This window comes from Necator americanus, chromosome IV (genome assembly GCF_031761385.1).
Source record: "Necator americanus strain Aroian chromosome IV, whole genome shotgun sequence".
Classification (NCBI taxonomy): Eukaryota; Metazoa; Nematoda; class Chromadorea; order Rhabditida; family Ancylostomatidae; genus Necator; species Necator americanus.
In genome coordinates, this window is record NC_087374.1 from 36549149 (window position 1) to 36691205 (window position 142057).

Genomic DNA, 142057 nt, shown 5'->3' on the forward strand with positions numbered 1-142057 from the left:
TCCAATGCTTTTAGGACTTCTGTACCTTCACTCGTGATGATTACGGCGTATTTTGACAGGAGTCGAGGACCACAAAATCTGGTCTTGACGTTATTCTGTCTGTTAGGTGCATTGTCGTTCTGTCTAGTCAAACAAAAATATTTCTGAGTAGTGTAAATACATGCGTAGTGCTCCATGAACTCTATTTTTTAGTATTTATTCTTTTCATTCTGTCGATTGAGGCTAAGCTCCTCAATAGGCAATCAAAGAAAATAATAGACTGTTTGTTTTTCCTCCTCGTTTCTGTGACATTCGAATGACAATCTAATACAACGTATATATAGACTGTCATTAACTTAACTCTTAACTCTTTCCTCACTAAAAATCCACTGACATCGATTGAGGAACACTCTCGTTAGTAGTAGATCTGCTTCCTCGTTCGTTTTGCTTCAAAATGATAAAAATCAAATCACAGACGCACCCTCATCCTAGGTGATATTCCATGTTTTTTGGACGAGTTCTCTTGATTCCGCTGGAGTGTCTGCTCGACTCTTTGCAACGGTTCAAGTGGCTGTGATCGTGTGGGACCCATCTCATGTCGCTTAATATTTCTGCAAGGCAACTTTTGCGAAAATATACATCCTCAAATGCTGTTTTTTTTTTCTGGAGGTCACGTGTCACTTATCGTACCTCATTTTGTTTACAGCGTGCTCTTTGTTAATTAGTGAATACAGTTCTTGTTCAGTTGTTCTGTTGTGAAGAAATTATTCTCTGAGCTCTGAGGACACAAAAACCTCATACATATATGGTAATGTTGCCCTCTATTCATTTATGCAAGGGATCTACACCCTTCCTTGACTTCCCTCACCCTCAACGACTAGCTATGTCGGTTTTTAAGACCTCTTCGGACTCCTTTCGCCGGTCATATATAAAAAATTTGAAAATAAACTTGCGGGTCAGTTGCTTCTTTCTACTTTTCCGGGCACATCACTACTCCATATGGCACTTCTACCCTTGACTCTTATATGAAATCTTTTGAAATTTTGCAAATTTTTCACATTTTCCCACTTCTCGAATGAAATTCTGGGAATTTCGAATTTATCCACCTATAATGTACCCAAAAAAAAAACTAGAAAGAAGTACTAATCGCATTATGAGTGAAATAGAGACACCAAGTAACCTAATTTTTTGTTAGCGGATGCATTTTTGAGGAATTTATTAACAATTATTTATTATTATTTATTATTAATATTAATTATTTATTAACATAACTCCAATAATGAATACATAAATTGTTACTTATAATAAAAAGGATCATAGCCATTATAGAAAAGTGCTCGTGATCATTTTAATCCTTTCATTTTTTTTCCAGAAAAATACGATGAATTTGATCAGCAGCTTGCTCACTAAAAATGCAGTGAACCTTAAGTGCGTCTGTGAAGGTGGAATGAGAGTGAGGATGTGTTGTATTCCCACACATACATAATTATCATAATTATCATAATTATCTCATCAATAGTGCTGCTCGCTTCGAATCGAAATCGTTAGACGAAATCTAACGACTTGAAGTGAATTGTATCACTAAAATGTTTTCCTTCATCGCCTATGGACAATTTCAAAATTTCCAGAATTTTCTCTGAGGAGGCTTTGATGTTGATTCAGATTTTGTGAATTTCAGCACATCCTTAACGTTTTGTTGTTGAAATTGGTCTCTTCTCCCTACTTATTCATGACTTAAAACGGGAATGGAATTTTATTTTCTATATATTAAATATATTTCTATATATTATTTATTTATTGTTTTATTTTATTTATATTTTCTTTTATTTTATGTTCCTACATATTATATTAAAGACACCATTTCTGCTATGTTGATTCAGGATTTTGTCAGTTATATAGCTTCAATAATACATAATTTTATGTCGAGGTGTTTAGCATTCTAACGGAGCACCAAGTGAAAAATTGAGAATTATGAATGGCAAAAGTTGGTCTAAAATGTTTTTTTTGGAGAGATATAACGTCTAGAACTTTAATCTCTAGGAAAAACCTATTATGGTGCCCTATTCCAGGTCAAGAAATTACATCCTTGAGTACAGAAATCCGCTCCTTTTTTATGAACTGATTATGATCTCATTACACTAAAGGATAAAGGATAAAGTTTCTGGCGTTAATCAATCCGCTTGGGATGCGCCCCCACGTTCACTTCAATTCAGAATCGTTTGAGGTTTACGAATGTGTATCTGGCCCATACAATGACTTGCGGTGGCTAGCCGATGTGTAAAGTCAGTGTTTTTATCCTCCCGACAAGTCTGGTACGAACTTATCAACACCAGAGGGATGAGGAGCTAGGTTTGCACCGGGGCGGATTCGAACCTCCGATCGATCCTGTTGGCAGCGAAACCTCTAACCGCTACACTACACCCACCACACCTCATTAGAGTAGACAAACATTATCTCGATTCTTTTCCATACCCCACTAGGCATAAACCATATATTGTTGGAGTTTAGGGATTCATTCTTTTATTTTTGAAGTATTCCAATACTGTAGAGTAACAATACTAACCTTGCATTTTCCATTGCTCGTATGTTAAATAATATTCAATAATAATAATAATAATAATAATAATAATAATAATAATAATAATAATAATAATAATAATAATAATAATAATAATAATAATAATAATAATATAATAATAATAATAATAACAATAATAATCATAATAATAATGACAATACATAATAACAGAACCAAGTAAGATACAGCTTCCGCTGAGGAGGCTGTCTCAGATTTTGTCCTCACAACTCGAAAACTGGGTCCTCGGACGTCAGCCTTCGTATATTTCTCAAAGTGTAGTAATATTATTATTACTATTATTATTATTATAAATAATATTCCTCGCTGCCATGAAGTGCAGTAAAGCATAGAATGTAAAGTTTACAGTGAACCATAAACTCTTTCGGAAGCTTCACAGAATCTTTCAGACAGTATTTATGAGATCTATTCAAAGAACACTTCTGTTGCGACAGAAATATGAGAAAATAACATTCCTGGTTGAGCAGCCGGTAAGATCCGTCCGGCTCTGACTGCACAATTGATGGTTCGAGAAGAAAAATGAAGAAAAAGCTCTACTTTCTAGGAACCTTTCATCTCTCCGCGGTCAATAAATTCGTGCCAGACCTGTCTAAGAGGACAGGAACACTGACTTGACACGCGACGACGACGCGGAAACAGAGATTTCTGGATGTTTTTTTTTGAAACCGTCTGGAAAATTTTTGCAACACTGGCGCCTCAATTGGTGTTTTCACTTGTAGTTGAAGTTATTCGTATGTACACTCAACGAGAGAATTTTCTGTTGACCCATCGTTTCCTTGGAGAAGCTCAGCATCGCTCTCTATTCTCTTAGCACGCTAGGGTTCCCAACATACATGCATTGGCATCCTGGAAATACGATGCCTGAGATGCTTGGCGATTATATTGTCAAGGAAACTGTTGGATAATCGCATGTTTCCTAGACGAACTAAGCAGGCGTCTTACAGCCGATGTTTCTGGTGTTTTTCTACTTAAACGCCCTCGTCTTACTAGCTATATTTTGACTCAATTTCTCCAAAGATCACCGACCTCTGAATAGGAGGACGAGGGCGAAGGAGACAAGTCGTGCGACTCGTGTAATTGGTTCATTTTTGTTGCTTTCCGAAAGAGAGCCGCTGTAGTTGTGTTCACTGCTCGAACCAGAGGTCATTTTCAAGTTATTTAAGGTCCGTTTCTTGTAGTTTTGGCACATTCTATTTAAAATTGCCTTTTATAACTCTTCTATGAGGTTTACCGCTCAAGAAAAACACTGAAATTTTGGAAATTAGACCTTATTCGTCATCCAGAAATTTCTACTCTCCTAGTTCATGAGGTATGCTAAGCAAAGCCCCTCTAGAACATCAGAGACTACAGTTTTCGCTTTGTTCTCGTTACTGGATATTCTGCAGGTGATTAGAGGATTTTGTTTTTGAGAATGTCCTGAAAAAGTACTGTAAAACGTGAATTTCGTCGAGCTGAACGGTGAATATTAGATTTATTCAGTTGATGAGCTACTGGGAACAATTTCGTCGAAAACAGATGATTGTTTTCTGTTCGTCGGGCGACGTACTTTAATCTGAATAATTTGAGACAATCACCAAAGAACTTTTCAATAAGTATAAAACTCGGTAGTTTTGGTCCTGTGAAGAATTCTACAATAGTTTTTACCAGCACCAGTAACTTAATTTTCCTCTTTTCTTTCTCCACGTCCTTGTAATTTGACTAATAAATGAAATTTATTTTTGAAAAATGAAATTTGACAAATGAAAAAAAAAACAAAATTTCTTTCTTGATAATTGAGGCAAAAGTTCGTTTGTTTGTTATGTTCTTATTCTCTTCATTAGGAAATTATCAAGTTGTTGAGTAAGTTGTGGTTTTTTTTATGAAATTTAAAAATGAACGTCGAAACAAATGATTTTGGCGAAATGTTATATACCTTTCCGTAGATTTTTTCACCTTCTGTAAGAGAATGATGTTTTTATTTTTTAACTCTATGGGTCCTTTTTTTAGATAACTAAGTTAGAATGTCAAGTGAATAAAACGAAGCATTTTTGATGCCATTTTCCCGATTTTCCCGAGGATTTATTCTGGCTGATAAGCTCGTTGAAGCAGGAAATAGCGATGTGCAGCGAGAAGGAGTGAAATACTTGAAATTACTGCTCACCGTTTGTCTTCATGCATCAAAGACGGAAATTACCGATTCCACATCAATTTCCGTGAATTTATGGAAAATTTGCTCTTTTTTCTTTCTCTTTTTTTTGAAACGAACAAATTACTGCAAATTACTCAACAGTGCCTTCTCCATTGTTGTTCTTCTTACCGTTTCTGGCTTACACATCATATTGTTTTTTTTCGTAATCCTTTTTTTTGTGGTCTGCAATTTGTTTAACTTTCTGGATGTTTTCCATTTTTCATGCTTCATTCGATGCCTTTCATACACAACAAATTTCCGCTTAGTTTTGGTCGCTTTGACACTTCGATTAAAAGTAAAAAGGGCAAAGAGAGGGTGGGCATCGGAGGTATTGTTTTTTTCATTTCATTTTCTATTTTATAATTTTATGATATGATTTTTCTAAAAAAAAAAACCAAGAAATGATAGAATTTAAAATGAAAATGCAGCTATCTTGTAGAGTGAAAAAAAATTAATTTGAAATGAAATACAAAATTTTTGCATTTTAATTGGAATTAATTTTTGAAATTAATTGAAATCAGCACCTTTTGTTTCTTTATGCACTTTCAAATTTGGGTGAGAGAAAAGTTCACGACATAATTCTCACTTTAATATTTAACGGTTGAATATTATCACATCTGTGGATAACTTTGACATATCTGTGGATTTCAGTAAAGTGTCCTAAAGAACGAAAGGAAGTGGTTGCATACTTGGCAATAATTCATAGTTTTTCTTTGATACTTTAAATAAATAATAGAATACGTAGTTAGACAGTCAATGAGTAACAATGGAAAAAGAGCCACAAATAATAAACGTCCAGGAAAACACGCCTCCAAATTCCTTCCTTCTCCTTAAGTTTTTTTTCTTGAATATTAAATGGAAAACTATGTTTGTTAATACAAATATTGAAGGAAAATCATCTGTTTAATTTTTGAAATTCGCTAACATTTCCAGAACTTGCAGACAGTTTTATTTGCTTCGTAAAGTGCTTTGTTTTCTTCTACGATTTAATGGAATATTTATAAATCGGTTATTGGAGATTCCTTCGGATATACAGAGAAAAAAAAAGCACCCTTCCTCCTGACTTTCCTCTGCACTTCAAGTTATTTGCTTTTTCTTTCATTTTACTAGACTTTTCTAGTTATAACCAACAATTTCCCTGTTTTATCTGGTTCTACAATTTTCTCTGGTTCGTAAAACGCTTTGTATTTTTTTTTTACGATTTAATGGAACATTTCTAGAGGTGTTTTGGGAATTTCTTTCGGATATATATAGAAAAAAAAGCACCTTTTCTGCTGATTTTTCTCTGCATTTCAAGCTCTCTGCTTTTTCTTTCATTTCATTAGACTTTTCTAGCTATAAGCAATAATTCCCCTGCATCGACGCGTGCAGATGTGACGCCCCCGCCCACGCATCTTTGCGATAAACAGATTTTGGCTAACTTACGAGCTGCGGCAATTTGATGTAATGGGCGACGAAAGTCAGAAGGTGTGAAAGTATTTAGAAAAATGCTAGAGCTGTTGGGATTCTATGGATTCTAGGACTGTGAGGAGATCTGGGGAATTAAAAAAAGAGAAGATGAGTGAGAAGTGAGGTGGAAGGTGTTGATTTGTTGGGATGATAAATTTATCAAAGAACGATTTGGAAAAAACTTATATATATATATATATATATCCTCTCTGCGTTTTGAAACTAGCTGTTATAAAAGTATCCACGAATAAGTTCCATGTGTCTCTTGTGCTATCTCCAATAATCCTAAGGTCTCAATCTCAAATTGGATCTCTTGCTCTTGGGAAATTCTCCTGGAAAATTTTGAGTCCGGAAGCGGGGTACACGTGATCCACAACATTGCGTTCTTCCCTTATTGTATTGACTCGGCTTCGGTGTAACAAAGCAAAAATCAGCTGGGAAGAAGGAGAAGGAGCTCTAGCGGATGAATCACTGCTCCAGAATCTTAGTCTTCGGCGGAGTTGTTTTGATAACAACAATATAATGATGTATATAATAGTGTCTAGAAGGGAAGACTTAGTAGTAATAGTTAATAGTAATATCAAGAATAACTTCATGAATTATTATACCGCAAGCGTTCTCTTAAGGAGAGATATGGCGAGATTTGACTCTTGCCATCAATTCTTTTTCCCCAAACATTATTGAGCTGTTTTTCTGATTTCTATTTCTTGAAAAACTCTGCAGACCAAACTTTACCAATTTTCTAATAAAATAATCGCACAACAAAATTCTAGCTTTAGTTCTAGTGCAATAAGTTCAGGAATAAGTTAATAAGTAGAGTTTTATATTATATTTTATTTTACAACGTTTCATTCGCTCTGGAAAATTCTTTCTACTTGTTGAAAGAGCTCTTTTTGCTCTACACAAAGGTGATAATTGTTTTGTGATTAGCTTTATTCTATTATTATTATTATTATTAGCTTAGGAATGGAACATCCTGGAGGAAAAAATCAGCATTTTTGAAACATACTTTTTTTGTTTTTCATCTAGATCAAAAAGCTGAGCAGTCTCTCGGACATTTGGGGCGAGTACGAAGAAGGCACCTCAGGCGTATCTGCTGCGCAGGATTAGTTTGCGGATTTCAAAAAAAAATTTTCGCCGATTTTGACCTCAAAGTCACTTCTCGCATAAGAAGCCCTTCTAAAGGGGTCCCACCAAGCGATATGAGTCGCTTTGTGGGACTGGAAAGATCTATTGCACTGGAAGATGCTCGAGAAAAAACAGCACGGTCAACGTAGAACTCTACATTTCCCAGCAGTACCGTGTAAATGAGGCTATTCGACTTAAAAGACTCAATTAAGGAGGATAGATTATACTTCTTCACCCTAAGGCCAGACCCCACATTTCACAAGTCGTCAGACTCCCCCCTTCAGAGAGTTCGACTGAGAAGTTCATTAGCTTATCCCGTACTTGCAAAACCTTCCGCCGACTGATTTTCACCTCTTCCGACTTCGGGAGCTTTTTGACCTCGAAGAGAAAGAACGAATCGAAGAAAAGTGGGGTCGAAAGCGCTGATTTTCGCATCATGGACATCCAGTTTCTAAGGCTGCGAACAAGAGAAAAACTAGATTTTCCAGAAAAAAAAACAACTACGAAAGCTATGTAGAACAAAAAGTGCTTTTTCAAATAATTTGACATTTTTATTAAAGATTAAGCAAATCGCTGTAAAATAAAATACAATATAAAATTCCACGATGTCATTCTTCAAGCTGATCTTTCCGCTAACTAATTTGTATAAGTCCGAGAAGACTACGGAACTTTTTGAAGTTATCCACTGTTGCAGAAGATACCTAATGAGAATTAATTCTCGGGGGACTTTTCTCGTGAGTTTCGTGCGTGAAAAAGAACATTCCTTTACTGAGTTTGTGCGAAACTCGATTACTTACGGCGACCATGTGCCTTAAGGGCAACATGTTTCACCACACCTACTTGATCCTGATTATCAGAAGGAAATTCAAAACATGAGTACCAGAAAACCGGTGACGTTAATCATCATTCATCACAAAAATTAAAAACAGTTATTAGATTAAGGTTTTTTATTAGGTTTAAATTAAAATTAGTTTTTTGTGGATCATATATACGTTGGGATAATTTTTTCAATGAGTAGACACCAATAAAAAGGGAAAAACTTGCCTCAAACTTCTAAATGATGTGCATAGCTGGAAAATGGAAAAGTAAACTTTGGAAATTCAAAGAAATAGTAGTCCAGAAATTGCACGGAGTGACCCGTGAGACCTAATATATCAAATTTCGTGCTACAATTGTGCTCCTGAAGCGACAGCATCCAATTCGCTTCTCACTTTCTCTTCGTCATACATTTCATAAATCCTCCATCCTGAAGCGGATGAGATTGTTCTATTCAGTGAGACAAAATGATTTAAATTCACTGGTATCGAGTTAATTTAATCAAGCGTTGGTTTAAGACATTGGATACGGATTACGGATGCCTATACACTACCTCTTTCACTGGGAATTCACGTATACTTTTTTGAAATAAAACATTTTTAAATTTTTTTCCTCTTTATCGGCAAAGCACACGAATTCTCGTTGAAAACACTTTTGCGTAAGCCCGAAGACTATTTTGTTTGCACATTTGCGATCAAAATGGAAAGTACTGAGCTCTATTTTCAATACTAAATCCGGGAAAAAAAAACTCGATACACATAATTTTTTTTTCCATTTCCGTTCAACAACAGCTTAACAGTAGACACATAAATATTTCTCTTATCCCTCTATTCATTGTTAACTGTACAGTGGCAATAAAATCACATTTTATCTCTATGATATAATCTTTGTGGAAAAAGAAAAACCAAGTAAAATGTCATGAGGAAATAAAGCTGTTGTGTAGCGGAAGTGAAGTTTTTTTCACTCTCACATTTCCTCTTTTTCACAAAAGCAAAAGCGTAAATGTTACAGTATTGTAACCAAATGTTATAGTACTGTAACACAAATATGCATAGTTTTTTTTCCCAAAGTAGAAGTTTTTCTTTTGAATATTACAGCAACACTATGTATAACCAAATGCTAAAAGGTCATGGATTCACAGTACTCTTCGTCGCTGTTTACAAATTCACCCCGTCCCTCTGTCGGGTTGTTGCTACCCTTTCTTTAAAAAAAATAGTCCAAAATTGCCGTTTTTGAACTTTTCACGTCTTTTCTGAGCAGTAGATTCGCAATTTCCGTGCACATGGGGAGGAAGATGTCTCGAATTTCTTCTCGAAGAAAAGTGTAGGAGGGTGTAGAGTGTTCCAAGAAAGTTGAAATAAAAATTTTTTTAAAAAAAATTAAATTAAAATTAAAACTAAATTGAAAATTTCAAAAAATGGAAAATTTATGAAAACAATCACAAAAAGCATGCAAAGACGCTCTTTAAAATGGTAAATGGTAATAAAAAATAAACCACACCTTGCCAAAAACCAAAATAAAAGAGATAACTTTTTTTTTAACAAAGCCAGAAAAATAAAACTTCTGCGAACTTTTTTTTTAAAACTAATATTATTGGTGTGTACCATTAGTTCATTAGTGAGGTACGTCAATTTGAAGCTACCTTCTGGATTCCATTCTCAGGATTATACAAAAACATTTTCAATCCTATTTTGCGTGTTTCGTATTCTTTTCCATGAACGACTTCCTAACTACAAAGCGTTTTCTGACAATAAATCAAAACATTTTCTACGAAAAATAAAATCAGTAAAAATAAATGCTTCTTCGTTTCCAATGCACACGTAGTGTTCATGATTAGTTGAAGTTAGACATACGAATTAAAAATCTGGATAAGCCATCGTGTCCCAGTAATGAATTATTTAAATTTTTATGTGTTTCACATTCCTCATTCTAAATTTCATCCTTAATATGTGCATAATAAACCATGTACGAGATTTGTACCAATTAAAAATAGTGTTTTTTCCCTGGATTTTCTTCATAGTTTTGCCCTTTTTGTTCCATTTCTTCCCCAAGGAGGGATGTGACCATTTAAACTTTCAGGACATTTTTAGGTCCTCAAATATAAGTTTAGTTGGACCACTTAGAGCAATTCTGTTATGCGGAGAGGATTTAACGTACGAAAGTGTACGTGTACGACGAAAGTGTGTACGATAATTTCCAATTGAAACGTGAACGTAGCGGAAGCATTTTGAAGTGATCTGAATTCTAATGAATATCCTTGTTCCTGGAAAACTTTAAATCTTCCAGGAAGAAAAGTGGTGAAAAAAGAGCACCTCACTATTTGTTTATGTTTTTATCACTATCTTCTGTTAACAGATTCTCGTTTTTTTTCCAAATTATTCCAGTTCTAATTTCTGAATTCTAAATTTAAACAAATAATTCTAATTTTTTTTCGAAATAAATCTTCCCTTAAAAGCCGCATTTAAAAAATAATATATTTTTTTGCGAAGAAGAAAATCAACTGCTATAGTGTTTTGATTTTATGGTACCCATACATGTACATGGATTTGAAGGATGGATAGGCTAACTTTGTATCCCGTAGGATTTTTCAGCTAAACGGAAGATTTGTATACGTTTGGAAATAAATTTTTTAGTTTCCTTAAAAACTACAATGCCGGGCAGCCCCATATAATGTCCAATTGCATTAAGAGAACTAATTTACCCGACTTTCTCCTTCCGTCACTCTCATCGGGCGAACTCTGGATTTCCGTCTTTGTCCTATACGCTCGAGTTTGATCTCCGAAGGCTTCACATCTGCTTGTAAGTAATGTCGTTTTTTTCTCAGGAAAAGCACAGGAAAGTTGCAGAAATATCGTCTGCATGTCAAAATGACATTTAAACGTCCAGGAGCAGTTGTTTTTGATCACCTGCTTTCTTATGGATGTTTATTCAAATTTTTCATGTCACTTTCGTGTTCAATTTGCTATGCATAACGTGGTTTTTTTCTTCCTTGGATTAATACTTACAATATCTGGAATACAAGAATCCTTTCTCGGCGTGAAAAACCCAACCATAATCGTTTTGCTTGGGTCGTTTGTGGCGGATGAGATGAAAGAAGTTTAGTTAAAAAGAACCATTTTCCTTCAATCTTCTCCTTGGAACGAAATTGCTCCACTTCTTTTATCAAACATTTGGTTTCCCCGTACAGGTCTTGCTATTGAAATTTTCCCTTTTTTTCCCGAATTTTTTTCGAGGATGTATGATCAATTTGGTTTCATTTTTCTAGTGTGGATGTTCCTACCCCTGTTTTAATCTTTTATCCTTACTATGGATACTTTTTGTCTGGTTTTCTCATCATGTAATTAAATGAGGTCACATAGAATGTCGCCATAACATTTCGGTTCCTCCTTTTTTTTTTCTACATTTTATTGTTGGGTTGTGATTTAGTGGAGAGAGATTCAGTGGAGAGTCGTGGAATTAACAATCTCCAAGTCCTCTCTTCTTGAAACCTCGGCATTTTGAAGTGGATTTATGTTTCCTGCATAGTATCATAGACCTCGAACCATTTTCAGGCCTTTGAAAAAGGCGAGTTTGTCGAAACGTCAGGCCAATAAAAAAGTTTCACCTAAACCTCGTTAGCATAACAAGAAAACATAAATACAGTCATGGAAATGGTTTCAGTTAGCCTCTCAACGAAACTCAGATCCTCTATCCAATTCTTCTACTGAATTTCTCTCAACTCAAGGGAAGATTCGAGATTTTGAAGTCGTTGTCGGCTCGTTATAGTTATTTCTGCCTTTTCAATCCTCGTCATCTTCGTTCCCCAGAAATAACCGCTGTATTCAGCTGAAAAGCGTCACACCTTGTTTTCCACACATGAATGTGTAGGTCTGTATGGCTCCTTATCGTGTTCCTGACGTTGACTAAGCTAATTCCCGTAATGTCGGCTGTTAAGCGGCATGAATATCTGGCTGGATTTGATAGGTCTGATCCATTTATTCCCCGCTAAGTAAAAACGCTTAAACATTAGGGTTAACTGGAAGATAGAGCTGATTTCCACACCGAAATCATAGGAGAGAAAAGGGTGACCAAACTAGCATCAAAATAAGTTGGACAGATCCGAGAGGAACAATAATAAGATTGTTGAAAACTCAGGAAACTTGTTTTCATATTTTATTTCTTTGTATTTCTGCTAATGATCGTTAATTCTTGTTTTTCTATCCACGGTATCTCATAAAAACGGGATTTTGAGTATGTGGCTGTAAAATTTTTTGTGGATTTTGACCGGACATGCTCATTTCGCCCGCCATCATCTTGGTCAGTTTTCAGTTGTTCCCTTCTTCGTCTATGCACCGCTCCATGAAGATTTTCCAAATAAAATTATCCGCGGTTATACCTACATTTGCGAGCGATTTCCTGAAAGAGACGCATCCCTTCAACTTCTTTTTAGCTTCATGTTTCTGACACGAACTTTCAGCAAAAGACTTGGCAGAATGCAAAATACAAAATACAAATGGGTTTTTTTTAAATGTATAAACCACTTATTTCTGCTTATTCTCATTCTACTCTTTTCTCGTTTCTGAATTTTCTATTGTTTATTTGTATTCATTCCTTGCCTCTTGCTCTGGGCGCGCCTTTAAGCGTAATAAATAAATAAATAAATATTCTTCTTATTTTCATTTTTGTCCAGCTATTTTGTTCTCCTGTCGTTTTTTTCCCTCATCTTTGTTAGTACAACTAACTTACCGGCTCCAATCGTGCTATAATATCTGTTTCTTGAAGAAATTTAACAGCGAACAGATCGATTTCATGTAAGGTAAGAGTTGTTAGCGAGGAAAACGAGGTAGTGCTGAGTGTATAGAATAGCTCTATTCGTTCTGTCCTCAAAAGACCCGGCAACTGAATTTATGTTTGTGGTTGTCAAAAATTATGGCGTACATATGAGTGGTTCCAGACCCTCAACGAACCTCAACCATAGAGATAAACCTCGTTATCCCACCTCCCCCGCTCGCCTCCTAACAATAATAAGCGATGAGCCCTACTTAACAAGCACCTCCTTACACAGCACATTCCCTGTTCTCCTTCCTTGAAGGCCGTGTTTTCCAGCATCCATGGAAAACATTCCCATTCAAGGAAGAAGGAGAACAAGCAGCTGTTAAACTTATGTTTTTCTTGTGTTGTGTTGACAGCTGATTTTCCTATGAACAATGTCGTAATTGTCAATTTAGCAGTAAGATTTTTCCTGATATTCAGGGTTCGTATCAGCGAATCACTAGCAAACGAGGAGATTGAGTCATAAGAAGTCTTCTTGCTTCTAGAGTGTTTTCTGATCATGTGGGAAGAGCTTCAGCGATTCACTCTGATCAGAATCCTTTCTCGAATCCGTTTGATTTGCATTGCCGCTTTTCTCCGGATAAAGTCAGAGTTAGCGCCAACTCCGCAGATTTTTTCCTTTCAAAATGATCCACCCACTATCCCGTAGGTTTCCTGTTTATTATCTTATGTTGTTAACAGCGATTTGATTTTTTTTTTGAATTCTTTTGATATTCTATCATTTTCTTATTGTTCATTGTTTGTGTTTTATCTGTTTCCAGTCTGGCTATAGATTATTTTAATTAGATAAACATCTTTTCCTTAAAATTCTTTTTCCTACTGTCTTCTTTTATGGAAAAAAAGCACTAATCCGCTATATATTTAAAGAAAATCCATCTTCCTGGCAGAGAAGTTCGTGCATTTTTTTCAGAGCTGTGCTGAAGTCATTAATGTTCTTATAACTTAGAGTAATTATTGCTGCACTCATTTTTTGAAACTGATTGAATTTATTGATTAAAAGAACCGAAAAATTTGATCGTTGCGTTTCAGTTTATTTCTTTTAGGGGATGAAGTGAAAAATTGGCTTTGATCATATTTATTTATTTATTTATTATATCCACGTATCCTCAAGCCTCTATGATAACTACATACGTACGTTCAGCATTTTTCGCCCATTTCTTTTTTTTACATCAATCGAAAGTGGAAATGAACTGCAGTTTCACTAAAGTTTTTGCTTTTCTTTGTCATATCCGTTTAAATAATACGATGGCCTGCAAAATTCCACAGTTTCTGGAATAATTTAATCAGGCATTCGAATTTTTTTTCAACATTTCAACATCCATGTGCAGCTGTATGTGTTCTTTTTGTTCTCTTTTGGAACTTGTCCTTAATTTCTTCAGGTTTTCGTGAAATCCTAGTTGTTAGACTAGAATGTTTCGTCGTCCGTACTTCTCCCTTGGACATCTGCAGGTTCTCAATGGACTTACCTCATTAATAAGTACATATCTATTCGTTTTTTTGGACTTCGCACAATTTTTATTTATTACTTATTATCTTCTGCCATTGCTTGTTTATAAGTAGAGTGATATTATGAAGCAATTAAGTAAATGGATTCTTGTCGCAAATTCAAACGACGCTTACATAAGTTTTCACGGAAGTTGTAAATTCAAGGAAAACTAGGAAAAAAAACTCCCATCTATCATTTGATGGTTTTCTGTAGAACATAACTTGCCCCTAGGGCTGTTTTCAATATTTTTATTTGAAAACACCTAGATCCTTAGGATCAGCTGGATCAGCTATAAAAAAAGGAATCTTGACACGCTTCCGCGTCGTCTGTTTCATGGCAACCGTCAATTTAATAGAGTAGCTTTGACGGCTGCTACTGAAACTGATCGTTTTAGGATCGGAGGCAAACTCCACCCACAGGAGTTCCAAGTTCGAGTGTCGCTGAAATGCATGCGGGATTGCCCTCGTGACGAGCCTTTCATGATATCTGGCAATCGTTTCGCGCTGACACCAAAAAAAAAACCCTTGAAATTTTAGATCAGCGGTTTTTGGCAGATCGCATCGCAAGGAAAAATCTTCTTGGAAATTAATAGTCTTTATTTTATTCCACGCAACTTTCTTTTAAAAATTTGGAAATTGTTCTAAAAGTACTGATTTCTTAAGTGATTAGGAATTCGGGTTATGCTCATAAAGCTATTCACCCTAGAAAACGGAATTTTTGCTACTTCTTTAATCTTAAAGCTTCCTCTGATTTTCCTGGATTTTTATGGACCACACTAGAATAGTCCATCGTTTTTTTTTGCCCCATATTCACTATACTATCCGTTGATGTTTGAAAACAAATTCTTTTTTTTTTTAATTTTTGTGTATTATTTCTTAGTTTCTAACAAATTCGACTAAAATAGCGTTCCTTTTAGAACTCTGAACGTTTGAATTTTTTTCTTTACTTGATCTACAGCGTTCTATCATCAGTTTTTTCCCGAGATGTGAATGAATTCAATGCATAGATTACAAAAGGCGACTTTAAAAACTTAAAAAAACCTTTAATGCATAGAATTTCATTCATTTTTAATAGTTCCTTCATCATTCTCGGATCTCTACTCTTGTTTTTTTTCACTTTCACTGAACTTTGTGTTTCCTCTTGGTTTTAACCTTTTCACGTTCGTTGCGAACGTAATGTGCTTTGTCTGTCGATGCCCCGGCCTCAATTACCAGTAATGGACAGCCGTTTGCCACAACTGCACAAAATAAATAAAATGCGTATTGTTTATCCGTTGATGTGTTGTTGCACACACTATCCGTAGTTAAATAGCACCCAGCAAATATTCGTAACTTCTTCAAAATTCCACACATTTTTCAGATTAAAAAAAGAGGAAGATTTTAGTTTAATGCTGGTTTGTCACTAATTTCACAAACAATCATGGAATTATACGAGGATATCGAATTTTGCGATCCCAATCAGGTACGAAAAAGTTTAGACTCGGTACTGAGAATAAGAGGGATTTGTTTGTGTCGAGAAAATTCCTAAATCCAGAGCGATTTGACTTGTAGCATAGAAATTTTATTGAAATATGTATCTCGTTTCTCTCCACATTGTTTTCTTCCACGATTTTCTTCTTACTCTATTGATTCTACGGAAATTTTCCGCAAACTGTTACTTTTCTTTAATCTGCAAGTTTCGAATCAATTCGTACTTGAGTTACAATTTATTTCACTTAGTTTTGAACGGGTGGGGACCTTCTTCAGGAAAGAAAAGAAAGAAAAATAGGTCAGGTTGGATAAAATCCTCAAGGTAAATGATGGTTTTTTCCTACTTCAGATCTACGGCGAAGAATTACCAATATGCGAAGATCCGTTCACAGTTTTCGATCACTACATGAATTATTGCGTTCCGGCAACCTTAATTCAATTCGCGGATCAGGTACGCTAACCATAAGTCGTACATATTTTGCTTAAAATAACTCTGAACAACTATAGACGAAAAATTGACAAAAATTCAGGAAAATGAGCCAAATATGAAGATCATCTATGGTTTTCTACTTCCTATTCTCTCTATTGTAGTGCTTCTGTCGAATGGTGTCGTCATATTTGTTTTGAACGAACAAAAAACGGTAAGTACACCTTCACTTCTCTTTCATATTCGCTTTTGTTGTGGTGTCCTAAGTTTTCTGGGTCTGTTTTTCTCCCACACCTATTTCCTAATCTCATCCGTGCATATTAGAATGGACACAACATAGTAGAAAAGAAAAATATGTAGGTTGTGGAAATTTGGGAACCAATCTTCAACCTTAAGGGGGTTTTTTGAGATTTTGAAGTGTTAATCATTTTCTACAGTAACATACAAGGAAAGAAAAATAGGCTGTAGTATCTTGGGAACCAATCTTCTACTTAAAGTAGCGTTTTTTTTTTGAGATTTTGAAGTGTTTTGTACCTGCTGTGTACGGTTTTCGGTGGATCGAATGTTAGTTCAATCTTTCATGTTTTTTCTCAAATTACTTAGAAACCTTAAAGGTTTAAGGTTTCGATGAGTGTTACGTTGAATGTTAACGGGTGATTCAGGATTTACTACGTTGAATGTTGACATGTGGGCACTAAAGCGATAATCTGATTATAGGTGTCAGCGGATGATGATTCATTTGTCGAAAAGTGTAGATCTAAAAGAAAATAGGACTTTTTAGAAGGTCAAAGAAAGTAGAAATAGGATTTTTTCGAATTATTTTTGTTGCAACCTTTTTTTCTCGTGCCCTTATACTTTTCAGAAATTATTGAAGTGCATGAATCTATTTTCACCGACGAATATTTTCGTAAAAAGAACCTCTTGGAATCCGAGCGAATTTTTTTTTGCATAGAAAGATAGCCAGAAACACATCAAGAATCATTCTTTGAATTCTACATACGTTCTTTTCTGTCGCTAAATGAGATTGCTTCCTGAAAGATGCTTCTTCACGCTTCCATTTTTTTCTCGGACTACATATCTGCAATGAACATAGTGCAGCAATGTAATTTGTCTTCGATTTTCCACAACAGACAGGGGCCTGGAATTGTAACTTCTTTCAAAGTATTCATTACAAAATCGAGAATATTTCACAGAACGGATAATTTCTCACTGAATCAAAGTGCTTATTACGTAAACGACCTATTGGAGAACTTTTTGTGAGAAGATCGTGGTTTTTAAACCTATCTTCAATGAAAAGTTTCGCACACACACACATATGACTACAAGTTTGTGCTAAAGATTAGAGGCTAATACAAAAGTCGAAAGAGTTGTAGTTTTGTCAAGTTGAACTCTTTACCTTCAAAATCCGCGTTGTGGTCCACTTTTTTAGTTTATGAACATAAAGCTCACAAAAGACTTTAAAAATTATGGACTGGTACCCCATAAATCGATCCCCGACTAATCTACAAATGAACCTGGGTTGTAAATTGTATGTACCTTGGCCCTCTTAATGTCCATAACTCTAAGTGCCTAAATCCATTTTTTAAAAATGTTTGTGTTCATCTATTCAGGAATTTTGGGCAGCAAAAATCACATTACTAAATAGCAAATGAGGCCGTTGTTTGCTCGTGTTTTAGTAAAACTGGAGGTCAAGATAGTATATCGAGGTTAACTGAACGGGAATACTTTTAAAGATAAATGATCAAAACGGCAGTTTCTCTTTGGGAAAACAAAAAAAACAAAAAGTTTATGTGATCGTCTGCTTTTTGTCAGACAGAATGTATTTTTAATGCATCGATAGCTCTCTGGTTATTTTATGACTTGGAATACCAGTGAAAATCCGGGATAAAAGAACCAGCTGTTTTTTTTGACGCAGTATGAAGACAAAATTGGTCCGTGAGTGTTTCAGTGACCCCTGAAAATAGCTGGTTTCACTAGTCATCTTCTGTTTTTTTTCCAGTGACGTTATATTTAGTTGACTATATTATCCATAAATAAATAAGTTCATAAATAGTTATTCAGAAGCGTGCCACGGTCGAACCTCTGCTGTGGATGGCAGTAAGCGCTCTGTTGATGGCAGCATCACCACTACCGTTCACTGTTTTCTATTATAATCTCGGTCATATGCGAGATCTCAATCAAACGGAATTCCTATGCTACTTACAGAAGGTCAGCTGCTTGCTCGTTGTTCCAGAAATAACACGTTACAGGGTCAGATTTTCAGTCATTGTCAAGGATGATTCGGTTTTTCAGGTCTGTATGGAGATTCTACCTTTCTTTTTCAATACACTGATCACTTTTTTCACAATGCTGTTAGGTATCCAGAGGTGAGATTTATTAATTTCGACGTTAAAAAACATCCAAGATTTTCAAACATCGGTTCATTTTTCATATTTTTAAACTGGATGGAACTTTTACTCATTTATGAGGTAATTTCGTGTTGGTTAGTGCTGCAAATGATCCAATAAAACATCCAAAAAACCGCATCGGCTCCGGAATTGATAGATTATGAAACTGCGAAATTCCATACGTGTTGAAATAATAAGTGACTGTTTCAGAAATTATACCATCTGAGTTTTTTTTTATTGAGGGGTTCTATGTCTGTTGATTAAATGTTTCTTTTGTAGCGCATTAAATATTTAAGAGATTGAGATCTCTTTGGCACGGATATTTAGTGCTTATATAGAAGGATACTGTAACAATTTGGAAAATACAGCAACAAAACAAATGACTGAGATAATTTTCTTGCCAAGTAGAAACCTCCGACAGAGCAAGATTGAAATATTTGCTGGAAAAACTCCCAAAAAATTCCGGTTCTTTCTTGCTCTGTTTTCCATCCTTATAAAAAGTCCGGATAGGATAAAGAAAGCATGACTGCTTTTTTGCAATCGTTATCCTCAAGCGTTTTTAAGCTAGAGCTTAGGATAACAAGTAGGACCAGGGCCAGAAAGCCTCTCCTTCTGCTCCTTTGACGTTTGAGATCAACCATTCAACGAACCAAAGAATCAAAGAATTACGATCCGATTTTTTTTTCAAATCCGATTTTGTAGAATGCAGGAAGAAATTTTTCACGAAGTGAATCGTCTGCGAATAGATCCGCGGCTGTTAAGCACAAAAGCCGATTTGTAGTATGTAGTGAACGCGAGCGTGATAAAATGTTAATCTTGGGATAGACGGTGACGAAGGATCAGCTACGGCGTACCAAGGGGTACTGTGCAAATATTTTCGGTGGATAAATATACCTTTCCATTCGTACCTAGAAAAAAAAATGCACAAAAATAGTCAATTACCTGTATTTTGCTCATATTTTTTTGATAATAATTATTTATTATTAGAGCGTGCAAAAACTGTAATTAATAAAATTACAAAAATTATAATTACAGTTTATTGTAGTAGTTTGCGTCTTGGGAAAGGACTGTTGTTTATGTTCTGCTGCTTTTGTTCTTTCGTGGTTGAAATCTCAAAATAATCTTCTTAAAATGATTCTTAGGAATGTATACTGTAATATGTATATATGCTAGTATTTTGAAATAAATCTCAGTCTTCTCAAATCCTAGAAAATTCTTTTTTTTCAGCTGGATTTTTCTAGAATCCCGCAACAATGTTAGATTTGTTATCCAAAAAATAACTCGAACAATTTTTCAGATTCATTGCCGTTCAATTCCCACTCGACTCATTTCGATGGTGTTCACGCCGACTAATTCGACGATATTCGAAAGCGATTCTCACCTTGGCCACCGTACTTACCCTAATTCATTCCACTTTCGATATTCGGGTTATCTATCATTTTTGTATTAGAGTAAGTTTTTGTTTTTGGCTCAGTCAGTTTTTTTCACTTGAGCATTTTTTTCCACATATTTTTTTTTGATAGTTAATAATTGGAAAAGAAAAAAAAGTTGATGAATCTTAGAATTAGAAGAACGATCTTCTCACAAGTGGTTATAAAGATGAATTTAAATGTACTGCTAGTCTTATTTATTTATTTATTTATTTATTTATTGAAGACCTTAATCTTCATTAGACACTAGTAAGATTAAATCTATTAATTGAATTTGCTAGAATTTCAACCATTATAGCACCACATCTATGATATTTTTGTGTTAAATAATCCTGAAATCTATAGCTTATCGAAAACCAATTTGTCGAACAACATGTTGTTATTCTAGTAAGTTCATGTAAGCAAATATAAAAGAAAATGTATTTTGTTTCGCCTTTACAAAAAAGTCCAGATTGCTTAAAAAAGAAATTATTTGGGAATAATAATGGGATTATTTGCAATCTAAAAAATAGTAAATGATTACACTCATTCAATATACTTCGGTGTAGCAGAGTTGGGCTTAGCAACATCTTCATCTTTCCGAGGTCCGATGAATTGGTACTTGATTTTTTCGGGAGGATAAAGAAAATCCTGGTTTGATAAAAACATCAGTTAGCCTCAGCGCAGTTATCGTAGGAGTCAGATACGGATCCATAAATCCCAAAAAGTTCTAAATTAAAGTCAAACGGCTGCGTTGATGCATCCTAAGCGGATTGATTATCCTCAGACACATGCTGTGCTAAGATTCAGCTAATTATTCATCCAGACTAGACTACTAGACTTTGTCAACACCTTCACCTTATCGCGGACAACCAGTTTGCCACCATTGGGGATCATCCGAAAATTTTCACAAATATTTGCTTTTTCGTGCTTTTATTTGTATTTTTATTTCTTTGTAACAAACAGTAGAGAAAACAGAAAATGATACACCGGCAGTTTTTCCAGCTGCATCCAAAAGAGGACTGCTAAGATCACTTTAACAAAATTGTGATTTTTGATTAGGTGATTTTAGGGGAAATCGATCAAAGCATATATATTATTCTGCATTCCTGATGGGGAATTTGATTTATGGTGGGAGTGTTATTTAAATTAGCTATCTATTCAGGAAGAAGATAGTTTCTAGATGTTTTGTGGTCTTTGAATCGGTTTGTGATTGTTGAAATTACGTGATTTGAAGTAACGGAGATATAATTTGACTCGGGCCGAGAAGCACCTCATTTCAAACTCAAAGAAAACCCTCATGTTGAACTTTATCCCTGACGTCAATTCGTTTCAATCTCTGACTAATACTAAGTGTGTAGTGAGGCTAGAAATAATTGTATGAAGATGAACTTCTTGATTCAGGGACCATCAACTTCATTCTGGGTGGCGCGTTGTTTTGTTGGACATTCACCGTTGACACGAGCAATGGGTCCGGACACATTTGCATGGGTAATCGCTAGGAACTGAACCTGCTACTATCCCTTTTTCTTATCCACATCCTCACATCCAGAATTTTAGGTTTTCGACTGTTTTCGACTTGGCCTTATAGTCGTACCATCAATTCTACTATTTGTGATTACAATACTTTTAATAAGGACCATAAAAACCTCGGATGCTCAGAAATTGAGGTTTGTTTGTACAATTCGATGCATTTTCTATCAAAGAATTAGGATTCTATTTTTAGAATGAATTCCAGTGTGAATCGCCATAAACGTGTTAGTTCTGCATCGAGGAACACAACAGTCATGCTCACCGTAATCATCGCATTGTTTTTGTTGGCAAGGTACGGTATTATGGGCATTTTAATAATTCGCATTCGCCAGGATTATCCTCTATCCTCCAAAAAAAGAAAGTGCTCAACGCTTCTAGTGTTGAGAAAAAAAAACTGTTGATGTTTGTCGTATTGAGAAACATACTAAAGATTAAGAGCTATTCTATTTATTCGCATACCTTGCACTACGTCAGGATTCTGGTTATTTCTGGAATAACGTAAATTGAGTACAAGCTGTTTGCGAGACTTCGCAGTCTTCCTAGATTCTATTCCAGTAAATTGCTAATGGATTTCACATGACCACTTTTTTCTGCAAGTTTGTGACAGTTCGTTTTCTCCGTTGCAAGCTCCGTTTCCAAGGAGGTTTTTCTCTTCTAAGCCTTTTTTTTTAAATCAAATCTGTCTTCTCTCACACTCTTGAACTGCCACTTCCCTTAAGGGCATCACCTCACGGATCTGAGGTGGTACGGATTCCAGGTGGAGTATTCGTATACGGGATAGCAGATTATGGAGGCTTTGAGCACTATTTTCTGCAACGAGTTCGATTGGAGCGCGCCAGCGTTGTGCACACGCTGCATCTTCGGGGCCGTTTTTTTACGGCAATTAGGAAGAAATGGACGGAATCACCCCCTCTCCCCAATCTATGATCCCGTATACGAATACTTCACCGGAAATCCGTACCACTCCAGATTCGTGGGGTGATGACTTTAAGACTTTGCAGCTAAATTATCGTACAAATGCACATAGATGAGCTATTGGATGTAGATCAATTAATCGATCGCAGAGAAAATAGGATATTTTCTGAAAAAAAAATCGAACCAAGTTGTTCGGGAATCAAAATACATTCTTTCGTGAATCTTTGAGTGATTTAATCGGACCAGAACCACCTGAGTCGAAACGGCGCGGTCGAGGGAACGGTTGCAATTGAGATGGGACCCTCGGTAGCCCTTCTCATTTCTGCAAACAGAGTGCAACTAACGTTGTTCCACATCGCGATCGCAACCGTCGATTCGAGCGTTTCCGCTGACGAAACGCTCCAAACTTTAGGTTCCTTTGACCTAACACTGACCAAAGTCGTTTCAGAGCTCCGTCAACAGTGTTGATTATCCTGGTGAAGCTATCCGACGTTCTTCCGCTCGGCTCGTTGGAGTTCGCCCATTCAGCCTACCTGCGGGCTTTTGCAAATATCATTCTGGTCACGCTGCATCCTATTTCTTTCGCGGTCTACATGTTCATGTCGAGGTGAGATATATTTATTTATTTATTTATTGAAAACACCTGCAGGTGTTCCATAAAACAAAAAACAAAATGGAACAGAGCTTACTAGAATTTCGCCTGAATTTTACACAACAAGACTGCCCCTTCAAAGCTTCAAAGATCCTTTTCCCAGACTCAAAAGGCTACGGTAGATAAACGGGTACCAAGGTTTGGGTGACCAACTTAACCTCGAACGGAGGAATCCGTCAGGGACCCTGGGCAAACAGGTGGGGGGATCTCAAGCGCAAGGGCCCACCAACTTATATCAGAATCATGAGGAAACATTGAAAAAGGGGTTTCATCGGAAATATTTTGCTAACAAATCGAAAAAGCTCAAAATGACGATTAACTAGTTTGTCTCTTCCAGTAACTGTTTAACGTAGAACACGAAATTCTCTATCGGCCTTTAACTAGCAGTTTAGAAAGATATTGGTGCACCTTTGTTGAAAATCCAGTCAAAAAAAGTTAAAAAATTTCTACCTCATTAAAAGTAAGCAATATTCTTTGCTTTTGCTTTTCTCAAAAATATATTCACGGTGGTAGAAAGACACAGTTATTTCTGGACTTCGCTTACTAGAAACGACTGATTCCAGACGTTTTCGTGTGTCACTCCGACGTCTTCTTGGATGGCGATTCCTTGCCTCCGATGAAGAATTCCATGCGTTTACATCCTCGATGAGAAATTCGCAGTTTAAAGGACAAGTGACAAAGAATAGTTGCTTCGCACTGAATATTTACAAAAAAGGTTCGTTTTCTCTTTGTTTATAAGTTAAGTGTAGTGCTCTAACAAGGAATTAAAGGCAGAATGAAATAATTAGTCATATAAATACAGTGATCTGTTTCTCATTCCAGAAAGCCACACATCAATGCAGCATAACTCACATTATTCGTCATTTTCGAAGAAAAGTGTTGTGTTTGCACCGAAAACATCAAATGATGGGACGTTATTCAATGGAACTCATGCTACGAGGTCATTGTCGAATTGGTCGACAAAAAGTGGCATCAGTAAGCTGAGTTTCCTCAGGCGATTAGCGTTCACACGACGATGCGATACAGTTTAACAACTTTGCACGAGGTCCACATACTTTTTTCCTTTACCGGGTTTTTTTTTTCGTTGCTTTACAAATCCAATGAAAAAAATCTCTCTAAATCTGAGAAGGTTGTTATGTTTTACGTGTATTACGTTTTTTTTATTCACATAGGAATAAGCCGATTAGGAGCTAAATGTTCCACATTACGGTTCTCATGACATTTTCGTCGTTTTTCCCCCCAGAAATGTCTCAACGTGGTTAATAGAAGCATTTGCGTCGTCGTTTTGCATTCATTTTGCATTTGAAGCTTTAGAGTTGACGAAGTAATCGCCAATTTTTTTTTGCCATTTCCAAGGCATCCATCCGCTTGATCACTCCAAAGCTTCAATTGCACATATCAAATCATCTTTTTCATGCATTGTGTTCGTTTTTTGTTCCGTTTCAATAAAATTTATGTATCTCTGTGCGCAAAAAACCAGGAAAAAAAGTGAACAAGGATCTTATCTGTTGTTTTCAAGTGGTGCGGATGTGACATCTATTCATATAAGCCTAGGGCTTATTCATAAGTCTCATCATGGATTCGGCTAGAATTATTTTCCTTAAAGACATCACCCTACGAATCTGATGTGATATGGATTTCCGATGGTCAAAGACTGTACGAGGATTGTAGAATGTAGAAGCGAGTGAGGTCCCGCTCATTTCTTCCTAATCACCGTAAAAACTGGCTTCGGGGGTTCCGGCGCGCTATTTTCGACAACAAGTTCGATTGGAGCGCGCCAGCCTTGTGCACGCCCCGCATCTCCCGGGGGCGTTTTTATGCGGTAATTGGGAAGAAATGGACGGAATCACCCTCCTTCCCATAATCTACGATCCCGTATAGACGTAACCCACCTGAAACCCACTCCTACCCTCCAGGTTCGTGGGTTGGTACGGGTTTCAGGTGGGTTACGCCTCTAAGATAGCCATAGTAATCTTTCATATGAGTCGACTGATAATTTCTGAGGGTTACCAGCGTCAATTTTTTCCTTACTTTATTTTTCAGCTTTTTTATCCTCCAGCTTGATCATGCTTCGATCACTTTGTTTTCTTTTCCTCTTTCTTTTCCAACTAAGTGTATTGTTCACTGATATTATACCGTCAAAATAGCTGAAAGCACACAATCTGGGGAAAATTAGACATATGCAAGCTGCTTATTTCCTTTTTTTTTAGAGGAGCTGTACGGTAATTATACGAAAAAGGAAAAGGATGATGTCAATGAATGAAAAAAGAGATAAAAGTTTGTTTATTTTACAACACCGCCCATTAAACTTCACAATGAGTTTGCAAAACACCCAAAATAGGATGGCGGCGTGATTCCGAAGAGGACGTTGTCATTGAAGTAGAAGATTTTCCGGAGATTCATACTTATTTCTCAAAAATTGCTAAAATATTTGACTCATTTGTAATCAGTAGCTCAATTTGAACATTTCAGTTCCTAACTACTCTGTAGGATTTGGATTTTAATGCACTCCATAGATAAACGGAAGGGTTACATCGGAAGATGTCATTATATTTACCTGAAAAAAACTGAAATATTTTTCCTTCGGATAATTATTTCCCAAAGTGTTCAATTTATACAAATTTTTATTTCAAAAAAAAAACAAAAAACTACTATGCGGTGTCTTTTAGAATCTTGGTCAAATCGTTTTGCGAGTTAAATATTGGTGGTTTCTGAATCATTTTTCTAAAAGTTTTACTTAATGTGTTTTAATTTGTGTAGGATAAGTTTTTCAAGAGGATATATTGTCATGACCTCGTTTTTCTGCACAAGAATTTTAATTATGATGGAATATGATTAATTATCTTCGTTTTCTGCTTTTTTTAATACACGGACATACTAATTGCTTAAATAAACATTATGAAAAAATAAACATTATGAAAAATAGATTTCGTTCAGATATTAAACATTTTATTTTATAATGGTTAAGTTAAGATGGAACGCAATTAATGAATTTGCTTTCGTGCCTTATCTTATACATGAATGAATTAATTGATTTCATAATTTTTTTTAATAATTTTTTTTTTAATAAAATGAAAAATAGCTTTCGCTCTCGTGCCATTTTTCATTTTATTTCGTAACAATTTCTCAAGAATCATCAACAACATTTTCGGATACACGAAAGTTTTTATTTGCGGGAATCCAGATATAGAAATGTAAGATGAGGGAAATCACGGATATTTTCCGAGTTCTTAAACAGTTTTCTCATTCTTTTGTTTTCAGTTCGGAGCTGCAGGTTGATCTTTTGCCTCTGCCGCTGCTTTTGTATCCTTTCCCTCATCAGCTTTCCCCATCGCAGAACTATCCTGAAACTCCTATGATTACTACAATAGCGTAATTTAGGGGAAATCAGCTACGAGGTGAACCCTCAGGGCCCTCATATTTAGATTCTGTACTCTCGATTGTTTTTTTTTTTTGAAAGAAAAGACGATTTTGCCTCCGTAATGAACATACTTTTTCTTTCGAATCAACTCCCCCCTTCATTTTATCTGCTGCTTCCCCTCCTTCTGGCTCAGCAGATGGATTTTGGACGTCTGCGCTTTGTTTTTCTTCCTTTGCTTCTGGAGATGCTTGTTGCTGCTTGTTTGCATCCTGTGATCCTTCTTGAGCTGGTTGAGGCGGCGGTGCCGCAACATTTTCCTTCAGAATGTTTAACTATTCAGACAGGCATTTGGAACTGTGTAGGATTTAAAAAATATTTGACGAGATTTTTTTTTCTGGTCAATTGGAAGTGGTGTAGGACTTACTTTTGCTTGACTGGGAAGGTTTTCCTTGGATCCTGACAGCGCAGGTTTGGATTGTGAAGCTCTGCAAAGTGCTAGGCGCTAAATCCATGCATCCTCTCTTAGTTCATTGATTTTAGACTTTAGCTTGCTCGTGAAGATAAGAAGAAAATAAATGTTTTGATAAGAGAGCGGCAGAATGAAAAGATGTTTCCAAGCACGGCAAGGAAAAGAGAAAAAAGTTGCTTAGACGACTGCTTGGCTATCTTTGACCTCAACGTAAACGATGCCACAATGAAGATCCTCATTCGAAAATCAGTTCGTTGTTGAAGTCAAAAAGGCTCGGCAGGGAGTTCAGGCGATGCGACAGGCTCGGCAGGATATACATATAGGATACCGGCAAGCGATTAATGGATCGATCCCGTACATACTTGCTCGAGGTAGTACAGATCCACCGATTAAAGGTATCACCCCACGAATCTGGGATGGTACGGGTTTGGGTAATGCCTAAACGGGGTCGTAGATTATTTCCGTCCATTTCATCCTGACTGCCGTAAAAAGCAGCCCAGAAAATACGGCTTCAAGCGTTCCGGGGCGCTACTTTCTACAACGAGTTCGGTTGGAGCGCGCCAGCCTTGTGCACGCGCAGCATTTTGGGGCCGTTTGTTACAGCAATCAGGAAGAAATGGACGGAATCACCCTCCTTCCCATAATCTCCGATCCCGTATAGGGATTATCCACCTGAAACCCGCACCACCCCAAAATTCGTGGGGTGATGCCTTTAAGTCGAGGATGTCAATCTAAGGCATGGCTACCAACATGGATTTGAGAAGTTATCCAGGTCATTGCCAAGGAGACGAGCATCCCCCCACATGACATGAATATCTAGAAAGTTAGTAACTGCATACTTACTTTGTTCCACCTTCTTTGCTTGCTTTCTTTTTATTTGCAGCATCCCTATTGGGCGCCTTCTTGTCTTTTTTGTCCTTTATTTTATCCTTTTCTTCCTTATGAGGCATTGCTTCTGCCGATTTCGACTGTACCGTCTCCTTTGGTGTTCCAGGAAGTACGCAGAAGAACACCACAACACCCAACGTATACACAATACCAACCGTAGACATTAGCTAAAATTCATAACATGAATATTTAAAATTTCAGATGAGTGAAGAGAGAAACGAAAAGAAAGAAATGAAAAGTGAGAAAGAAAGTAGATTTTTTTTTGTTTTTTTTTTCTGTATCACATGGCATAAAGTATAATAGTACTTACAGCAGCAGCTCTAATGGCCCGCGAATAACCACCTGGAAAATTTGGCGCATTGTGAAGCCATAGGCATGCACATCCTGCCATGTTGAAAATTAGTGTGAATACCAGGATCGTGGTAACCTGAATTGGTTAATCGTAGAAGTGAAATTTTCAGGAATTTTGTACGTTAGTTGAGAGTTCGATTCGGGAAGAGTGTCGAGAGCTGAGAATGCAGTTAATGAATTCATTTTTCGGTTTATTCTGACAAATCCATCTAGAAAATTTTAAGGATTCGCTTTGTGAATGATCATTGTTTTTTTCCTAAGAATATACCGAGAGGAAGAGAAAGTCTTTGTCTTTCAAGTGCTACCTATGATAGGGAACTGAACATTAATTTAGGGTTAAGCAGAATTGATGCATATATTTATCGTGCAGCTCCAAAGCCAGGATTTATTCATCATTATTATTTATTCTAAGTTCTTTAAAGCGAGATTCCCGTGATTTCATGGTAGAACTTCCGGGAAAGGCTTTTACGTTAGCTTAAAAAACTTTTACGTTAGCTTAAAAAAATTTCCTTACCACTACAGGAGGCAAAAACCTGGTGCACGATACAACATTGCTGGCTATCAGACAAACGGCTAAACATACTACGCAAATAGCGTGGACAATTATGGACATGAGCACCTGTAATGGATTTTATCTGAATGTGGATCCTGATTGTGGAAAACCATTAGAAATTCCTACTGGTAGGAATTGTTCAATTAAGTATTACTACTTCTACTTTTAAAATACATCTCATTCAAAACATAGACGTTGAGATATCCTTAATCGTTATGGAATTTTGAGTTCTTCACATTATGAGTCTAGTCCTCACGTTCACGTAAATTTGAAACTTTTATTCACTAAAAAAGAAACCAAACCTTGAAACTTTCTATATCTACAGCTGCTTTTTCAGTACCATTACTAATTGGCGCCTTCTTCGGTCTCACATCATACAATTGCGATGAAAGAAGACATAGGACTATCATCATGTAAATAATCTAAAATTAAGGGTTTTTTCTTAAATGAAATGAGACTAACGAACGCTCTATTTTCAGAAGAAGGACTATATTTTAACTACTATGAAGAAGTAGTGGAAAATGGAGCATTTCGTTTACAACACAGGGGTTATTCGAGAATTTTGCGCTGGATTACAGTGCTGCAAAACCGTTATCCACTGTTAGATACGATATGGTTAGAGGGGAAAAAAAAAAACAAGTAATGGCGGTGATGTCTGGAGATATCGACTAATTACTAGTGTACTGCTGATCTTTCTCATTAACTATATATTCTATTTACTGTGATATTGCTTGACCTTTGATGAATATATTCCGCTAGATCGTCAAAATGGGATGTCATCCTTAAAGGCATCACCCCTCGAGTATAGTGGGGTGGTATGGATTTTTGTTTTAGTATACCTATATCGTGTCGTAGATTATGAATAGAGGGGTGGTTCCGCTCATCTCTTCCTGCATCACTGTATACAGACGGTTTGCGGTAAAATACGGTTCCTTACGACGTCTATTGCAATGCGCCACAATTGCGCTCCGCCCGCAATTGCGATTCGTGAAATGGAGTGAATTGCCCCAATGGGGCGTCCGAATGGGTTTTCGACGAATCGCAGGCAGGAACGGGGCGCATGGCAACACAATCCATCGTTAGAAACAGTTCCGGGGTCGCCCGTTTACACTGATACAGGGAGAGATGAGCAGAACCACTCCTGTATTCATAATCTTCTATTCGATATAAGTATACTCCAACGGAAATCCATACCACGCCAGATTTGTGGGGTGATGCCTTGAAACTGACCGGCTGAGTCCAGCTTGACTCTGTCTAGAATTTCAAAGACACTCTCCAGCATTGTTTAGGTAGCAAGTGGCTCAAAGGTGACAGAAGTATCCGCTTCTGTCTTTTTGAGCAGACAGTAAGAAGAACTGTGTAATCGAGGGGTAAGCAGGAAGGTTTTGGCCGTCAACTGGTGTGTAGATTCCGTACGATTCCGTAACGCAATCCACTCTGCCACTCATTTTCCATCGTTATTTACTTCAAGTCGTTCTTCTCCCTCATTTGTGCCATGTGTGGTTTTTGTGCCGCTGATGTTCGAAAATATGAGTTCGATGTCGGATGTATTGAGGTCAAAGATCAACGTTTCCGTTCCTTGGGTTTCTTGGTGGTTTCCGGAAAATGTTCAAATGTTGTCGTTCGAGCTTTTAAAATTGAACAAAATTAAGTGGCAGTGGTACGGGCACCCACTGTATTTCACAGATCCTTCATTGGCTTAAATTTTAACTTGTGGATAAAAAAGAATGGGTCCCTTTTCTGTAAGGAAATAGCTGAAGTGAGAACACTTAACATTCATCCAACTGGTAATAATGAGAGTTTCACCGCATCCATCTGTCTCAGTCTGATGCTTAGAGACGTAAACATTCAAACAATGCCCTCATTACTTCCGTTAGTGCGGTCCTACCAAGTTTCTTCGGCTGACTTCGTATGAACTACGTACGAAACTTACAAGTAATCCATAGAGTAAATGCGAATGAACAGCTACACAAGCCATCGACTAAAAAATGGGAAACACCGGCGGACGGAAGGGTCGTCGGAATCGGAGTCAGATCAAAATGAACTGGCAAAGATACGAGGGGAATCGATACTGGTGATGTTGATTTGGCTTGTTTTCCCTTCTAGGAATGCTAACGGAATTTATAACTGAAGATGGCATTGTTCTATTATTATTGTGTTTGTATTCGTTGTATTATCCAAGCCAGTCCATTTTCCCGTCGTCAAAAATCTGTTTCCAGTAGTTATAATTGTTATTTTCCTTACATTTGTCACTGTCAACAGGAACCAACAGCATTGCGCACCACTCCACCACCATACCCTTCGATTTTGATTTCTTTTCTTCGCTCGTGAGGAGCCGTGGATGTATTTCCTATCGTTTCCATTTATCCATTTATCAATCTCTACCACTTTGCTACTTCAGAAAACATCACAGAGATTTTTGCTTCGATGGGACCTTTCAGACCTTTCACTACGAATTCACTTGTATTACTCATAAGTTTCTATGTTCTACTATATCTGTACAGCACACCAATCACCTGTCAGTTTTCTTGGTAGGAAATTTTGACGCTTTTCCTGGTAAGGGTAGCTTATTTTTTGCTGACATTGTAACATCCAACCACATTAACCGAACATAAAGTGGGAATTATGTGTTTGAAAGTTCCCCATAAAAATAATTTGTCATGGAATTTGCTCAAAAAATTCACCCGTTTTAGGCGATGTTCAGTGATTTTGATGATCATGCCCTAATTTTGAGTTCTGTTTTCGTGCACTCAAAACAATATGACTATTTATTCCCACGGAACAAGCAAAATCAAATAACTTTTCGATTGACCATTATTTGAATAGAACTGAGTAGTCTAATTTTAGTGAGGATCATTGTTTCCTCTTTCTCTGAATCCCAACAGAATGAGATGAGGACCGATGTCTGATGTTGTGAGTTCGTACGTAGGAAAAGTTGGATCAATGAAATCATTTTGTTACAGACTGTACTTCTGTAAACATTTTGTTTTATTTGTTCAAAAGGGCTGCGAAGATTATGGAAGGTTTGAAGTTTTCTCGTAACCACATCTGGAACATCCCAACCATACTTATTTCAAGATTTAGATCAATCCTTGTTCATTGCCCTGTTTATCTGCTCTGTGTCCTGCAATTTGCCGTTGGCTCGGGGTATGGGACCCGAGAAGTCAATTAACCAGTGAAAGTCACACTCTTTTGCAATTATAGCTTGGTTCAACTGCTTTAGATCAACTGTTGCTGCTGCCATCTCATTGAAATCACTATCCTTTTATTTTATTACCAGCCTGAACGTCCGGGAAAAGTCGGACTTCGGAATTCCTTTAGTTTCCCCTTCGCTCCCCTTCGCTGATCACTGAAAATTAATGGTAGGGGCGTTTCCTCCAAAATTAGTATTGTGTATTTCTGACAACGCATTCCTCTTTCTTTTTTTAAGAATAAATTTAGGCGAAAAATTTCCTTAGTTTCTTTTTTTTATTCTGGAAAATGACTGAGAATAATGTTTCATTCGTGCGAACAGTAACACATTCCTACAGCTGCAGGAAATAAGCAGATCGGATGACCGCCGTACAGTTGGACTAGACTACAGAGGAAGACTGCGGTATCACACGCTTACGCTTAGAGTTTTAATGGAATTATGAAAACTACTATGGATCAAAAAAAGGAAAAGGAAGGTAAAGGACTGCGCCTTGATATATAGCAATTTTTTTCTTGTATGAAGGGTCCCGTGTTACAGCGAATGTCCCTTGTATTTATATTCACGAAGAACAGAAGGATTTCATAAGAATGGTGTAGGACAAAAAAAAATACAATTTGTTTATACAGTATTTACAATGAGAAAGAGTATGATTTTCTTCTAATTGAAAGTAGTGACCTGAAAAGAAAACTTTTAACAGTACGAAAATTTGTGACGAAAACATGTTGGAAAATATTAATTTATATCAATATTTATTTCATTGGGGCGGCGAACGGAGTTTACCAGCACCAAAAAAACTTCATTTTTAAAGATATTTCTTTGCCAATAGGTGCTTTGGCAGCACGTACCTGTATATGAACAGAGTAGTTTTTTTTTAGTGTAACGTCTTTTGTATCCTTAGAAAAAATCTATGCAGTTAGCAAAAATCCAGTATTTCAGGATAAAACCACTAATATTTTTAGCTGTTATTGCGTACTGATCACAGATCAACTATTTTTCTTAGGGAGTGGGTAGGCATTGGAATCAATAAATGACCGGCCGGCTCTGACATTAGGAACTCATAGCAATTTGTTGTTGTTTGTTGTTTGGGACCTCTAGAAAACAATGGTGGATTTATCTCTCATGAGGTGTGCACCATTTGACGTAAATGTAGAATTATTGCTCAAAAATCAGTACAGTAACCACCATGTATTCTCCAATTCCCTTTTCTCGGACCGAAAACATAGAATGATCTCTTCGTATTGATCTCAAGAAATCCTCGAACGTAGACATACCGTTTTAAAGTGCATAATAGTCTATATCTGTCATGTCCATAGTTTTTTGTAAACTTTTTATCTCCAAACTTTCGAGGCTTTCTTTTGTTTGGGTTGCTTCCATTGTTTTCTTCGGAAATCCTTCACTTACTGTTTTATCAATGCTCTGTTGCGTCTGAAAAACAGTTTAATATTATATGAGTGCTATTTTCCTGAAATATTTCAATCAAATTTAATTCTTTAGGCCTGTTTTGTGTTTTGGCTAAGAATACAATAGTATTTACAAATATTTGTTTTGGTTCAAAGAAAAGGCTTCTTTTTTTATCGCTTAGGCTTTCGCTTTAGTTCCCGCCTATACCGCCCTTCCGCCCTCCAAGGTTACAATGACAGATGAAAAGAAAACAAAATATTTGGAAAAATGTAGAGCATTAAGTAAAGTATCGTCTAATTTTTTTACCAGTGATTAAAAATTCTGAAGACTAAAGGAATGGAATGCCATCTTAGTTATGTAAGCTTTTAAAGGAGTCTTAATAACTTTTATGAAAAAATGTAAATAAATTTGGGAAGTTGGTCGAATTGCGAAAAGAGGAACGATTTCTGCATTTTTGAAAAAAATGCAAACGTTGAAATGTCCGGATGCAAAAAAAAGAGATTTCCATCCAAACAACTTCTATGGGGAAATATTTCTGCTTGCTTTCCTCTTAGTTATGGCTTTGTGAGTGTGTTTTTCTTATTTCGCCACCCCTTTTCGCCACTTCTCGGTATTCTGGATCCTACACAAACGTTAGGAACGTTATTGAAAACTTTACATTTGATTCTGATCTTTTTATTTCTATTCCTTTATAGGGCGCGATGTTTCCACCTTCGTTCGCAGTGATTTTAAAGGCTGGAATGTTTTCCTGCAAAGAAAATGGGTGCAAATCCAATCTTTTAACATCAATCTTTAGTAGAAATCTGCGTACTTTACTTCCTTTTCCTTCGTTTCCAGTAAATTCTTCTAACGGTCTAAATTTCACTGCTTGATTGTCTTGGACTTTTGTTGAAAAATGTATATGAGAAACACTATTCATATGAGAAAAAAAAACTTACGGAGGTGGTGGAAATGATGGTTTACGTTCTTCTTTGCTACCATCTCGAGTTTCTGGACTAGAAGACGGCAGCTGTGGAGCTTTTTTATCCAACGCTTCAACTTTCGTCACCAGCTCGTCTTCTGGGGAATGGTGAAGAGATCTACAGCTGTACATAACAACAGCCACCAAGGTGTATACGACCGCGGCCGATGACAGCGCCTGAATTCCTGATCCATGATTTGATTGCTAGAACTCTAATTTTGTTCCAAGAAAAGGGAAGACACTATGAAGTTGATTTTCAGTTCTTAACCACGCATTTTTTTCTCAAAAATCTCAGTTGGATAAATGAAACTAACAGCAGTTGCTCGTATCGAATCCGCGTATCCTTCCGGAATATTTGGAGCCTGATGTACCCAAAGACACAAACAGCCCATTACATTGAATATCATATTGAAGAAGAGAATGATAACGATCTGAAAGGGTTAGAGGGGACCTTAGCATTTATGGTGACATTTTGTTGTAAAATTCTTCCAGAAAATTCTCCATTTCACGTACCACAAAAGGAGGTAAAGCTTTAGCGCATCTTGTAATATTATTAGCCATCATGCAGATCGTCAAACACAGGATGCAATGTGTATGAACGATAATAGACGTCAAAACCTGGACTAATTGATGGAAAACGAACATCTTGTGAGAATTTTTCTCTATTGAGTTTCGGTTTGAGTCAAAAAATATAGGAAGAACAGTGAACCTTAAATCCCTCCAAGTCAACTGTGTTTTCCACCGTCCCATAATCGAATGCTGTTGGATGTTTTGGATTTATATCATATAACTCGGTAGTAAGCAGGAAAAGTACAATCACAGCGTAAATAGTCTGAAATGTCCTCTATTAAGTCACTATTCACCAGATTATCCACAAATAACAACCAGGTAAGTGGAATGTGAATGTGCGCTCACAAGTAACCCGAAAAGAAAATGCGAGTAGACTGCTACGCACCCCATCGTATACGAAATGAGGAACATCTCAACTTTCACGGACGGATTGATATCCTAAATGTTTGTTTTGGATTTGAACGAAAAGAGGAGTGAAGAGGATATATCCAGCCTGCATTTCCGCTCATTTTGGTATGGATGTAGCGCTGCGTGGTAGTAAACTCCCTATGTGGGATGAACTCATCTCACCTCAGATTGTTACGTTATGGAATTTTTTCATAGCTTTGGCAAAAGATGCGCTCATTTAAAGGCATCACCCCACAAATCTGAGGTGGTACGGATTTGAGGTGGAGAGTTCCTGTACGGGGTCGTAGATTATGGAGAGGGGGATGATTCCGTCCATTTCTTCCTAGTGGCCGTAAGAAACGGTCCTGAAGATGCGGCGTGTGTGCAAGGCTGACGCGCTCCAATCGAACTCGTTGTAGAAAATAGCGCACCGGAACGTTCGAAGCCGTATCGTCCGGGCCGTTTTTACGGGAATTAGGAAGAAATGGGCGGAATCACTCCCCTCTCCATAATCTACGATCCCGCATACGCATAATCATCATATACTCCACCTCAAATCCGTACCACCTCAGATTCCTGGGGTGATGCCTTTAACTCAATCTTATGCGCAAAGAAATTTGGCATTTGGTAAATGTATTCCTTTTCTTTGGTATGCGTAGAAATTTATTCAAGTATCGCTGCCGAATTTTTTAAAAACCTCGCTAAAACTTGTTCAAGACGATGTGTGCAGAACAATTTTTAAGGATAACGTGAATTTAGAAGTTTTGAATGTGAATAAAATCACAACAGCCTTGGCTGCAATGTCATTAGATTTCATGGACGACCGGACGGACCTCCTCTTTCAACGTTATTCATCAGTACAACGGCACTCGAAAGCCGCTGAGTTTTTGCTAACGACAAAAGTACGCGCAGCTTGAGATTCCCTTTCTTCAAAGCGCTATGGAAATGTTCACGAAGTTGCTGGGATTTGTAAATGTTTCTTGTGTGATAATCTTAGTCTTGCACAACTCATTATCCGGAAAAGGCAAGTAAAGTCGGAGAAAGTTTCTAAAAGTTTTATTTCCATTGTAATTATAGATTGTCTTGATGCAGTTGTTTTATTCATTGACGGGAATTATGTTCACTTCATTTCTCTTCCAGATCTGCAAGAACGAAACAGATTATAAACAGTGAAAAACAATTTACAGTACCCTTACGTCGGTATTACTAAGTAGGTGGTGGTGGAGGAAGCATTTCAGGAGGAGGAACTTCCAAATTTTCGTACAGCCCTTCTCCATCGGTTGGTTTCTTATCCGCTGCTTCAGCTGGAGCTGGAGCTGGAGCTGGAGCTGGAGCTGGAGGTGGAGGTGGAGGTGGAGGCGGAGGTGGAGGTGGTGGTGGAGGTGGAGGTGGAGGTGGAGGTGGAAATGGAGGAAGAAGTGGAGCTGGTGGCGAAGGGAATAGTGCTGGGGCTGGTAGTGGCGGTGGAGGTGGAGGTGGTGCTGGAGCTGGTTCTGGTTTCGGTTCCAGGGAACCTGCCGCTGTCTGTAAAACATCAATATGTTCACACATCAATGCTTTGTTACTCGATCCTAAAAGAAAAAACGATTACTTTCATTTCTGGAGAGCCGTCCTTAGGCTTCACCAAGAGTTCTCCCGGCGTCCCACTTCTCCCTTTCGCTTTTCCTTCGCTTCTTTTGTTTCCCAAACTTACGCTACAAAACAGGGAAATGAGCTATTCATTTTTTCAAATTTTATTCTCAGCCTGCTTACTTTTTGGGAGGGACTTTGAGTGATTCATGTGCTGGAGGGCGTATACAGTATAGCACTGATATGGTGAATGTTAGACCTAGTGTTGTTGAAGATAAAATCTGTAACTGAATAAAATTAAAAAAGGAATCATACAATAAATTTCTACTCACAACGATGTGTAATGCTTGGTCACCCACAACTGTGGATTAAGATACGATAAAAATGATTTCTAAATGATACGTTATTCCTGCCTGTATTTAAAGCCGATCCTATAGCACTTTGAATTTTCAGGAAGAAAATTGGTCGTTATTTCCTGTGGAAATTCATTTCGAGAGATACAAAACTACTTTCATTGCAAAATCATTGAATCATGAGCCGGATGAAGATAACGATTTTGTTGCCGGCAGGGATTTCTCTTTTAAAACTCCACTCTAACATTTGTCTGGAAATTTAAAGTTCAGAACCTACCGAGCTACCCCTCACAGTTTTAGAGAAGCCGCCTGGTTTATGTGGACTTTTATGAAGCCAAAGACAAAAACAACCGACGGCGTTGAAAAGGAACAAGAATACTAGGGCTACACTAATCTGAATGCTAAATTCTTAACTACAAAGGATCACTATTTCATAATTGTTTTCCTGGAAAAAAAAACATACAACAACCGGAGGCAGTTTTCGTGCTAAAGTTCTCACATTGTTTGCCAATATTGACATAAAAAGGACTATAATGCAGAGGAAATGGACCACAATTGCAGTTGCCACCTGAAAAAATGTCTTTAAGAATTGAATCATTTCTGGATGATGATTGTTAGTGAGAATATGTAGCGAAAAGCTTAGTAGTCGATGATTTCCGTGCAATTCTTGGCAAAGTCGTGCTCCTTCGACCGTAAACGATGAAACCAACACCTATTCCCTAACATGTACGTGGAATTACCTTTAAAGCATTTAAATCCAATTCTTCCTCTATCGATTCCGTAACGTTAACACTATCATTAAGTTTTTTCATTGGAAATATGAAGTACATATCGGAGAAGAATAGGTACATAACTATAGTAGCATGAATAATCTGAAATTTTTAGCTTAACGGTGGGATTGGTTTCCACGAAATAGTTGGGCGAAGGTCAGAATTGAACCATTAAACCGAGAAGAAGATGCGAATGAAACGCCACACAGCTCATTGCCCTAAAAAATGAGTCATACTAGCCGAGACTCTGCAACGATGATACGCTTCAACCGCGTCCTTGGAGTAAACAAAGATAATCGTTTTCATTCCATAGAAATACAACATAATATCCAGAGCCTATATCCAACAAAATTTAACCAGTTGGATAAATGCGCTATGGCGGAAAAATGTACGTTGGTTGGACACATAGCTATCGAATGAAAATTTGTTATCGGACCTACGCATTAGAGAGAACAAATACGTCTTCAGTTGTGAATGTGTTTCACTGGATATGGTTCTGGAGCGAACGATAAGGTCCTGCAGCGAGAGCCGCTGCATCAGTGGTTAAGAAAAAGAAAAAAGGGGAGAAATTTTGGATTTTGGAGATTTTTCGCCCAGAGAAACGTTTTCGTTGAAAACCTTCATTTCCCTCTTACTTTTTATATGCGTCTATTTCCACTCTAAACTTTTCTAAGCTTCAGTACTTGAAATCTGTACGAATATGATTTACTTATGAGGGACGCCTACTGATGAAATGTTTTTGAAATTTTCGTAAGAGAAGAGGAGAGAGAGGGAGAAAAAATCGGGAAGAAGAGAAAAAGAATAGAATGAAAAGACGAAGAAAAAGGTGGAAAAGCAGTTAATGAAATGAAAAAATGAGGTTAAAGGTAATGGTGAGCAATTAAGAATAGAATGGTGTGTTGGAAGTCAGGTCATACACAAACTTTCGTAAAAGATTGAATTTGAGGAAGGGATTATTAGTTGTGTTCTCATTTTCATTTTCGTTTATTTCACTCCACAACAGTCGCCGTGCTATCTCCGAGCATCGTTTCAGAGCTTGAGGTTCGGGAACACCACAAACACAATTACCGATGTAAATAATGGAAAGCGCCCGAGTTTGTAACCAAGGGAGCCGCATGGGTCAAAAGAGTTTCTATGACGGCACTCTTCACATATTTCGGATACACCTCTTCTTCCCAGATATTATGCCTTTTTTGATTTATTAAAGTTTTATCCCATCTAAAGGATTTTTTTCTAGAAGGATGAGCGAACGACTTTGTGGTTGTCATGCAGTGACCGGTGCAGGAGTGGTTACCAGTTTACAGGTGTGAATAGTGTTTTTTGATTTTCTTAAAGGATCCTCATCCTTAAAGGATTCCCTTCATTTTTCAGCTCATTCTTCTTGTGCTTACTTTATCCTCAACTGGTATGGTACTAGCACGTTATCGAGTTTGGGAAAGTTATGAACCGCGTGGAGCTTTAAATGCTACCGAGATAGCTGCCGCTGAAAAAGAGGTAACCGCCGGTTTACTGTTTTTCTCATTCAGATACATTGAGAACTTTTTTAGGGAAAAACCCTGAAGACGGCACCCGGTCGATGGTCGAAAGCGATTCTCGAATTGGTCATGGCATGGTAAGTACTTGAAGCCGAAAAAATGTACCGTAATGAAATGTGGTCACAGTTTCGTGCAGCATTTATCGTATAAATATCAGAGTTATATATGTTAATATTAAACGTATATGGTTACGGTACATCATATGTCCTCTATTACTTCGTTCTTTTCTTTTTTTTCTAAATTTAACATTCAAAATTGCTTCTGTAGTAAGGCTTTAATTACCTGTTCACATAAAATTTCAATTAACATTAATATCGCTCATAATTGTGATATAGTTAAATAATTATTTTTGATATGTTATTTCCGTGTTTGAATTAAAACTTAAAAACTGAGATGTAATTAGTAGATTTGTATGCTAACTGTAGTTTTACGATTCGATTTATATTTTATATTTTATACAAAATTTATTTACTTTACTTGATATTCGCCTGAAGTGCTTCAACGGTGATAATTTGGACGGAACTTTGATTATGAGAATGTCAGTCGATTTGCCTTTGAGTCCCATTTCTAAGGTCCTAAAAAGATCTGGATCAGGTTTTGGTCTCGTCAAACATCAACATCAAACTGGGGCGAGCCCTAGAAATTTTTTACATCTCGGCGTGTAGAGAATTTCCATCCCCTTCAAGAAACTATATATACAGATACATTTCCGAGTACATACATAGGTTCAGCTAATTAATTAGTTTAAGGGGAATGTTCGTCTGATCACTTGCGGGACTACATATTTAGGAGATTTTTCATTATATTAACATAATATACTAGTCTTAGTAGTCAAAAAAATAACAAAAATAAAATTAGTATCTTAATAGTAAAAAACAATCGTAAACCTCTTAATATGTGCGCAGCCCTTTTCTTGCCGCTACACATGAATTCACCGCTTACTGATTGATCCAGAAACTGGAATTGCCGACATTTAAGAGCTTGATCTCTGGAAAAGTCAACTTTAGTTATGATTGTTGTTATTTGATTGATATGATTTTTATTTATAGTTTTATTTTTACAATTGTTATCAATTTTATTTTTTCATTTATATTTTTTACAATTGTTTTTGATTGAACTAGGCCGCGTTTTAAGGAAAAAGCATGTTTCGTTGCAGGTATGTTGGTTTCGGAACGTACTGGATGTTTTCGATCCTTATACTTGCGCTGTCGTTCAAGTACTATCGACCTGTTTTTGTGATTCCCAACTTTACTGCATTAGTTTTTGGATGTTTCATGAATTTGTTAGCCTTTGGTAAGTTCCGTAGTCAATTTGGATTTTTTTTTCGTCTACAAAAATTGCCTAGCCTCCCTGATTCAATTCCATAGTAACGCAGTCGCTATTAGCATCAAATTCCTAGTGATTTCATTCGTTTTTAGCAGATGATTTCATTTTTCAAGGGACGATGTTAGGCCGAATCCTGGACTCTTCCAAGAACTACCAAACCAACGACTACGAAGAAGCGATAATGTGCGTGATAATGGGTCTGCTGTTGTTGGCGTTTGTGGCCTGTCTTTTCTTCATCATATTCATCTTCAACTACCACAAATTTCTTCGTTTACGATATGGACATCAAGTTCCTCGAGTGAGTACGATTTCCAGTTGATTCCAAGAATCACCCGGTTTTTTAAACCCGGTTTATGTCGTGCGTATGGAGCTTAAACACGATTTATGGTAATCACTCCTTATGCGATACTTGGCCAAAGTTGTGCACACCACATAATTTTCCATCTTTGGTACTGACTTTTGTCATTTTGAATCCTCATTTTCAGTTTTAAAATTTGATCGGGAAAATTTTGCGTTGTTTTGATGGAGGTTCTGAAATTCCAAGCGCCTAATTGGTAAAAAATGTTGCAACTAAGAAAAAGATGTTCAGTTTCCTTCACATCACGGATTTTTTTCACTGATGTTCACTTCAGCTAATATTTTCTGTTTTACATAGTGTATTGTGCTAAAAATCACAAAAGTCTTTAGTTTTCAACTAGAAAGATTCTTCTACCAGTGTCCCTGAAGAAATTCGAAGTAAGACTTTCTAACTAGTCAAATAACTTGAAATCGTGCATATGTTCTGTCCAAAAATATTTATTAAAATTTCCTAAATAGGGACAGGTGTAAATCTAAAGTTGGATAAATTAATTCACAGTCTATAGAACAGTTTTCTGCGTCGTTTTCTGCGTCGTTTTCTGCGATCTGAGGAATCAGTGCAGTGATCCTTCCAAACGAATTTTTTTAGCAACTTAGCCTCACTTAACTTAACTTATCTGAGGGCGGAAGACTGTTTGACTTAAAGTCTCAAATATCTCAAGATTAAAGATCTCAAGCCTATCAGGCGCTGCGAATCCTCTCAGCATTGCGCTACAATCCCCCATATACTATATTTTATGCACTGTAGAAGACTACAAATAAGCTGATTTTAAGTTTAGTAATTAAAAATGCTTTACTGTATAGAACCCTTATGAAACCACTCGTAATATCGCTTCGATACTTCTCTGTAAATTTATTCTGCTTTCCTATGTGATCACAAGTAGACTTCGTATTCGAAAACGTTGATCAAACAAACCCACTGTTGAGAATTAACTGAAATTCCAAATATTTCCCTCCTATTGAACAAATTCTCCAGAACAACACGTAAATATTCATTTTCAGTTCGTCCAATCCAGACCAAGAACTACGTACAACGACGGAGCATACTGATACCATACCGAGAAGATCGTTAATAAAGTTTTTTCCCTTTGAAGTGTTTCCTAGGCAACCTATCCAACTATTCATCGCATTAAAGTCAATACATACAAAACTTCTACTACTGTTATTTTCATTAGCCGGAAAATGTCCTCCTGCAGCGGCAAATTTAGTAAGTTTTTTTAGCTCAGCTTACTATTGATAATGATAGAATTGTAATTTGTAGTAAATTGTCTCAGATTAAACCTAAAATGTTGCAGATTATTTAAAAAATGTATCAATCACATCAATCTGTGTAATCATATTCATATTGCTCTTATTTATTCTGATTTATGCAGAAGAGATGTACTCGCTCTTCGTGTTCCTCTTTTTCATTCCTTCCGTCGAAATGGAAACGCCAACAGCGTCAATTTCGTCTCATGTGCTCGATATTGCGCTTGGACGCCCGGCTGAAGGTGTGAACATCCACGCGTACGTCGAAGAGAATGGTGCTTGGAAACTTGTGGGCAGCACGTCAGTTGGTTTTCTTAAATTTTGAAACTGAAAATCTAGGATTAATCTGTCTAGGATCCACAGAGGATTTGAAGATTTTCGACGAAACTTGAATATTTCCTGGTTCCTTGTATTTTTCGCAATAAAATGCTACCAATTCACTACAGTAAGCGGCTGAGATTAAGTGAATGAACCTCTTTCGGAACGAAAACGATTCAACTAATCATTTCAATTATTTTTTAGTTTTTATGACATGTTCGCTACGTAAGATAAGCACATGTTAAGCGAATTTCACAAAATTTACAAAATTAATGGAACGAATTTAATTCGTCGTATTCCAGCAAAAGTCCGGATATTTCCAGATCTTCGGGTTCTATTTCAGTACAACAACATCAAATGGTCGTGTGCCATGGGTGACGCCGAATGTGCCGCTAATCGTAACAAACTACAAACTCACCTTTATGACTGGTGATTACTATAAGAAAATGAATATGACAACATTTTATCCTTCGGTTGAGGTGAGCCATTGGCTGCAGATGCGCAGGCCGTTCAGAATATTTCGTTAAAAGAAGAAAAATCATAAATATTCAGGTTATATTCCACATTGCCAATGCAACCCAGCACTATCACGTCCCACTAACACTCAGTCCATATGGTTACTCGACTTATAGAGGATCCTAGAGATTACCACTAAGCTGTGCTTCAGCTGTTAACGGCAATAGAATTAGCGCTAAATTAGCGTTGTGTTTTAAAATCTTTTAAAACAACTTTTTTTTGTTTAATTCTTGTGAAACCTTGTACTTGTCCTTGTTTAAGACCCTTTGCATGTCTGTTTATGCCTTTTATGGACCTCGACCAGGTTCAGGGTTCAAATTGAAACCATGTGATATCATGGGGGAAATGAATATTTTTTTTAGACTATTCCTCCTTTTCGCGTTCACTCTCAATGTGAAAGATTACCGAAATCGCAGAAAGCGCGTAGATTTCTAGAAAAGTTTAGGGGATTTGATCTGACTGGAGAACATTTCCCAAGGATCAATCTTCGTTCTTGAAAATCCATAGATTTCAAAGATCAAATCAAAGTCAATAAGGGTCTTCCTAAACAGTAACCAATTTCAGATTATTGTTGATTTCTCTTTCGAAGAATTCAGGGAGTTGAATAAATTGAAGAAGAACAGAAACCTAATTAGGATTTCAGATGCTAGAGTATCACTTCTGTGGTTAATAATGTAGTACATATTAGAAATGTAGTTTTGACCAACTTGCTAGCATTGATCCACAAATTCAAAATATTGTTCAGTATCAACAGAACAAACATTTTGCAGTGTTTTAACATTGAATTCCATAGTTTCATTAGGTGGTGCAAATATTTGACAAACATGAAGAAAAAAACAAAGAACAATTCCCGCTTAAACAGATTTTCCATGAGATCGTGTATTCTCTGGCACATCCACAGGCGCTGAATCCAGCTGCTTCTAAAAATTGTATACGATGAGTTCATCGGAATTATATCCTTGCGAAAATAGTAACGAATGGAGGAACTTTTTGAATGCTTCTGACCTTTAGAACGGTCTCGACTACGCTCGCTGCGAACCCATCCCCAAATACGTTCAGAGAGGTCCTTATTCTGTCTCTGTAAGTACACAGGTAATTAATTCTTAGTGTTCTTAGGAGTATTAAACATCAAATAAGTCCTTGCTACAATTTATGGAACAATTGAGAAGAAGAGGAGATAAAGGATAAAGTGAATAGCGTTAATCAATCCGCTTGGGACGCGCCACCACGTTCACTTCAATTCAGAATCGTACGAACGTGTCACTGATCCATAAAATGACACGCGGAGACTAGCCGATATGTCAGGTCAGTTGTTTTCTCCTCCCAGACAAGGCTGGTACCAATTTCTCGAGCCCGGAGGAATGAAAGGCTTGGTGAGCACTAGGGCGGATTCGAACCTCCGGTCGATCGTGCACCAACGAAACCTCTAACCGACTGCGCTACACCCACCCCAGAATAAAGGATAGATAAATGAATTTCTTCGATTCAAGAGATATTAACAAAATTTGCTTACAGCATCCAATCAACTGCGAATAGTAGTGGGACTTCGGTAGCAGGCAATCCTACTGTGTTAAGTATGAGAAGGATGGATACCAGTCCTGCTGGCACAGCATTCAGGCCCAGAGATGCGATAGTGGCGGTCACACTGTAACACCCCAGTCAATTTCTTTTCTTTTTTCATTTCTGATAAAACGAAAGGACGAAAAAACGTTACCTGACAGTGACAATTTGCTCAAATCCCAGATGGACGCTATTTATTTGAGCGATGAATATTACTGCTACTGCTTCGTAGAGGGCACATCCATCCTGAATTTGAACGGATAAATTCTAGAAGTAAGCGAGGATGGTTTTATGAACCATGACCAATACCCTAATTAAAATTCATTAATTGCCCTACCATATTAATAGTGGCTCCGAGTGGTAGGACAAAACGTACAACTCGTTCGTCTACACCACCTAACTGTTCCAGACCATTTATGGAAAGTGGTAGAGCTGCGCCCCTAAAAAGTGAATTTAAACTCGATAATTTCCTGAACGCTTCAAGAAAAACAGCTCCTAAATACGATGATTATTTGAAAAAAGAGGACTTACGACGATGAAGTACCCAACGCTGCGATTCCTCCTTCCATCATGTACTTAAAAATATTCAACGGGTTTTTGCGAGTAATTATCACATACAGAGATGGGATAGTGATAAAAGAATGAATGAAGAGACCGATGAGAATTGTTAGAATGTATCTAAAAAAAGCATAAAGTATTTGTATGAGATGGATGATATTGAAATGTACAACTTTTTAGCAAATAACGAAAATAAAAAATAGAGTGGTTGCAGTCATTTTCTTTAATTTTTGCTGAGTTATTGGGTTAGTATTAATGAGCATTTTATTATGTAGTTTCGATTAATACTTCTTCTTAATACGGGATTAACACGAGATCCGCAATAAATTTGGTGTTTAAAAAAGCACTTAAGATATCAAACGTGAATTCTTAAGACCGAAATCATCGAAAATTCTTTAAGTTTTTACTGTTTCCTTCTTCCTTTTTACTTTCTCCCGTGGCCAAACAAAATCAATACAATACAATCAAAATCATAATATCGTGAAGGATTTTCTCACGATAAACTAAAGGGTCAATCTAGACTAGAGAATCAAAAGGATGGGTACGTTCCTTTAAGTGCAGGTTAACATATATTCGCACCTGGAGGATTATTATTCTCCTTTTTTTTGCAGTGGAGAAAAAAATAGGCGCTTTGCTCACGTCATTGTTCCTCTGCTTTCTTTTTTTTTTGCTATCTAGAACTTCTTTTTGATAGTTCTTTTTATTTCTTTTTGGTGTACAACCCATTATCTCCAAAGAATTTTGAGTGATTGTTGTGACTTAAGGAACTGATGGACAGTTGAAATTAAGGAACTGACAGACTGACGGACTTTTTTCAAAGGCATCACCCCATGAATCTGAGGTGGTGCAGATTTTAGGTGGAGTATTCGTATACGGGATGGGAGACTATGGAGAGGTGGGTGATTCCGTCCATTTCTTCCTAATTGCTGTTAAAAACGGCCCGGAAAATACGGCTTTAGGCGTTCTGGCGCACTATTTTCCACAGGGAGTTCGACTGGAGCGCGCCAGCCTTGTGCTGCGCTGCATCTTCCGGGCCGTTCTTTACGGCAATTAGGAAGAAATGGACGGAATCACCCCTCTCTCCATAGTCTCCCATCCCGTATGCGAATACTCCACTTGAAATCTGCACCACCTCAGATTCGGGGGGTGATGCCTTTAAATGATCTGCTATTCCACTAATCTGATGTGATTTCGTGAGCAAACAAACAAATATGTATCCTACAAGGAAGTAAATGAAATTAGTTCATCTCACTTTGTCATGGCATTAGCTGCATTCCATATATCGTCCAATTCCAATAGGCTTCCACATATCAAACTGGTTATACCAATAGGTGCAAACCTTCAATATTTCATGCATTTTTCCACTATTTCATCCAGCAAGACTTTATACTTTTTCATAATGACTAATGCCTGTGTTATGAAAAATATTCGCAACAAAACTCGCCACATCACTGAAAGCATCAATTTCATTATTATTCGGTCCAACGCCAAGAAGAAATTAACCATTATGGATACCTTTTCCGCGTAGTATGACGTTACGATACCGAAGCCGATACAGAATACAATTATTCCTGAACAGAACACAATATATTGAAACATATACTGGAAATCTGAAGGAAAACATTTTTCGCCCAGTTCAAAATTTAGAGAAATAATTAAAAATCCCTGTTTTCTGGCAGAGTGATCGGTTCCTAATTCTAACTATTTCACCGTTTCTTTGCTGGTTTTTCCATGGAAGAAATAGTATTTTTTCCAATTAAAAACTCCCTCTTCTGAGTCTATCCTGCACTTTTTTATCCTAGGAAAGGACATATATGACATGCCTAAAATATTCATTCCTCGTTGCTCAGCCACCTCCTTTGTAATCTCTTCCACAGAACCATTGACGTTTGAAGAGGGAGATTTTCTGTAGATCGTCTGCGTTCTCTCAAATGACGCTTGGACAAGATTGTCAGGGAACATATTCCTAAACAAAACTACCTAATTTTTCTTTTTTACAGTAAACGGAATGCATATGAAGAAAAATGCTCGGGATTGACCTATTTGTTTAAGATATGCTTTTTGAATGGGATAGGATGGACGTCGCAGACGCCTATGACCACGGCCTACACAGACTTATGAGGTTGATGTATTAAATCAATGTATTTATTGCTCCTGCGGGTTTTTTTTTAATAATTTAGAACTTCATAGCCACCAATATGAAAATCTCCGTTGTCTTTGGAAGATGTGGAGGCTGTGAAACGTCCTTCACCTACATCTCTTTACTCTCATAAGTTTTATTCCCCAATTTCTATGATCTACTCAGATTTTGTATGATTTTTGAAAAATAACCGAGTTTGATCATTTTAAAAGAAACACAATCAAAGATAAAAGACAATCAATCAAAGACGCACCGAATCAAATCAAGAATTGTATCCATCGCAGAGATTTTGTTAGTTTCCGCAATAGCCAGACCTGAGCTCAACCGTGGATCTCCTGGATGTATTAACAGCACCAAAAATATGCCCAACTGAAATATTCTCAAAGAGGATCTTGTTAAAAAATGAAAAAGGAGATAAAAATGCAGTAAATAGTATAAGTTCTGAATTGATAAAAGATAAATAGCAACTGAGGGCTTTTTGCTAGCAGCGAAAGTAGAGAAAAAAAAAACAAAAATCGATCAAAGAGCTAACAAAACGAAAACTCTTAGTAGCTCTCACTTACTATTGTTGCTAGAAATACAGTTGTAAGGTAGTAAAGTAAAGTCACGACGCCCATCTTGCTGGACTTCTTCACATCCATTTGAGCTAAGGCTGAAATTATTTAAAGTCGTTTTTTTCTTTATGGAAAAGTCACCTGAACACATCAACATCTCCTATTTTACTGGAAACACAAAATACCAGATGTGCTTTATTTAAAGGCAGAATACTTCAAATCTGACGTGGTGAGAGAATCCCCGGGAAAAGCTAGGGATCGGGTTGTAAATCTCGGGATCCGGGGTTGCTCCGCTCAGCTCTTCCTAATCGTCGTGAAAAAAAACGGCATGGGAAGCGCTTTAATTCCTACGAGATACCTTGTCAACATGTCACCCTCTCCACGTTCCTGTTCCCTCAGCTGCTTGCTCAGTGGTTTTAATTAAAAAGGCTGTCAAGAAAGTGATATTAGTTTTCAACCGCTCGCATGTGGATGCGACGTGTGCAGAAAGTGCATCGCGTTGCATCCACGTGCAAGCGGTTGAAAAGGTTGCAAGTGGAATCGTCGCGAGAAACGACTTTTTCCTTTACCGTTTTTTTTTACAATGATTGGGGAGAGATTAGCGCAACTGCGTCGGATTCCGCAACATTCCGGATTTTTCTACAACCCCATCTCTAGCTTTACCCGTGGATTCTCTAACCACGTCAGATTTGTGGTATGCTGCATTTAACACCTCACATTGGAAGTCATGATAACGGGCGGGTGTGGCGCAGTCGGTTAGAGGTCCATTGTGGCCACACGGTCGAGGTTCGAAACCGCCCTAGTGCAAACCATGCCTTCCATCCCTCTGGGGTCGATAAATTGGTACCAGACTTGTCTGGGAACATAAAAACACTGACTTGATCATCGGCTGGCCCCCGCAAATCATTGTATAGGCCAACACGCGTTCCAAAACCTCAACGATTACGAATTCTAGTAAAACGCGTTGGCGCATCCCAAGTGGATTGATACGCCAGTGACTTTATCCTTTATCCTTTTATTGGAAGTCATTATAGAAATACTTAGAACAATTAGTTAACGGTGAGGACTACTAAGGATATGTTAACGGTTTTGTGATGCTCTGGTCTGGTTCATAATCTACTATCTTGTTGTGTAGTAAGTTGTGTGGTGTTGAATTGTTTAGGAGAATACATTACAAATATCCTTAAGTTTCCACACTCTGATGAAGGCGGGTACATCAAAACGATAACCGAAATAATCTAACAATCTTAATTCAGTCCTAGACTTAAGATTAAAAAAACAACCTGCTTGGTCAATATTTAAGTGAGTAAGTATTTAAGTAGTAAGTAGTAAGTAAGTAAGTATTTAAGTAGTACTTTCGCACTTCTAAAGAATTACTGAGGAAATGTTTTATGAATTTAATGCACTTTTGAAACTATAGGGTGTAGTGGTTTGAAAGGATTTTTTCAAATTCAGAAATTTTTTTCGTGCACATACCGGAGATCAATGAAGCCACCACCAACGGTAAAATCATCAGTTTCAGCAATCGCATGAAGATTTCACCAGGGAATTGAAGCAACGAAACAGTATCCGAGGAAAGCGATAGTGATCGCCCAATCAAACCCATTCCTATTCCGAATGCTACGGAAAAACCGATCGCTAGGAAGAGAAAATTGTTGCGGACGAACGATCGAAACATGCTTTCACCCTTAAAAAAATTGATTAAGGAACGTTCCGAAGATAAATAGGATGGAGTTTTAATTTCAAGAAATCATCTTGTTTAAAAGATTCTGATTGTTAGTGGGAGATGTAACTAGCGCGGATATCAGAAAAAGAGCTAATCCTGATTGTTAGTGAGTTAATTCTGGACACAATAAAGAATCATAAGATCAAGATCAGTCATAAGAATCAAAATCAACTATGCGATTTAGCTAAGTAAGGTCGCGCACATAGTGTTAAATAAAATAAAAGTACCCAGTTTGATAATTTCTTCTCATGAATGAGTTCATAATCAACATTTAAACTGTTTATAAATAACGTTTGAATAAGTGGAGTCGTATCTACCAAAAACTACAATTCCTATACCTAACACTGTGAAGACTCAATAACATAATTACAAGAACAGTTAACGACCCTAAGATGCTCGTAATAAGTCTAAAAAATGAAAAGGATTCTCTGTCTTACGAGAATTTCAGGAAAAATTAAATATAGGTGCAAGCATCGCTTGTAACAGATTGCTTTTTACTTCAGGATGTAGATATAGTAGGTGTACTTCAACTGAATTCCTTTCTCAAAAAAAAACTTACAAATCCAAATCGTCCAGGAATACATCAATTGATACCTTTCACTTCGAAATTTTCCGAAAAATGTCATACTCAACTAACCAAAAAATCGTATCGTGTACATCTACAAAACCGTCTGGAGCACATCAGTAACGTGGTCAATAACGTTTAACGACGAAAACAGTAGCGAAAAAATTTACTCGCTATCAAAACAGAGGAACTGATAAGAACCAACTCTTCTCTCGAACATCTCCTAAAGGAACGAAGCGACATGGTGTAATTCTTCTCTTACCTCATTGAAGTTTCACCGTAGGCATCGAAACGATAATGATCGAAGCGATAACGATCTGATCTCGCATGGTGGTTGCTACATGTTTTCTTAGTTCCGACCGACGAAACGCAAATATTGACGCTAGAATAGTGATGAATGAGTTCTATCGTTAAAAGTTATGAGTAGAGGAAAAATTCATAAAAATTCCAGTGTTGGCAGTAAAGAATTATTCCTATTTTAAAACAACTAATGATTCAGTCACATATTCTGCTATATGTGACTGAATGATTAGTTAAGATTAAGATTTTTTAAGATACTAAACTTACGTAAGTACTTTAAAAAAGGAAAGAAAAATCCGGAAGTAATAAAAATAGTCTATATCAAGGCAGAAAAGTATACAAAATCCCTATAACTACTAGAAAACTTTTGTAGCAAATAAAGACAATCTGTTTTATATATACATTTATTTATTTATTTATTTATTTGCAAGGGCATCATCCCACGAATGTGGAGTGCTACGGATTTCCGGTGGAGTATTCGTATACGGGATCGTAGATTATTGAGAGAAGGGTGATTCCGTCCATTTCCTCCTAATTGCCGTAGAAAACGGCCCGAAAAATACGGCATCGAGCGTTCCGGCGCACTATTTTCCACAAGGAGTTCGATTGGAACGCGCCAGCCTTGTGCGCGCGCGAATCCTTTGGCCCGTTTTTTTACGGTAAGTAGGAAGAAATGGACGGAATCACCCTCCTCTCCTAATCTACTATCCAGTGTACAAATACTCCACCTGAAATCCGCACCACCTCAGATTCGTGGTATGCTGCCTTCAAGGGAGATTCTTTTCCCAAATCCAGAACGTTTCAAATAAACAGTGAGCAGAGTTTGGGTGAACAACTATATGTAACAACTATTGAAATTTTTGCTTCGTAATATTCTATTACATTAAAATTAATGACATCACATTCCATTTAGGCGCAAATAAAAATGCAAAATGTTTCGTTAATGCAATCTCAACCTAAATTTATCAATGGATAGGCTGAAACAGTTTCAAAATGTGATGTGATCGATGTGATTGAGGTGTATGAGGTATTGTGCTCAGCATTAGCCTGGGTATCATTGCAGTATGCCTTTCATGAGGAGAGTTTCAGTAGCTTTGAACAGATGCTTAGAATCTAGGGTTGGTTCAATTTTAGCAATTTTAATTTCACTTTTCTTAAAGATTTAACTTTGTTAGAAAAAAAAAAAAACAAATATGTTGTGGATGAAACGATGGAATTATCGAAGTCACGATCAAAGGATATCATGTTATTTTCATTCCAAACACTTCACGTTAAGACGAAACATAATGTTTCAGATAATTTAGGAGCTTTACTTTGGAGAAATGTAGAGAAATTCATCTTTCTAATAATCCTTACTTTTTATTCTTCCTTCTTGCCTATTCTCTAATATAGTACAGACTTACGTGTATGTGGATTGGATGCATTTTATTTATTTTGATATCCTTACTGAAAAACAACATCTTTTATCGTCGAGGTTTGGTGGTGTGAAGTTCCGGAATAAAGCTAATGCAGGAAAGATAGATAATAGCTGGTTGTTTACTCATCTGATCCATAATTTCAACAAAATTGTATCTAGAGCACCGTGTACTTTAAAAACACTACCAATAGATGAAATGATAGAAAATAAGTTATTTACAGTATTGTTAACAAAAATACATCAAATATGGTGGTTTTTGGATCGGCTCACTGCCGTTTAAGGTTTATAAAATCTCGAAATCGGCTCACTGCCATTTAAGGTTTATAAAATCTCGGAAAATAGTTCGGTCCATTCTCGGAAAGATGTGAGGAAGTTCACTTCTATCAAAGTCGTCTACACTATCCATGGATTTATGAAGTGAAACAGTGGAAACGTTCAGTTATAGCGATGCGATTATAAATTGGTTGTTCCATAAATATTGTGGTGGAAATTTCGTTCGTTCTACATACACGGACATAAAATCGCCGAAATTTTGTTCAGAAAAGAGAAACATCAACGGGAAGGCCACGTGTTGCCCTAATCGTAGCTGACCAGACCAGTTTTCTTATACGCCGCTTGCGCGTACACAAGTGAGTTTTGACCTTAGCGTCATAAATCATCTCTTATCGTATCGTTTTCGCTACTTTTCTAGCACTCTCTCTAATAGCATACCACCGATTTTCAATAAATTCACTTACAAGGTTTTTGATTGATTTTTTTTTTCATTTCGTTCATCCCCGCCGTCAAAAACTCGCGTACAAAAATCAGAGGTAATTTCATGCAAATCCATGCAAATTCTTCGTTTGAGGTTTATTTGAGCACTACCACGTGCTCCCAGATCACTTTTTAATCATATTTTCCCATCAAAACTTCTTTTTTTTTAAATGAATGTTTAGCAATTCACTTGATAACTTATCTATATACATAGCCCTACAGTGCGGTTACGGAAAGCATGTGAATATAAAAATTGACTCTTTTAAATGGAATTTTTTCTTTTTTTAATACAGAAATTGACTCTCGTTTTTTCGATCAAATAAAGAATCAACAGATTCGCAAGCGACTGCTTGAAATGTCGACGAAATACGAACAAAAACAATGGGAAGATTTTTTAAAGCGCTACCGAAAAGTTACCTTTTCCCTAACATTAAAAATGTGTCTGCAGAAATGATTGAAAGATTCATTGCAGAAACGGACTGTGGTAGAATTTAGGGAATGTTAAGAAAACGCTTTCTAAATTTTTTTTAAGTTTGAGTTTTTTTCTGAATTCTAACTTTTTTTTGAAATTTTTTTCTCGTTCTGGTCCAACATAAGCTGCTGTAGTTCAGCCTGCTCCGTGTTCAAATATTCATCCCCTTCTTTAACTGCAAATTTGAAAAAAATGAGAGAAATGATCGTTGGAAAGAAAAAGCGATGCTCATTGATCACCCATTAATAACATTCATATTTCCAACTGCTTCCAAAGTTATTTAGAGGATCTTGTATGCAACTAGATAAATTAATTTTTGAACGAATTTTGGTATTCACTTTTTCCATTAAAACAATTATATATTTTCGAGATCTACAGAAATGATTAGCACACGTTCATCAGTCTTTCATACACCCGAAGAACTTTGAAATCTGTGGGACCAATAAATCGTGTAATTATGTGGTCATACAGATCTGTAGAAAGACGAATTCAGTTAGTTGTTGAAATTTTGTTGATTAAGCAGGTATATAGCGGAGCAGGAAACGCCTCAAACTACTAATTGCTATGGATGTTCAATTTGGATTTATTCTTTTCCATCGACTTTTGGAACAAAATGAAGTCACTTACGATATATTAACCCTAAGCAAAAAGTATGAGTCAATTTTTTCCATTTATCTGCAAGTGAGAGAAATTTTTCGCTAACTAAACATGAAAAGAGCGGTGGACGCTCGTAAATCATAATGTGACTGGCACACAAACAGTGTGGTGAAGAAGCTGAACAAATTTAATATGCGAAAAAAAAAATTAACGATAATGTCGACGTTTTGTTATCGACAGATGAAAAAAGCAAACGCCGATAAGAAAATGGGAAGATATTTGTTTCTCCTCGAATTCGCCAGGTATCAACCTCTAAAGATCTACCCCGTTTTGGGTCTTTTAACACAACTCACAAAAAATGCTTAAATCATTGTTTGAATTTTCGTTCTGGTATGTATTTCGGTGAGCATTTCTGCTTTCAACAGAACAGCTCCATTTCATCCGAATCATATTCCTTAGATTTTTTCTCCCCCATTTTATTATTTTATTTATTTATTTCATCATTATTTATTACTTATTATTCATTTTATTTTATAGATTCATGATTATAACAAAATTAGAAAATCCTAGAAAGCTACAGAAACACAGGTAATGCCGGTTCTTTGATGATCATAGCGCTCCAGACATGTCGGTCAGTTTTGCGGAGACCCTTTCAATGAGCAAGATAATTTGTGCTCAGTTTTGAGGAATTCTCATGAATTTGCCTTTGAGAAGTTAGTTGAGAACGGTATTGTTATTATAATTTAAAAAAAACTGAGGTATTTGCCCTCAATATAATCCATACAATCCAGTAAAAGGTCATTGATGCGCTATTTCCTTTTCATTTTGTAGCTTCATTTGAATTGGTGACATCCCAGCATCTTGAAAAGAATACACTGATGTTCTGTGGCATATTTCACTTCGTTGTTAACACAATTTCTACAGTAATTCATTTATGTAGCTGTGGGCTTCTAAATTTTTAATTAAATTAAATTAATTTAAATTTATGTTAGTTCTGAATTTACAGAACACATTTCCTGGATGACTGCGCGAAGTAACGTAGACGATGTGTCGTTCTACGAACACAACACACTTATTTTCTACGTGAATGGACGTCGAATAGAAGAAAGCAACGTGGATCCAAAGACCACATTGGCAGTTTACCTCAGAGATCATTGTAGGATGTTTTAGGTGAATTTTCAGAGTGGATGTATAAAAACACCTGATTTATTTCAGTACATTTAACTGGCACAAAAATTGGCTGCAATGAGGGTGGTTGTGGAGCATGTACAGTGATGATAAGTGAGATTAACTTGACAAATAATGAAATTCGGTAGGTTTGAAAAAATAAGTGGGCGTATCATCGTTACGAATTGTGGATCAGCGCTATTTCAGTCACTGCTCCGCGAATGCATGTCTCATGCCAATTTGTGGAGTGTTTGGGAAGGCCGTAACAACAGTAGAAGGCCTTGGTTCGGTTGTCAGTAAACGGTTACATCCAGTCCAAGAACGCTTGGCTATGTAAGTTGGCTTCTAGCTTTCGTAACTGTTCTCTTTACCATATTGTACCGATACCCTGTGACGGGACCGCATCACGATTCTGATGTAGTGCGGAACCCACAGCGAAAGCGCGGAGTTCGGATAGTAGAATGCGAAACCTAGCGTGGCTTTGCTCATCTCTCCATAATCGTCGACTTCAGTTGCAACGCGCCACCCTTGCGCACGCATCGCATCCACGAGCGAGCGGTCGAAGATTACTGAGGTCTCCTCACCAGCCTACTCAAGTAAAACCAGTGAACAGGTTGCTGAGGGCACTGGAACGTGTACACCGAGGCGCGTTCAAACGTACCTCGGCCTAACTAAAACGGTTCTCACTTCGTTTTTTACGACGATAAGGGAACGATGAGCGGAACCGGCCGAGTTCCGCAATATACAACCAAAATTCTACGCTTTCGTTGGGGGCTACGCACCACGTTAAAATACTGATACGTTGTCTTAACTCGAAAAATGCAAATCAATTCTGGAATTATTCTTCAGAACTCACGGATCACAATGCGGTTTCTGCACACCAGGATTTGTTATGGCCATGTATACGTTGTTGAGGAATAACCCAAAACCATCGGAAGCTGATATAAACGAGGCATTGCAAGGTACTCCGATTTTTGTTATCGACAAAAACAAACTACTGCATTACTCAATGGATTTTTCCATTAGCCCTGCATAATTTTTTTGCATGATTTTTCCATTAGCCCGTTGATCAAGTGATCGATCTGATCTGATTACACGCCAAAATAAAGTACGTTGCGCAGAGTAGAAAAAGCCATCTCTTTACGCTCAATACCATTTTCCTATTACTCTGAAATAGTCTTCCTTATTTTCGTGTACACAAATCGCAACAAATTATAAAAAAAAAATAATATAATATCGTACTTTGTTCTTTTTTTTGTACAATACAGAGTTTTGAGTGATTTCTACCTGTGCATTTCATTTCCATAAATTCTAATGATCGCCACCAATTCTTGATGTCATATTTTATGATATAAGGCTCGTTATCTTATCTCCACCTATTGTTGGTATCAAGAAAAGGAAACGTATTGAACTTTTACATTTACAAATAATTTAGGGAATTTATGCAGATGCACAGGTTATCGCCCAATTCTGGAAGCTTTTTACAGTTTTGCTGTCAAAAGTGATGGTGAGATAAAGGTTAGCAAACAACAGGGCGTTTAGTTGTCTAGGGAAGGCACTTGCTAACATGTACTCATTCGAGGTGAGCACAGAAAACGGATGTGGGATGGGCGATCAGTGTTGTAAGGTGAAGAAGACGAACGGATGTTCTGAAGAAGAGGTTGGTTGCAAAAATTTGAGAATTCTGCCTTGGATATACTTTAAGATAGTAACTAAACCTAATGACTGGTAGATAAAGAAAGAAAAAAAAGACAACTGCTAACATTTCCTCATTGCGAATCAATGAAAAGTTGAATATTCTGTTTATTTAAATGGAAAAAAACTGAAACTCTAGGGATATTTTCTGTTCGGTAGCACAGCAAAATGACACAGGAAGGAACTCTTTCTTTCATCAACGATTCAGATGCGATCGGGAGGAGCTGGACCGTCCTTAGGCGAAGGGGGCTAACTCATGGGGTGCAGCTCAAGTGACAAGGCCAACCGTCCGCAAGTGAAGGCGTCCCTTTCCCAACCGTCCGCAATTTAAGAGGGTCTTTCGTTCACCGTTCAAAAATGAAGGGGGTCTGTTCACCCTCTCCGACTATCGCAGCCATGACTCAAAACAGTTTCATTAAAGGCATCACCCCACGAATGTTTCAGGCGGGTAATGCCTATGCGGGGTCATAGATTGTGGGGTGATTCCGTTCAACTCTCCCTGTATCAGTGTAAATGGACGACCCCAAAACGCTGTTTCTTACGACGGCTTCTGCTGCGATGCGCAACCACTGCGCCCCGTCCCAGCCTGCGATTCGTCCGAATGGTTTTCGACGACTCCGTATAGGTATGACCCGGCTGAAACCCGTACCACCCCGGATTCGTGGAGTGATGCCTTTAAAATCTGGGAACGTGGAGAGAACTGAACTACACGGAAATTATTGATTCTAGACTGATCTCTTAATAGTAGCTGTAATAATGCTTCAGTATAGCCTCAATAATGTAGTTGTATTTCTTAGAACCAATGACCAGCACCAAAAAGCGTATATTTAGAACTTAAGATGTTTCTTTTCAATTTGATTCTTTTACTGTTTTTCCTTGAAGGCATTAGTCAACCTTTCTCTTCACCTCCAGAAAAAACCTTAATTCCGAGAAGTCGAAAGAAGCCTCTCTGTAATATTTTGGAAAAGAGAGTTTAACAAATGTGATCAAATGCGCGATAAAAGGATAAAATTTTGCTCTACGATACCTAAAGTTACCTAAAGAAAGCGTTGGAATTTTCATTGAGTTTCCTTGAAATGTTTTAGCCTGGTAATTGCGCTACGAGCAACGGGGTTCGCAAGAAAAATGGCACCGATTCTCACTTTTCATCCGAGTATAGACAAGAGGTAGGTGGCGCAAGTTCAAGAGTTATAAGAATTATTCAATAAACTTCCAGAGCTACCATATCGTAGTTTATTTGTTCCGTGTTAGCTGAATATTGTGAATTCTGTCTCATTCCAAAATTTGCATTGAGAAATAATATAAATCATGCCAAAAGAAATAAATGACGATGCGAAATTCCATTAAAGCCTGTAGAGTAGAAAGTTATCTCTTGTTAAAGGAAGGATTTCAGAAGCTGAAGCTAACGGACTTGTCGCATGTGGCTGCCTACGATCCCACCCAAGAGCTCATATTCCCTCCTGAAATTCGTGTGGGTACTATTTTCACATTTCTCGGTGAATTTAACATTATGAAGACGGTAACCTCTTCTGCAAGATTCTAGACGAAGCACCACCTACGGAATTTTGATAGCTAGCTATGTGGAAATGACCGTTGTTGTGTGTGATTGTTAAGAAAAAATAATTATCCATACCGCCTATTATAGTGAATGATGTGAATGAAGCAAAATAAGTGAAGCAAAATCGAAAATATGCAAACAAATGTAAATACCGCATTGTTGTAATCAAAGTATACAAGTAAGACGCAGCAAGCCACAAAATCGGGTGTGTCACGATCTCTCCATGATTATAGATAGAATTGGACATGTAGTTCACTATTATAGACTTAATCATGCCCAATTCCCTCTAGCTGTTCAGAAAAACGACGTGAGAAATTCGGTGTTGTCGCACCGAATCACCCTACGAAACACCTACTAACGTGCCACATCTGGGAGCACGGGCGTAAACATCGCGTCTACCTGGTTTCGTAAATGTGGAACGTTGCAGGGAGATCAGTGCAACAAGATCGTTTCCCACACCGCTTTCCTGGATAACTAGTAAGGATTGAGCATTGTCAGGGTCATACTCTGACTTATAGCTCTAATTCTATCAGTTCGCGTAGCTTCTTACGCTGCCAATAGAAGTATCTTCTTCAAGGAGATTAGGGAAGTCCATCGAAAGGAAATTCAACTATTTTTGCTCTTCTAAAGGTATTCTAAAGGTGATATTCTAGGTAAGATCACTACACTTATCTCCTTTTGCGTATCAACATCACGAGACGACTTGGTACCAACCAACTTCTTACAGGTAAGCATTTTTTTTAATTTCGAAACACATACACTCCGACTAAAGGAAACATTTTAAACAAACGGCTGCAAGAAATGATCGGTGGTAGTCAGTTAGCAAAACCCTGTGCTTCGTAAAAGTAGTATGAAATAAAAATGATGTTCAAACCCGCACTTTACTTCTAAAGGCTTCGGTATTTATACCTGAAAAACGGGTCACAGTCGCCCGTGCAACCGCAAGTAGCTGTAACCATATACCACAGATACTTTGCTGAAATAATATTTTATCTAATGAACACATGCCATTTCTTAAAACATTTGAGTTTGAAACAATAACACTCATTTTTAGTCACCTACTTGAACTCAAACGGCTTCATTCACACGCTCGCATAGTGTCTGGAAACTCCGAGCTAGCCGTGGAACTTAAATTCCGATTTATTGACTTGAAAATGATAATAAATCCCCGTCAGGTGCGATTTCCTAAATTCTGAAGTGCGTCGGTAAAAACTCCTTTCTTGTTCATGTGGATATTCGAATGATCTTAGGTCCCAGATCTTCACGAAGTTCGACTACGCGATGATGGCGCCTACATGGGAACGGGATTGAGTCTTACTGAAATGGACAACTACTTGAAGGACTACATCTCCAAACTACCAGGCAAGTCGTGGCACCCACTTCAACATTCTTCTTGTAAGTGTAAGTCACTTCAATATTCTTTTTGTCAAGAATGAATTGAATTCAATGTTTATTACTGACGTCAATTTTGACATTTACTCAACTTTTATGACATTCGCAACTCATGAACAACTAAGCGTGCATTTTCCTCTCAGTCAATAAAATAGTGGCAATCCCGAATTTTTCACAATTTTTTTCATTTTCACATCTAGAATGGCTTCGGAAAAATAGCTAACTAACGTTGTCACCAATTGAGAACGGCTAGTTTTGCAGAAGAGCGATGCGAAATCTTCAAAGCAGTGCACAAAATCATGCATTGGTTTGCTGGGAAACATGTGAGAAACGTGGCGGTGAGTTGAAAGTACTGATTCGACAAACGAGGAAAAAACCGTCAAAACATTAATTGACGGTTCTAAAACAGTAAAACCATTAATATAACTCACTAAGATGTCGATCGATTAAAATCCTTGCAGTCAGTTGCTGGGAATATTGTCACTGCTTCTCCAATCTCCGATTTGAATCCGATATGGTTGGCTTCGAAAGCAAAGGTATGTTGAAACGCATCAGAAGCAGCAGTATCGAAATGTTCAATTCCTGGAACTCTGGAACAAATTACAGAGATTGACTTCTACTTAGAAAAACGATGATGAACCCAATCTTTCGCGGTGCAATAAGCTTGAATATATTTTGTTAAACGCATTACGTTATCAAAGGAAAAGAGAAAAAAAGCTAGTGCAAAAATAGACCTGCAAAGATGCCCACTTCGAAAGGAATCAAATAAAAAAAAACAAGATGAAAAGCTGTGAAAAACGTAATACATGCTCAGAGAAAGAGTCCACAGAATCCAGAATCATCGTCGAGAACGACACGGTAGCAACACTGAAAATCCTTCCAAAGACTATATAGATCGTCACATTGCTGATGTGCACAAGTACTAAAGTGTGTACAGTTGAGTCCAAATGGCCTGAACCAAGTTGTTGCAATTATAATATGTAAATGGTTGCGCTCGAAGCGGCGCGGTGGAGCGTAGCGGTTGGGATCGAGAAGGGACCCTCGCTAGAGCCTCTCATCGCTGCAATCTGAGTGTAATCAGGGATCCCACGAAACAAAATGGAATTTCAGCAATAAGAGACTTTTCAATCCGCTCCTTCTAGATTGTTCTTGAATCTGAAGAGAGGGGTGTGCGATCGCCGACAATCGATGAACACTTCTTCCTTGGATACAGAAAAACTGCAGTTGAGGCAGATGAAGTTGTTAAAGCAATAATTATACCGTACTCAGCAAAGGTAATAACATAGAGTTACATCAGCTGGATAGGCCAAAACTATTTACAGATTTCAGAATGAAATATTCCGTGTCTATAAACAAGCCCAACGCCGTGAGGACGATATCGCCATTGTTACAGGAGCATTTAGTGTCGTCATCGATCCGAAGACATTGATCGTTGAAAGGATTGGAATCTCCTACGGAGGAATGGCTCCCACCACCAAACTGGCGTTGAACACTATGACCCATTTGACGGGAAAGTAAGTCTCTTTTCATATCGTCCGTTTTCTTTCTCCGGATGGAGTACTGGATAGATGTCTACAGTTAGGAAAGGTTTACGGTACCTATGATCGAGTCAAAACAATCCTGGAGCGATGTAATTGCGTAAATGGCTGCGCTCTAAGCGGCGCGGAGGAGTTAGCGCTTGGGATCGAGGTGGGTGGGACCATCGCGAGCTGCCACGAAAAGTAGCGCTACCGAAGGTTTCTTTCCATCCTAACCGCTACGCTCCGTTGCATCTCTTCGAGCGCAGCCGCTGACGGAACTGCAACTGCGAAATCTTTTCACTTTGATCCGACTTTATCAGAGCAATCTTCGCTATTTTCCTGCACCGTGTCGGTAATAGAGGGTGGGGGAGGATGCAGACGGAGATCGCAACTGCAGTGGAGGGATGTTCTGCCGAATTTGGTGACGATATTGACTCGATACCTACCAGCAAGAAAGCGTGATCGAGTCATCAACTCACAGAGCGGACTGTGTCGGCAGCCGAAGTGCGAGCTCTCCGCGGCGGACGAATATGGTTCTCGCTCTTTCTTGCCGCGCGTGTGCTCTCCGTCTCCAGTTTTCCAAGAGAAGAAGCAATTGCTGACCGCCATCCGATCCTTCCATTGGATTTTTTCACTGTGATATTTGTGAACTAACTGCACTCCGGCCACTTAGAAAGCTGGTGGAGAGATCCTGGCCTTAACAGGTAAAAATGGGGGACGACAAGGGTCACGGACGTGCGCTAGTGAAGCGCGTGCTTCTGCAGAGCTATTCCAACACGGAGATCGAAGGAAGGGGCGGGAGCTGTGTTGGAGCATCAAAATATGCAGGATTTCAATTCAACTTTGTTTTTTACTTTGTTCTCAAGTTCTTTCCTCTCAATTCGTCCTTTTCGCTGTGTGCGCTTCAGGCTTAGCAGCTTGCGGCGTGTCGCTTCGCAATCACTTCCAGAGCGGACGCCATCGACAAATCACAACAGAGGCTGTCGTGACTTTTGTCCCGTCTCGTAAAAGTTGTTATAATAAAAAAGCATTCTAGGAAATTGAACCAGTCGCTGCTCGATGAAGGTCTGGAGCAAATTTCTAGAGAGTTCCCATTGCCTCCTGGTGTTCCAGGCGGAATGGCACGCTATCGACAAGCCCTCACAATTAGCTTCTTCCTGAAGTTCTTCCTAGAGGTGGCTAAGAAATTCAATGTGAGTTTACTTCTAAATCTATGACAACATATACTTGCTCTTTTTGAAAGCTGGTAGTGGTACAATTTCGCTCAACTCTAGATAAATGATGTTAGCGATCGTAACGAGATCATCAGCATCGGACAAGACATCCCGGATGAATTAGAGGCCACTCAAGTGTTTCAGGTATTGTGCCATCATCTACATTGACTAACAGATAATAGTTAGTTAGAAATTCAGCAGGTTCCAATCGATCAACCGCTTCACGACCCTGTGGGACGTCCTCTTCCCCACGTATCAGGAGAGAAGCACGTGACCGGAGAGGCCGTATACTGTAACGACATACGGGTAGCAAGTGCGTTTCAATCAACTACGCTGTATGAGAACAATCTTTTAAGAAGTTAAAAACACGAAATAAAAGAAAAAACATGAAAAGAACCAATATAAGATATCAAGAAAAAACATATTGCCTGCCAAGAACTCACATTACTCTTTTTCTAGCTTTAACTTGTAGATTGTCTCCACATGGCCTTCGTAATGTCACCAATCGCATGTGGTACGCTAGGATCTGTGGACGCATCTGACGCATTAGCAATGGATGGTGTACTTGCGTACATCGATGATGACGACGTCATGGAAGGTGCTAAGTTGGGACATCACAGTGACACACCTATATTTGTTAAAGATAAAGTGAGCACGAACCTAAAACCCATGAAGTGACAAACACTAACACAAAAGGTGGCTCACTGCAGATCACTTACCATGGCCAACCTATTGGCGCCATTGTCGCCGTCGATCACGAAACAGCCAGGAGAGCTGCCAATGCGGTGAGAATAGAGTACAGCAGGGACCAACCTATTGTCACAATTGAGGTAAAAATCGAAGCTGGAGACTAAATAGCCATTGCAGAGGCAGCATAATGAATTTTGCAGGACGCAATCAGGGAGAACTCCTTCTTGGGACAACCACTGGTGATTCATTCTTCGTTACTAGACAACGAGAATGTGGTGAAACACGACTGGAGCAAATACGAGCATGTGGTGGAGGGCGAGATCAAGATGGGCGGTCAGGAACATTTCTATCTGGAAACGCAGCAGTGTGTTGTCATACCTCATGAAGACGATGAACTTGAAATTCTTACTAGCGCACAAGGAGTTAATGACGTCCAGGTGACTCTTCGGCATCCACATTTTCTTCATTACAGCTTTGTTCAGTTTGAAATACTAAGCACCTTGACGAAAGTTCTAGAACAAGGGTGACTGAGTTACAAATGCGTATAATAAATGCAACGCCTGGAGTTCAAAATCCGAATTGAATCAGGTTCATTTCGACGATTTTTGTGGTCCACACGGCAAAAAAAAACATTTGGAAAGTACTCTGTCCTTTTCTTCGGTAGACCTCGACATTCGACAAAAGTATATAAAAAAATAATTATGAAATTAACTCACCCGTTATCGCTTTATCTGTCACTGAACAAAGTATAAATGTGTGACCTGATGATCAAAGCAATGTTGAGCTAAAATACGAAACCCGCAGAGTTGAGAGTTGAGTTTTGAGTTATTATTGATGTCTGTATTGAAAGTAGATTTTTCATGTCATGGTTAGGAAAACATTTTGGACAAATGAGACAAGTCATATGAACCTGATTATGTGAAATTTCGTCTCCTTTTTTTATTCATAATTATTTTCGTACCCTTTGGTACTCGTAAAAAAACTAAATTGATCACTCTTTCCAATAATATAATCCCAACGATATTGGAACTGTAGCTCTCTTGTTCTTAGATGGAGACAGCGAAGTGCCTTGGAATTCCAGCACACAAAATTGTGGTTAAAGTAAAGCGAATTGGAGGAGGTTTCGGCGGAAAGGAAAGTACAGGGCCACTGCTTTCAGTGCCGGCAGCTATAGCTGCCAGGAAGTAAGTGAAATATTACAGAATTAACTATAACGACAGGACAAATTGTTCTCTTCAGGTTAAGAAAGCCAATACGCGTAACACTAGAGCGGTTTGATGACATGGCTATCACCGGGACGAGACACCCATTCAGGTTTAATTACAAGGTGAGTAATGGACTTTGTCTGTAGGTATTTTATTTTGTTGGAACATTTTGTGCTGCAAAGCATGGACAAGGAGAACATTGAAGGAATCAAGAAGGAAACATATAAGTGATGCAGCTTATTAAAAATGTTTACGGTGATGAAAACTGTAGAGAGGAAAGGTGATCATCGTATACAATAGAAAAACTGACCCAGGAATAATGAGATGAAGATTGAAGATCATTAAAAACCTTTCTTGTAAATCAACAGCGATTTTGGTCGCCAGAGGTGAGTGACTGATCCAGGGCAGATGGAGGAAAAAGTTATTGACTTGCACGCGAGCCAATTGACCAGCGGCAAAAAAATCTGATTCTTGTAAATTTCCTCTCAAAAAAGGACATCTTTTGAGAAGCCGAACCATTTTGAGAAACCTAATGTTCAGGTTGCCATAGACTCTTCTGGAAAATTCTGCGATTACGAAGTGTATGCTTACAGCAACTGTGGCCATACTTTAGATCTGTCACTAGGAGTTGTCCGTGAGTTCTCTGTATCAAAGTTTTTCGAATTCATTTCTATCAGCATTGATCGTAGAACGCGCCATGGTCCATATTGAGAATGTATATAAGTTCCCAAATGCGGATATTTATGGGCGAATGTGCAAAACGAACTTGGCTTCGAACACAGCATTTAGGTCAGTTAAACCTATCTTCTAAAAACTATGGATCTTTTTTTATAAGATGAATAGCTGGTTGACGTTCATACAGATCAACCGTATCCTACGATTAGGGTTTTCTCTAGGGGCTTCGGAGGACCGCAGGGCATGTTCTGCACAGAAACTCTTGTAAAACACATCGCCGAACAGCTCAACATGGATCATGACAAGGTGAGTGTACAGCTCATAAAAACATGAAACGGATCATTAATGTAACCTAAACCGAATCATATGAAAGTCGTCTCAGTTGCCTAATTATATTCGTGTCACAATCACCTGAAGCTCGATACATTTAAGTAAGGATGGGTACTAAAAGCTATGGGACGGATAGTGAATACGATCGAGGGAGTCTCGCTCCCATCACTCATCTCAGCAGTAGGAGTGAAGTCAGCAATTATCCTCGGTGTCAACCTCGAGCTCCACTGCTTCTCTTCCGCAACTGTATTGAGCTTCAAGTCGCTCTGAATCGACTATATCCCATTTTTTTCAGATCCGCGAAATGAATTTCTACAAGGAAGGCGAGTGCACACCGTTTGGAATGCATCTTAGGCAGAACAACATTGCCAGGACCTGGTACGAGTGCAAAGAAAACAGCGACTATGAACGACGGCTTCAACGAGTTCACAATTTTAACAAGTAATTACCTAGAGGCATTAGTTTACTTAATGGTCAGCATATGGTCTTTCTTCCTATAAGTTCTAAACTGGAACCTTTGGAACAATTTTTGCGTACTGGGTCCGTGCAGTCCGTGCCAGTTGCTTCACACCAAGCCTTCCTGTAAATGAGTGAGAAGACGAACGGAATTGAACGAATACTTTAAGATATCCTTAAATTTAATTCTCAGCTAAGAATGGGACTGGCAGTTCTGAGACATTGTTGCGAACGAGTTTTGCTGAACACGACGTTTTTTTTGGTCTAATGACTGGAACTTATTGTTCCATATAAAAATCCGCGTTGTTTTCGTCATCATGACTCCCTAAGTGTGTTCATGCTGGTTTTGCTGTGGCAGCAGAACATTTCGTAGAACATGTACGTTCAAGAGTAAGCCCATTGTGCGTATGTATTGTTTTCTGGATTAGAAAGACCTAAACAAAATCTTCTCCTTTGATAGTGACACCAACATCATTCCACTTCTTATCCTTCTCCACCACGTCTTTGAAACTTCTTCGATTCGATGTACGAATTTCCGGACATAATAAAGAGAAGTGTGGCACGTACGCATATCAAACTACAGCCATCCTATCTACTCATTTTCTCTAACTTACTGAGTTTTTCTAAGACATTACATTGTTACGAAAAGTACTTTACGAGAAGTACAGGAAGAGATGTTGCTCATGAATGATCTTCCCTTCCGTTTTTCTTTTCCTCTCAAATGAATCTTTTTTTCTGGACTCCAGATCGAACAAGTACCGAAAGCGCGGAATATATATGATGCCAACGCGATTCGGAATCGGTTTCGGATTAAAACAACTGAATCAGGTATCAGTTATTTAGCTATCCACAAAAAAACCTCTTAGATAGCAAAGTGTTGCCCATGCTCTTACCTATCTTATTTGATATCTTGAATTTTACGTGTTTTTTGCTTGAGATATAGGTTGGACTATGACATAGAAGTTTCATACGATATTACGAAAAGCTGTAAACTTTCTTCGTAGGCTGGAGCACTGGTTTTAATTTATACGGATGGATCAGTGCTAGTAAGCCATGGTGGAATGGAGATGGGCCAAGGATTGCATACAAAAATACTACAGGTTCTCAATCTTGACTCTTATTTCAACAAAAATGTGGCAATTCAAAAGCATGTGGAGGAATTGTAATCAGAAGACGACTCTAGTGTAAAGGAAAAGCCCAGGGTTGCACTAACGCTAACTGCGATAATGACGCAGCCTTAGTGATGGAAATGAGAGGTCAATGAGTTACGAGGAGCGAAAAGCGTTCTGCTTTATAGGTTGCGGGTCATTGCCCCGTAATTGGAGCACCGTATTGTAGATGATTATAGATGATTGTCGATGATAAGTAGTAGTGGTCACATTCTTTTGATATGATACACGTATCGTCTTATATCCTTTTAAAGGAGCCAATGCCCAGTGTTCTCAGGCCTTTCCACATGTAAATTTTCTTAGAAGGTAATAGGTTTGATTTGCTCCACGCGCCAATATTTTAATTTAAACAAATAAACCAATAACATAATGGTAACTATAATCTGGAGGAGCAGATTGACAGAATGACAATGTGGTATTTGAAGAAAGTTTGAAAACGCGATTGAAAAGGACTACAGAAATAGAAATAATGTGTGAAATCTAAGCCCAGATTTTACGATTTCACAAACGTTATTCTGACATTTTCAGCCAGCATAAGAAGCGTATAGTGTTAGAAAGCTTTGAATAGGTAACATGTTGCAATGAGCTACGCTTCAGATTACTGCGCGAGTACTGGATATCCCCATCGAGAAGGTGCACATTCATGAGACGGCATCCGATAAAGTGGGATTTGTTATTTTATTGTTCTTATTTTCCTTGAGAGAAAAAGAAACTTATCAAATACAGGTCCCTAACGCTTCACCCACAGCAGCGTCTGTCGGCAGTGACATGAATGGATTGGCAGTGCAGGTATCGTTAACACTAATAATGTATTGTAGTAGGAATTACTATATTAACATTTTACTGGCAAAATTCAAGTTGAAGTTTGCGTCTAGATACAATTTTCAACTTTTTTGTTTCGATCTATGCAATAACTTCCAAACTCAACCATGTATAAGGAAGAATTTGAAAGCAAAGCATTTTCGTTTCTTTAAGGAACACAAACACATTTGTTTCACACAATTCCACAGTAAATCAAAATTTCTTTACAAAACTTGTGGAAAGTCCAATAAACACGTAACATTGTGAGAAACCGCTCATCACGCAACAACTAAAAAATACACTAGTTTTTGGGATAATTACCTAATACAAATATCGCTTTTAACGAATATACATAGGTAAACCGGCACTAGCAAAAAAAGCAACGAGTATCACTACAGAAGGCTGGCTAGTACCAAGAATTAAAAACAAGAAAGGAAAGGAGAGATTTGCATTATTTGAGGCGAAATAGACGAGAAAATAGCAGTTACGTCTTCCAATGCTTGGAACTGAGATCTCCAGTCTTCCAACGATCTATTCTGTTACGTATCTCTATTCCAACGATCTTGCGCGTGTGCCTTGGAAATACTCTTGCCTGTGGTGGATGGTCATAACCGATGGGGTCAAATTAATAAGGCGTACGAAAACGAACATGGCGAATTACTCCAGCAACAGCTAGTTTTAATTCAATTTGATTTTTTTTTCGGATTTATTTCATTTGATTATAAGAATGAGAGTACGTATGAATCAGAATATATATTTTTAAATCATGATTGCTAACAAATATTCTTCTGGATGCTCAGTGCTGGGTGCCGTACCACTCTCATTTTGTGGATATTAGCTAGTACTGGAGGGTTTTTATCTTATGCTATGTTGATGCCGTATTTTATAGGTGCCTTTCATTTAGAGATTTGCGGGAAATCGAATAAGTATTAAGTGATCAATAACCATTCAGCTTCGGTTCATACCAATAAAACACATATAAAACAAGGAATCTTTTTAAGGACGCCTGCAATAAATTGCTCAAGCGGTTGGAGCCTTTCAAAAAAGCCAATCCAAGCGGAAAATGGGAGGACTGGGTCCGTCAGGCCTATGTGGACCGCGTTTCATTATCAGCTACAGGATTTGGCATGTACGTAATTTTACACCAACTTTCGTTCATTAACCGTATTGCATTCTTTCAGAATTCACAGCGAAACTGTGGATTTTTTCAATGGCAAAGGAGCCGAGCTGTTTGGATACTGTGTGTATGGAACGGCATGTTGTGAAGTAGAAGTGGACTGCTTAACCGGAGATCATTACGTACGTCAATAAGGATGTTAGATTTGCTATTTTGTACGAGTACTCTATTAACTTATGTTTAAGTTGTTGAGAACAGACATTGTCATGGATGTGGGTGACTCGCTGAATCCAGCCGTGGACATTGGCCAAATTGAAGGAGCATTTATTCAGGTGCGAAATTCTGTTGTTGTCTAATCTCACACATCAGAAAGTGAGCATCGGAAAGTTTTGACATGAGTGTGTGTGCCCTGCACTTGGAATTTCAAATGCCATGGTTCCAGGGATATGGTTTGTTTACTCTGGAAGAAATCAAAATTCGTCCTGATGGAATACGATTAACCAGAGGTCCTGGCAATTACAAGATCCCGTCAGCAGACGATGCTCCTCGTCAATTCCATGTCCGGTTATTAAAAGGGTCTAGTAATAAAATGGGGATCTTTTCGTCGAAGGTATCCTCTTCGTTTTCAAGACTTACGCTTCTTTTCTTAAATTACTCTTATTCGTAGGCTATTGGAGAACCACCTCTGTTTCTTGGAGCGTGTGCGTTTTTCGCTATTCGGGAAGCTGTAAGAGCCTTCCGAGAAGAGCGCGGGCTTCCTGGTTATTTCCGATTTGACTCACCAGCAACACCGGAACAGATACGGTTGGCATGTGAGGATGAGATTCTTCAAAAGGTACGATTAATTTATCCTCGCGTCCCATAATAACTGTAAAAAAAGATAGGGTGAAACGAAAGACTAGTACTAGTAGTTGGAAGAATTTCCGACAGATTTGTAGCACCTTCAAAAAATGAAAATCTGTTTAAAGTCGCTTATAAACGAGTGAACCGTGACCCTACGACAGGATTTCGCCTAAAGTCCGACTAACAAATAACTAACTAAAGCTTAAAGTTGGTAAGAAAGCAACTAGTTACTGTCCGGAATTGAGATAGATGGGTAGACACGTAAATGGTAATTTTTCCTGTTATTCAGGTACCACCACTTCCAGAAAAAGGAACGTACACTCCATGGACAGTTACTCTTTAAACGTTCAATACTTTACGTTAGCTTCGTTAGCCTTCAAACAAAACAGGACGTGTGCAGTTGCGAACATCATATCACGGAATCAACGATGCTTATGAAAAACTTTATTTTCTGGTTTGTGGCATAATAATTTTTTGTCGAATGTTTTTGAAATATTAATGTACATCGCATGTCCTATTTGAGTATCATATTTCATCAAATATAAACATGTGCAAAGAAGTCATGGATTACGCATATGTACATGATAATCCGCTAAGAAAAAATGTAAAAGACAGTTCTCGAATGTGAATCAGATAGAAAAAAGTGCATTCAGGACACTGAAGTCTCATTATGTCTCAGTATGTTGAAAAATATTTTACTTCATTTAGCCACAACAGGTACAAAGTATGGGCGCTCCGGATCAGCTTATAAAGTTTGGAAACATCGCTGTTCGGCACAAATGTTAGAATAATTTGTGTAAGAATGCAGTAACATATAAAATCACAAAAATTGAAATCTCGAAACAACTCTATCAGAAGAAACCCGTTAGAGAATTTAGCCTAGCATTTAGCCCTCTAGTATTTGTGCGCTCATTGTGCACTTTCTCTGTTTGTATCAGTAGGACTATATTCAGCTGCCGACGGTTTCTTCGTGTACATTTCCGATACTATCGAAGATCGTAACCCCCTACTGCTTGGCGAATACACTAGTGAAGTCTTCTGTGTCACAACTGATTTGGACTGAGAGCGAGAGAACCGGGACCTGTAATTCAACGAATTCCGCAGAGCACGACCACCAACAACAGCGGTAGCAGAGTCTATATACAAAGAAAAAAACCCAAAACTATATGCAAAAAAAAAACCAAAAAAGGGAATACTGACCCTTTTCATACCTGTTTCCAGCCTTACGATCACAGTACAAAACTGTGTACATCCATCGTCCGCATGTTTGAAGAAGTTTTCGGCGGAATGTTGATGATGTCATGCAGAATAAAACCACGTTCAGCATTTTTCCAGTTAAGACCAGCTGGTTAGCGACGACGGATGCAATTTGTAGAGCACTAAAATATGCAGATACTTTTTTTTAGATATACATAGCTGAGGAACCGCAGAAGCAATTCAGTGAAAATTTTGGATTAGCGGATCTTAAATCCTTAGTTAATCCATAACGTAGCTCATCCATCATAATGGGCCAGTGATCGCCCCTCTTTATTCTTCATTCTATCGTTGGAACGTGGTCTCTCTCTCTCCCCTCCCAAGGAAAAAAAGACCACGTAACCAATCTCTGGCTTCTTATTCCACTTTTTTGTTGCTCCTGCATTCTTCCTACTTTCCACAAGGGTGCGCTGATAAAAAATTTTCGTCGGACTTGTTACGTTGCCTTGTTTAGATTACTTGATGATTATGGAAACATAACAAAGTCTTTTTCTTCACCCAAAGCTTGTAGGAAGCGTGTGGTCACAATCGAAGAATGATTCAACTAATAAGAAAAACATTGTAGCCAAATCTTTTACTAGTTCTTTAATGCTCGGTTTATTAATTGAACTCTTTGCATAGAGTTATGTGAGGTGTTGACTGAGTTCTGGACGTTCTTTACTGCGGTATTACATGTTATTATATTATATCATCATCATATGATATCATCGGTGTTGAGCAATGCACGAGCAAACTTCACTTTTTCTCAATGCTCCGTTCTTTGGACATTCTGGAACAACTCACGTCATTCTCCTTTCACGTGTTACGCTATAAAAAAAGACTGCTTTGCAAGCATTTCTCTGCCATTCCTAAATCCATCGCAATGTACGAATTAGTGGACACCAATTCAATAGCTCTCAAAGATTGCCGAATGATACAGAGGGGAAGTTATTTAGTTTTAAGAACTACATAGGGTTTCCATCAACCTCAACTTAGTTAATTCAGTTAGTTCAATTAAATGATTTTTTTAGAAGACACCACACCATTTCTTGTTCTGAACAACCTACTTCAGAAACACGGGATTTTTCAAAAAGCAGGAAGATGAGTTCCGCGTCACTGAATGCTCCGCAGAAAGAATAATAATGACCATACCGCCTCATACTGCGAATGAGAGGCGAGATTCAAAGTTCCGTCATACGTCAACGACTGTAAATTGGAGACGCTGCCTCATTTACAAGGGGAGTAAAATCAAATGCGATCGGTACGTGACAGGTTCCAGCGACCACCGTTGGTTCAATATTTGAAACTTTATTTCGATATTAAACCTTCTCAGGAAGACCGCCAACCCAATTATCAGATTCCTTCGCATTCGCAGTTGTTTAAAGAAAACTATGATGCTCTTCGGGTTCCACACTGACCAACACTAGCATCTGATTAAGAAGGATGGAGGTATTACTAGGATATGTACAGAGTGCAAAGGACGTGAATGGTAGGTGTCCTGTAATCGTTTTTTGGATACCTTATTCGTGTATTCAAAACGTATTTCCGACTAGAATAAAATAAAGTTGACTCATGCATATCAAATCTTTAAAGGTGTATTTTATTGTGTTTATGTTTTGTTGTTTGGTTCTGATTATAACATGGGAAATCACCTGGAGGGTTGATACAGCTTCTGAACCATGTACACAATTGCGGACGGTCCTTGAGTCAACGAGAAACAGGTGATGATCGCCAATACTGTGTGAGTCATTTTTCGTTCTTGTTCTTGAAGAGCGGACGGATTTGCACTAACGCTGTGTATAAGAAGTTCCTAGAAAACATCAAATAAGTATGACGAATGTGTTACAGCAAAAAAAAAAATGCATACCTGAGTATTTCTCTTTTTTAAAAGTCTAACTAATGATATATTTAGTACAGCCACAGCAAATACAGGCAGCAGCACAGCGAACACAGCGTTCAAATATACAGAGGCTTCTATCCAGTGCTTTGTTAGAGCTGATGTTGGATTTTCTCGCTTCCCCCATTTATCACGAACATTCTCATAGCAGATTCCGATCACTTGATTACCAGAACACACTTCAAATGTCAAACAAGTGTGTGAAATATGATGATAACTGAAAAAAAAGAAAACAGTTCGCAAGGAATTGAATTACATCAATGTTGTTTTATCTCGTGCCCTCGCTGTGGTGGCTCCTCTGAGAATGAGTGATATCTCTCAACCGCACGGAGGCAACTGGTAATGTAACAGACTTCCTAGATTAGGGCCTTGATGCTTCGCGGCTGCGACACTCACAGAAGCGCCAAAATTTTACAAGATAAAACACACAGAAGATCATAACTACAATCTAGAATCGATCACTTTGACGGTGTCCTCCTCCCTGTCTGGTCTCGCCCTTGGGCGGCGCATCTGCGACGGCGAGGCAAGCATCGAATTCGTAGGAGCGACAGAAGAATACCGACAATCTAACCGTGTATGGAAGGCATACATTCGTTCAGAGAATACTGCCTACGAGCGACGGCGGTGGAAAGCACGGTATCAATGTCGGCGGCGGCGAGGGAGACGGTCGCAATTTGGCGTCTAGTCTTGCGCCCCTGAACTAGGGCCCAGTACGAGAAAAGCATCGAAGGCATCTGCCAGAGCATCTACGTTTTCACCGACTGCACCGAAGACACAATTGGATATGGGGGCTGTGCGCTCAAGCCAAATGAAGGCTGAACGATGCAAAAATTGTAGATTTTGCAGGAGATTCCCAAGTTGCCTTTAGTTTTCTGCTCGTAAACGCATAAGGCAGTGTGTGTCTTCTTGATTCTGGGACACTTTCTGAAAATGGCCGGTCAAGCCGGTCTGAGAAGATGCTCACTGTTTTGAGAAGAACCTCGATGCCTGCTTGACGCTCCAGCTCCATCAGCGGTCAATGTCGTCGGTCATATGCTGGAAATGGATGAAACGAGAGGTTCCTATACGGGGAAATAGAGAAGGATGCGGTTGGTTCCGGGAGAAAGGAACCGACTGCCGACTAGTGTTGGAAGTACGCGAGGCGTGAAAAGCGAACCGACGCTAGGACTGTTTTCCTGAGTGAATGCATAGCTGCAAGTATAAACAGCATCGCCACAGCTGCAATTTGTCCAAGCAAGAATACAATGACTGCTACTACACCGAAAAAACCGTGTCAGTGGAATTCCCGCAGCCATTACGCCAACTACAGAAAGCATAACTTCCAGATGCTCTAGAATGATCAGCCATAGTGGACCGAGGTCGGGGCGAGGTCGGGGAGCTGGAGGTCGTTGAACCGGTCTGCATGTGGAATCTCTGGCGAAATTCTGAGGGAGTACATCATTTGGTCTTCTGGTCGTCTCGTATCGCCAGCAGCAGATCTACTGAGACGGTAATGTTCTCCTTTCACCGAGGTCTTGCGCGGATCAACTGCGCGTTGCCAGCTTGAACCGCGTTATAGTCTCAAGCGTACAAAAGTTTCAGAACAACTTTTCGTCCAAATATCTATTTGTACGACTTCAAAATAAGAAACTAAGTGTGGGGAGTGGAATAAAGTTGTGAATTTGATTTGGAAGCGGACGTGATATTAAGCTGTAAAGTGCATTGAGGAAAAAAGAGGGAGTGCTAATTCTAGAAGTTGGGAAGTTTTATGAACCACATTACAACGGAAATCTTCAAATAAGAGATAGAAAAAGAAAAATAAATATTAAGGAACAACCTCGTTAGCACAAAGGTAGCGACCAGGATCCCTAGTGAGATGAGCAAAATCTGCCGAGACTGAAAAAAAAAGAAAATTGCTTCCCTGAGGGAACACTGAGAATTAAGAAACAATGTATCATTTTCCAGTACATTTTCTAGCGTCCTTCGTGATAACCGCTTTGTTTTAGAATCAAATATTTTTCTATAGACTTCTGGTGCAATTAGTAAAGCGAGATTCATTAAGATTGTACATCACTCAAAATAACTGCACGTTACGTCGGGCCCCTCACTTCATTGCAGGAAAAAATGCGGCCATTCTTCCTCAAATTTTGTGCTCCAGAACGTCAGAAGAGACATTTTTTGTTGACTTGTAGTGCATACTTGTATTTTAGTTGGTCCTAGTAGAGTTCCTAGTAAGTTAATTAAATGATAGTGCTGTTTAGAGAATAATGTGGGAAGGCTGATTGTTATCTGAGAAGAACTTGCCGTATGCGACAGAGAAAATAAAATAATTGAGAAATTTCCCTTCAAATGTAACAAAATTCATCAAAATGATTATGAGTAAAAAAATTAGAGAAGAAACACACATTGTAATTATCCAGTGATCGGAATGGGAATTTTATGATGAGCAGTCGTTCCACAGAAACAGCAAGTACGAACCTGGAAAGAAATAATAATTCTAAAGCAAAAATATGTTGCTGGAATCTCTACATAAGGTTAATCATTTCTGTAAAAATGGATAAGAAGATGGAAAAAAGAAAGAAATAACCTGAAATTGACCAACACCAACAATTGAAATCTCCTAATTATACTAAAATAAATATCAGCAGGAATTATTAACTACTTCTACCTCGTTCGAACGTTCGCTGCTTTCCCAACAATATCGCACTGTCTCGGATTTCATCGTAAAACTATCAGGAGATAGAAAAGGGAGATGAGTGCAGAAATAAAAACGTGAAAAAAAAATTCAACTAGAGGTCTTAAAATTTTATTTGGAAGATAGTACAAGTTCTGTGACTAAGTCGGTGACGATAATTTCTTAATGGTTTTTTTTATAATGATTTTATTGTTCCTTAATTATGGAATGATTGTAGAGCCTAGTACTATTTTATTTATTTATTTATTCGCATACACAAATAGTGCATCAAAAAGAAAAAAAACACATTTGTCTATGTTAGGATAGTTAAGAAAAAGTTGTATTATTTGTATTTGTATGCATTCTGTTCTCATTTTAGACCTATCGCTTGAAGATAATAAAGAAAAAAATAAAAAAAATAAAAAGAAATTTCCTTAACTAACCAGATAGCCGCTGCAGAGAACCAGTTACTCAGTGCTCCGAAATGTACCTTCGTATGAAAATGGACCACACGGAACTGGCTATTACTCGCAAACATATCCAAAGCAGCCAGATAATGTGGGAACATCATGACAAATACCAGGATATCGCATAGAGCTAGAAATGCCAACAGATGATTTGCTCTGAAAGAAGATTATTGAAAAATCACCAGCATTATTTACTGGCCAAAAAATCTGCACATTTACTCGACTTAGCTGATTTTTTTTTCGTAAAAACGTTTTTCGACGTAAAACGATCGGAAATAACAACACACGTGAACATATTCGGTTCTTTGTTCAGTTTCCGCGCATATTGAGAGCTGTTGCTGCTTTTTCCGGTGGCATTCACCGTTAATAAAACATGAAAAAAACGACGTTACTGTCTCAAAAAACCCTATTCCTTTGAGTTTTTCGACTCGTTTATTAGATTTGAAAAAAGATAAGAAGACTATACATTAAGCTAGGAAATTTATAAATGGCACGAATAGATCAAAAAGGTTGCACCAAAAGTGCTTTTCTTCTAATATTATAGCATTGTGTCCGTTGCGTAGTTATGAGGCTCAAATTCGCCTGAGAGAGAGGGAGAGAAATGGAGAGAAAAGGAGAAAAATCTACAATAGAAAAAAAATCCCGAAAAAAAAATTCAAAACAGGAGAAGGATTGACCTTAAGTCGCTGTTAACGGGACTTATCTTCTCCTGTCTGACCGTTAAAGATCTGCTATAGAGCACTTTCTCTACTTGACAGACATTCTCTCTTCTTTTCTTCTTTTTCTTTTCTTTCTTTTCTTGAACGCCTATCCCATGAAATCTAGGCATCCTGTACTGCGTAAACTACCACGTAAACCACTAGGAGAGCCATTGGATGGAATATGGATTTATCTGATGTTATGGGATTCTCTCGTGTTGTGTTCAGTCACGCTTATTTCAGAAATAAAATTCAGAAATAAAGGAAAAATTCGAATAATAATTTCAGAAATAATTAGAATTCAGAACTAAAAGATTGCCCTAATGAATGCCTCGAAACATCGCAATGTTTTTCGGAGATCCTCAGAGTACCCTCATTCCCAATACAGCTGGAATGCTCTACAGGGCATGGTCGCCCATAGATTGGTATCTTCACATTTTTTTTTTCAGAAAAAAAACTGCTTTTTCAGAGCTTTCTATCGAACCCATTTTGTAATCAGTTCTCCTTGATGATGTGCACAATGTGAAACATTCTCGTCCTCGGAATAAATCACATCGTGGACCCGATGTCGTTTCTTTGGCTTGTTTCGTGGCTGAACGATGTTATGTTCTTTGTTAATTTATCACTCGAAGCTGCAAGCAATTAATTACCACATCCCAACGATTCATCGAAAAATTTTGTTCTGTTAACAATCAAACATCTATTTCACAAATAATCATCCCTGAACAGTCCCCATTTCTCAGAAAATGACACAGAAAGATTTCAAATTTTGACAGGCAGATGATAAAAATAGCAGCTGCGTCATATGCTTGGCATCTGCATCACAACCGATTTGTCATACATACATAACTCTGTCTTGTGATGTGAAAAGAAACTTTTCTATGGGACATCTCACGATTTGACATGCAGAGAACAAAAAATCAGGTGTGGATGGATGAATGTTGTTCTCATGAATGCGAGATTAATGTATTTTTTGCTTTGGAATAGCTGTAGTTCAGGAAGAAAAGAAAGAGAAGCGTTTAGCGCGTGTCAACCTACAATTATTAAGCTGATTCGTCTGCCAGGAAAATTTTCTAATAGGATTAATTTCGATGTAAGGAGAATTACAATAATTATCTGAATACATCTTTGTGTACCGTATTCACTTCGTTTTGCTATCCGACTTTTATATAAATGCCCAATAAACCTCCTTTTAGTAACACAGCACATATATTCTATGAAAACTTCATTCTTAAAGGGGAAATAATATGTGGGCCACTTTAGAAGCAGCTATATTTTATTTAGAATATCTCAAATTTCAAAAAAAAAACTTAAGTTAGGAACTGCAGCATATTCAAAGGAGGATAGTTTTAATGTAAAATACAGAGGGGACATTTTAAGAAGTCCACGAAAAGCAGAGATTCATAACGCTCGGTCAATAAGGATGTCGCAGGAAAAAAAACTAGCGATAACGTACTGAAATGCTGAGAGATTTTGCGTTTTACCTGAAGTTTTTAACAATTAGTCGTGGATTTTGAAGTGCAGAAAACAACACCGGAGATGCTGGGATTTTTTTCGGTACAAATTCTTTTTTTCTTTTCAGGACTCTTTCAAAACTTTGCAAAGGCACCATCGTATGTCTTTTAAATAAAGAAGCTCTAAGAGAGACATTGATAGAACACTCAGTCACCCTATCCGGTCAATAGTTGGCATTTTTTGCCCAATGCGACGTGGTCCTCTGGTGAAATCCATAAAAAGTGAACCTAAGCTTTCGCGGTTTTCTTTTTTTGCTGCGGCATGATGTGTCCTGTGGTAATACATTACAAAATAATGCAAAGGTCCTTTTGGAAGGGCTGTCATTCTGAACACGGCAGCAAAAAGAATGGGGATCGTCTCTTATTCAAAGCCTTAGAAAGAGGGAACAAGCAAGGTTGTTAAAAATAAATTTATTCCTTAAAGATTCTACTACGCATGTATATATACATAAGTATGGCTAATGCACCTGGAAAGTATTCTATCCTTTAAAAGAAATAATTCAAACGATATGAATTGCATACTTTACGACGTTTATTCATTATGTTAAGGAAATGTATTTGTTCGACTTCATTCGTATTTGCAGAGTGTGAATTTATTTAATTAATTGATTTAATATTTAATAATTTAATATTTTAATTTAATTTGAACAATTAATTTTAAAAAAATTGACGTTAACATCTAATTGATATGCCCAGAAGTTCAGTGAATTCGAGAATGTGCTACTCTGATTGCTTTGTCGGCAATTTGTCAGAAAAAAAAACAATAAAAAAAGACCGCATAAAATTACCGGTTCTTCATGTGAGCGCTGAGCAGAACGGACATTGTTAGGGAATTTCCGATAACTGCCACCAAGAATTGTATTGGGAATAGAAGCTGAAATAAAATTCTCACAAATGTAACACTCATTCTGAAATAGCAGGAAAAAAAACAATCTGTTTAAATTTCTCTTAAATCCAGTTAGCCCAAATAGCCTGCCAGAATCTAGTAAGAGTATAAATTAGCTTAAAAAAAATTTCTTCTTTCTTTTTCTCAAAATAATTCAACTCATTTGTTATTGCAAGCCTAGAGCTGATGTTAATGGTATGGATGTTCGGTTTTCCTTGTTCCACTCTCTTTTTATTTCTAGCAACTAACTCCAGAGAAATTTTCCATTTACTAACTGATCTTCCATTCCTTCCAATGAAGCCGAAGCCAAAACCAAGTTGTTCATCCTAGACTTCCTATACAAAAAGTATTTCACATAGTTATGTTCCCTCCACCATCAGATGTCTGCATTTTCTATCCAGTGTGTCACATTTAAGGTTTTTTGTATGAGATGAACGCTGCTAGCATACGATTGATGTTGTTGGATTTTTGTTTTTTTTTCCAGAACTTTCACTTTACGGTAGCGATTGATTATCTCAAAAAATATAAACTGGCCGAAATATCGTCAGAAGAATTAGATCTTTTCATATAATTTTGAACATTCTATTAGCTAGTTCAAATTGCTACAGCATGTCGATTACGACCGCTTTCTCAGGAATTCGAAGGTCTTAACGCTTCGACGAGCTTCCTCTTCCTGCTTGTTGATGTTAACTCCGGAAGTAAAGCATAAGTCAATTTCTCAAGGCTGGCCACGAAATAATTCGCGTCCGTCGTCTACGTAGAAGTGGATGTTGTTGTTGTTGTTGTTGCTCTTCCGTCGTTTTCACCTCTAAGAGATTCTAAGAGGAGTCGCTACTTGTGCATTCCCATCCAGAGCACATAGATCCATGTTCTAAGAGAATCAACAGCATAGCAGGACAACATAATAAAGAACACTGAACCACTGGAAGACTCCTGAAGTAGAAGAAAGCAATTTACCGCGAGATACATGTTATTTTACCTTGCTGTGAGGTAACGAAAGAAAAAGTATAAGAGTCGTTGTCATCACTTGAACCGTTGTCAGATGCATGCGGTCAAATATAAAAAAGCCAGCGTTCTCGACGGATGTCATAAAATTCGCGAAAGAGGATAACGTTATTGCTTAAACTGAAAATGTCCTATTTAATGTTTAGGATCTGTCCGAAAGAAAGAGAAAACACTAGCACTAGTCAACACATAAAACTGAAACCATCTGTTGAAACATTTCTCTCAAACGTCAGCTGAGACGGGGAAGCAGTTCACCACATGACTGCACACACACATAAATTCCAAAAAGTGTTTAAAATTTTAATCTAAAAAATCGAGAGCAAAAAATTTGTAATCCGCTAAGGTACACCACAATCAACTTCAAAAAAGTAGCTATTTTCTTGAATTCACAAATTCAGCCGCCCATTTGAACTAAAATTAACATCCCGCTCCATTCTCTCAACATCCACAGCCATTAACAACCACTCAGTCCCATTCCAATGTAAAATGTTTTCCGAAAATCACCTGGGGCCATCTTACGGTAGCAGTTTGCACTTCCCCTACCTCCTTCACGAGCTGCTCTGTTCTTGTGTTGATGTAGACACGAAGTCATGACGCATAAAGCGCTCAATAGAAATAAAAACAAATTCTTAAATGTTCCTAATTGTAGTGGAGCGCCGGTCAAATGAGGTGATGAGAAAAAGTCCATTCCGCTCCATTCTTTCAATATCCATATGTAGTTATTAACAAGGTCTCAGTCCCATTCCAATGTTTTAACATCAACTAACAAAAGAGTCCCGTTGGCCAGGTGCCGATAAAAACAAACCTTGACAACACAGTTGATAGGTTCATTTAAAGAACCAGCGAATTATTCAAACCGTATGAAATTAGCTCCCTTTTTACGGTAGAAGGTGGTTTTCAAAAAAAAAAATGCAAGCAAGTACACGTATAATTGTGCCGGCGGAGGATTTTAAAATGTAAATTTGTCCTCATCTTGACTCTATGGAGAAGTGAAGAGACATGATCACATCTGGTTTCTCATTTGTTTAATGTCGTGGATGATTAAGTGGAAATATTGCAAATTGTAATGTCTGCATTTGCGTACAGTACACCATCCATTTCTGAAACGTCAAAGCAAGAGGATGGAAATAATCGAAGCAGGAAAATTTAGAATTATTTTCCTAGAAAAAATGTCACTGTTCTAATGTAGATTTTTTTATTTTGTCTAACCTGATCTTTTTTTTATTTTTGACTAAACCCACCTCGAACATTAATGTAAAAGCAGGGCTTAACATTTGGGGAACTTGTTATGTACAGGTGACTCAACTATGTGTGTTTCAAAGCATTTTTATTAAAGTAAATTTTATGAAATATCCTCGAGCAGTTGTGTTATTTTGCATTCGACAGGTGCACATTTTTCTTAATCATTTTGGTCGTTCCTGGTGTAATGTGAAGATAAATAGCTCTAATAGATGTTCCCACAAATCATGGATAAGTAGCCTGTGGCACTTGGGCTTCTGAGACCTGGAATTTTTAATGCTCACATGAAAATTATCAGCAAATTACAGGTGCCTTGTTAACCTTCTAAATTTCTTGGTCTTACAAGAATAATATTAATAAAAAAACATTTTAAGTGAAGGTGGAAAAAGTACAGGTAAACATTCAGGATTTACGATGTGGGAATGGATTACATGAAAAAATAAGTCGTAGAGTAGTATTATAATAAGAACAAATAATAAATAAGTGTCATAAAACTGTAAAACTACAAAGCCTAGAAAAGTAAATTTTCAACAAATTTTCCTAAGCAGTTATTTTTTAACTGAAATACCAAATTACGGTGGCCGAACCTGATTTATCCTCTTGTCCATCTCGGTCATCAAAACCATCTTGTCCTCGGAAAAACATCGTAGGCTTAAAGGTGTCGCATTCATCTCCACCGAATCCTAAAACGTTCAAAGTTTTGGTTCTGCTCAACCACGACTCAAAGCAAAGCGAATTACGACTGGAAACAAACAAACAAAATCATTTGCGCAGTTCGGGGGGAATTATTAGGAAGTGACATCAAGCGTAAGCCGAAGACCGTGTGCAACTCAGGCTAACAACGATAAACAGAGCTTTTTTTGTGGCAACGAAGCTTCTTACGCTCGAGAAAACATTTCTTTTTTTCCTATTTTCGATCCAAAAACGCTTTATTCACCCACGCTTGACAGGCAATACATATTTTTAACAAATAATTCCTTCAAGTAACGGGGAGGAGAGACGCTAAAATCTTAGTTTCAGATTTGGTTAACGCTTAACAGCACTAGATTACAGCAAGTGCTTGACAGAGTGCAAGTGTAAAAAATTAAATGTCCGTCAGAGTAGCACCTGTTTCCACAAAAACGTAAACAACTCTTAATAAACCTTTAGAACCTTTTTTCGTTTAAACTCAGTAAATTTTCTCATATAGAAATTTTAACTTCTGATCGTTAGATTTTGATCAGAACTAGATAGCCTTTCTTTAAGAATTTTACTGGAGGTTTGTAGTCTAACGCAAAAGTTATCTCAGTGTCCACAAAAAGGATAAGGATAAGAGATCAGAAATATAAATGACGCGAAAAATACGTGATTTAATGAGAAACGACAAAAAAAAAAACGGACGAAAGGTCAGTCCTCGTCAAATTTATTGTCAAGGGATGTCCTAGTATTTGATAACAATGGCTGTATTTTAACAGAAAAATAGAAAAGAGCGCAAACAAGTTTTTATAATGATAAGTGATTAAGATTACAGTGGATTTAAAAGTGCACAATCCTCTTTTTTTTAGATAAAGCGATGCAGATTCGTTTCTCAAAAGGACGTCATTGCTAGAAGACATGGAGAACAAATTAAAATGTCTCCTGGGTACAAATTGCAGACGAATGCAAATGCGAATAAAACAATTTGCAGCAGAGAACATAACCAACGGAACTCAACCACCCAAAATCAACTCAGAATCCTCAGACCTCAGATGAAAAACGGATCCAGATTAATGCTGAGTCAGAAAACAAGTAACGTCAAAAAACAGAGATTTAGAAAATGTTGGCATTATTTTGGTACCGATAGAAGTAGTATTACTTTAACGATGCCTACGGAGATGCAAAATCAACGTCTCACCGAACAATTTAGCGAGAAAAAACTTAATCCACCGAAATGCATCCATGTTCCCTACAGTACTGTGTACATTTCGTGAAGGTTTTAGTACCCGGCACTAGCTCATAGGATGAGGATTGACGATTTTTCACTCAAAAACGGTACGGATTAATATTAATTTTTTCTTCGGAATAACTGGTGATTTCGAAGAAAGCTTGGTGATTATGGAAGGAGGAGGAGAGGAAACATCACAGTGAAAGAGGAATATTCATTTTTGTTAGAAAAATAAATCAATAGTAGGTGGCTAGTCTTAGAAATGAAAGAAAGAAGAGAGGAGAGAAGAAAGAGAACGATAAAAGGAGCGTAAGATGGAGAGAAAAAGAAATGATCAGTCATTGAGAGATGGATGAAAATGCAAATTGTGAGAATTAATGTTAGTATCTGTAGGAAAACAAGTTAAACAACATCTATGGAATGAAGGTGCAAAATGTGGAAAAAATTAGGACGAAAGAATAAATAAATAGAGTCGAAAATGATCATCCACTCATTAATTCCTAATTTAACATGAGTTGAGAGAATGTAGCATTTTTTAAAACCGTTGAATACTCATAGATAGGATAATTCGTTTATAGTGCAGACTCAGCAATAATATCTACAGTAATGAAGCAAAAATAACTTAATAATAACTTAATAATTTAATAATAACTTACTTAACAATTTTCCTCATAAACACTCTAATAATGACAATTTCATAGAAATTCGCACTTTGAGACCTCACCAGTTTTTTTTGGTGAAAATTGTATGGCTATGAGAAAACCTCAACTATCCTTTTCAAACTTTTTTCAATTAATCGTGGAAACTTTTTGCTTTAGAAGACCTTCTGAGGAGATTTGAAACGAAAAAGGTGAAGGTAAGACTTTTTTCATTTTTTTTTTCATTTCAGATTATACCTGCGGCATGTATAAATTGATCTTACATTCTCTCCGTTCAGCAATTTCGTTCTTGTTCTCGTTTCCTGTTTTTCACATCCGTCGTCTACTAAGAACTAGCAGTGACAGAGCAAGCAATAACGCAAGAAGAAATGGAGCAGCAATGATTTTTCTGGATGATAGCTCCTCAAGTAGAAAAATCAAACCAGATGAAACGACTATATAGTTGCTCCACAGCTAGAACTCGAAAAAAAAAACCAACAAAGCCTCCAGACTCCGTGAAATAATTATCGTCTAACGAATTCTTTTCGCTTATATTTTCAAGAATGATCCAGTACATCTGATTAATTCAAAAGGTCTGGATTTGAGTAAAGGTGTTACTTTGAGTCGTGAACCTACTGAGTGTCTCCAGACCCCGTGAGATAATTATTATCTAAGAAATTCTTCTCGCTTGCATTTTTAAAACTAGAACCTGTTGGTAAGCTCTTTTATACCATGTATTCAGTTGTTACTACTTCCCCAAAAGGAATAGCGGAAATAATAAAAGTTCGTGAAGGTATCGGAAAGCAGGGGCAACACGCAAAATAATGATACGTTTAGACGATGGATGGACGTTTCCTGAGAGAGCAAAGGAGAAGGAATACCGATCTGGTTCTAATTTTGGTCAAGATGAGCCAGAGAGACGGGCCGAATGCTTTGAAGATGACGTCTGTTTCTGCGTAATCTTTGAACGACGTTTTTCAGTCCAACTGAAATCTTTCCATTCTTAATTTCCGAACAAGAAGCAAAATCCTACATCCTATTCTATCTTTAAAAATTGTGGAACAGCCCCTACTGAAAAGTTGGGATCCAGCTACCTTAGAGTAAAAAGGAGAGACATTGAAGGCGTTCTTTCAAGTTTAAAGACCATAAATATGTCCACAGGGCTGACGACAGATGAGATAGTCATGAAATTCGGGAAAAAGTATGGCAAAGAACATCGATATGTGATATGTGTGCACGTATCCATGGAATGTGAACACAATTCTGGGAAATAAGATATTCCATCCAAGGCAATTTAATAATATACAAGTCACTGACAAGGATAAGGAGGAGAATAATTTCCAGCAAAGATTCTTGAACCTATTTTTAATCGCAGAAAGTTCGCACTCCATCACGGGAGTAAAAATTAGCATTGATAAAGAAGATGGACGAACGTACTGCTCATTTGCTAATTATTTACTCTAATCTGCATTTCTCCCTTACCGACAATTTTTATAAGATAAAAATAATATAATCTTTATAAAATAAGGACCATTTTCTTTCAGAGAAAGAACACCTCGGACGCAAAACTAAGAAACCTCACAAAAATCGGGTGCGTAAAACAGATCCAGAATATTCTAGTGATCTGCAAAAGTTTCTGGCTTATCAATTTATTCCCCCTTTTAGGGATATCCATAAGAGTTGTAATATGAGGATTCCTAATTAAATCACATAAATATACGAAAACAACATTGAAGAAAAGAGTTTTTCAAAGTTTTTATCATAGAGGATATGAAGGATTGAATTCTGTTAAACATTCATAGTTATTTGCTCAAAAAGCACCCTTTTCCCGAATATTTGCGAAAAATCTCGTTACTGACGAATTGGAAAAATACGTAGAATCCAGAAGGTTAGTGTTCTGCGGTCCAAAAATGCTTTACTGATGTGTGGAGTCACGGATTGCACCGCCTCCACACTTCTCCAAGCAGCTTAGGAGGGGCGGAGTTGGCGGATTACTAGAGAGATGAGTGCAGGGTTACCAGTCCAAATGACTTTCAAATGCCATGCTTAGGCCAGTGTGTGTGTTATGGTCCAATAAGAAAGGAATTCTTTAGTAATATTTTTGTGTAATAAGTAATATTCTTTTTTAGAAATATTAGCAATATTTTTGTGAATGTGTAACCACGAAAATCGCGCGGCAAGCAACAAATAAAAGGCTTTACACACATGATTCCGCCCGCCGAGTTCAAGTGGCTGAATATTAGGTTTCTCGTCTTTCTGGATTTTAAATGATCTCGGGCGGTTCATGGTCTTCTCAGTCTCCTCTATGCATTTGTATGTACGGAATAAGATATTCAATTACAGTGCATGGACCCATAAATGTCACCGTCGTAAACATCTAACAAATTTCTGGAGAATTGAATTGTTGGATCGTTTAAGGATTTTTTCCGCTTTAGCATAAACTAAAAGTTATATGCAGGAACATCCTAGAAAAAATGGAAAAAATAAATAGGGCTTAACTCTGAGATACTTTTTAGCGTTTATAATATCCAGAAAACACCTTTTTTAGCATTGCTAAACGAGAGATTTTCTTTTTTGATTTCTGGAACTTAATTTCTTCATTCAATTCCAGTTTATGACACTTCAGCAAGGAATTTAATTTTTTTTTCAGAATTTTGAATACACCTACAGGTGGAGTATTCGCATACGGGATGGGAGACTATGGAGAGGGGGGTGATTCCGTCCATTTCTTCCTAATTGCCGTAAAAAACGGCCCAAAAGATACGGCGCCGCACAAGGCCGGCGCGCTCCAGTCCTTGTGGAAAATAGTGCGCCAGAACGCCTGAAACCGTATCTTCCGGGCCGTTTTTTACGGCAAGTAGGAAGAAATGGACGGAATCACCCCACTCTCCAAAATCTACGATCCCGTATACGAATACTCCGCCTGAAATCCGTACCACCTCAGATTCGTGGAGTGATGCCTTTAAGGAGTAAGGATGCAGAGCTAGAACATCTACATACTTTATTTCATTTCAGTCGTTTAAGCAGTTTTTCTTGAATTACTTCTCAGCAATTAGTTCCATTAACACAATTTCTAACAAATAAATTATTCAGTTGAGTCCGTGCTAAGGAGTCAGATTAGCATGTCCACTATTCATCCTTAAATATTACTTCACTTCCACGACGTTTTAACCAGAAGCGCCAGCGGAGGGGTGACACGTTGTTGCAAAGAACAAGGACCGTTTAGACTAATTGATGACATGGACTCATCTGGATGTAGGGGAACAGGATATTGTGAATAGAAACCATATGTTGATTGGTTTTGAGTTCTAAAGAAAATAATGCGAATAATTTCCCTCATCAAGCAGCGGCAACATCTGTGGTGGTGGTTGCATGTGGATGGATCAAGGACACCACGCAGCTTAGATTGCATACATTCTAAAAGTAAAAAAAGGAGAAAAAAAAACTAAAACGGTTAGGATTTTCCAAAAAGAAATTAATTTTCTGAGAAAACAAACACTGTGGTGGATATGGTGGAAAGAATAAAACGCTAAAAAAATATGATATTGCTCTCATCGTCGCCGTTATTTTTTTTTTCAAATAATTATAAATTTTGTATCTTAACAGCAATCAAATGCGAATTTATGACACCATTGCGAAAACTCATCTAATGTGAATATTAACATTTCGAGAATAATGATAAATAATTAAAAATAATTGAGAATTACATTTTGAGAAGAGGTTCCAAGGCTAAGTATTTTAGGTCGTATTTGCTCATCTCATCCCTGGAATTTCGAACAAATTCTTCTCTCCATTCATTCTACTGCAGATCCCAGACTGTACTACCTCTGCACTAAGCAATTCGTTTAAAAGTGCTTGTTTTTCGTAGGAAATTCCGTAGGAATTGGGAGTACTTTCATTTGATGAACGTGAGCGATGTTCAAAAGTTTTGCCTCGTATTTAGGGCTTCATTCCACTCATTCTTTTAGAAAATATACATAAAAGTAATTATACGATTCCAGAGCTTTAAATGAAAGGAGCCTAACAATGTGTTTCCCTTTTATTTCTATTTTTTCAACAAAAAAAAATGGAAGGCGCCTAAAATAAGTTGAAATCTATGCGAACTGAAGGGATATAAGCAGAAAAAAGAGGAATTTACGGAGGAGGAAAGAACAATATACGTTCGAATTTCTCGAGGCATTCTGAAAACAACGATAAATGGGCGTTCGTTTAATCATCCACGAACAATGTCTGCTCCCGAGGGTGATAGATCACTTGTCTCCAGGGGATGAGACAGGCGAACTGAACCAACACCACTTGTGATCTATAGCCAGAACTACTTAAAGGCAACACTCCACGAATCTGAGGTGGTACGGATTTCAGATGGAGTATTCGTATACGGGAAGGGAGACTATGGAGAGGGGGATGACTCCGTCCATTTCTTCCTAGTTGCCGTAAAAAACGGCCCGGAAGATACGGCTTCATTCGTTCTGGCGCACTATTTTCTAAAAGAAATTCGACTGGAGCGCGCCAGCCTTGTGCGGCGCAGCATCTTCGGGCCGTTTTTACGAATACGAATACTCCATCTGAAATCTGCACCACCTCAGATTCGTGGGGTGATGCCTTTAACTCGCTGTAGTAACAGGACATATTATAAAATAAACGAAAGGGAAAATCGAAAAATTCGGCAATATGATGGATAGATGGCAGATAGTAGAAATAACTGTGGATGCCAGAGATGAAGGCCATTCAAAATTTGCTAATTTACGAGATCTTTTTTTGAAAAATAGGAAGCTCATCGAAAGGATATTGGCAAGTTATCTAGCTATCTCAATGCAAATTAAAGCAACACTTTACGAGAGAGTAGAACTCGTTAGACGCAAATGACGTAAGGAAAAATCCTTACACAAGGAGTCAGGAGTTTAGTAGGGGACTTATCGCTACATATCTGTCTTCACTGGAACAACAGTATAGTGCTAGGATTTCTCCAAGTTAACAGCTTCTCTTTATGTAGGCTCTAAAGAATGCGAACACCTATTTAGCCAGGAGGACTTATTCTGACGACCACAGTATCTATGATGCCTTAGAAAATATTTATTAAGGACCGCTCCGAACTGTGCGTGTGTAATTTCAAATCGTCGAAAGGCAATGCTGAAGGATATCAGCCCTCATGAATCTCCGAATAATGTTCAAGAAGGATTCATTTGAGCCCAAAGAAAGTTGCGTTGACGCTCCACAGAGTTACTGAGAATTTTTCAAACCTTGATCGGCAGATATTGGAGCCTGACTTGGGGTTGTTTTATGCTCAGGACATAAAACCATTGACCTTCAGGCTCATCGGAATAGCGGAATAATAAAAGTAATGGCCTTTTATTATTCCGCTATTCCGACCTTTAAGGCAATTATGCTTAAGAAATCAAACATTTATTTTTTTATTTTCTCTGCATTAAGCAAGCTTTCGCAAGCTGATCCTCTTCTAAATCGATTTAGGCCCTGGTTTTCCATAAAATGTTCATGGATTAAAGGAAACATATTTGCTTCGGAACGCATTGCGTATCTACGTAATGGACACCTTTAGGGGACTTCTTTGTCATATGATAGCTGAAAAATAGTCGAGTACTCGAAAATAGGAACGTGTAAGTCTCAAAGCTCAAAAGCTTACAAATGGCAAGGATTTAAAGAACAGGTCCAGACGAGCCTAGGATTTTGTCTTCATAGGGTGTTCGGGAAAGTCAAGGGCCAACGAACAATGTATATTAGTCATGAGTCCTTCGTTTCATCAAAATTCACTTTCGCAATTAAAAGGTCAGAATAGTTCTCCTTTATAAGAGAGGATAAAACGGAACTATTTTTCAAACATATTTACGGCTCGTGGAATCGGTGCAATAGTAGAATTCTTAAAAAAATTCAGGAACTAGTCTCCTGCTGAAAAATTGGTGACAAAACAATGGAAACGCTCCTAAATGTTTACGCTGCAAAAAATTTGGTCCAACGGAGCTCAACTCAGGCGGTCGAGCTCGTTAATATCAGCTCTAGCTCTTGACTGCTAGTTACATATGTTCCGCACCACAAAAGTGCATTTTTCTAAAGATTCAACTATTTTTCCGAACTGTCGAAGGACTACAACGTTGGGAATGCATACACAGGGGGCTGCTGACAAAAATGGGTTTCACAATGAGTAAGAAACTCCATGAAATTATGGGCGATGCAATCTGACAGAGATTTGTGCAGGTATCCCACGAATCTGAGGTGGTACGGATTTCAGGTGGAGTATTCGTATACGGGATCGTAGATTATGGAGAGGTGGGGGATTCCGTCCATTTCTTCCCAATTGCCGTAAAAAAACGGCCGGGAAGATACGGCTTCGAGCGTCCGGACGCGCTATTTTCTACAAAGAGTCCGATTGGAGCGCCCCAGCCTTGTGCACGGGCCGCATTTCCCGGACCTTTTTTTTAACGGCAATTAGGAAGGAATGGACGGAATCCCCCAGCTCTCCATAATCTACGATCCGACATACGAATACTCCACCTGAAATCCGTACCACCTTAGATTCGTGGGGTGATGCCCTTATTATACGAAACAGGAAGCAGTCCATATCCATAAGCTTTTCTTGACGGTTGATATACGTACGTACTGTGATACAGTGAATAAAGCTGAAAAGCATCGTCGAATGTAGTAGGTTTGTAGAAAATGCAAGAAAGGTCCCACATTAAGTACTGTAAACTGATTTAAATTTTTGTATTTAAATATAAAGACATGGCAAGTATGATGGGTAGCCATGCTAGGCAGCAGGCAAAGTCCCCTGAAGCGAAAAACACCAGAGCCCTCCCAGAAAACACAACGACTGTACCAGTTCACTTCATTAATGCAAATTTTCGCAACAAAAAAAAGCACTCAGAGCCATAATGATATCCCTATATGCATAATTTATTCTTTGGATTTCATCCAAACGGAAATGGAATTCCAGGAAGTGAGAAATAGAGGAAAAGATCGTCATTTTCAACGACTATTTTCACTTTTTCTGGAAATGGGAAATGTATCCGCGCGGTAGCCTAACTTGTACCTTAACTTTATCTAGCGGCTATTGTTGGTTTATGGTTCTCCGGCGACCAAGAAGTCCTCCTATGGGAATTCAGGTGACATTATCATCGAAAAAAGTTTATGGCAAAGCATAACAGCGCGCTGTGCGAGTTATTTTCAGCTCGATCTTCTAAGTCTCATCGAATTATTACCAAAACTTGTGATTCTGCCACAAATCTTCAGTCAATCGACAAATTTTATGGGCATACGTATGTTAGAAGAGAGGAGAGATCCAGAATCTTGGAACAAAAGTTAAGTTTCCAAGGATCTCAGCGAGAGCGAGCACCTTCCAGGTTCCTGCCGCCTCCTAAATTAATGGCTTAGCCTAAGGGAGGAAGAGCTAGAGGGATAGCAGAGTTTCTGAATCAGATATTTCACAGAGAAGAACGGGTGGCGCAGAAAAGAATATAAAAATGAATAAAAAATGACTACGAGAATGTTCCATGAAGCAGGAATCGAATGGGCGGAGCGATGGAGGTGTCTGAAAATAGGTGGACGGCAAAAATATGAACTTCTGGATAACGTCTGATGTAATAGAATTTCCACATGCCAACAACAGTTGAGCAAACTGTACTGGAGCGAATCGGTAGATTTACGATTTGAATTTTTGTTGGTGTTTAATGACTACTAAATATACCTCTGTTAAGTGACAGAAATTACTCCTAGCGTTTCAGTAATTTTTTCAAAGTAATTTCAAGTTTTTCTGATACAAATATTCCCAAGAATTGCCGTTTATAGCCCACAAATTTCAACAAACAAGAAAACGTCAGGGGCAAAAATGTAGCAGATTCTTGAACGAGTTATGAAATTATGTGTGCAGGCATCTATGGTTGTGTTGACTATCAAACAGAACAATAATAAACAATTATAAAAAAAATGTAGTTCTCAAAAAGAAGTGGATCTACGTTATTAGGAATCAATAAATGTGAAAAGTCCGTGGATAATAACTAGTATTATTCCAGTAATTTATATATACTGCTCCTAAAGGTAAAAATAACTTGTAATGTGATACATTTTCAGCAAAGTCAGCTTCCCGTTTCTCTCGAACTTTTCGCAGGAACCGCAGTGCCAATATTAATGCTGTGAAAAGGAAGGGAAAACGTCTTGTGGGTAAAAAAAACGTTTACTTCGGACTTTTCCTGGCTCTGACGAAGGCGATAACGCCAAAACGTTAGCTGTTGTTTAATAAAAACTATCAATACCAATCTTGGCTACAGCTCAAGAAAATCAATTAGAAATTTACTTCAGCGTTTTCTCAGCTAGAATTTTCCTATTTGAAAATAGCAGTGAAAAAGAGTCAGTGACAAGTCGTATCCAGATTTTTCAGTTTTTCGAAAGGATTTTTGAAGAGAAACTTCTAAACTTATCTTGCATTGCTTTCTGGTTTTTCTGAATTCCTGAAATATTTCCAAAGATACATAAATGATTCTATGAGCAAGGTTTGGTAATAATTCAGCTCATGACTCGACATAACGTGACTGACAAATTAAAAATTGATAGGATAGGGGTAACCTTATCACATGGTCACTTCTTAAAATTTTTGAAACCGAATAGTTTGTTAAAAATTCGAAAAGATGTTTACTACGTAAGGGACCAGTCGAAGAAGGACGAGCCATTATGACGAGGTAATTATCAGCTGAGGTCTATTCATTGTGCTAAAGATAAGGGATTAAGGATAAAGCGTCTCACGTTAATCAATCCACTTAGCATGCCTTAAGCCGTTCACTTCAGTTCAGAATCGTTTGAGGTTTACGAACTCGTATCTAGCCTCCTATTCAACCCGAAGTGATTGAAGACCTGGTTGGCACTAAGGCGGTTCCGAACCGTCAACCGTGCATTCACAACGAATCTTCTTACCAACTCTGCAACACCCGTCCCATTCGTTCTCATTAGCGGGTGTACCGCAGTCAGTAAGTGGTCCTGTACTCCGACTGTATGATCAATAGATGGTTTGAAACCGCTAAAAAGATAAAGTCACAGACTTTTTATCGGTTGGCCCCTCAAACCATTGTATAAGTCAGGACAATTTCAGGAAACCCCAACGATTCTAAATTGGAGTCAAACGCGTTGGAGCATCCCAAATAGATTGATTCGCCGAAGACTTCATCCTTCAATCGTTGTATTATATACTGTGTAGAGGAGAAAATACCTTGGCGGCGCTTTTACTTATTCAATTACATCAGTTACAGTTCTCCTCAGTTCCTCAGTTCCTGATGTAAGCAGAAAGATTCGCATACACAATTTTTTCTCGTTTCATTGGGATCTACGCTTACTATAACCTCAATAATCCAGGCCATCAAAAATCCTCGGAGCTCCTGTCCAACAGAACCGGTGACTTATACAGAATTATTCTCTCAGACTGTGCAAAGAAAAGAAAAAAGAAGCAGTCCAGAGTAAGAGAGAGAGCGAACTTCAAGGAAGACTAGGTGTCAGAGGCCACTCCGAGGCCATGAACGATTTTCCGCCACAATGAATGCATTCTGGTGGTAAAGCGGTGCGCAATCAGCCGAAAAACATTGCGTATCCGGAATGAAAAATGAGAAAGACTGGATTAGCTGTGCCTAAATAGTAAAAATGTTCTGGCTTTTGTTAGGCGAAGAATGGCGGGGTTTCCAGGGAAAAAAAGCAGGTTTTTCTAAGTAAAACATAAACATAAAGTAAATGAATGTTGCATGGAAAGTTTTTGTTTGTAAAATATACATAGATTTATGATTTCTCTGTGAATAGGAATTTTTGATTGCTGACATTTTTGACGTAATAGAGCAAAACAAACCCTTTGTGCTAGTTCCGCTTCAAATTTTCTTGTTAAATAAAATCTCTTCAGCAAATTTTAACAATAATTTCAACTGCGGTTCGTTAAGCAAGCTTCAAGTTCATTAGCTGCTGTTCGTTACCTCTCGATGGTTTTTATAAACAATTGTAGTATTTTTAAGCAAATGGTATTGGCCGAGTACTCAAATGATCAAATATCTCTTGCTGTCCGAATATTCCAGCCATAAGAAAAAAACTGTCCAGAAATTTGAATTTGACTAAATCAAAACTTTCAAGAGTTCACTAAATGAACATTAGAATATTCTGTTAAAAAAAATTCTCTTGCCTTATCTCAAATTACCAAAATACGTAATCAACTGAATCTTCTACTAAGAACGTCACTTCAAGAATTTCAGGTGAAAAAAAAATTAAAAGGAAAACATTCCTTTCAGGATGTTGATGAAACAAAGAGTACAGAAAGGAAATTGCAAAGGGATAAAACTAAGCATTAAGGGACAGGTTATAAAAATTCTAGGTAAACCACGTTGGTTGTTAGGTTTAGTGAAGCTTTAAAGAAAAGAACACTCTAGAAAAGCACCGGCAATTATCCTAAAACATGTAATTTTAAAGGAAGAACTCTGCCTTAGTTACTACTGATGCTCCTGAACATGGTAGAATTTTGCTGTCCTAGAAGGACAACTGCAATTATCCGTCAAAAATGTAGTGTTTATGTTTATTATATTGTTAGCTGGAAAAGAATGAAGACTAAGAATGATAAATTGTACACAAACTGTCCGTAAGCAGTTATATCTAAGTATTTCCCTACAATTATCTCTTAGAAACATTTTCCAACTAGGCGCAAATTTATAACTCGGCGATTAGAAACTATTGCGCAGGTGTACTTTTCGAAATTTATACAGAGCCCAAAAAAGCCAAAACAGATCAGAACAAAATCAAAATAAATCAAAAATCAGAATGGAAATGTTAAAGACCGCTTCTACCGTACTGATGTTAGAGATTTTTACCGGGAGATGTTTTCAAAGTGTGGAAAAAAAGCTGGTCAACCAACAACTATCTAAGTAAACCTATATTTGTTTTGGGTCTTTTTGGTTTTACCCAACGAAAGTCATAGTGATTACTTTAAAAAACCTGAGAGTCACATATATGTCTCCAAGCGGCTACTTTGACGTTGAACCCAGCAGGTGCCGATGCTCAGGATTATGGTGGAATCACTAAAGCCACTGTTGTGAAGCAGTTAAAACGACTCATGACTCATATCCAGGGCTGCCAGGTTTGATGCATCTTTTTTCTCATATGGATTCTTCACAACGATTTTAATCATTCACATCGTTTTATACGAATTAAAGCCATCACTCCACGAATCTGAGGTGGTACGGATTTCAGGTGCAGTATTCTTATACGGGGTAGTAGATTATGGAGAGGGGGGTGATTCCGTCCATTCCATCCTAATTGCTGTAAAAAATGGCCCGGATGATGTGGCGTCGCACAAGGCTGGCGCGCCCCAGTCGAACTCCCTGTAGAAAATAGTGCGCCAGAACGCCCGAAGCCGCATCTTCCGGGCCGTTTTTTACGGAAATTAGGAAGAAATGGACGGAATTACTCCCCTCTCCGTAATCTACTATCCCGTATACGAATACTCCACCAGAATTCCGTACCACATCAGATTCGTTAAGTGATGCCTTTAATAACACATGACTCTAGTTTTCTAGTTTTAGTTCTAGTGGGTCTAGTTTACTGTAAATCATTAAGGGAAGAACGGATTGGATCCACTGAGTGAAGAGAGGAACTTAGGCTCAGAGTCAAGACTTAAGTTCTTGTCCCTTCAACTGACTAACACCTAATTAAAAAAGTAACTAGGCAGTAACTGGCCATCTCCAGAAAATGACAAGCTGAAGTGGCGAGTAAGTTCACTCCGAGCATTAAATAAGCGCGTGGTTGTCGGAAGTGTCAATTTTCAAGCAAATTACGAGAGAAACTTTGATACGCGTAGACACGTGAGCACTTTCGATCCTTCTAAGAATATTTGGTTAGTGAAGTACTGAGGGAAAAAAATCAAGATATTTTTCGAGTGACGAGATGAGAGGAATGAAGGACAGAACAGGCAGATCATAGAATACACATATGTCAAAACTGCAGCACTTTTTGCCGCGGATTTGGCTTCTTAGAATTTTTTAATCTAGTTTTAATAATTTCTAATAATTAGATTTTTTATTTATTTCGAAAAGAAGAAGCACTTCTGCTCGTAATTATGAAGTGAAAATAAGTCACGAAGAGATCACGAGTGAAATAAATAAAAACAACAAACAAAAACGTATAAATATATAAATATATCAAATATATAATATAAATTATTCTTTCAATAAATAAATTAATTAATAAAAATAAAAATAAACAATAAATTCAATGAAAATAAAGATGTTTGGATTAATTTTCAATAAGGAGTGCCTACACCTATTTTTTCGTTTCCCAAAGGGCGACATGATATGCGAACGTCCGCGGGCGTCGAATGGCGCTCACCTCGATGTGCCTTAGATCCTACTTTGTTGACTCCGTAGTGAGGTGCTATCAGTTCCACGCCATCAAAATCTCCTCACGTTGTTGACGGAAACTTATGACAGCTACTCTTCAAAGAAATTCTTCAAAGATTGTGATTTTGCCATTTCCTCTGCGAAAAAAAAAAAACAACTGCTATGGAAAAAATAACAACTCTTATGGATAGGATTGACGCACGGATGGTTTTGTCCAGGGAAAATGATGACGACGAGTAATCCATATCGAGATCAAAGTTAAAAATAACAATCGATGAAGAGCATCAAAGTAGGGAACGGAGATTTCTTCTAGGCGATGTGTAGGGGGCAAAGTGTACATAGAACAACTCCTACAGTAAATTCTTTTTTAAACGTCACGATATAACAAAAAAAAAACACTTCTAAAAAAAAGAAAATTGGGTCTGTTTATCTGGATTAGCAAAAGAGTACTGCAATGGGTGATAACAGCATTCAAAACAGGAATCGATTCTCGGAGCTGAGGTCAAAACCCACACAGGTCACGAAACCCACAAGGAACAATGGATCGCGGGCCATGGATCACGGCGCTCCTCCTTTTTGTTTGTCATTAAGATTCGAAACCATTGATAAACTGTTTTTTTCTCGATTTTTCCAGCAACATCTGCTCATCATAATTACTTCTTCAAGCAGAAAGAAGCGAAACACTCCATCTTTTTTTCTCCTAATTTTTAACCTCTACCTTTGCCTTTATGGATTGTGCTTGTTTGATCCATTAGATGCCAGGCTCTTCTTAAAGTGATTTCCTCCTATGTCAATGGTTGATACAAGGCTTTCGTGGATTTTATGACCAAATTTACGTCGTTTTAAAATAGTTAAAGGACGTCATTACCACCGTGACCACTAATGACCCATTTTTACGTTTGATCTATGGAACATGTTGGGCGCTGGATCTATGGAACATCTTTTGAGCGTGAGGTTCAAAAATATGTGACACCAGGTGAAATTTGCTAAATAATAGAGAAGTAGCTGCATAAAGACAGCACTTTGTTAAAAGGAAGTTTGGAACTTCCTCCAGGTGTTGCTGACGATAACGATATTGATCTTAAAATTGATCTCTTCACTGTGCGGCATCGGTTTCTTGACTAAAACATAGCGCTTAGGCAGAAATATTGAGGGAAAATCCAGAAAAAATTGCGTTGCTCAGCATTTCTCATTTATAATCTGAGTTCGTACGGAAGCTCCGTTAAGAATAAAGGGTTCGACTAAATTTAAACATATTGATGGTTCTATAAAATATTTAAATGTGATTGACCTCGCGAAGAGTTCTTTCGAAAATTGACTGAGGAGGGAAATCATTGAGCAGCTATGAGTGAATGTACTATTTTCCCATTCGAACAAAATATGTTTATTTATCGATGGGCCAGTTTCGTTCGTCAGTAAAGGAATTGAGTTATTTCGTAGGAAATATTCTCCATTATCGAACCATGGATATACATATGTACCATGTATTATGCTTCAATTCGTTTTGTGTCTCAAATATTTGTATTTATTACAAATATTTTAATGATACTTATAATAATTAATTCGTAAAAATCTTTTTTGATGGTGTCCATCCATGTAGAGTTGAGGAGCGCATCGATCCCGGGTGAAAAATGACCTGTGGTCAATCCATATCATCTCACTCTTTTCGATAGTGGGCAACGTCTCGAAAGGAAATTGGACAATGGTCAGGGATCCTTGGGCTGTCCACAGCGAGCACACTTGATGGACGAACGTAGTGCTTGTTTATGCGAATAAACACATGTGAGGAGTAGACGGACATGAAGATTACTAGGCGCCCCCGTCAACATCGCTTTCTCATTTCGAGTACGCGACGGAGTATTTCAGCTGGATGTTACTAAGTTAGTCACACTACGTATGGGGGGAGCGTAGGTTGAGGGAAAATTCATGGAAAAAGCGTTGGAACAAAAAAGGAAGAACGATAGAACTCGTCATCTTAAGGTGAAGAGAAAAAATTAAAGTAAGTTGTTCTGGAATCAGAATTAATTTCGGAAGCATTCATTTTACTTTTACTTAACCAGAAAGTTAAATTTCTAGTGAGAAAGCCTTAAAAAACTAGTACCTGTTCTATAAGAAGTTCTCTTCTAAAACTGAAAGCGAGATTTGTAAGTACTCCAGTCCGAATTCAGAAGCAGATTCTCACTGAATTTTCCTTTTTTTTGATTTGATGATTTTTGCAAGTGTGAGCACCAGCAATGATTACTGTAAGTTAATCGTTTTCTTCGATGCTATTCAATCTTTCCATCTATATTAGCTATGCTGCACCGTACCCAGTTCTTTAGTGGGACAAATTGGATAAGCAGGAATAGAAAGGATTTGGCCTTAGATGAAGGAATTATTTCCATAAATTCAAATTCCTTTCCACATTTTTATCTATCCGTTACTTTTTCTATGGTTTCATGGTACAAGAACAAAAGAGATGCTAACCATGACTATTCTGTTCCTTGAAAATCTAGTTTTTACGGCTGTTTGAAACAAAAACGGTATTACCGAGTTATGAATGAATATTTCTCAAGAAAAAGTAGTAATGTGGCTAGAAATACTTCGTATCGAAGAGTAGTGCCTTTTTTTTCTGGAAGTGATTTCCCATCCAGAGATTTCTCCTCGATACCAAAAGCTAGGGGATGGTAAGGAGGTACATGAGATCAGTACAACACTGGAAAAAAAAAACTTTAGGCACCGAGGTAAAGAACATATGACCTTCTCTCAGTGAGTTATCGCTGTAGTCTGCGATCCTCCCGAAAATTGAGGCAATAACTGGGAGATTGTTGAACGTAACATTATATGGGCGGAGTGGTAGAGTATTTTTGGAAATTTTGATTGGGAATTCATTTCGGGAATGGATTTTTGTTAGCAGAGAGGCAAATATGTTACTGAAATTACACCATTTACGCTCAGTTCCGCTGAAAATTGTTTTGGTTGAGTGGCTAGGATTTATTGAGCAGTTGACGAGCATTAGGTGGGAATTGTAGAAAAATTGCTGATGGAATTTGCACATGCTACCAAGATACATATACTAAGAAGGAGTTAGCAGAGAGAATGAAGGAAGAGGTTTAAAAAAAGTGTTTCCATGTCTACAAGGAAATATATGCTATGTCCAGATAGTCCAAATAACAGCGATGCAGAATAGGGATGATAGACACTTTTAGGACGACAAGTCTCCTGTTCTTTGATAAACGAATTATTTCCAGAAACATACGCTGGACAGCCCTCCTCGACCAGATGAGGCCAATTTGGTGGTCTCTGATCACCCACGAAAAATAAGAAACACTAAAGATTCAAGCACTGATGCTCAAAACAGGCTAAAAAAGAAAAATCCAGAGAATCTCCCAGCAACTACATAAAAAGGATACGGTGTCTCGCCTTACTTAATCCGCTTGGGATGCACCCATTACGTTCACTTCAACTCGGAATAGTTTGAGGTTTACGAACGTATAACTGGCCCATACAATGGCTCGGGGTGGCTAGCCGTTCTGTCAGTGTTTTTATCCTTCCAGACATGTCTGGTACCAATTTATCGACCCCGGAGGGATGAAAGGCTTGGTGAGCACTAGGACAGATTCGAACCTCCGATCGATCGTGCATTCGTGGCAGAACCTCTTACCAACTTCACTAGAGACCCCAGCAAATCCATTAACAAATAAAAATCCCAAAAGCTTCAAGTTGTCATTTGAACTAACTGACCTGTCAGAATTCACGGGGAACGGCAATTTTCATTAATTCATTAACTTTTCTTTTACTATTCTTAATAACTCAAATATGCTGTCTTTGCTACAAGTGGTTCCTTTCATTTTTCTTCTCACCGCTGAAATTTTTTTTAAAAACATGACACCTTTAATTACTAGCGAATACCTTCAATATCCATGTTGAGCTCAAAGATTTAATAACGAACCAACTCGTTTCAGAACATTGAAATTCAAAGTAAATGATAAAAATTCATATATTAAAAAAAAATTAATTTCTTTTTTTGTGAACTCCTTCAATTTTCACGCTATTTAGATGATGTTTTCTCTAAAGCAAATATAATAAAAATACTGCTGATCGATGAGATCCCAGAAAGATGTACAATCTGATTTCAATAATGAAAACTCTTTTATTTTCTCCCAGAAGTTCCTATCAAAATGATCTCTGCTCCTGGATTTTTTAAGCTGTCTATGTGCGTACATGAAACCTCGCACACACGAGATCTTTAATGAAATCATGGGGGAACGACGAACTCACCTCTTGAAAAACAAGATGGGATATGGAATAAATCGAAAAAATCGTAGAATTTTTGACACCTGATGAAAAATATTTTCTTTTTTCATTACTATAAATATACAAACAGAAACAACTCGCAGAAATTGTTGTTTTATCAAAGTTTCCGGCTGCGTGTAATCTTCATAGTTTCTGTGACTTGAAATCACTCAAATGAAAAAAATAATAAAACCTCGTAGCAAAAGAAATTTATCTAGAGGGCGAATTCAGGTCCTTCCTCCAGAATCTCAGATCTCAGACGGATTTGCATGGACGTTACAAATGAAACCACTTACTTGGTAAAATATACGCAAGTGCAGTGATGAGGTGCACATGAAAAAAATTTGGATTTGCTCCGTTCAGAAGACATTCAGAAGAAAAAAGCACGTACTGTCTAGCAATTTCCAATCCTTATGTTCTTGAAATTTCAGAAGAGAAAAATGAAATTCAGAAGAAGAAATGAAAAAGCCATAACTCTTTAAAAGCGCATACTGTCTAGCAATCTCCAAGTCTCCTCGTCTGGAAATTTCAACATTGTGATGTGGATTCGTGTTTTCCTGTTTTTCTCAACGACGTTTTGTTGAAACTTTATTTATGCCCCGAGGAGACTTTCGGTAAAGACGATGTTGTCGAAAAGCTACTTCATAAATCAAGTATCACCAGAGTCTTGTTGGGAAAACAAAAAAAAAACACATAAATCCGGTTTACCCTCTGGCATCCAGTTTAACCAAAGGGATTCATCCCAAATGCATGGACGGCACTATGCCACAATGTTATGGTCCTAGATTTGTGGCGTTAAAAATAACATTTCATGATAAAAATTATCAGTAAAAATAAAAAAAAGAAAAATATGAATATAAAAGGATGAAAATGATATTTCATTATCAACTAAATATATGGGGACAGCATTATATAATATCTGATTTTTCCAGAAAATGAACAAACGCACATGGCCAGAGTCATCGTTTAGTGTATAAAATTTTGCGAATTCTTTTATTAAAGCACAATTATCGCAGAACAGTTCATATTTGCATAAACAACGCAAAATAGCTGGAAAAAAGATCACAGTCAACCCCGTAGATTCAGATTTAATCATCTACTACAGCACAAACTACTATAAACCGAGCGCTCTCACTTCTGCGATGTCTGGGAAACGATTGAGGATCGTACACCTCGTGGACTCCATGAGTACATCAACGACGTGCGCTGCGTCATACCGGATTTGGATTGGGAGCGGGTGAAGTGCGATCTGAAGCACCTAATCAGTATTTTCAGATGGCTCGAGTACAAAAAAAAATACGAATACGATACGAACCTGTGGTTATGTTTTCTGTCACAGTGAATCAGCGTACAAATCCAATCCGTGCAGGTCTGGAGTAGTTTTCTGCGGAAAGTTGATGAAGTCATGCAGAACAGGACAATGTTGAGCATTTTTCCAGTCAGCACTAACTGGTTGGCGACTACTGATGCGATTTGTAGTGTACTAAACGGACACACTTTCATCTTTAATCCTGAACAATCGGATAATTGCTCTTCTTGATCACCTTGTCGATCCATACAGTATCTGATACATGAAGACAATGGCGGATGGTCCTTGAGTACAGGAGAAACATGTGACTATCGCTAATACGGTATGCGTCATTTTTCGTTCCTGCTCATGAATGGCTTCAGGATTCGTGTTCACAGAGTTCAGCAGCAGTTCCTACAACAAATTTTGACAGATAGAAGGATGTGTCAGTTAATGATTTGTAAAGGAATTTGATCTAATCGAAATTTGATCTAATCTAATAATAATAAATAATCTCGCCATTATCCTCCAACCCTCAAACCTCAATTGTGATTAAAGAAACCCCAAAGGGTTAAGTGAATTTCGCTGTAGACTGTGAAGAGAATGACACGTAATTACCGACGAAGGAGACAAATTCACAGCCATCAGACTGGAGCTAGGGAAAACTGTAGGTAACAGTAAAAGATAGGACAGCTCGGAAAGATCAAATAGAAAAAATATTTCTATGAAAACATGCCAAAAATTCAAATTTTTAAATCATCTAGTCAAGAACTTTCTTAAGCTAAGTACCAACCCCACATTTATGTACTTTCCCATCTGTCACACTGAGGACATATCTTCCCATCAAACCACATGAAGGGTAAATGAACCACTTTAGAAACTGCTCGGGTAGCAAGAGAATTTTAGAGAGTTACTTTTGTCTATGGGCGTCCAAAAAATGAGAATAAGCGAAAAACCCCAGAATCCACGGTAGTTTTTACCGTAACTATTTACTACTAATAAGATTCGTTTAAGAAATCAGCTTTGTAAGCTTAACGTCTTCTTTCAGTAACATCGTCTTTTCATCTGCAGCCTCTTCAATGAAAACGTGGAAATGTAGCTGTCACCAGGATGAAGGGGTCCCAAAGCTGTTCAAGTTGATCGCTATCAAATTTCATTCTTAGCAGCTGAACCGATAGTGATGAGGGACCGAAAGGCCGCGTCTGTTATCTACCACAAAGATGTATTAGGCCCCTAGTGTCTCTGGAATCCGCTACCACAATGCTCCAGAAGTGTTCATCTTTTTATCAACGACGCTCCTCCCCTAACGCCTTCAAAATGTTCACACAATTCTAGCATGTAACCCAGAAATATCCAGGATGCACACGACCCCTAAGAATTCGCGAAGGTACCAGCAATGTCCGCTATGTGGAGCTTTAGCAGTGCCAGGAAGGACAGTTTTGGTCTAGGAAAATACAAAAAAAAGAAGCATAAGAAAGTAGTGTTTCCTACCTCGCTGTTCCTCTTCTTAAGAAGTTTAATCAGTGAAATATTCAGCAAGGCAACAGCAAACACCGGCAGTAGAACAGCAAATACCGCATTCAAGAACACGGACGCCTCGATCCATTGTCTGGTGAATGCGGACGTCGGATTTTCACGTCGTCCCCATTTCTCCAGAGCATTCGAGTAACATAAACCTATCAGTTGTTCGCCTGCGCAAACAAGCCATGTCAGACAGGTGTGCGAAACATGGTGGTAGCTGAAAATGTCGGTTGAATTAGAAATTTGAGGTCGAAGATCGTAACTACAATGTAAATCCTAATTCAGGTCAGATCTGATAGACTAGTATGGATTGATAGAGCTTCCTCTATTTGCATTTTGTCATTGGAAGTGCAAAACTCTGACTCTAGGATAGTTCATCGCGCACCGAAATCTGCAGCAATTACTTTTCTTTGTGATTTCTACCTAAAGAGTCAGTATAACGGTAGGAAACGAGACGTCAAAATTACGTTTAAAAATCAAAAGAAAAGAAGAGAAAAGAAACTATCAAGAAAAAGTAAGTAAACTTTAATCAGAGTCATTTTTCTCCTTGAAATAGAAAGCATTCAGTAAGCGCAAAAATTGGAGCGATGCAAGTGCTCCTAGGATTTGCACCATCTGTGCATGACTGATTGAAGCGAAAAAAGCTTTGTAGTCATTGGAAGTCAAAGTATGAATTCTCAACGATAGAAATCGATGGAATCACTTCCAATAATTTTTCTTAACTGATTGAGATCTGGAAATAAGAAAAGGCTTACCTGGTCAGCAGAAGTGTGCCGATAAGTATGCCCAGTGAAGCGAGAGTGATCTGAGGGGACTGAAAAACTATATCTGCACCATTGTTCGCAAAAATTGAACCAAAAGGTAATTATCACCATTTTTTAAAGGCAAATTTTATTCGGTGTCAAAGAAGTTCAACTAAATAGGCGTAGACCTAACAGTGTGTCATCCCAGTTATCATGCCTTGTGGACAATCTTAGTTACCCAAGTGGCGGCTTATTGCCTAAGGCATCACGCTTATAAATGAGGAGACCCAAAGGAATGGGTGATTGGAGAAGCTCAGCTCATTCAGGATCCACCAGTGCACTGATACCAACCCCTAGTGAGCTAGAGTGTAACGTCGACGTTTACCTTACTCGACGTTGCAAAAATTTAGAAGATAAACTTCGCGCTGTCCATAAATTGCCCTAGGGATGTGCCTACGCGTCTGTTTCAATTCAGAATCCTTGGGATCCACGAACGCGTCTCTATCCTATACAGTGACTTCCGGGGGCTAGCCGATGTATCAAGTCAGTCAGTCAGTTTTTATCCACCCAGATAAGTTTGATACGAATTTACCAAACCCGAATTAAAGAAAAGCTCTACGGCGGTTTCGAACCAACGAATGATCGTACAGACACAGCTGATCCTCTTACCGACCGCACTATACTAGCCCGGCATGTGGTTCGTTTAAATTAAATGATTTGCATGAAGGTAGAAAATGTCGACAATAAATTTTTAATGTACCAGGTTCACGTACAATTTTATCAGGATGTGGCTCTTCATCTGTGAGAAAGATTCTCAAACCCTACTGTTAAAAAGTACAAAAAAGTGAATAAGAAACATACACTGTAATTTTCCAAGGAACGGAAGGGGAATTTTATGATCAACAGACGTTCGACTGAAACGGCGAGCACGAACCTAAACTAGAAAATTTATTTAAAGACAGATGTTTGAGAGTTTTATGCATTCAAACACTATATTTGGGTATCCCAGAAGTTCCTCTGGAATTTTACGATCTTTCGTTTATTCTATTGTTTTTAATGCAAAAACACTAGTCTACCCCTACCTAACTTTCAATTTTAATTTTTCTGGATGCAAGGCAAATGAATCCTTGAGAATCTGCGGAGCTTTTGAGATCCTTAAGCAGAAAGACTTTTTTGGAGAGCTAAAATGAAATCTCAATGAAATTGAATGTTTTTTTTTGCAAAGAAGATCTCGCTTAAAATGCTTTGAAATCTATCTAAAACACTATGAATGAAGCTAAATCCTGAAAAGGCGGGAATTTCGAATCAGTGGTACAAGCAAAAAAAATTCCGACATCAATGAAAATTCGCATCTTCCCACGCGTGAATGAATAATTAAGTGATGGAGATGCGTGTACGTATTCACATCATCGACCATAGAGAGAAAATACGCGCTAATACATATATAATATGTATACATAAATAATATATAGTACGTGTGTACCCTCTGCTCTTAAATCGTCGATCAAAAAATATTCAAAGTGTAAGAAAAAAAAATACTTGAGGCCCTAATAATGGAGAGGAAATTTCCAATTCCCATCCATTAAACCTCTACTGTTAAAAGCTATGATATAGTAGGCTAAAAATAATCAAACACTTGCCAGATCGCTGCAGCTGAGAACCAATTACTCAACGCTCCAAAATGTACTTTTGTATGGAAGTGTACGTAACGGAATTGTGTGTTGTTAGCAAAAATATCCAATGATGCCAAATAATGGGGAAGCATCATTACAAACACCAGAATATCACAGAGGGCCAGGAAGGCCAGCAGATGATTCGCTCTGAAAGAGAAATTTTCAACTTATATGGGAGTTCACTATTCCGGAAATCTGTATTTGAAAATTATTAAAAATTTATTGCTCTGTAAATCTTTCCTGGAAGAGATGCTATGTAAGAATTATCTTTTGAAGCCTAGAGTGACAAGACAATAATTAATTCTTACATTTATTAAGATGATCAATAAAATAAATAAAATAAGAAAATGCATAAAATGCTCTAACAGATAAGGGGCTACAGAGAGAGAGAGGGAGAGAGAGAGAGAGAGAAAGAGCTGTGCCAAGAAGTTTTTAGTTTTTGATGTCGGAAATATCTCCCTCCTGGATCATCTTCGAGATGTCACACTCACAGAGAATTTCTCCAGACCTTAGGTTTATTAGGGTTTTTTCTTTCAAATTTAGCCTAGCAACATGTTGTACAATATGCACGTATATCCAAGCTGTTACCATTGTACCTCTGTCTTGAATCCACAGTGAATTCACCTAAAATTGCAGTAGTTTTTCTCAATCCCCTCATAGATATCGCATTAGTTTGGAGGAGTGAAATGTTTCGAATTCCATCCGTCAAGACATGGATAACATCACAGTTTATGGGACCCATATTAATCACTTATCAGCTCTTTTTTTCTCTGAAGGATGTCCTGGGATTTATTTTTAAAGCTAAAAAAGCAAGAAAAGAAGAAGCTTGTTTGAATTATAAATGACAATCCATTGCAATGCAGCGGTTTTCTTTTTTTAAAAAAAGAATCCTCACGGTTTCAAATAGGCAAGGAGCAAACGAGTGATCCAGCACTCCGTTTAGAGTGTCAACCAATGAAAGAAAGAGAAAAGAAAAAATGTACGAATGTCTGAGCGGAGAGATAAGAAAATTTCTCAAAAGAAGGAAACATTTCTCATTTTATCGACCTTTTTTTTCTAGGAGATTTTTTTGAGGTAAGCGACTCACCTATTCTTTGTATGAGAACTAAGCAACACAGACATTGTCAACGAATTTCCAATAACAGCTACCAAAAATTGAATGGGAAAGACGAACTGAAATTAGATAAATTTTAAGATAAAAAACCATTAAATTCGATTTGACAAATTTCAGAAGTACATTACAGAAGGATCGGCTCGGAGAAGCGGAACGTTACAGTGCCCAAAATTCAGTGAGTGGACGGAGGGGAATTGATATGCTTCCTTGTTTTTTTTTAGTTTTTTTTTGGAGAGAAAAGTGGGCATATTTTTGCGATAGAGTTTCTTATAAGAATTCAAAATTTCGAATGTTTGAGCAATTATTCTATCTCAGTTTCCATCATTTGGTGGATATTTTCTTCCAAGGATACCGTAACCAAATATATCGTATTCGTTCTCATTCTGACTCCTTCAAGCTTATCTTGCAGTGAAAAGCATGAAAACTTGACGGCGCACCCAAAATAAAAGAAACCTGGAAGGTACTAGACTCACCTGATTAATTCGTTTATCCATTTCTGTCATGAGAAGCATTTTTTCTTCTGGATAACAACGTAGACTCAAAGGTGTCACATTCATCCTAAATTGCAATAATTTCTAGAAAGTAAAAAAGTAGCAGAAACTGCAGAACAACTACTTTTTACATTCAATTTATTACGCTTGAAACATGGAACACGACAACAATTGACATAAATAGCTTTGACTTTCACAATTGACAGAGGATTGAGGAATTTTTGAGTGAAGCAATGAAACCCGATAAGCATAACGGTAGGGAACATTTGCAGACGAATAAAAGTTCGTGATTTTCCAAATTTGTAGCTAATTTTGAAATAAGAATAAGTAAGTAAGAATAAGTGGTGACGACACTTCCGCATTGAATGGATAAAAAAACAAAAAAAAAACAAAAACAAAGAGGCAGCAAAATACAAAAAAAGAGGATCAAATGCAGCAACCACGGAGCTATTTGACTACTCCCGATATCCCATTGGTCTGGCCAATGAGCATTATAGTATATGGAGATATATAATTTACGGGATAAAATGAGTTTGTCTGGATGTTTTCGTCACTAGGGAAGAATTGTGAATAACCATGAGTGGAAAAATGTGTTGATGCAACTGCATCATTCAAAACAGTCCAGAACTTTCACTTATGGATTTAAATATAGGAAAACTCGGAAATTCAGAACAGAATATCCCGTGAATAAAAATGAGAAGGTTTATATTATAAAAGGTAAATTTGCAGATCTGTTGACAAGTGACGGGAGTTAAGAGCTGATTGGTGAGCTTGTCTGTGAACCTATTGAGACTGGGTCCCATACAAAATTCCTCGTCGACGTGATGGCGTGTCAAACATCGGAAAGAAGGACCACTGCTATGTGTGACGTTTGATCGGATAGTGAGGGGATATGGGTTCTGAGGAGAAATGAGTAGAAATCGGAGATCACCACCTACCAAGCGATGTCGTGGTTGCTCCACTTGGTTAGGTGATCTTTGCCTTAAGATCGTCGAAGACTTTACGGGAGTAGGGTGAGTTCGTTCCCAGTGTATTTATTTACATCTACTCTTACGGAACGCCAGACAAGGAGGCGATGGGAAACGCGTTCATGGATCTCAGTTCTCACGAAGGGTTCGGTTCGACAACCTTCTACAACAAGAAGAGAGACTATTCCACTAAATAATAAAATAATAATGTAATAAATAATAAATAATAAATGATACAATGTATAATAATTTATGTTATCGAAAAGTTCGACTTCCAATGAACCTCGGCATAGCAAAATATCGTATTGATGTCTAATGAGTTGTACACGGGTTTGTTAAATAATTTTACTGGCTATCGTTCCGGGAAAATCGCCTTCTTCAGAGTATGGAATGGGAAATTCAATCCACAATCTACATTCATAGTTGAATCAGCGACATTTTACGTCATAAATAGGAATTCGCTAAATAAAAGCTATTTCATGTGATGATGGATTAACGCAAAATGCAAGAATTATTCCGAGGAAATAATTCGAGAGATCAAACTGGAAAAGCTGGTTAATTCTTTTTTAAATCGCGTAACTAAAATTAATTAAAACGGAAAAAGAGGAGATCAAAAATGTATGGGATCAAAGATTTACTTAAGAATTTATAGGTATAACTATGGTTGCGTTAGACGAGCACATAAGAAGTTAGGTGTAGGTGTTTTCTGGTATTTTTTCCAACGAAGAAAATGATTTTCACTACCTTTCCAGTAACAATTATCCTCGCCAAAAGCGGCTGAATGACTGACATTCATTCACTGTACTCCTTTTGGCATTCACAACACTTTTGGTTCAATGGACAACCACACAGCGAAGAAATTCAGAGTGGTATGGAGATCAATAGAGATTTATGCTCGGGGTCCCAATATCTCCTTTAGAAGCTACACCATGTTATTCTTTATTCTTTATTCATTATTATTTATTATTTTCATTTATTATCTACTATTTTATTCTTTATTATTCTTCTGGAAAATTTTGTATTTTAAGAAGGATTAGAAATGTCAAGATATGAATTGCAGTCTACGACAATTAGATTGGGTACAGGATCATATGCAGGTCGAATTCTAATTAATAGAATAATGATAAATAATAATAATAGTAATTGATAGAAATAGGTAGCTGCACTTAGCTGGACCATCGCTAATATTCGCGCGGTGGTCCAGCTAAGTGCAAGGGAACACGGAAACGTGGCTGCTTAGGTAAGGATAAGGATTTGGACTCTTTTGGATCTTGATTTCGGATGTGTTCTCTTACGGAATGATAACTTATTCTGAGTGGAGCACTCCTGAGGATAAACTTATTCTGAGTGGAGCATTCGAGGGGATTTGTCGCAAACGTTCTGAGTTTAGGAGCTCTGACAAATGAGACTACGGCGATGACACCGAAAATTTAGTAGTTAAGAGAGTGCTAACAATTTTGGCTCCTACTTCATACTTAAACTGACAGTTTGCAAAAATTCAAGGGAAATCGAAGTTTTACTCTTCTCTATCAAAGTGATCGAGCAAATGCAGGATATTAACAACCTTACGAATCGTCGCAAAGATGAATTAGTGAGGATACATGAACTTCATGAACTTTCCTATCCTTAAAGGCATCACCCCATGAAACTGAGGTGGTGCAGATTTCAGGTGGAGTGTTCTTATAAGGGATAGTAGATTATGGAGAGGAGGGCGATTCCGTCCATTTCTTCCTAATTGCCGTAAAAAACGGCCCCGAAGATGCGGCGCCGCACAAGGCTGGCGCGCTCCAGTCGAACTCTTTGTGGAAAATAGTGAGCCGGAACGCGCGAAGCCGTATCTTCCGGGCCGTTTTTTTACGGCAGTTAGGAGGAAATGGACGGAATCACCTCCCTCTCCGTAGTCTCGCATCCCGTATACGAATACTCCACCTGAAATCCGTACCACCTCAGATTCGTGGAGTGATGAATTTAACAGCATTTATACTTGTTCGTTGTAAGAAAGACGCTACTATACGAGAAAGTGATGCTTCAAAATATTTCAGACTTCTTTTTGAGTGTGTCTTTTCCTTTCACAACGATTTCACACAATTTTACACCTCACATGTGTGAAACCTCATTAGCTGCTATAAAAGAATTATTTAACGTATTTACTGAAAACCGAGTTGTCTTTTTTTACGTCACAAGCGAGTGAACCCCAGAGAACGTTTGCTGGTAAAAAAACTATATTTATCCCCATACATTCACTTGTTATTTTTGAATAGAACATAAAAACATGTTTTTTTTTTTCGAAGAACAAAGAGACCCTAGACTGTTGGGAATTTTGGTGCAAAAATTGAGATGGAGACAAATTTACACGAGGAAGAACGTTTTAAAGGCAATGCATAAAAATGTCAAAAAGAGAGGACTAATCCACCGCCAGCTACTTAAGCTTTTTTAATGGATGGAGTTGTTTATATAGTGCTTTACACAGAAAAAAAAAGAGATTTGTGCAAGGCTTTCAAAAGACCAAAGACCTAAGTTTTCTGAATTGTGAATTTCAAAGCGTAATCTAAAAAAAGCATCTGAACTTCTAGAAAAGAAATACAGACGAGAGAGAAATGACCTTATATTTTTCAAATGAAAATTATTTGAGTACCTTAAAAGGATCTATTAGCGATGTTTGTTCGATCGCCAAACGTCACAACAACATAATTCTCGCAAAAAAATTCTGAATATTAAGCTAGGGTTAGTTATAAAATGCATTTAGGTGACATTCTTTCAAGTGACTAAAGATTCTTCGTTGAGTTTTCCCACGCCTTTGAACTAAGAGTACAATGGATGGTTAAATCCACGAACCACAGAGCAGATACACCTGGAAGAATATCGAAGATGCTCTACAATATATAGCCACTCTAACAATCCTTATTCATTCCTTTAAGATGATGAAAAAGTAGGATACATTTCCAAGTATCCGCTAATTAAAGGTAATTCATTGGAGGTTGATGAACACGCTTCATGATGCTTTAGAAAATGTACAAAAAAGTCAACAAACCACCGTATTTAGACACGATGTGGTTCCGAAATCTACAATATTACATCCACATTCTTTCAAAAAAAGAAAAAAAAAAAAGAAGAAAGAGAGGCATATTCATTAGGACGTGGCTTTAATAGAGCTTTAGAAAGATATTTCTGCATGCAGAAGGGACTTTTTATATTCGTATTGACGGAGAAAATGACAAGCAAATTTTCATGAAGATCCTGAAAATAGATTTTTTTAAAGCACCAATTTTCGATTAGAAATTTGATTTTGTTCATGATGAAACAAAACATTTCCTGAGTAATCGTCAACGCTACGAAAAATTAACGAAAAATTAAAAATTAAGAACTTCATTTCGAGTTCAACTTAGGTTTTCGGAAGCCAGATGAAGGCTATTCACTGGAATTTTCTGTGGTAGGCTGCGAAATTTTTCATTTTAATTCCCGGCATGCCTAACGAAATACTTCTTATGTTGAACATTTCGTATTTTATGTGATTATTTCCCTTTAAAAAATCTTTGTTTTATTTATTCATAGCGTTTTAATACAAATATATATTCTATTGTGTGCTCCAAATTTTTTCTAAAAAAAGGATTTAGCTCCAGATGTCAAGGAAGCATCAAACTATACTTTGTTTCTGTTCCATTTTGTAGACGAATCCTTACAAAACATTCAACAAGTCCCACAAAAGAAGGATTGATATCAGAAGGTGCCAGGGGACCTAATGGAGGTATTCGACTTCTTTTCTCTTCGAGCGATTAGAAATTTGATATTGTTTTTTCTGGAATAATGTCTAGTGGCAAGAACCTGTCGATTTTTGCTGAATGTAGGGGTTAAAACCTACATCGAGTGACGTCCAAAAAATATCCTGAAAAAGATAACGTGATCAGCTGGTCCTGCTTGAGAGAGGCTTATTATTAGGACCAGAACCTATCACGGATACTCAAGGTTGTACATGAGCGATGTAAGACTATGTCCGTACTTTGAATTACTAAAGAGATGATTTCTGAGGAAGTCGACTCCTCTTATTGAAATGTTCATCGTATTTATACGGCAGTGAAGATAGGATTTTGTTCAAAAATTTTCAACTGTTTTATTCTCTCCAGAAAGGATCATGTAAGCTACAGAAAGAAGGATGGAATGATGGCAATAGAATACTTTTATGCGGTAATGGATGCTTCTCCTGAGTTGTTATAAAAGATAAAAGTCAGTCCATTTGGGGTGCGCCGACGCGTTCTTCTGGAATTCGCATCGTTGAGGTTCTGGAATGGGTGTTGGCCTAACTATACTGACTTGCAGGGACCAGCCGCGTCAGTAGTTTTATCCTCCCAGACAAGTCTAGTACCATCGACTCCGGAGGGATGAAGAGCTTGGTTGGCGCTGGTGCGGTTTCGAACCATCGATGGTGCGACTACAACGGAACTATAGAAGTGTTTATAACCTTCCCTACCATATGGAGGAGGTGGCAACTTCCATTAAAGTTTTACGCATTACTGTATGAATTCAGAAATTGGTTTGATATTTATATATTGACGGAATATTACTGTGATTCAGCTAACGGTGCGAGCATTAATCGAAATATAACGAAGACAACGTTTTACCTCAATTCTTTTGTACTAGAAAGCAGTTTTTTCACAAAAAGTTTTCGATTTTCTGTAGTACACTGCGCTAGATTTGCCCTTGAGTTGTTGTGAGTAAGTCGCAATTAATCTTACATTTTTTAAATAGAAAACCAATGCAATAGCTACAGTCTGCGCGAAATACAGCGGATCTACTTCCACTGCCAGATTATTCTGCGTATTCCCTAGGTGCTCACTTAAAATCATTTAAATTACAATTATGTTTTTATCTAGAGACCTTGTCTCGGCCCAATTTCTCAAGGACGACGTTCCTCCTCTTTAAAATAGAGCATAAGTGCAAGGGAAATTACTTTATACTGGTTAGTAATGAAAGAATGAAGAATTAACTGAAGGAAGTGCCTTTATTCGACTGCCCTTGAGCTCAGAAGAAATAATTTACTGAAAGAATTATAAAAATATAAAAATTCAAGTACAGAAAGCAAAGGATTGTACTGTAGAACGATGGCGAAACGATAGAAGTGTTCATAGCCTTGATTACTATTCGAAGGAGGTCGAAATTCCATTAAAGTTTGACGTATTACTGTATGTGCTCAGAAATTGGTTTGATATTTGTGTATCTAAAGAGTATTACTGTATTTCAGCTTACGGTGCTACAGTAATCGAAATATAGCAAAGAAAACGTTTTGCCTCAAATTATTTATATTATAGAACTTTTTTTTTACAGAAAAAGCTCCCGATTTCTTTCAGCAGACTGCACTATCAAATATTATTTTTAAAGGTTTGAAAAAATAAACAAAGAAAAATAAAAAATATAATATAAAGTAAGCCAAAATAATACAATATAATATAATATAATATATGCTAATATTTTATGAGGCTACAACAGTGTAGGATAATGTGACGTATGAGCAGAAAATTCTACGGAGCTTTTCCAGGGAACCTTCTTTCTCTGAACGAACTTCACGGATTCATCTAAGATGATACCTCAAAAAAGAACTCAAAAGAAGCTGATGGGTTCGAAATGAAATGTAGACACGTTCCTGTAGCGTCCGCAAACGTATACTTTAGAAAATTGCCTATTCAATGAAAAAAAATACTTATTTTTTCACACTTCTTACCCATTTTAGAAGAGAACTCGTAACAAATCCAGAAAAATATCTATCTAAAAAATCCTATCTAAAAAAAGGGATTGTCTTAATCAGTGTAATAAAAGGACAATAAAAATTGAGATGGATGCGTTTGATCGCCGCCGTGATGAAAAATAGGCACAAGTGAAAATTCGTGTACATCATCCTGAACTGATGCTTACAACTCCCTTTCACTATCCGCGATAATTACTTTAGGCAAATATTTTTAGCTTTCCTTGCTCCTCAGATCCTTCCCGTGTAATTCTTGATCTGAGTCCGAGTAGATGTTGACGCAGACGAGCGAGCGGAGAAGTGCAAACTCTCGGTCTCGGTTACGTGATTGATGCACGGAGGAGGTTGAGGCTGACATTTTTCCGGAGCAAGACAAAATTGTATTTCTCTGAACTTGGTATTTTCATCTCTTCGTGTATGCAGTTCTCCTACATGGATTAGTGGTTCGTATCTGATTTCGTTACTTTCGCTGTTTAAGAACAGAGAACAGCAAAAAAAATCAGGAAAAAAAAGCTAGTACAAGGTGAAGGATGCTGAAGATTTCTAGGAACCAGACGGGAAAACAGGTCCGTTTGTTAAGTGCCAAATTTTAATACCGTAAAAAAATCCTTGGGTTTTCTACTCTCATGATCAGTGAGCAATGAATGAGTTTCACTCAACAATTAAAAAATAATGGAACTTTAAATGATACGAAAACTAAACTGAAAACAATAATATAACCAACCGCGCGCGAATAATTATCCATAAAGCTCTCCGATCTCACATTTCAAACATCAAAAAAGATCTTTTGCTCTAGCTGGGATTTACTGGAACAGCGAATAATACTGCCTTGAAAAAAAAAAAAAACAATAGCATGAAAAACAACACATTTGAGTTCGTCTATGGTTTCACGAGCAGTCTACTGCACAAATGGACGAAAGAACATAAAATTTATCCGCGAAATTCATCCTTAAGGGTTACAAGAAATTTGGCGAGGGTAAAAAAAACAATAGCACGAAGAACAACAAATTTCAGTTCCTCCATGGTTTCACGAGCACTCTGCTGTACAAATGGACAAGCGAACTGAAACATTTAATCCGCAGAATTAGTCCTTGAAGGTTACAAGAAGTATTTCGGAGTGTCACTTACGACCAACACACTCAACACTTAAGTCCAGTAAGGTTGCAAGAACTTCTTTGCGCGGACTACTGCACCAGTGCCAGAAAAGTTGTCGCATCGCTCAGTGCCCGTCACTTCTCATTGTATGTTTTTTTACATCTCTTATAACACTTTAGCGCTTTGAAGTTTAAAAATTACCGAGAAAATCTGAAAAAAAAGCCAAAAAAGGCTTAGTTCGCTGATTCGAGAAGAGCAACGAGGTTTCCTTACTGAAATATAAAAATGACAATAAAGTGTAAGGATTTAGTGATGGTAAACGCTCCAATCAATTTTTAATTGATTTTCTTGAGCTGTACCCAAGATTGGTATTGATTTTCCTTTAATAAACTACAGTTAACGTCTCGGCGTTGTTCCCTTCGTCAGAGCGTGGAGGAAAATTTCTTAGCAAAGAGCCTAGAAAAAAATCTATCTGAGTGAGTTTTTTGCAGAATTGCAGCTCTTCAAATTACATTAGAAAGAGTCAGAAAAGGAAATAATGATCTAATGATCTAATGTTTATGTCAAGGAGTGAAAATAACAGTTCCACAACAACTACGAGCTTTAGAACACAAAGACTCATCTTTTTTAATCGGGAGAGGATACATTCCCTCACGCGTACATAACAGAATAACGCGTAACTTATACGTTGTACATCCACAGTTTTTTTCAGCTTGGCCTAAAATCTCGATTTTAAAAAGTTCGATTAGATCTTGAACAACTAATTACTTACTATTTCGCATTTATCGGGAAAAGAAATGGAGAAGAAAGCAAAAATTGCACGAAAAGTTTTTTTTTTGCGAAACCTATATATGGCTGATTAAATTTCGCTGCATCCCACACCAATGCAGAGCTATAAATATAAAAAATTGTCCATAGCTTCGGAAGCGTGCGCAACACGGATTCAACCGAGAATCTGTAGAATCCCAGAGGAGAAAAGGGTGGAGGAAAGGGGTCCTGCAGAAAAAAGAGGCTTGTTTTTGAACCTTCAATTTAAGAAGCACTGCTTCGGGAAGTAATCGTAAGTGAAATCATAAAAGCAAGACTAGACGCTGGAAATTAAAGAAAAACATTAATTGTTTCGCCTCTTCATAGACAACGTCAAGATTTTTAGTTGTGATATCTGGTCCATGCATGCTTCATATCTTTTAAAAAGGAAATAATAATATTAACTGCAGTTATAAACTTGTAAACATTGAAAATCAAGGGAGTGAAAACCGGTTTTGAACGGAAAACAAAATGTTTAATTCGATGTAGACTTGGTAAAAAAGCGCAAAATAGAAATCGGAACGGATTAACTCTATTGTGAAATTTACCGGAATATTTTTTTTTTCTGAGAATTCTGCTAGAGTCATTGTGTTACGAAAACTTTCTTCGTCTAAGAAGTGGCACATAAGCAATCAAAGAGCAGACGTTTAGAAGTCTACACACGAAATATAATAGCTCGCCGTAAATGTTCAAATATCAAGTCGTTATTGTGAGAAGAAAAAAAAAAGAGAGAAGGAGTAAAAGCATAGAATTTCACCTACTAACGTCGAAAAAACATAGTCGGGATGAATTCAAATCAGCTAAATGGTGTTGTGGCGAATTCGAAACAAACATACAAACAAAAATGCTCGGCAGTTTGGTTAAATTGAGCAATCAAAAAATTCTAGTCTATATCTTCTCCGCTTTCCTTTACAAAAAAATTTTCTTTACAAAAAAAAAGAGAAAAAAAACAGGAAATTTTTCTCAGGATTAGCATAGATTGGAAGTTCACAAATGTTCACAAGGCGTAGCTAACCAAGAAGCAGGGGGGAGGGAAATAAAAAATGAGTATGGGCAGAGAAAATAAATGAAAAAAGCTTATGGTCGATGACTTTGGGAACTTATATTTGTGGAATTATGATTTCCAGGAGACTAACCTAAAACTTAACTCCTGATTTTCATAAATCAGTCATCAATTTTTCGAATCCTCTTTGTTGACGTCATTGTTGTTGTTTACACAATCAGTAGCACTTTTTATAAGTTCAGCTTTATTTTAAAGGCCTTTAGAAAGGAGGAATGGGTCTTGAAATTAATAAAATTATAGTGAAATTTCTAGACGCGGCATTTCTGTGACCGGTTATGGAACTTCCTGGTAACTGCAGACTGGATGAAGAAAAAAAAACCCGACATAACACAAAGCGTTACATCCGTTAGTTGTAAATGTCATATTTTATCCTTGTTATCCTCAAACTAATCCGGATACAGAGAAAGACTAACTATTGCGCTGCATCCTTGAGTAGGGAAATACATAGATCTCAAGAGAAGACCTTTTAGCTTCTTCATGACGAGTTAATGTTTATCTGTTTACCTACCACTAAAAAAGGAAAAGATAAAAAGAAGATAAACATAAAAAGAGCCAAGAAAAATTAAGTCTGAGATTTTTTTTGCATTTTCTTTCAACTTTCCTAAAAAAGTGGTTTGGTTTTTTCACAAAGACCATAAAACGTATGTGGATGTAAATAAGTAGATAGTGAAAAAACAAATGTATTGTAAAAAAGTAACATCCAGATGAATGCATATTTCGGATAACATTCAGAATCGCATAGATCTTAGTGAAAAATTACAAGAAAAAGAAAAGAAAATCCGGAAGAGGAAATCACTGGAGCATTGGGAATTATTCACATTCTGTCGAGACTTCCGCTTTGTAACCTCACTGCATTATATAATAGAGCACAACAAAGGTAAGACCTAGGGATTAGCACAAATTGAGGGATGTGGAGAGCTGTTATTTCCCTCCTTTTCCGTCAAAACAAAGCCAGATGAAATGGGACCCGATAGGGATGCACGTCATAGGAAGTTTACGTAGTTACATTGTTTCGAGAAGGAGAAGGATAATTTAGCGGAAACTGATGAATCGATAATAGCACTCAGATGGGCTTTATTTTCTTTCAGAAACACATTTTCGTCAAAGTCTTCAGTATTTCACTGAAAATGCCTCGCAGAACAGTAAGGATGACAAGCTAAACCACCTGACAATTTCTGGATTTTCCCAGCGTTCCTCGTTCTTTTGCTACACTGTATCAATTGTTGAGATTTCGATACTTCTTCCTTAGTATCGGAAAATAATTTTCGGAAGATTCTAGCCGAACAGCGCTCCATTACAGAAAAGCGTTTGAAACAAAAGGTATCTATCAGAAAAGGAGGTGCAGCAGCTCGAAATGGTGCACAGAATTGGAACAATAATCAAACTACCGTACCCAAAAAAAAAGTTGGAAAAAGAGGAGCCATGACGATTCCTAGAAAGCTGACGCTGGCATGTGTCAAGAATTTAAGTTTCTTATTCTTTGCCAAGGTTGAAATGGAGGGATTAACTTAGAAAATAAAACGAAGAAGGGGCAAACGAAAGTTTTAAGTGATTGTAAGTATCCGAACAAAATGGAATTCCATTTTGTTCAGAGGATGGAAAAAGGGGGTGCTTCCGATGAATAATTTGTGAGAAATAAAACAGACAGCCGAAAGTATTGAGGCGTAAAGGTGGCTGAACATGAAAGAATTCCCTCGTTTAGTAGTTTGATCTTGAATTTGAAAATTTACGCAAAGAATCCAAACACGTCGTGAGTCTGGTAATTACCACCGATTAAGAATCCGTCAAGAAAACCTAGCATAGGACTGACTCAAGGAGCTTGCTGTTTGGATAATTCGCTCAAGTAACTTGGAGCTTGGAAAAGGGAAGATGATAGAAGCAAAGACAATCATGGAATGAAAATGCTCGTTTGGGAATTTTCGAAGAAAAGAAAGATTGTGGAGTTTGGAATTTTGATGTTTCCATTAAATTAGTGTCCTCGGAGATCAGGATGGACTACTGACCCTTCCACAGAGGATTGCGAAGTTAATGCTTCTCGGAAGCCATGTTAACTCTTGAGTCATTCGTAATTTGTGAAATGTTAGTCACAAATAGAGCTCGGCTTGGGACCTGCTGTTAGGATTACTGCTGAAATTTCGATTGGCCCATGCTTATTTAATTCTCGTAACTCTTACCCCCATTTTTTCTTCATTGTTCCCAGCACTATCGCTTGAAGCTGGAAAGAGGAGTAAGTAGAAAACAAGTTAGTATTTCATATGTAAAGTTTTTATGAAGCGAGCCAATAGAGGACAGTATTCTGTAATTTCAAGCAGCGGATAGAGTAATACCAGTAAATCTCTAAATTTTTTCCGTTAAACCCTCAAATGCTACACCTTCTTTTGTCCCATTTATATTGCGACTCACTCATCTAAACTGAAGTGAATATTTAAGAGGTGACACATAGATTCGAAAAATAGTTCGAAGATTAATCTCGACTAAGAATAAACTGAAGCAGTAAACACTAAATTATTACAGGTTAGGAAGTTTTACGAGGAAAAATTCACGAAAGGTAGGTCTAAAAACTGTCGCAGGGTTGGCGATGCGTCGACTGCAGACCATAACCGACTGCTCTGAGCAAGGTCTTGTTGTGATATGTCTTTGCAATGTGTTTCTCTAGAACATTAAAAGCAGCTGCTGCAGTTCGTTTTTTTTTTCTTCTCTTGGTTCATTAGGCTGAGAAATTAGGGTTAACTAAGTCTCTATGGAAAACTACGAAGAAATGAGAGGCAACGAGAGAAGAGGGGAACGAAATGATGTGAACGCGCTAATCAAAAAGTAGCGAAGAAGACGAAGAAAAGACATGCAGCTGGGCACACAAAAAAAAGAGAAAATGAGAAGAAGACGTGGTTGAAAGATAGAGCACAGATGAAGTACCGTAACTGATGCAGATGTCAACGATAATTCTGGATACTTCTTTGAAACTTTCAAGAAAAAAAAACATTAAAAACATTAGTAACATAAAATTAATTAAAGATGTGGTTAACTCAGCGTCTTGTGGGTGTTTCCGAAAAATTTATTGGTGTAGGAATAATAGTCTTGAATTACGAATAAACTTATGCTAGGGATAAGGTGAACGTCTCTTATGACTTATATTATATTAAGGTTTCAATTTTACCATTCCCTCAAGAAAAATGGGTCCAAATTCGAAAGGAGATGAGCGTATAAGACTCCCAAGAATTTCACAATATGTGAATTATTAATAGAAACCCGGCGAAGTCAGGGCTAAACGATCCGAGGTGAGAGCTCGAGCGGAAATAACTAAATATTAGAATCGTTTGGACAGCTGTTTATGATGCGGTCGACCGTTCAAAAGTTTAAGAACCATCTGGATTCGTGAACAGCTGAAACTATAAGTGAAGCCATAAAAATGGGTGTTTTCTACTTTTTTCTAAGTGGTAAGAAGAGCTCATAACAATAAAGTACTTTTCCACAGCATGTATCGTGGAGACCAACATTCATTGCGTCGGAGTCATTGGCTAAGGAAAAATCCACCGCTCATTTTTTTAGATTAGCATGCAGTACAGTATCCGATTGGAATCCTGAAGGGATGAGTCAAGAATTTCCAAGCAAACAAACGGCTCAGTCGGCTATGTAGTTTAATAGAAGATGGATTAATTAGATTAAAAATTGTTCTTTGTTTAGAGTTGTTTACTTAAATTACGGACAAGTGAAGTCTTCGAATTAGACGATGTTTGGGAAATCAAAGATGGTTCAATTGAAGGATTCTGAAATCCTGGCATCTTTTGAGAAGCTACGACACTTATGTACAGGAACGCAGATCGCGGTGGTGAGTACAAACTGATCGAGAAACTCCATTGAAAACCACTGGCCTTCAAAAAAACTGAGCATTTTCTTCCTAAAGCCCGAGGGTTAATCGATTCAAAAGTGCATTCCTACCAGAAAAAATTGAGGTTATATTGGTTTGGTGCAGAAAAGCTAATTAAGAGTGCGCATTTCTTTTTCAGCTGCTCAGAAACTCTAGTGGATCTTAAAAAGTTTATTTAATTTAGTTTTGAACCTAAGAGTTTTAGAGACTAAATCAATAACATTTGATGCAATGATTACGTGAGGGGGATTGGAAAATTTTGTAAAAGACTGTTTGAAATAAAGTGATGAACGATAAAGCCACTGGTGGCACTTCAATCCACTCGGGATCCGCCAACGCCGTTAACTGCAATTCGTAATCGTTGAGATCTTCGAACCCGTGTTAGCCTATACATAACTAGGGAGGATTAGCCGATGTATCAAGTCAGCGTTTTTATTCTTCCAGACAAATCTGGTACCAATTTACCAATCCCGAAGGGATGATGGCCTGGTTGGCACTAAGGCGGTTTCGAACCATCGACTGTGTGGGAACAGTGGACGGACTTGCCAACTGCGCTACACCCGCCCTACTGTGTAAAATAACCATCTAATACCCTTCATTTGAGAAAATATCCTTAGTAATCACTTTTGTGTTGATTCGAGTATAATCTTTCGAAGTAAGCTCAAACGATGGCAATAAATCAATGAAAATGGAGGAATATCATTAAAAAAAAGGAGTCCAACTGGTCTATTGACGATTTTGATTCATTTGTCGTCAACATATACGCTAGTACCCAGGACAATCTGATGAAAATTTTCAAAAACTAGAATTTTAGGCCTAGTTTGTAGTTTCAGGTCAAATGATTCACTGCCGAGCTTATCGCAAAAGTCATAGTTGGTGACGTCCCTTTGTGCTGTACCCCATGGATGATTGTGTATAAATGATCGGATTCAAGGGTCTTTCTGATTCATTACGGATATCTTTTTTTTATTTTACTTTTAATTTTCCAACTAAACCGTTGAAAACACTCTGTCATTTTCCAATTACCATGCACCATTGTGGTCAATTTTAGTGATTTTCACCCTAAAAAATGTTACAGAAATGCCTATCCCCTTAAAAGCAGATATTCTACCGACATATGAACAGACGAAAGATCAAGCCGCTCCTATTTCAGAGGTAATTTGTTAAGAACCTTAAACAAATACATGTTAATCTAGCAAGGGATCAGTCATTGAAGCGAGCTTTAGAATGGTCGAATAAATTTCATCAGCAAGAAAATTCAAGCATAAAAAGTCCAGAGGACAGATTTAGGGACCAACACAGCAATGTGGTCATTCTACCGCGACTGAAAATGCACAGTAATTGCATTTGGAACTCAAACAGTAAATATATTCAAAAATAGAGTATTAATTTCTGGAAAAAAAACTCTACACTAAAACAACTTAGGATCTTCATTCGCCCTCGGATAAGTCTCTTGTGAGAGAACCCTTCTTCAGGAAGAAACCACTTTCAGTGAAGTTCAATGAAAGCAGATAAATGGAAAATTTGTTTGATTATTTAGGATTTCATACACAAACTACCCGAAAAAGTAGTGTAGTATGACGGAATTCACAGAAAAAGATAAAACTACGTGGATGAGGTAAATAATTAAATAATTTGTTCGTTAAAAAAACGAGGAGAGGAAGAAGTGATATAAAGACAACGACGGTATTTTTGTAAGTATACGTACGGATGAGGCTAGAAAAATACTATAAATCCCACTCTTATGTAACCACATCTGTTTTAAATCCAGCTTCCAAATTCCATAATCAGCACAGCACATCAACTTCAGAAATTTCAATTTTCAGTTAACAGCTACAACTTTGGATGAACCTCCCGGATACGAACAACTTGAAATTCCACCTCGATTTACTCTCTCCGAGCCAACATCGACACCGTCACCACAACGGACGTGCATAAATTGGTACGTAATCAAATCCACAGACAGATAATCACAAAAAAAAAATCGTCTGCAATCCACCTTCAGCCAGGAAAACATCTGCTACCACTCTGGATCAGTATGCGAGAATGAAGAAAGTCCAGGTAAAGGCTGGATCAATTCTTATTTCACGATCCACACCTCAAAGCTTTGTTTTTTCGGAGGATGTTGTCATTTCCAAAACTTTCAGTTAAATGCGCTGAATGTAAACGGAGGGAAGCGGAGGAGATGGCCGAGTGCTGTATGGGAATTCTGGAAGTTATATGGGCTTTGGTTTCGATGTGCAAGCAATGATCACTGTTTCACATAGGCATTACTATTATTATTATTATTATTATTATTATTATTATTATTATTATTATTATTATTATTATTATTATTATTGTATTATTATTATTATTGTATTATTGTAGTCATCACAATTGTACATAATATTTACATGAATTCTTCTAAAATTTTCTAAAGATATCGCTCCTGGAATACAGCTGGAAAAAAGGAATAGATGAAGGAACGTATGAAAAAAAATGAGTTTTCTTTCCATAACAGCTAGGACCTGCCATTGGTATCCATCTAGGGACCTTTAAATCATTTAAGTTTTTTTTTGAGGAAAGTTCTGAGTTTAGCAGTGCCAGGAAGGAAGACTAGCAATGAATGGATTTGTCCAGAAAATCGTGGTAAGATAACCGTATTTAAAATGTTCCGAAGAAAGATTACTCGAGGAAGAAGATCTCTTCAGCAAATGGAGAGTTGGAATTGTTTACTAATCAAATTGTGGCATGGATCCAGAATAAAACAAGCGTTCCGTTCCATCCGTCAACAAACAAGCAGCCATAAGATCTACTCGATATTCTAATTATGCTCTACCGAAGCTGGTAGAAGCAGCAGTGGAACGATTTGGAATTTTTCGGATACATAAACATTTATACAGATTATTTAGACGGGTACATATAAATACTCAGTATTCGTAATAATAATAATAGTAATAGAGTATTCGGACATATCAGAAATGTAGTAAAGGCTCTCACAGGATATCGGCAAAATCCTGAGGATTTCACTCATTATTGACTGAAAAATATCTCAAATGAGGAGGATTTGAATTAAATCAGCCTTTTAAAAATATCTGTTTCTTACGTAAACAAGAAAAAAACAATAAGTAATAAATTAAGTTTGAAATCTGACCTGAACCATGTACTCTTCTTTTCGTGCTATTTACATCCCTGCTAATATTTTACATATTTTTTAAATTTTTTTTTGTTTTTTCAGTGGTCTTCGATTTCTGACTCTAGAAAATCTAAAGCTCTGCGGAATGAATTGCGATTAAACCTTAAAAATCTACTCAAATCTATGTGAAATCACATAAATTTAAAATTCACATAGGTTTCAAAAGGCGTCCTACAGGATAAGCAGCATTTAACTCCAACCATTCAAATACTGGATTTAATATTACTGAAACAGAGTAACAAAAAGTTTATGCAAACCTTCCATTTAACTACAATCAACAAAAATATACTAGTAAACAAATTATTAAGAGGTTTAGTTTTAAAAAAAAATTACGAATGTTTACCACCAAACTGATTATCCAGATCATTACCATTTCCAATTTCTTAGAAATCGAATTAGATTTGAATATAAATTTATACAACTATAATACTTACTTATGTAGTACTTACAATTATTTATGTGCTATCCCTACAAACTTCCTTATGTCATCCAGGAAGTTGGTAACGCATCGATTGCGCAAGTTAGGGATACAGTATCGAACAGTGTCGCCCTTATCACCGCTAGTGCTGACAATGTGACGTCAATCGCTCTTGAGTTCCACTCGTGAGTCACTCCCTTATATAAGCCACTGGGAAATAATGGGGTTTTCACAAGTTTTATTGATAACACTCGCTGGCATTTATGGCTTAATTTTAATTTTTAATCTAATTTTTATGTGAATTAATTTATCATTATAGTTATATTATTCATTAATTAGACTTGTACTGTTCACATTTATAATATTCGTTTAAATCACTAAACCAAAGATATTATTAATTCATCCGTCTGCTCTGCTGTTGCCGATGGATATTATATCATCACCTATTTATCATCTTATATCATAAAATTATATTATCATCATCCAAGCAGCTATCCGTGAATTCTAACTCGTTCTATTCGTTTTATGCGTTCAATAAATGAAAAAAAAATGTGAAAAATTTAGTGAAAAAAAAATGCCCCATCAGAGCATGATTTCGAGCGTCTCTACGATCGATTCGCCTCCTGCATATGAGCAAGCCAAAATCCATTCACCACGAACTACCGTGGTAAGGCTAAACGATCATTGAATTTGTCACTAATTCTATCCGAGTTCTGGATTTATAAATTTTAGTTTTTTTAACAGGTCACCAACCATCATTTAACACGTTTTACCTAAAGAAATCTTATCGCAGATCTGGATTCACTAATTTCAGTTTTTTAAGCAGATCAGCAACTGATTTAACGTATTTTACCTCAAGAGTCCTTAGTTTTGAATTATTTTCTGCAAATTAATTATTTTTCTTATTTTCCAAAGAGTTTTAGTGAAATGACCGCGCTGTTCTTTTAAATTTTCGGTTGGAAACTGGCTACGAGTCTCCAAAAATGAAATTCTTGAGAATTGTCATATGTTGAATATGGGGAAATATTTGAGTGTTGTTGACCGGTTAAAAGTTAAGGTCCACTACGCAGCATTAAAAAATCCTCTACATCTAATGATTATTGCTTATTCAAGTCTTATAAGGACACCTGAACTAACCATGCTCCTTCAGAATAGCCCCACTGCCACCGATGCACCACCACCGTACGAAGATCGGCGAGTCTTTCCTGGTCATCTTAGTTTTCTACCTCCAATAGAGGTGTCTTCGGCGAAGCGATGCAGCCGATGGTGAGTTATTCTATAAGTGAGTTCTTCTATTAAGGAGAATCAAATAATACCTACTACTTTTTTTTTACTTTTACCTTTTAATACCTTTTCTCAACACACAAAATGTTTTCAGCACGGTCATTCGTGTCCAACCTGGTACCGCGGAACAAGATCCGTCTGGAACATCAATTGGTACGGGAAAACTTTTCCTTGGGAAATTTTTATTGTTTTAAATAGGAAATTGAGTGTGTAAGATGACTCCAAATTTTTGAAGTGAGGTGCGAAAATTGTCAAAAAGATATCGATCGAAGAGCGGAATTCTGCGAGGAGCTACAGATGTGCATTCGTGCCAGGAGAGGTCGAGCTATGTTCCATATTAATTTGTAGCCGTTATGCTTTTAATTGTCACTCGTACAACTGTTGAATTCAAGTGTTTTTAATTATGTAGATAAATGTAAATAATAATAAACGATTAATACTGATATATTATACATAGCTTACTACAAAAAAGTAACAACACAATACGTTTTGGGGCATTAAATAAACACTTTATAAAATGGTTTTTGCTAGGGTCCATCTCAGTTCCTTACTATGGAACCTAATCAATAATCAACGTTTCTCTAAATAATGATAAGAATTAATAGATTAATATAAATAACAGTTTAATAAAATAAAACTTCTAACGCGTTTTGGGTTCTCACTAGCTAAGCTAAAGCAAATAGTGATGAACATCTTAAAGTGAAAAGAATTGGAGCTAAAATGTATTGGAAACAAATAAATTAAAACTTATGAAAATATAAATAAATAGTAGTAAATAAAAATAATAGTAAATAAAAAATAAAAAGAATAAAAACTGGTAAAATAGTAAATAAAAAAATAAAATAAACAAATAAAAAGAGAGAAAATAATGTTTTAAATATAACTCTGCAATTTATCTCAATTTGTAAATGTACGCCTCGCAATGCAGGTAATATAGAAATTAAATTCATATAAATTTACATTTTTAATCAAATGGTGAAGAATAGAAGGCCTGAATCCACCTAAGAGCGGCAAAAAAAAACTAAAGAAAATTATTTTTGCTAGAAATTGCCTCATCAAGAAAAAAAAACTTTTTTCTAAAAGTCTCAGTGGTGTCTGACTCTTGAGTACCTCAGTAAAATTGTAATAGAACTTTTCAGAGGCGCTTCGTCGGAAGTGAAGAAAAAATACGTGGTAAATTTTTGAGAAAAAGTCAAAAATGAGTTGTTTCTCTTTTTTTTTCCTCAGCATGTGTTTGAAGCATTCGAGAAGTTGGAGCTCGAAAAATAAAATGTTTTTCGAGAGTGAAAAAAGGAGGCGAATTTTGCAATGTCAAGCAAGACGATCCATAATATAATGTTTTCGTATGCTCAACTCCTCGTTTTTATCCACGCTGTGCCTTATTTTCCATCCATGCTTAGAACTTGCAAATCCCACTACGACCATTAGCACAACTTTGTTGAGGACCGTTAACGATAGAAAAATTGTTCCCAAGCTCAAATATCCTACGGTTTTTGTTCGGCTACTTCCAAGATGCCAGCCACATGGAAAAACAAGGAGAAGTAATCATGTCTTCTCAGCACCAGCCAATACGCCATCGAGAAAAAGCTTGGTCGCATAATTAGGGGCAAATGGATCATCTTGGAGTCAGCTTCTCCTTCGAATCCCAGTTGTACTGCTTTTTTTTTTAGGAAAAAGAAGACTATTTATAGAAAATGAAGACATGAATTATCATCAAAAGGATATTATTCTGAACCAACACTTTGATTTCAGAGTTAAAAGGTTATTATAGTTTAAAACAGACACTCATTGACACCCGTTACGTTTGCTGAATCCAAAAGGGTGTTCTCATAGAATAGAGGATCTGAAAAGGAAGCTACCAAACTATTATATAAAAGGAACTTTTTTGCTCTATGCCTGTGTTTTGTTTGTGGATTTCTAAATTCTCCTCATTTTTCCCACACTATAAAGTTTATCTAGTTCCCGCATAAGTAGGAAATAAAAAGAATTAGATTAAATTAATTAATTAAATTAAGTAATTAATTAAATTAAATAATTGCTGTCTTTGAAATAAATTAAAAGATATCAACTAATTTATCTCAGTCTTTTCTTGTATTTTGAACGCGTTTATTTAGTTCTAACACAAGTGGAAAATAATAGCGGGTATAATAATAACAATAATAATAATAACAATAATAATACTAATACTAATAATAATAATAATAATAATAATAATAATAATAGTAATAATAATAATAATAATAGTAATAATAATAGTAATAATAATAGTAGTAATAATAATAATAATAATAATAATAATAATAATAATAATAATAATAATAATAATAATAATAATAATAATAATAATAGTAATAGTAAAAATAATAATAATAATAATAATAATAATAATAATAATAATAATAATAATAATAATAATAATAGCATGTGGAGATACTCCAAAAGTTCTATTTCTACTCAAATTCTACTAAAAAAAATGTAGGTTCAAAAAGTGGCTTAGTAAAGGAAAGATTAGAAACAAAGGTAGTTATAAGCTTTGAAAATACTGTATGGAAAAAAAGAATAATAGAGGACCATGATGAAGGCAAGTGCAATTCTTGTATAATTTTATTCTTAATATCCTTTTATTTCTTATCCTGATTCAATATTTTGCATACGGGAGTGAACACCTACGTAGTTCACAGTTCATTTATGATTTGACGGTTTCCATTGGGCACACCCTGATGCTCCGCGCACAAACGTGCATCATCCTGGCCTTATCAGTGCTTCTCGCAACGTGACACAAAAAAATCTGTGTGTTCAAGCCGTGAATCAGTCCCTATATAAGAAGCGGGGAGTTTCGAACCTCCTACAGTTTCCCTTTATAGTATTACATGTTGATAAGATGGTGTCTTATATGCTTAAATTCACGTCTAGAAATTTCCCTATATCTTCCACCAATTTCTTTTTTTTAACCTTTTTTTTCAAATTCAATGTTTAGGAACTCTTTGTCGACGCAATGATTCCCAGCGCTACGACCAGCGATGCACCTCCTACGTACGAACAAGCCAAAGTTCACACAGAGCACAGCTCAACGCAGGTAAAATTCTATCGATTCTTAAAGAAATTGCTGTTTACGTACAAACGGGAGTCATGTTATTCTACGCTTTCTGAAGATCCAGAAACTTCCTGAAGAAAGTGTAAAACTCCTACAACAGTGCCACTAAGATGCCTCCGAAAATCCGTCACTACGGTTTTATCCGCCGCTAAACGTCGGAATCATTGTGAAAGGGCAAAACCAAGCTCTAGAAGCAGGAATCAAAAGTTAATGAGCCCGTTGATTCCTAATATACCCTCAGAATTGCTTTATTTTAGGGCTTCATTTGAGCATTTCTTTTTTAGAATATTTATTATTATATATTTTTTTGGGGAGGGTGTGACGCAGTCGGTTAGAGGCCCATTGTGGCTACACGGTCGAGGATTCGAAACCGCCCTAGTGCCAACCAAGCCTTTCAGCGCTCCACGGTTGATGAACACAGGATTGTCTGAGAGGATAAAAACACTGATTTGATCATCGGCTGGCCCCCTGAAGTCATTGTATAGGCCACCACGCGTTCCAAAGTCCTCAACGATTACGAATTCCAGTGAAACGCGTTGGCGCATCCCAAGTGGATTGGTACCCTAGTGACTTTATCCTTTTATCCTTTATATTTATTTTTTGTTTTTATTCTATACTTTATTTTCTTAAAACTCTTCAAATATATAAAAATCAGAGTTATTGGCTTGTTCTTCTTAAATCATTCATTTTTCTTCGGATTGTTTTTCTTAAGTTACAATTCTTTCGTTTTTCAAGCTCCCGAACATCATTGTGTCAAGAAATGAGTGAGAAATGATTAACCGTAACTGACAGTTACTGACACAACCTGTACTATATAACATTTAAAGAGATTCCACAACAAATACAAACAATTCAGTCAAACTCTAACGTCCCTACAGCGCCACCACCGTACGAGGGACCCCGAGATAATCCAACTCATCTGGACTTTCTACCACCAGTCGAGGTCACAAGCGCACCCAACTGTAGCCATTGGTAAGCCGAAGTTACTGTAATCGTGTAATTCATTAGTGAAGAAAATTCAATAGACGGTTAAATTCCAGTTCAATCGTTCGAGTTCAACCTGGTGCCGCTCAGGGTGAAGTGTCGGAATCCACACTTGGTGAGTTGAGCAATATTTCTCGGACTACTAACAAATGTTATTTCCTTACGCTCGACTACCATAAACAAATTTTTAAGTGAAGTGCGCGGAATGTCAAAGAAAGTCAGACGAGAGAGCCGAATGCTGCCAGGAAATCATGGTTGAAGCGTGTGCCCGGATAGCACTCGAGGTTTGCTGTGCATTGCTTCTCGGAGGGCATCATCATTCATAGTTTTTATTCTATTAATCGATATGTACATATTAATAAATTATTAATATTAATGTAATTCGTCCGAAATCCTGCTGTAAAATAGGAAATAAAAAAAGTTATTAGAAAAGAGAAAACGCTATTAGATCCTCTAAACACTTTCGCTGGGCTCAACATTACTTTCCAACTACTGCACAATTAGCCTAGCATTAATTAGTTCCTGAAGCCAGTTAATACACTGTGGATACATTTCATTTTAATCATATTATGAGGATTATCCTCGATTTCGGCACTGATTCTGATAAGCTGAACTGACAGCTTCAGAGTTTGATATAACTGTTTCGTGAAACCAAATAATGCTTTATCATTTAAGGTTTGAAAACTATCGAATAATTTTTATTCCTATTATTCGTTGAGGAGGAACCTATGGGAAAGTGGCTGATGTCAGGTCGTTGAGACTGTGTAGCTTAAAACCAATATAATTCATTTCGACATCTTTAGAATATTTATTGAATAAGTATTTGAGGTTATTGTCCACGAGTACTTTATTGAAAAGAAGGAGAGAACATTAAATTGAAAAGTGACTCTCAAACCAATTGATCTATATGGTCTAACAAAAAAAAAATTACTCGAGCTTTCTCTACTTTCCGACTGAAACGTTTTGACTCTTTATAAGCGTTATACTGAACTTTCTTTAGCGAGAAAGAAATACATACTCATTAAAAAATCTTAATAAAAGTAGTAGTAATCAGAAAAATCAGCTCAGAAAATTATTGTTAAAAATTTAAAAATAGAGATCTAGAAAAATCTGAACCAAAGTTATATATTGCATATGTTTTACATATATGTACATAGCTGTGTTAAGATAAACATTGTCCTATCCTTAAATGATTTGCTAATGCGACTCAAAAACCATCAGCTCTAAGGCCGTTGCCAGCACCTAATCATTATCCATGCTCATATCGGGCCAAATAATAATTTTATGAGGCATTTTTTGGTGGTTGACGGAACCGGATGTTGGAAACCAAAGTATGAGCTCCTAAAGTTTCTCTTTCTTAGTTATTTTTATTCTGTTAAAGAATAAATTTACCATCAATCTATACAATATAATAATCATGTAATTTTATCGTGAATAATAGTAATAATATGAATATTTTTCTGCTATTCCTGTTTCAAAATTACAATTCCTAAGCAAATTCGTTAAATTAAAGCATGGAGTGGAGTAGCGAGAAACGAGCATAGCACAGCTCAGCCATGCAGAAATAAATGTCAGGATAATTGCGGCCTGGATGACGCAGGTCTCCAAGATTGAAGTAAAAATGGAAAGCCTGAACAAGACATATTTTCACGGTACGCATTTGATACGAGTTTGATGTGGAGCTGGGAAGGAAGCGGGAAGAATTATTGCATGGAATATTGCAATATGTGCGATGAGATGCTGACATCATTGAAAAAGCATCGTCCCTATTCAATTGTACACGGCACTAAGCTGTAAGTATTAATGGCAATTTCAGGAAAAATTCGAGACAGGTAGTCTGCAATTTCGGTTTGGAATGACCAATATTTCCCCAGCAATAGACCTGCAATAGTGGTTTAAAATAATGTAAAGACAGAACATTTAAAAAATAATTTTTTCCATCAAAAGAGTGGTGTTTTCAATCAAAAAAAAAAAAGACAGACGGAGCAGCATAGAACGAATTGAAAAACCACAAAGGAATCGTCCTCTCGGAGGTACCACTCGTACGTTTTCGGCTTTCGCTCAAAGAGATCTTTCATTTCAGGATGCTCCATTAAACCAATGCGGCCCCAAAAAATTAGGGTCGGATACAAATCATCAACAAAATCCAAACGCTTAAGCTTCGTTGCGCTAGTATTGTTCTACCACACCAGGATTTTATCGGAGAAAATTGAACCAAGGTTATATATTGCGTATGTACATATATGTACATAACTACGTTAGAATAAACATCGGCCTATCCTTAAATTTCTGTGGAAATTCATTTTAAATCCACAGTTGTAGGTGCGGAAAAATCATACTGAAATGTGTATTTAGTGATGCTTTTAGATAAACTTATTTATATTTAAGGTACCTATTTACAATAAATAGCAAATCGTAGGATAAAGTCCGCCTTTTACTTCTATTTCTCGCGTGTTCGTCAGTATAGAAATCCAATTGAGGATTCCGGTAGTTTTTCCTTGGATCTCATTTAGTTGAGAAGATTTGAATGATACTTCTTGGAGCAAAATAAAAAGGAGAAAATTCAATTATTTTGGGCTCAGAGGGAAAGATATTGCGAAAAGGACATTTGTTCCGTAGACGTCTAGGGCTGTGTAGCAGAAACGTACAGAAATATTGAGAAAAGGGGCCCACGTAATATGTGAGATCTGAAACGCAGGTATGGGAATGAATATGGATAGTCTCTGTTGACGGTTCATTAATTGCTAAATCCAGCTTCCATAGGAAAAAATTCTTTTCGCAAGGAATTTATTGATATTACAAGGTTGGCGGTGTATAAATAGTAGGTAAATGGAGAAAAGAACAGTTTTTTTCCGAAATATTCTGGTTTTTGAGGTACAACAATGTGTATGGGAACGCGCTCACGTAGGAATATATTTATGCAAAACTGAAAACTCAATGAGGAGAGCAAAACTTCAACTCGGCGGGACATCACGTAGAGTCTCGAGAAGCAGTGTCCCGATGGATGCTGCTATTTCCAGTTGAATGAATTATCATCAGCTCATGTGCTCTTTCCCATACATATTGGATATTGGATTTCGCGTGAGGATTTCTCACCTTCTGTAGGAGCAGAAGAATGACCTGCTAACCCACCACACCTCATGCTTTGAAGGGTCAGTATTGTTCTGTAAAATTCAGGCGAAATTCTGGTGAGCTTTGTTCCATCTTGTCTTTTTTTTTGTTTTATGGCACACCTGCAGGTGCTTTCAGTAAATAAATAAATAAATAAATAAATTTTTCTCACAGGATAGTATTAGTATAGACGCACTTGCAGTCAGCACCATAGCTTCTTTATTCAGATTTGTAACGAAACCTTGTACAGTTGCATGAACAGAATTTTTGCAGGATTCCACTCTACAACGTAGATAAAACTGGTAAATGGCCGGTACATCCATGAGGTGTGCAAGGGTATGGATTTGATTGAATCCTGGCCTAGCGATTTCTTGGCTATGAAAAAGGCGACGACCCTAAAACGTTAGCTGAAATAAACTCCCGTTAGTAGTCATAAGCTTGTGCTAAACTTGGAGCTAAAAAATTACTTTCATTCACAGTTTCTGGATTATCAAAGTTTCTTATCGCCAGAAACTCCGTTTTTATCGAAGCGTGAAATCTAAACGAAGCCATAATTTTATGCTAACCAGCAGAGATTCAGGATTTGTTCAAAAGTAGTTTTCTATAATATTATGCTCCAAAGAAAAATTTATTTATTTATTGCTTTCGTTTTTAGAAAAGATAAATACGCAAGATGGTGTTCAGTACAAAATTCTGGAAGTTCTGCCTAAACCCAGACATTCGGTCCTTCTGCAGTAGATGAAAATCTCTGCCAATATGAATTGTAGGAATGAGGTATTGCATGGTTGGATTGGAGTAATGTGGAATCGTCCCCCCTCCAACGGAGGTCAGTAAAAAGTGTTAGGAAAATATATTAATGGAAAATAATAGAAAATATAAGAATATATCAAAAAATATTGCTTACAACCATCAATATGTACCGGTAAATATGTTTATACTCCCGCCAACTGTACGTCAACAGTTGTCAAACGACAGTAATCCTGACGCAACCAATGGTCAGTATTACTTTCCACTGCCATTTCTCGCTCTTCCCGTATCACTTCATAACATTCTCGAATGTTGTGAGTCATTTGATGCCGACGCAGTCGTCGTGCAGTTGATCCTCGCTGTTTTGGCCAAGCGGCTTTACAACGTCGCGATGAGCTGCCATCGATGCACCACCAACTACACAACCGAAAATGACCGCCGCTTCAAGCGGCAGCGGTCAACCATCGACCACCGGCTCCTATTCGGTGAGAGAAATCCTTGACAGGTGGGTACATCCAGAATCATTTAGATGCAATCGCTCATTGGAAATTTCTCTCATTCAACATCACTTTCTTATTAATGAATCCAAGAAGTGAGATTGTCAAGTTTCTCGCATAACAGTCACCATTGTTTAGATATATGTTTCATTGCCATTATTTTAAAAAAAAGTCCTCTGGACTTCTGCGAATTCTGGAACGACTAATAATTTTCGGAAATGATTTCATACCAAAACGCCATTGTTCTCGATAAACGTAATACTATGTTAGCTCATGAGACGTGGACCCAAAAGGTTTCTCATGAGGAAATTGTTAGAATTTTGAAAAATGAAACAAAATTGATCTGAGTGGAGCTGGTTCCTTAATTCTAATTTTACATCGTTCCACAAAAAAGTAAATTGTGTTGCGGAACCTTTTATTTATTAACTATTTATTTGTTTATTTATTTCACTTATTTGTTGAAGACATAACCGAGAAAATGAATTCAGCAGTTGATCCAACTCTACGATTGTTACTCATTTTAAGGTGTGCATAACAACCAGGTTTTATCTAAATCGCTTTAGAGAGAGGTGGCCGCGGAGGCTGAAGAAAATGTGAAAAAAAAAACTTCAAAAAATAAAATTTCTTCTTTAATAAACTTGAGGGTAGAGTTCTTATTTTCCACCTCTATTACATTTCTGTTTTTGTTTGGTTGTTGTTGGTGTTGAAATAGTAATAAAGTTATTTTACGATGTTCGGGAAATTCTTCAATAATTCAAGAATATAAAATTAGTTCTAGACCTCTAATATAAGAAAGAAAAAAATTAAATGGTGTTAAATATGAAAACAGTTAGGTGGAATGCTCACTGGACTTCTTGTGTGTCTCTCTTAATTACCCCCTAAACGACGATTTCCGAGGATCACTAACCAGGCTTCTCCACTTCCACATCGGAAGTCAAACTAAGTGCATCCTCCTTGTTCTAATTTGCTCTTGGATAGCGCTCGAGAAAAACAAGTGGATTTGTTTAACCTCTTTGCCACCATTAGTTTCCAGATAGTACTTCTGTGATTAATTTTTTACAAGCCATGTTTCCATGATTAATCACAGGATTTCTCACAGGAGAAATAAATGTGTAAACGAAATTGTTCGATAAAGTTTCCAAAATTTCTAGTCACTTTGCTCCTTTTTAATCTTGGATTATGTCTGTAGTGGAATACGTGAGTAAATTTGAGTGTTGAAAGCATTTTCAATTTAGCGAACTCTCAAAAATCCTACTAAGAATATCTTCCAAATTCTTGAGAGAATTTTTGAAAGAACTTTTCGATCAGTTACTATCTTACAACATCTTAACTTCGAAAAAAAAAAACGTTAAAAAAGAAGAAAAATATTCTTTGCGCTCACATACTTTTGCAAATCAGTTTTTCCCTCGTACAATGAGGGAAGTTTCCAAATAGGGAATTTGTACTACTAAAGAGATCCAATACATGAAAACTGCAGATCACTGAGCTTAATTGTGTTTTAAGGGATTTTTTTTTACAGAAGCCACTAAATAATTACGAAATCTTCAATTGCTTACAAAATCAGTTCTAATTTAATTCGAGTCTCCACAGGAAATGGGTGGCAGAAGAGAAGAAAAAAAAAAGAAAAAAACGTTGAAAAGCCAAAGGTGATTCTTCAGTGAGTTCACGTCTGCAACTGCGCATGTGTGTACTGGCTTCTTGGATTGCACCTAGCGAAACCTCTCCAACATGGAATTCATCTCAAAATTTATTTTGCTCTACTTTTCATTCATTACTCAACTCTCCATTTCTTGGTTCTTCGCTAATACTCGCTCTAAGCAAAATTATTCTGTAAACTATTTTCTTTCTGACTATTTTTTGAATAAGATAATCACAAACAAATATAAATAAATAAAAAAAAATATCTACAAATGTAAGGCGAAAGAGGATGCAAGCGTGCCACTGCGCCATAGCAACCAAAAATCTTCGAGATTTTTAAAAATAGTTTTCTTCTCCTTATTTTTATGGAAGGTTCTATTTTAGAGAGTAAAGTGAGTTAGAATATTCAGGTACGAATCCGAAGAGGATGATTTTTTGCGTGAGCTTGAGGATATGCGAGCATCACTGCAGAACAGTGAACAGGAAGACGAGGTGGTACCACAGGATCCAGCACCAATCCTCAGTAAGTAACCTTTACTACAGTGTACTACGGTCAGTGCCGCTAAATACTGTACACATTTAATGGCCCGAAACCAGAACAATACACCTGTAGCTAAGGATTTATTGATTGTTCAAAACTCTTAAGTAAATAGAATTATAATAATAGAACAAAGTGATTTTCCGAAGTAGTCTGACCAACCGACGTTTTCCAGGCGTTCTCTGCAGTCTCGTAGACGAAATCGGATCTTTACGAACGGAAAATCGCCGACTGAAGACGAGACTAGCACCACCACCTTCAAGATCTAAGGTAGAGTAAATTAAAACAATTTTTTAACTAGTACTTACTTACTAAGCAGAGTATTTAGGCAGAGTACTTAAGCTCTTGCTTTCAGAACGTCGTTCAACGTGTGTCGGCGATATTTGATGCTCATTCAAGTATCTTTCCAAGACTACGTCGATCCGCCCACGCAGAAATTCGAACAGGAGCACGAGAACGTTTGACAACACCGCCTAGAAAGGTAGTATTTTCGGAAATGTCATCACTCATAGACAAGTTAGGTTATCCTCTCGCTGAGGTATTGTACTAGACAAGAAATAAACAGCGTAATCTTCCAGAAAATGCCATCTTCAATGAAAAAAATAAGTATCAGATCGGGGAAAGGATGTAGCAAGTCCCAAAAAGAGCTTAAGCGCCTTAAGAAGAACAGCATTTGCGCCTTACAATTGTTGAGCGCTAAATTTTCTAAATTAAATTTCTTTCATAAACTTCTAAACCAAATTAATTTCCTAAATTTTCGCTAAATTTACCTAACTATGGAATTTTAGAAAGAAAAGGAGTTTTGAAAGCTGTATGAAATTTCTCCTTTTGAATAAAAATTATGGAAATGCAACTAATCGAATCCGTATGAAAAAAAAATCTAATAAGTGAGCACGGCAATAACTGATCAACAACCACACATAAAGCGTTGCATAAATATTTGTAACAGTTTGCTTCAACTAAAAATATTTAAGGATCCGCTTACAACGTCCTCGATATCGACAGATTTCTCGCAAGGATCAACACGGACACGAGCTCCACCGTTAGTAGAACCGGAGATGAGTGAAAGCGATGTCGACGATCACTATCCGAAGGTATTTTACGTACATTTCTATTCTTTACCTAAAAAATGACTGAAGCATCAAACGAAGTGGAACGACACCTCAAAACTAATCGATACCGGATTTGTTGTCCTGTGAGTCGCCACCCTGCTAAGCTCATCGATGCGATCAACGAGTCTTTGATCTGGGAACACCAAAGAAAATAGCGTAGATCTAGAGTAAAATTTAATGGATACGATTTACAACCTCAAAAATCAGGACCTTATCTCAAAAAAAAACACAGGAAGTAAAAAAAATGGATACAGTAGTTTTCTGACATTTTCATAACTTTACTGTTAAAGCTTACATTGGAGCGAAACCAGTGCCGTCTCTCTTAAAAAAGCTGGAAATTTCTATAGCATACATCCCCTGATATCGTAAAAGAACTGGATGGGCTCATCAATCACGACGTCCCTATGGTGTTTCCGCCTGAAGCAGCATTTTATTAGATGACTCTGAAAAAATCTGTCAGTTTCGTTTCCGTGTCCAAACACCGAAAGAAGTGCGAAGTGAAAACAACGATGGCAGCCGTTCCGTCACGAATTACCGCTTTATTCGTTGGTCCGACCGTAAAGTAAGACAGCTGCCAAAAACTGTGCCCGCTAAAGAGTGACGAGAACGGATGGATGGGTAATGGATAAGGGCATGAAGCAATCAATCAATCAAAAAGGTGAAGAAACGAATGAAAATGTGGAATACGAACAAGTGCAGGTTTCACAAAGTTCATTTTTTTCCCCGGCAAATTGTAATTAGAGATAAGTAGGACGAGAGATTTAGAGAAAAAAAAGAATGTAGGGAAGCGGTGAAGAAAATGCTATGAAGTACGAATGAAAATATGGTATAAATATACAAGATTAAAGGTTACTTCTATGACAAAAAAATACAAAAATGTACCCTGTGGAGGATTCGAAGATAACCAAGTTTGGGTTCAAATTTTTGTTTAAAAGAGAAGAGCAAAAAAAAAAGATTCAGCAAGTGACTATCGCTGGATACAGAGGAAGACAAAGGAAAATTCATGCATACGGTGATAATCACGAAGGTGAAGTGCGAATAAATCAGAAGAGAAGAATATAATCCAAGAAGTTCATGGAACAATGACGTGATAGGGTACAGGCAGCAGGGCAGTATTTTCGGATCACTCCTCATTTTTTTTCACGCCCAATCGACCTCTTTGATCTTCGCTCTGCGTAGGCCTTGTCTCTACATATCCGTTCTTTTTGTGGTGCAGGAGTTTTCAGTTCACCATACGTTGTTAAAATCCTCAAGAAAGATTGATAGAAAAAATGGATGATTGATATGTAGACGGAAAATATATGGAGGACATTATATCCGTACAACTTTTAAATCGGAAGAAAGAAATAAGCTCACGTAGACCCACCACAAAGTGCTCGTTTACTTTTTACTTGCAATATTTTACTTTTTTTCCCGGTGGAACGTAGAAACCGCCGAACAGCTGTGCGTCGTTGTGACATGTCGATGTCGGAATGTACAAGCCCATCATCGGCGTCGTCAAGTCGGGATCCAAGCGAAGCTATGAGTAAGTCCACGAGTTTCTCCGAAAAGTTTTATCCCCAGAAAAATCACCTGTTGCAGCATCTAGTCGATCGTCCTTCCTGGAGTTGATTGGATTCCGAAAACGAAACGTAGCTGTGTCGGCGACTTCACTGCTTCCACCAGCGAAGGCGATCTTGAAAAGGAGGAAGAGAAGGGTATCCGAAGATGAGAGCAACGGATTATACGCAAACATAGGTGAGCCTTTCGTGGAATTCAGAAGACTAACTGTAATCAAGTTGGCTAAACTAAGGTTTGACGCTTTAACTTAAGTCTTCATCTTTTTACGGCGTCGTGAAGAATTGGCTGATTATGTTTTTCCAGCAAATCTTCCCTAAAGGGGCACTGGCTGAACAATTGCATTTATTTTTGTTCTTTCTGCCATTTTTAGCTACCTTTGACCTACTTTTTTTCCTATAAAATATACTTTTTTTTCCTATAAAATGAATTCTTATGACTTCACCTGATTCCTGCATCCATACGTGATAAAAAAAAAATCCAAAGGTCCCCACCTCTAACTGTGAATATAAGGATATTCGCAAATATAGATGGTTATGCAGAAATTAAGTTGATGCAAAAATTTTGAGGCAATTTTGAGTTGAACTCTTTTCTTCATTGATTGAATCTCGATGTATTCCCTCTGTTTAAAAATATCGTATGATCGAAATGTTTAAAACAAGAATTCCCCATATTTTTTAAAGTCATCAGAATTTCTTTGTACAAAAAAGTGTACAAACAAAACAAATATGTAGACGGGGAAGATGTCGGCGACATTACAACTTTACTACATACGACATTTTTTACTTGGCGCTTCTTACATATTAAATTGTTGGCACTTTTCAAATTTTCCTCAGTAATTTTTTTAGCATCTGATTTTAATATCGTTTTGAATATACTTTTTCCATAGTTCAGTTCTACATATTCCAAACAATTTCGTAGTCTGCACATCTTTTTTGCAATTATCTATTTATGGAAGGGTCCCGCTGAGTCTGTAGATCGAAAAAGAAATCTGCAAGAAAAATTTGAAAAATTTGAAATTTGCAACAAAAGAAAAAAAAAGTGGACAGTTAGAATCGCAGACAAAAAAGTATTGAAATATTTATATTAAAATATTTTTTAAATATTATTCGATATTTACATGGTTTCTGTGGAATAAGAATGAAATGTTTCGGTTTCAGACAACTCAAGCCACCGTCAACGACAGGCCGCAAAGGTAAGCCGCTAATTGTTGGATAGATCAAAATCGCTTTCAGAACGGCTCTAAAGCCGTCGAATTTCAAAATAATTCATCAAAAATTGTCTTTTTTTTCAATTTCTGAAAGACAGTTGGGGAACAGAAGTTTGATGTGAGCAAAAATTATTCAATAAATACGAAATCAACTTTTATGTGGTGAGAAATACATAAGTGCAGCTTTGACCAGATGACAATTTTAAGCCAAGATAAGTGGAAATAAATTTTTACATTCTATATTAAAATTACATACGGAAACTCTCCACCTTAATCAAATAAATTGAAAATTAATCAAATTATCAATAATTAATTAATCAAATAATTTGAAAATGATTTGAATAATTTTAGCCACCACGTCCAGTTTCCTATTATCCTATAGAAGATAGTGACGACTCCGACAACTTGCGAACGAAAAGGAAAGCGACTTCTTTTTTGAACGTTCACAAGAATTATGAACATCCTGGTGAGTGGAAACCACTAGAAAACAATAGATAAATACTTTAAAGCCATAAATTGACTTCAAAATTCATAACAAGTATTTTGATACAAAAATTAGTTCGCAGCGCAAATCTTAAGGATCACCATACTTGTGGATTGCAGCTGTATCCATGACAGAATAATTTAGGTGGTCTACTACGGGTCGACCGAGAGACCAGACTTCGACACGAAAAAGAAAATCTTGAGGCGGAAATCGAAGAGCTCAAGGTGCAATCGATATAATCAATATCTCTGCAATCAAAACAATCAATATCATTCGGACGAATCAATAATGATCTTCAGATGCGAAATCAACGACTTGTCGAACAACTTCGCGAAAAGAGCGTACAATTCAGTAAATTGCAATTTCATGCGCAACAACTTGATGAACAGGTGGGACCTAGCGAGTTTAGCACAAGCCTTATAGATTTTGAGGAAAATATAAGGGTCCCTTTGCTAATAAGATGTTATTTTAATTGTTTGTGCTTAGTTTTTTTTTTACTACAGATCGAAAATCTCAATCAACGATGCGCTTTAAGTGCTGCCTTGGACAAGCTTACTCTTGATGACAGGCTAATTAAAGGATCTCTAACAGCGTTGGAAAAGGTGGGTGCAAGAAGTTGAGTGCATGATGGTGTGAATTGAGCTGCAATGCCGTAGGATCTACGTACTAGCGCTCAAAATTCCAGGATAGAATCTTAATATTTCATTCAATAACGTTTGCTCAAAATCCCAGTGAAATTAGAGTAGTAGGGGCATTATTACCCACTATTATTACTTAGATACATTTAAGAAAAAGTCATGTATGCTTTCAGGTAGAATCTCGCCTACGACAATTCCAGAATCAGGTCCAGAGCATCAAATTAGACGCGGCAAATATCCAACAGAAGGCAGGTTTTTTTTTCTGGAACAAGTTCAAGGGTGCTAATTGAAGAAGAGAACGTTTCTGCAAAGAAAAACACTAAGCTGATCTGAGTTTTCAATTACAAGTCTTTCTGGATTTTATTGTGAAGTAATACCTTATCTATGTAAGAAATTGTTAAAGAAAAATCTGCTGAAACAAATTCGACGGGCGGAAAATCATAATGAGAACATCATCCCCGTGGAAAGTGCCTATTCTAATTTTATTTTCAATTTCTCTATCCAGAACTATCCAGGCAATGTATCCTTGAGCTTGATAGGCTGGTTGTTATTAAAACTTCTATGGTTCTCAGTTGCAATTTTCAGACACTAAACAACCTGGCACAGGAGCGAT

At 37.3% G+C, this 142057-nt stretch overlaps 14 protein-coding genes across 28 annotated transcripts in view; 6 read left to right on the plus strand and 8 right to left on the minus strand.

Moving 5' to 3' along the window:
- Positions 1 to 2566: 2566 nt before the first annotated feature.
- Positions 2567 to 3420, minus strand: RB195_003818 (uncharacterized protein; the record flags this gene model as incomplete). Its single annotated transcript, XM_064201635.1, has 2 exons — positions 2567 to 2824; positions 3409 to 3420. The coding sequence occupies 2 exons, from the start codon at positions 3418 to 3420 to the stop codon at positions 2567 to 2569; spliced, it is 270 nt and encodes an 89-aa protein (XP_064057516.1).
- Positions 3421 to 15852: 12432 nt separating this feature from the next.
- On the plus strand, positions 15853 to 25488 carry RB195_003819 (uncharacterized protein; the record flags this gene model as incomplete). Of its 2 annotated transcripts, XM_064201636.1 has the most annotated exons (12): positions 15853 to 15894; positions 16252 to 16353; positions 16433 to 16543; positions 18391 to 18537; positions 18622 to 18695; positions 20014 to 20167; positions 21530 to 21616; positions 21686 to 21795; positions 21852 to 21950; positions 23022 to 23180; positions 23789 to 23940; positions 24048 to 24256. In XM_064201636.1, the coding sequence occupies 12 exons, from the start codon at positions 15853 to 15855 to the stop codon at positions 24254 to 24256; spliced, it is 1446 nt and encodes a 481-aa protein (XP_064057518.1). The 2 variants fall into 2 exon arrangements, with proteins under 2 accessions (XP_064057518.1, XP_064057517.1); XM_064201637.1 differs by lacking the exons at positions 18622 to 18695; positions 20014 to 20167; positions 24048 to 24256 and adding an exon at positions 25436 to 25488.
- A 994-nt stretch (positions 25489 to 26482) lies between these two features.
- On the minus strand, positions 26483 to 30825 carry RB195_003820 (uncharacterized protein; the record flags this gene model as incomplete). Its single annotated transcript, XM_064201638.1, has 8 exons — positions 26483 to 26569; positions 26718 to 26903; positions 27011 to 27071; positions 27899 to 28110; positions 28254 to 28370; positions 28809 to 28913; positions 29150 to 29269; positions 30781 to 30825. 8 exons carry the CDS (start codon positions 30823 to 30825, stop codon positions 26483 to 26485), a joined length of 933 nt encoding a protein of 310 aa, XP_064057519.1.
- A 1872-nt stretch (positions 30826 to 32697) lies between these two features.
- On the minus strand, positions 32698 to 35383 carry RB195_003821 (uncharacterized protein; the record flags this gene model as incomplete). 2 transcript variants are annotated; one of them, XM_064201640.1, is made up of 10 exons in its annotated part: positions 32698 to 32715; positions 33312 to 33332; positions 33442 to 33465; positions 34100 to 34189; positions 34253 to 34295; positions 34380 to 34579; positions 34717 to 34833; positions 34916 to 35020; positions 35112 to 35234; positions 35318 to 35383. In XM_064201640.1, the coding sequence occupies 10 exons, from the start codon at positions 35381 to 35383 to the stop codon at positions 32698 to 32700; spliced, it is 807 nt and encodes a 268-aa protein (XP_064057520.1). The 2 variants fall into 2 exon arrangements, with proteins under 2 accessions (XP_064057520.1, XP_064057521.1); XM_064201639.1 differs by lacking the exons at positions 32698 to 32715; positions 35112 to 35234; positions 35318 to 35383 and having other exon boundaries at positions 33316 to 33465; positions 34916 to 34966.
- A 1182-nt stretch (positions 35384 to 36565) lies between these two features.
- On the minus strand, positions 36566 to 38265 carry RB195_003822 (uncharacterized protein; the record flags this gene model as incomplete). The annotated part of the gene is made up of 7 exons (XM_064201641.1): positions 36566 to 36883; positions 36951 to 37053; positions 37112 to 37209; positions 37559 to 37675; positions 37745 to 37849; positions 38022 to 38153; positions 38221 to 38265. 7 exons carry the CDS (start codon positions 38263 to 38265, stop codon positions 36566 to 36568), a joined length of 918 nt encoding a protein of 305 aa, XP_064057522.1.
- Positions 38266 to 39292: 1027 nt separating this feature from the next.
- RB195_003823 (uncharacterized protein) lies at positions 39293 to 43477 on the plus strand (the record flags this gene model as incomplete). Of its 2 annotated transcripts, XM_064201642.1 has the most annotated exons (10): positions 39293 to 39355; positions 39423 to 39545; positions 39599 to 39663; positions 40743 to 40879; positions 41005 to 41210; positions 42374 to 42476; positions 42643 to 42817; positions 42872 to 42962; positions 43159 to 43314; positions 43388 to 43477. In XM_064201642.1, 10 exons carry the CDS (start codon positions 39293 to 39295, stop codon positions 43475 to 43477), a joined length of 1209 nt encoding a protein of 402 aa, XP_064057523.1. The 2 variants fall into 2 exon arrangements, with proteins under 2 accessions (XP_064057523.1, XP_064057524.1); XM_064201643.1 differs by lacking the exons at positions 42374 to 42476; positions 42872 to 42962 and having other exon boundaries at positions 41026 to 41109; positions 43179 to 43314.
- A 728-nt stretch (positions 43478 to 44205) lies between these two features.
- On the minus strand, positions 44206 to 49841 carry RB195_003824 (uncharacterized protein; the record flags this gene model as incomplete). Of its 3 annotated transcripts, XM_064201646.1 has the most annotated exons (14): positions 44206 to 44271; positions 44357 to 44429; positions 44865 to 44996; positions 45066 to 45157; positions 45249 to 45351; positions 45443 to 45589; positions 46722 to 46808; positions 46914 to 47040; positions 47293 to 47435; positions 47863 to 47978; positions 48173 to 48261; positions 48881 to 48962; positions 49042 to 49097; positions 49640 to 49769. In XM_064201646.1, the coding sequence occupies 14 exons, from the start codon at positions 49767 to 49769 to the stop codon at positions 44206 to 44208; spliced, it is 1443 nt and encodes a 480-aa protein (XP_064057527.1). The 3 variants fall into 3 exon arrangements, with proteins under 3 accessions (XP_064057527.1, XP_064057525.1, XP_064057526.1); XM_064201644.1 differs by lacking the exons at positions 48881 to 48962; positions 49042 to 49097 and having other exon boundaries at positions 49640 to 49841; XM_064201645.1 differs by lacking the exons at positions 48881 to 48962; positions 49042 to 49097.
- A 5172-nt stretch (positions 49842 to 55013) lies between these two features.
- RB195_003825 (uncharacterized protein) lies at positions 55014 to 70168 on the plus strand (the record flags this gene model as incomplete). 3 transcript variants are annotated; one of them, XM_064201649.1, is made up of 38 exons in its annotated part: positions 55014 to 55149; positions 55209 to 55305; positions 55368 to 55493; positions 56010 to 56122; positions 56596 to 56678; positions 56743 to 56820; positions 57941 to 58021; positions 58249 to 58326; positions 59067 to 59140; positions 59468 to 59588; positions 59664 to 59775; positions 60067 to 60143; positions 60267 to 60341; positions 60948 to 61079; positions 61135 to 61319; positions 62234 to 62329; positions 62410 to 62518; positions 62600 to 62683; positions 62738 to 62852; positions 63012 to 63187; positions 63250 to 63369; positions 63430 to 63666; positions 64280 to 64413; positions 64469 to 64556; positions 64975 to 65068; positions 65124 to 65223; positions 65331 to 65415; positions 65735 to 65880; positions 66642 to 66723; positions 66900 to 66995; positions 67662 to 67727; positions 67791 to 67853; positions 68867 to 68994; positions 69047 to 69164; positions 69228 to 69314; positions 69425 to 69592; positions 69650 to 69817; positions 70115 to 70168. In XM_064201649.1, the coding sequence occupies 38 exons, from the start codon at positions 55014 to 55016 to the stop codon at positions 70166 to 70168; spliced, it is 4182 nt and encodes a 1393-aa protein (XP_064057528.1). The 3 variants fall into 3 exon arrangements, with proteins under 3 accessions (XP_064057528.1, XP_064057529.1, XP_064057530.1); XM_064201647.1 differs by lacking the exon at positions 62234 to 62329 and having other exon boundaries at positions 62362 to 62518; XM_064201648.1 differs by lacking the exon at positions 62234 to 62329 and having other exon boundaries at positions 62362 to 62518; positions 62741 to 62852.
- A 566-nt stretch (positions 70169 to 70734) lies between these two features.
- RB195_003826 (uncharacterized protein) lies at positions 70735 to 112805 on the minus strand (the record flags this gene model as incomplete). Of its 5 annotated transcripts, none has more annotated exons than XM_064201652.1 (19): positions 70735 to 70906; positions 71037 to 71204; positions 72711 to 72868; positions 72926 to 73172; positions 74772 to 74830; positions 75340 to 75412; positions 76052 to 76231; positions 79076 to 79161; positions 82005 to 82100; positions 96307 to 96316; positions 101728 to 101841; positions 101908 to 102075; positions 102137 to 102294; positions 103372 to 103618; positions 104157 to 104215; positions 105006 to 105078; positions 105785 to 105964; positions 106905 to 106990; positions 107405 to 107488. In XM_064201652.1, the coding sequence occupies 19 exons, from the start codon at positions 107486 to 107488 to the stop codon at positions 70735 to 70737; spliced, it is 2418 nt and encodes an 805-aa protein (XP_064057531.1). The 5 variants fall into 5 exon arrangements, with proteins under 5 accessions (XP_064057531.1, XP_064057532.1, XP_064057533.1 ...); XM_064201653.1 differs by having other exon boundaries at positions 70869 to 70906; positions 71026 to 71204; XM_064201651.1 differs by lacking the exons at positions 70735 to 70906; positions 71037 to 71204; positions 72711 to 72868; ... (5 more) ...; positions 82005 to 82100; positions 96307 to 96316 and adding an exon at positions 112699 to 112805 and having other exon boundaries at positions 101724 to 101841; positions 107405 to 107489.
- Positions 112806 to 122034: 9229 nt separating this feature from the next.
- RB195_003827 (uncharacterized protein) lies at positions 122035 to 130238 on the plus strand (the record flags this gene model as incomplete). Of its 3 annotated transcripts, XM_064201657.1 has the most annotated exons (8): positions 122035 to 122109; positions 122781 to 122896; positions 122960 to 123015; positions 123102 to 123184; positions 124626 to 124735; positions 125664 to 125816; positions 125929 to 125987; positions 126070 to 126182. In XM_064201657.1, 8 exons carry the CDS (start codon positions 122035 to 122037, stop codon positions 126180 to 126182), a joined length of 765 nt encoding a protein of 254 aa, XP_064057536.1. The 3 variants fall into 3 exon arrangements, with proteins under 3 accessions (XP_064057536.1, XP_064057537.1, XP_064057538.1); XM_064201656.1 differs by lacking the exons at positions 122035 to 122109; positions 122781 to 122896; positions 122960 to 123015; ... (2 more) ...; positions 125929 to 125987; positions 126070 to 126182 and adding exons at positions 125140 to 125217; positions 128812 to 128910; positions 129785 to 129900; positions 129969 to 130027; positions 130105 to 130238 and having other exon boundaries at positions 125701 to 125787; XM_064201655.1 differs by lacking the exons at positions 124626 to 124735; positions 125664 to 125816; positions 125929 to 125987; positions 126070 to 126182 and having other exon boundaries at positions 123102 to 123205.
- Positions 127941 to 128258, minus strand: RB195_003828 (uncharacterized protein; the record flags this gene model as incomplete). The annotated part of the gene is made up of 1 exon (XM_064201658.1): positions 127941 to 128258. One exon carries the CDS (start codon positions 128256 to 128258, stop codon positions 127941 to 127943), a length of 318 nt encoding a protein of 105 aa, XP_064057539.1.
- Positions 130239 to 134201: 3963 nt separating the features above from the next.
- On the plus strand, positions 134202 to 136722 carry RB195_003829 (uncharacterized protein; the record flags this gene model as incomplete). Of its 2 annotated transcripts, XM_064201660.1 has the most annotated exons (4): positions 134202 to 134275; positions 134831 to 134836; positions 136316 to 136428; positions 136619 to 136722. In XM_064201660.1, 4 exons carry the CDS (start codon positions 134202 to 134204, stop codon positions 136720 to 136722), a joined length of 297 nt encoding a protein of 98 aa, XP_064057540.1. The 2 variants fall into 2 exon arrangements, with proteins under 2 accessions (XP_064057540.1, XP_064057541.1); XM_064201659.1 differs by lacking the exon at positions 134831 to 134836.
- A 133-nt stretch (positions 136723 to 136855) lies between these two features.
- Positions 136856 to 137909, minus strand: RB195_003830 (uncharacterized protein; the record flags this gene model as incomplete). Its single annotated transcript, XM_064201661.1, has 4 exons — positions 136856 to 136916; positions 137429 to 137565; positions 137624 to 137717; positions 137851 to 137909. 4 exons carry the CDS (start codon positions 137907 to 137909, stop codon positions 136856 to 136858), a joined length of 351 nt encoding a protein of 116 aa, XP_064057542.1.
- Positions 137910 to 139013: 1104 nt separating this feature from the next.
- Positions 139014 to 142057, plus strand: part of RB195_003831 (uncharacterized protein) — a gene marked incomplete at both ends in the record, with an annotated part of 5531 nt that continues 2487 nt past the window's right edge. Inside the window, 8 exons of the mRNA XM_064201662.1 lie at positions 139014 to 139080; positions 139137 to 139292; positions 140273 to 140307; positions 140674 to 140788; positions 140951 to 141030; positions 141106 to 141195; positions 141310 to 141408; positions 142030 to 142057. The exon at positions 142030 to 142057 is cut by the window's right edge and continues 78 nt beyond it. Of these exons, the coding sequence (XP_064057543.1) occupies positions 139014 to 139080; positions 139137 to 139292; positions 140273 to 140307; positions 140674 to 140788; positions 140951 to 141030; positions 141106 to 141195; positions 141310 to 141408; positions 142030 to 142057 (670 nt within the window). The remainder of the gene's footprint in view (positions 139081 to 139136; positions 139293 to 140272; positions 140308 to 140673; positions 140789 to 140950; positions 141031 to 141105; positions 141196 to 141309; positions 141409 to 142029) is intronic.